Raw genomic sequence first — 144,179 nt, forward strand, 5'->3', positions numbered from 1 at the left:
ACAAAGGTAATCAGTGGCGTCCCCCAGGGATCAGTACTGGGCCCTGTTCTTTTTAATATTTTTATAAATGACTTGGAGCAAGGATTAAATAGCGACATCTCTATTTTTGCAGATGATACTAAGTTAAGTAAGGTCATTAGGTCAGAGCAGGACGAACTCTCTTTACAAAGGGATTTGCTAAAATTAGAACTATGGGCAAGTGAATGGAAAATGAGATTTAATACGGAAAAATGTAAGGTTCTACATTTTGGAAGTAAAAATAAGCAGGCTACGTATTTTTTAAATGGGACAAGACTTAGCCAAACACAGGAGGAAAGGGATTTGGGAGTAGTAATAGATAACAAGCTAAAGATGAGTGCACAATGCAGGGCAGCGGCTTCAAAGGCTAATAAGATACTAGCATGTATTAAAAGAGGCATTGATTTAAGGGAGGAAAGCATAATTCTGTCATTATATAAAGCCCTGGTAAGACCTCACCTTGAGTTTGGAGTGCAGTTCTGGGGACCGATTGCTAAAAAAGATATTGCAGAACTAGAAAAAGTTCAGAGAAGGGCCACAAAGCTAATAAGGGGATTGGAGAAATTAACCTATGAGGAGAGGCTAGCCAAACTGGGTCTGTTCTCTTTAGAAAAAAGGCGCTTGAGAGGTGACATGATTACTTTATATAAATATATTCAAGGCCCATATACAGAGATGGCAGAAGCTCTTTTTATTCCAAGAAAATTGTTTCTGACAAGAGGTCATAATTTAAGGTTGGAGGAAAGGAGATTTAATCTCCTGCAACGGAAACGTTTTTTCACTGTAAGAGCAATAAAATTGTGGAACTTATTACCAAAGGAGGTAGTGAATGCCAATACCATAGATACATTTAAAAATAGTCTGGATAAATTTCTGTATATAAACAAAATTCATGGATATGATTGCTAGTATTAAATGGGTCACATTTTAATGGGGTTATTTAAGCTTAACTGGAGCTTTTTGTAAGTATTTTAGATTTGTATAGGTTGAACTCGATGGACTTCAGTCTTTTTTCAACCTTATCTACTATGTAACTAATCTCTAAACAGTTGAATGGTAGAACTAATGTCAAGTGGAATATTCATTTTATAGTTTAATGTTAAAAAAAAAAAGTCTGAAAACTGTATTGCAGTTGGAGCTCAACATAGCTGGTACAATTTATAAAAAAAGGGAAAATGTATAATTTGTTTCTTGTTAAGTTAGTTTTACAAGGTAATGTTAAAAAGCTCCATTTATATGAAGTTTTAAGATCGGTTGTTTTTTTTAGTTTTGTAGCTATGAAATCAAATCAAAATTTTAAAAAACATCTTTGATTATATGTTATACATATAGCCCTGGGGTAAAGATTGATAAAGCTTTCAATATTCAATTACTTTTGCATGCAATAATAATATCAATGATAATATACACTGTGCAGCTACTTTATTAGGTACAGCTACCTAGTAGCGTATTGAGCCTCCTTTTGCCTTAACAGCCTGAATTTGTCTAGGCATGGATTCAACAAGATGCTGAAAACATTCAGGAGGTATTGTGTACCATGCAGACATGAGTGTGTCACGTAACTCTTGGAGATATGATGGAGGTGTAGGCCTGCAGCAAATAGCCATTTCCAGCTCATTCCAGATATGTTCAATAGGATTGACATCTGGGGACTGATCGGGCCACTGCAGCAAAGAAAACCCATTGTCATGTTCCAGGAACCATCCCTTAGTGATGTGGGCTTTGTGCACAGGTGCATTATCCTACTGGCAATAACCATCTGCCTGAGGATAAACTGTCAACATGACAGTCAGCAACAATGTTTAGGTACCCCTAGATTCAGACGGGAATCTAGGGGTATCAATGAACCCAACGTGTGCCAGGAAAACATTCCCTACACCATGACCCCACCAGCTTGCAGTTTTCATCAGACATGACAGGTCCATGGATTCATGCTGTTTTCGCCAAATTCGGAGTCTGCCATCAACATCACGCACTAGGAACTTTGACTCGTCACACCAAGCAACCTTTTTTCAGTCTTTGATGGTCCAGCGCTGGTGTTGTTGTGACCACAGAAGGCATGCTCTCTTCTCTGATAACGGTACCTGACATAGCCGTCAGCTGTTATAGCCCATCCGTGACAAGAAGCACCTAGTGGTGCATTGCAATATGTTTTTCTCTGCACCAAGGTTAAATTCTGATGTGATTTGCACAATTGTGGCCTGTCTGCTTGCACAAGTATAGTCATCCTCTTCTGACCTCTTTCATTAACAAGTATTTTTCTTACACAGGACTGCCGCTGACTGGATGTTTTTTGTTTATAGCACCATTCTCAATACACCGTTGAAACTGTGGTACTTGAAAAATTCAGGAAACACTTTGTCCAGCACGTCTTGCACTTACTATCATGCCAAGTTCAAAGTCCATTAGATCACTGCTCTTCACCATTCTTGCTGCGAGTGGTATGCTTAACTGATAGTAGGAAGGTTGTTCTGCTGTATTTATACCAAAACTGTGGCCATGTGATGTGCAACATAGTGGAACGAACCATTTGTCCGCACAGCCGGGCTGTTCCTAATAAAGTAGCCGCACAGTGTATATAACATGTTTAAAATCAGCGTAAATATACTATGAATAGTTACAGCTAAAGTAACAAGAAGTAGACCACGTATCACAAATATAATCTAGAATTTACATTTGTATTTTTCTTCCCTTTCTTTTATTTCCTAAACTGGCTTTGATGTTTAGTTCAGGTTTTATTAGGATAATGAAACATTTGGGAAAGAAGATACAGCACAGAAGTCCAGCACCAGAAGCCAAGATGGCAAATATTTCCATGGCCACCATATATTTCCCTTTGGTGCTAAGGTAGGCTGGGATGAACGAAATCCAAACGCTACAAAACACCAGCATGCTGAAGGTGATGTGCTGAGCTTCATTAAATGTGTCCGGCAGTTTCCTAGCCATAAAGGCTACAAAAAAACTTAGTAAAGACAAAAAACCCATATAGCCAAGCACAAGGTAAAATGCTATGGTAGATCCTTCATTACATTCCACTATTATCTTCCCAACCTCTACTTGTGTATTATAGTAAGGGTATGGTGGAGAGAATATGAGCCACACAACACATATCATAACCTCTCCAGAAGAGCAGATAAAAACTACAGAACTGGACACTGTTTTACCAAACCGTATGCTAAATGTTGAGGAAGGTTTGGTAGCTTTAAAGGCAAAGATAACAAGAGTTGTTTTAGCAAGCACACAAGAAACTGAAACAGCAAAAGTATTTACAAAGACTACTTGCCGAAAGAGACAAGAGATCTTTGTAGATTGTCCAATAAATAAAAAGGGACATAGAAATGATATCATGAGGGAAAGTAGAAGGGTGTAGCTGAGATTCAGGTTGTTGGCTTTTACAACTGGAGTATCTTTGTGTTTAATAAATATCAATAATACTATAGAGGTGACAGCAACGAAAACAGCAGTCAAAAGTGCAATGACTAAACCCAATGGTTCTTCATATGACAAAAAATCTATGCTCTTCGGGATACACTTATCCCTCTTCACATTTGACCACTGATCTTCAGGACAAGGCAAACAGCTTCCCATATCTGAGGAAACAAAAGAAATATGAAGTTAAAGAGATGTGAAAATCAAAATTAAACGTTACTGATTATATCCAGGAAAAAAGAAAGAAAGAAAATTAGACTGACAATCCAGAAGAGGCGACATATGTAATAGTTTCTTCTACATGGCTAGCTTTTAAATTCTACATAAATGTGTGTGCCATCCAACTAAACTATTATAAATTAAATCATGGCCTATGAAAATAGATGATCTCTTGGAAATATACAGTATGTAAATGTAAAGTCAATTCTTTAAGGTGGGGTAATTAATTAATGATATGGAATATAGCAGATAAAAAGTGCCTACAAACTAAGCACCAGCTATGCCATTTGGTCCACGCATAAATATGTTTTTGAGCACCTGGTGCCAAAAACCCTTGAATGAGAATGCTAACTGCTTTAGAAAATCATTTAGGTAACATAGATCCCATGACATTTTCCAGGATAGAGAGATGGATGTGACTAAATTTTTTTTTTTTTTTAATATTTTTATTGAGGGTTGAAAAAGGTAAGCATACAGGTATCACACATGAAGATAAATACATTCATTTAGCCTATATAACAATGGGTTGTCACAGACATTGGTATTTGTAGCTAGCACACAGGAGGAAGTGATGAACCTTAGAATAGTAAATTGTCTAAGAAAAACCTGTTGTGTAAAATATAAAATATCACATGTCAACCCTCATATTTTCCAACCCCCTACAACTAATGAGGCCCCTTTTGGACCCCCTAGAACAAAAAAAAATATGCATTGGGGGAATATAGTAATATAAGGCAACTTTTGGACCTTCCAAATGCTATTAAACAATCAAAAACCAAACGTGTCAATATGATCTATACAGTGAGTTTTTTTCCAGACTGTAAAGCTTCCATCATAGCCTGTCATAAATGACATCATGGCCCCTCCTATTTTTCAGCCTATTTAAACTTCCCATCTCAAGCTATCATTGCTTGATTATTTTGTTCACATAGAGTGTAGTTGTTTCTGCACCTGCTTGCTCTAGGACAACTTCCTGTGATTACTTCCTGTTTACAGTTCAAGTCAAGCCTCTGCTGTATCAGGATCTCTACACTAACTGAAGCTGCTTTTCCTTTCACTATATCCAGCTCACAGCTCCTCTGCATGTTTCCTCTCACAGCAGTTGTTTGTTACCAGCATTTTCAAGGACTACAACCAATCACAAGTATTTTCATTTCATACAATGAACTGTGCTATCGCCTAGATTACGAGTCTTGCGTTAGTCTTAAAAAGCAGCGTTGAGAAGTCCCAACGCTGCTTTTTAACACCCGCTGGTATTACGAGTCTGGCAGGTACAGGTGTACCGCTCACTTTTCTTCTGCGACTTGAGCTTACCGCAAATCCCCTTACATAAATTGCGTATCCTATCTATTCAATTGGATTTTCCTAATACCAGTATTACGAGTCTTGGAAGACGTGAGCGGTACACCCTCTCCTGTCAAGACTGTTACCGCATTTAAGTCTGTAGTTAAGAGTTTTATGGGCTAACGCCGTAACATAAAACTCTTAACTAAAGTGCTAAAAGTACACTAACACCCATAAACTACCTATTGTACCTATTACAATAGATGTACAAGATGGCGTCCCTTGAATTCCAATTGGCTGATAGTATTCTATCAGCCAATTGGAATTAAGGTAGAAAAAATCCTATTGGCTGATTGGATCAGCCAATAGGATTGAACTTCAATCCTATTGGCTGATCCAATCAGCCAATAGGATTGAGCTTGCATTCTATTGGCTGTTCCAATCAGGATTTTTCCTACCTTAATTCCGATTGGCTGATAGAATCCTATCAGCCAATCGGAATTCAAGGGACGCCATCTTGGATGACGTCATTTAAAGGAACCTTCATTCGTCGGTAGTCGTCAGAAGAAGAGGATGCTCTGAATCGGCTGGCTTCAAGATGGACCCGCTCCGCTCCGGATGGATGAAGATAGAAGATGCCGCCTGGATGAAGCCTTCTGCCTGTCTGGAGGTACTCTTCTGCCCGGATCGGATGAAGCCTTCTGCCCCTCTGGAGGACCACTTGTGCCCGGCTGGGTGAAGACGGCTCAAGGTAGGGTGATCTTCAAGGGGATAGTGTTAGGTTTTATTAAGGGGGGATTGGGTGGGTTTTAGAGTAGAGTTGGGTGTGTGGGTGGTGGGTTTTAATGTTGGGGGGGTATTGTAATTTTTTTTACAGGTAAAAGAGCTGATTATTTTGGGGCAATGCCCCGCAAAATGCCCTTTTTAGGGCTATTTGTAATTTAGTATAGGGTAGGGAATTTTATTATTTTGGGGGGCTTTTTTATTTTATTAGGTTGATTAGATTAGGTGTATTTAGTTTAAAAAAATTGTAATTATTTTATTATTTTCTGTAATTTAGTGTTTGTTTTTTGTACTTAAGTTTATTTAATTTAATTGTATTTAATTGTAGTTAGTTTAGGTAATTAATTTAATGATAGTGTAGTGTTAGGTGTAATTGTAATTTAGGTTAGGATTTATTTTTGTACTTATTTTAACTAGGAAGTTATTAAATAGTCAATAACTATTTAATAACTATTGTACCTAGTTAAAATAAATACAAACTTGCCTGTAAAATAAAAATAAACCCTAAGATAGATACAAATGTAACTATTAGTTATATTGTAGCTAGCTTATGGTTTATTTTACAGGTAAGTATTTAGTTTTGTATAGGATTAATTTATTTAATTGTAGTAATTTTATTTTGTTTTATTTAAATTATATTTAAGTTAGGGGGGTGTTAGACTTAGGTTTATACTTAGGTTTAGGGGTTAATACATTTAATATAATAGCAGTGACGATGGGGGCGGCAGATTAGGGGTTAATAAATGTAGGTAGGTTGTGGCGACATTGGTGGAGGCAGATCAGGGGTTAATAAATAGTATGTATGTGTCAGCGATGTTGGGGGCAGCAGATTAGGGGTTCATAGGGATAATGTAGGTGGCGTCGGTGGCCGGAGCGGCAGATTAAGGGTTAAAAATATAATGCAGGTGTCAGTGATGTCGGGGGTGGCAGATTAGGGGTTAATAAGTGTAAGATTAGGGGTGTTTAGACTCGGGGTTCATGTTAGGGTGTTAGGTGTAGACAAATTTTATTTCCCCATAGGAATCAATGGGGCTGCGTTAGGAGCTGAACGCTGCTTTTTTGCAGGTGTTAGGTTTTTTTTTCAGCTGAATCTGCCCCATTGTTTCCTATGGGGAAATCGTGCACGAGCATGTTTAGCCAGCTTACCGCTATTGTAAGCAGCGCTGGTATTACAGTGAGATGTGGAGCTAAATTTTGCTCTACGCTCACTTTTTAGAGGCTAACGCCGGGTTGAAAAAAACCTGTAATACCAGCGTTGTTTTAAGTGAGCGGTGAGAAAAAAAGGAGCGTTAGCACGGCAAGCCTTACCGACAAGAACTCATAATCTAGCCGATTGTCTTCATTTGAATAACTTGCTACTAATTATTTGTTGCAAACTGAAGTTAAAGTTTGTTACTGATTCAAACTGCGCTGCTTATTATTTCAACCTTAAAGGGATACTGAACCCAAGTTTTATCTTTCGTGATTCAGATAGAGCATGCAATTTTAAGCAACTTTCTAATTTACTCCAATTATCAATTTTTCTTCATTCTCTTGCTATCTTTATTTGAAAAAGAAAGTTCAGAACCCTGGACAGCACTTGTTTATTGGTGGATGAATTTATCCCCCAATCAGCAAGGACAACCCAGGTTGTTCATAAAAAATGGGCCGACAATGAGCGCGATAACACCGCAGACAGCTGTAGGAGCTGAAGGAGGCGGACATAGATTACAACGGCACGCATTGAAGGTGAGCGCCATGTTTTAGCATTGCAAACACACGAATGACGGGCTAGCCTTATACCACTATTGCATACAGCTTGGAACACATAGACCTGAGCAGCGTACACACCGAGTGGGGGACTCTCCTTATTACTGCTGGGCACATAGTGACAGGTGTCGCTGTGGAATCTCTACAGGGGACATATCAGAAAGTCTGTGCACACTGACCACGTGGCATAGGGAAATACTGTTTAATTACACATGTTTGAAATTCACTCTCCTGTAGTGGAAATTTGAATGACGATCGCTCCAGATCCTTGCCCCTTGGCTCAGAGGTAGAGCTGTGAAAGCTGATAAGGAGTGTTCCTTCTTATTTTTGTCTTTTTTGCTGCTGGACAATTAAATATCAAATGTACAGACGCCTATAACACCCTGCCTCCCCTCTTACTGTATACCATTACCTACAGGGAAATAACTACACCTAAAAGCATCTGTAAAGTTCACTGAAAGAGATTTGAGCAAGAAGAAAAGTTGTTTAATACCTGAATAAAGCCCCCCTGCATAAACAACTACAAGCTGTTGACAGGGATTCTAAGCTCTGGGAAGGAATACAGCCCTGGTAATTATCCACTGAGACCTTTAAAATCAGGCAAAGGTGACAAAAATGTGAAAAATAACCCAAATAAGATGAATATGTTCTTTAAAACGTCACAGGCATTAACAATGGAGGATGGAGAAGTATCCCAGGCACCAGAAGAAACAGAACACTATCAAGATGCAACAACAGATATCCCACTCACAAGAGCTGATTTAAAAGATCTCCCTACAAAGGGAGACTTCACCTCATTCATACAGCAGGTTGGCCGCATGATTAAGGACGGGCTGGCAGAGGTGAGGAAAGAGGTTAATGAGCTTGGAAACAGAATGGAATACTTAGAAGAACAGTCAGAGTCACAAACATCTGACATGGACCTCATGAACAGAAAACTCCTATCTCAAGAATCCCAAATTGCTTTCCTACAGGAAAAATTGGAGGATTTGGACAATAGAGGGAGGAGGCAGAATATAAGGGTAAGAGGACTACCAGAAAGAATAACTCCTGAAAATCTGCACTCCTCCCTCCAGGAACTATTTAAGAATATATTAAATGAATCTACCTACACTGAAATCCCACTCGATAGGGCCCACAGGGCTCTGAGACCACAACCCAAAGAAAAAGACCCCCCAAGGGATGTAATTATAAAATTCCACAAATATCTGGATAAAGAAAGGATAATGAAAGCTTCGAGACAACAACAACCAATTTCTTTTCAGGTACAACTCTACTCCGATCTCAGTCCACTCACGTTGCAAAATAGAAAAGAAACAAGGTTTTTGACACAACATCTCCAAGACAACGGAATTCCTTACAGATGGGGGTTCCCCTTTAGCATTAAAGTACTGAAAAACAACCGCATTTATGTCTACAAATCAATAGAGGATCTGGAAGACTTCTGTACTCAACTGGGAATAACACAGCCATCCTTACCGTCCATACATGAGTCAAAAACACCTGCAACTACCAACCCACTACAGCAAAGACCACGTTGGCAGACAGTCCAGCGAAAACGCCCAAGGACCCCTGCTACAGGTGAACCATCAATAGTTCATGAATCTGATGAAGGCTGATTTGTCGTTCGGCATTTAGAATCTTGACATTATGGAGAAAGCCAGAAACCAGAAGTGAAATTTTGGACTATCTAAGGCTTGGTGAGGACATCTCTCATCTGATCAGGTAATACCGTATGTTGTTACTTTTCTTACGTTGCTCGGAACATCTGAGAGACAGACATTGAACTGAATCACTAAAGATTGAGCAATAAATAAAGGATATCATATGGCACCTATATTACAGTAAAGTCAATAGATTTTGCAGCTTTAGCGTGTTAATAAAATCAATAGAGCTTGCTGATTATTTGCCTAAGAAGTGCTCTGAAAAGTTAAAGATATATTACTAAATTAAAAAAAAAAAATAAATAAATAAATAAAAAAATAAAAATAAAAAAATAGTAGAATGATATGCATATGTGACAAATGTTCACACTCTGTTCCCCTAACTGTGTCTAGACCCATAGAAGTCTTTGGATCCCCCTAACCTTTTCTTTGTTTTTTCTTATCTCTCCATTGAGAGGATGGTATTGATAATTAGAGTTATAGTTCAAATGTTAATATTGTCATATATGGTTACCATGACATGTTTGAATTTTTTATATTGTTGGTCACTGTCACTTGAAAAGTATTATTGTAATGCCTACTGGATAGAATTAATGTTCAGCAAAGAACTAAAGCAGACTGAATTGCTAGTTAATGTCTCATGATATAAAGTTGATTTCACAAAACTGTAAAGGTCTGAACTCCCCTACTAAAAGGTCAATTGCAATGGCGTGGTTTAAAAAATCACAAGGATCAATAGTGTTTCTACAAGAAACCCATTTCCCCAAACATAAAGAAACAACACTCTATTCCAAAATCTACACCCAACAAATATTCAACTCAAATCCCAAAAAAAAGAATGGGGTTGGTATTTTAATAAGTAAAGATGTCCCATTTCAAATTATAGATCAATTTTCAGATGAAGATGGTAGGATCCTGATATTAGTGGGCACACTATACAACACTCAGCTAACCTTAATGAACATATACACGCCCAATATAAACCAAAACTGTTTTTATAATAAAGCTTTAGCTAAACTAGGAGAAATGCAGAAAGGTGTAGTAATAGTGGGCGGAGATTTCAATATCACACTGAACCCCCTTCTAGATTGCTCCACAGGAAAGAGTCAAATAACTCAGAGAAATAGGGCATGCATTACCCAAAAATTAGATACTCTCTTATTAATAGATGTCTGGAGGTTACACCATCCCAGAACACGGAGCTATACCTTTTATTCACATCCAGGTCACTCCTATTCCAGAATAGACTATTGGCTGTTGGATCATAATCATATAGCCAATGCCACAGATACAGAGATACTGCCAATATCATGGTCGGACCATGCATCTATCACGCTGGAACTTGGATGGCCCTCAATGCCCTCACGCCAACCTCTGTGGCGTTTGGACTCCGCCTTACTGCACAACCCACTTATCAAACAACATATAGGGGAACACATCACAGAATTTTTCCGGCACAACACCTCCTCGCACACAAATAAGATTAACAATTGGTTAGCACATAAAGCTACTATTAGGGGAGAACTAATTAAACAAAGAGCAACCCTACGTAAACAATATGACACAGAGTATAAAAAATTACTCTCTGCTTTAAAGCTAGCAGAACAGAGACATAAACTTGATCCTGCAGATGATGAACTTACACAGTTGGTTTGTGGAGCTAGGTCAGCCTTTCGGCAACACCTACAAAGGGATGCTAACAACAAGGCATTTTATCTAAAAAAATTGTATTTCCATAATAACAATAAAGCAGGTACATGGTTGGCGAAAACTTTAGCAAAAAAAAGTTATCAGGCCCACATTTTTAAAATAGATAATGACAAGGGTCAGATAGAGACAGAACCAAAAAAAATAGCGAATGTATTTGGGGATTACTACGCCAAATTATATAACATAGCAAAGCAAGGAAAACCAGAGAATCTATGCTCCTTAAGCCAATACTTAGACTCAGTAGATGTCCCAAAAATCTCCACGCAAGAGTCTGACACCCTAGACTCCCCATTTACACTGCAAGAAGTCTTAAAAGCTATAGAGACACTACCCAACAATAAGAGCCCAGGCCCAGATGGATATTCAAATGATTATTATAAGACATACAAAGCACTAATTGCACCTCACCTACTAAAAGCTTTCCAACATATTGATGAGGTGGGTAGCTTCCCAGCAGAATGTCTGGAAGCATACATTTCGGTGCTCCCCAAGCCAAATAAACAAACTCATTTACCAAGTAATTATAGACCCATATCATAACTTAATACGGATCTCAAACTTTACGCAAAAATGTTAGCAGGACGTATAAATAAAATGTTACCCCAGATTATTCACCTTGACCAAGCAGGTTTTGTCCCAGGGAGAGAAGCGAGAGACAACACCATTAGAACACTACAATTAATTGACTATGCTAAAATTAATAAAATAGGAATGGTGGTTGTCTCCGCTGATGCTGAAAAAGCGTTCGATCGCTTAGATTGGAGCTTTTTGCAAGCAAAATGGGATTTGGGGAAATTATTATAAAAAGAATCTTTAGCTTGTACCAAAACCCCTCAGCCCAAGTAAAAGCAAATAATATTTTATCAGATACATTTTTCATTCAGAATGGAACCCGACAGGGATGTCCTTTGTCCAACCTTCTGTTTGTGTTGAGCATGGAGATCCTGGCCCAAAAAATTAGACAAAACGAGCAAATCTCAGGCATCAAAATTGGACAAAATAATTATAAATTGTCTCTATATGCAGACGATGTGTTGCTCACACTGTCTAACCACACAGAGTCTATCCCAACAGTGTTGAGGGAGTTTGACGAGTTTGGGGTGTTCTCTAATTTCCTTCTAAATGATCAAAAATCTGAAATTTTAAACATCTCTATGTCAAGAAAACAATACTCGGAATTATTAAAAAAGTGCCCATTCATACCACAAAAAAAAGCCATCAAGTATCTGGGGATCTACCTGTCACCCAGGCTTAGTACCTTGTTTGCTAAAAATTACCAAAACCTATACAATGAGCTAACCAAAGACCTAAATAGGTGGAACGACAAATCGATCTCGTGGTGGGGACGTATACAGGCAGTGAAAATGACTATGTTACCAAAAATTCTTTATATGCTCCAAACGGTGCCAATTGCACTACCTATCTTATTCCGCAATAAGCTACAGAAATTTTTAAATAACTACATTTGGGGCAGAATTAAACCGAGAATCATTAAATCCACGATGTATAGAACCACACAGGAGGGGGGATTGGGACTCCCTAACATTGAGATGTACTATAAAGCAAAATGCTTGCAAAGAATACTAGATTGGCACCGTAACGCTGAAAATAAAGCCTGGGTGGCACTGGATTCCCATATCTTGAAGACTCCCTCCCCCGGGGTGCTGTGCTGGGTGGAAAGAAAGAGCCGACCCCCATGGATTAGGTCCTATCCACTATACCACCATACTTTCGATATTTGGGATAGTACTATAGCAAGTAATAGCCAAATATCATCCCTAAGATCCCCGATGTCCCCAGTTTCCCCTAATGCAGAATTACACGGGGGCTTGGAGCAAAAACTAACCAGACAACTTAACTGGGAAATGGGTTACACGCTACCTATAACCAAATTCCTAGCTAATGGTAAACTAAGGCAAAGATCAGACCTTGATGGGGTACTGGGGGGCGCTTTCACGAAATGGCTGAAGTATTTTCAACTCCAGCACTTGCTGGCCACGTCCCCAGACAGAGAAAAACTAATTAGACAGCCCACCATGTTTGAACAACAGTGTCTTGGTAATCAACCACTGTGCCATACCTTGGCGTGGGCAAAGAGGGCATTGTCGCTCAGTGAGTTGAGCGTGGCCCCTAACTACAGAAGTAGATGGCATAGGGAATTAGGACAGGAACTAAGTGAACAGGATTGGAAACATATTACACAGAATACTAGAAAATCCTCGACTTCGGCTAGGACTTTGGAATTAAACTTCAAGGTCCTGACGAGATGGTATCTCACCCCAGCGAGAATTAAGACAATTTATCCGACAGCCTCTGATATGTGCTGGAGGGGGTGCGGTAGCAGGGGAACCATGATACATATCTGGTGGTCCTGTGATAAACTACAACCATTCTGGTTACTAATAGGAGATTTTATTAAATTAATCAGCAACCAAAGCACCGAATATCAAATCCAACCCGCGACAGCCCTACTAAACCTACTCCCAAAATGTAGTTGCAAAATTAGGAGGAGACTAATACAGCTAGCTCTAAACACAGCAAAATCCCTGATAGCTTCTAACTGGAAATCACGGGTGGTCCCCACATATAGGGCCTGGGAAATGTTAATGAACCATACAATCCAACTGGAGGAGTATGGCTATTTTATAAGAAAGGATATGGAAATGTTTAACAACATAAAGTTTTACTGGGAAACGCGAATGCACATACACTGAAATTCTGCATATGACCTCAGGAATACTATAATAAATAGGTGAGTGAAGTCTCTGGGGCAACCTAATGGATGTTACATAGACATGTAAATATACTCTCTAGCTGAATTGGACTTTGGCTTCTGCATAATGATAGTGACCAATTTTTGTTTAGTTTTGAATTGACTTGTTTTATGTTCTTTGTTAGTTATAAAAGTTATCTCATAAGCATTTCAAAGATAGAAATTTTGGATGTTAAACCTATGCAAAGCACAGAAGGACATGCTGGTCTGTAAGCAATGTGATTTTAAATGCATTTCCATGTAATGTCTCATTTTTCATCCAATAAAAATTTTTATAAAAAAAAATAAAAAAAAAAATGGGCCGACATCTAAACTTACATTCTTGCTTTTCAAATAAAAATACCAAGAGAATGAAGAACATTTGACAATAAGAGTAAATTAGAAAGTTGATTAAAATTGCATGCTCTATCTGAATCACAAAAGAAAAAATGTGGGTTCAGTGTCCCTTTAAGAAAAGGAACTGCATTTATTTCTCTAACTAAAGGAATTGTTTAATCATTTCTAAACTAACTTACTTTGGAACTTATTGCACAAACTGGATTGTGATTTCTTTTACTTGTACATATTTGCCTTTTTTGATTACAATAATCTTTGGACTGCCTCATTTTTACAGCAAGATTAATTTAAAAAAGGTTACTAAGTAATTCACTTATCCTGCTTTTCAATTTAATCAGGATAATCTCATTCCTTAGCTGTTCTCATGTGTTGCTGGAAACTGAGAATACTTCTGTATTAACTGCAATATTAATTAACCCACTGATTCATTATTAACCTCTGGGTATCAAATATTGCTACAAAACTATATTTGTATTCAGATCAAACTCTTACATAATAATCAAGCCATTTGTGCTGATTTAAATGGATCCAAATGAAATAATCAATTTACTACATTAAATCAGAAAATAGACTATTTAGCAAGAGGTCTAAGAGAAGTTCAGGCTGAAAACAACACACTTAAGGGTTTGATAAAATATATTATCACACCTAAAACACCAGATGTACCTGAGCCACATATTAATCCACCTGAAGTATTTTCTGGAAAGAGGTCTGAATTTAGAGATTTAAAAAATTTCTGTTATTTACTATTCTCTATGAAACCCAAAACTTACCACACAGATAAGAGTATGTACTACCATTTCCTATCTGTCAGGAGAACCACATGCTTGGGCAAATATGTTTTTTGAAATGAATGATCCAATTCATTCATTGGATGATTTTTTTTGCCACTATGGCAAGTTTATATGAAGACACAAACAAACAGTTAAATGCTGAAACCAAACTGTGTTCATTGAAACAGGGTAAACGAAATGTAGAGGACTATATCACTGAGTTCCAAATGTGGTCCTCTGACTCTCAATGGAACGAGATAAGCCATAGGAATCAGTTCAGGTTGGGTCTGTCAGGGAACTTAAAAGATGAGCTATCAAGAATAGACATGCCTGATACCCTAGATGGATTGATAAAATTATCAACAACGATTGACCACCACCTAAGAGAGAGTAGAGCAGAAAGACTATCAACTGATACTTTTCAAAAAAGATCTCCACTGTATACTGATAGACAACTCACAGGATCCACACCCATGGAGATTGGTGCCATTAAAGGACCACTGAGCCAAGAAGAGAAAATTAGAAGAAGGACAGCCAACTTCTGTCTCTACTGTGCCAGCAAGGAACACACTGTGTCCACATGCCCTGTACTAACCAGACAAAAGAAGGGTAAGATAACAGTTATCAATACCATATCTCCAACAAATATTCCTACTCATCTAACTATGTCTCTATCATTACAGTGGGATCAACAACAAGCCATGACTGAAGCCATAGTAGACTCCGGAGCATATGGTTGTTTTATTGATTCAAATTATGTAAAGTTAAATAAAATACCCCAAGTGTTGAAGCATAATCCGTTATATGTTAAGGTTATTGATGGTTCTTTTATTCATAAATTTCCAATCACACATCATACAATACCACTTCTTGTCAATATTGATAATGGTCATACCGAATTTATCACATTTGACATAATTCCAAAATCACTTCACACTGTTATTCTAGGATATCCCTGGTTGTCTAAACACAATCCTAACATAAACTGGAACACTAATAAAATCAGCTATACATCAGAATATTGTAAAACTACTTGTTTTCCACAACATTCCATATCCTCAATTCAAACATTGTTACCACCTGAATATCAGGATTTATCGGATATTTTCAATTTAAAAGAAGCTGAATCACTTCCTCCACATAGGATATACAATTGCCCTATAGATCTTGTACCAGGTTCACAAATCCCTTTTGGAAAAAAATTTCCATTGTCCCAAAAGGAACTCCAGTATCTGCAAGATTATCTAGATGAAAATCTTAAAAAAGGTTTTATTGTTCCATCAACAACACCAGCTGCTTCAGGCATATTCTTTGTTACAAACAAAGATAAAACAATCAGGCCCATTATAGATTACAGGGCATTAAATTCAGTAACCATTAAAAACAGGTATACACTTCCACTCATTCCCGAACTTCTAGAACGCCTGAATGGTGCCACAATCTACACTAAACTAGGTTTAAAAGACGCTTATAATTAATTAAGAATGAAGGAAGGGGATGAGTGGAAAACGGCATTCAGAACAAGATACGGCCTGTTCGAATATAAAGTAATGCCTTTCGGCATTTGTAATGCCCCTACTACATTTCACTATTTTATAAACAACATATTCAAAGATCTTATTGACATATGTGTAATCATCTATCTCAATGATATTCTGATCTACTCGAGAAATATAGAAGATCATATTAAACATGTACGATGGGTACTCACACGTTTAAGAGATCACAGACTATTCGCTAAATTAGAGAAATGCCAATTTCATGTGAACAAGATTAAATTTCTGGGATATATAATTTCGCCCAATATGGTCCAAATGGATCCAGATAAGGTTTCAGCTAAAGTTAATTGGCCTATTCCCACATCAGTTAAATCTTTACAGAGATTTATTGGATTTTCAAATTTTTACAGAAAATGTATTTTTAATTTCTCTGCAATAACTAAACCTTTAACCAGTTTAACTAAGAAAAATCTGAAATTCAAATGGACTCCCGCTGCAAAAGAATCTTTTCATTTACTTAAACAAAGAATCATTACAGCACCTATCCTAAGACTACCGAATCATAATAAGGAATTTATTGTTGAAGTTGACGCCTCAGATTCAGGTATTGGAGCAGTTCTATCATAATATAGTGATGAAACATCCAAACAACATCCAATAGCCTTCTTTTCTCGAAGACTACTACCAGCAGAAACAAATTATACTGTTGGAGACAATTAATTACTGGTGATTAAATCTGCTCTCGAACATTGGCGTCATTTATTAGGAGGAGCTACAATACCTTTTAAGATCTACACCGATCACAGAAATGTAGAATATCTCAAAAAGAACAAAACCTTGACTTGCCATCAAGTTAGATGGGCCCAATTCCTAGATAGGTTTGACTTTTCAATTACTTATAGACCTGGAACTCAAAACATCAAGGCAGATGCCCTCTCCCGGATACATGATTCACATCCAAATGTAAAGGAATCAAATTATATAATAGGACCAAATAAAATAATTGGATTTGCAACACCCTTCGACAAAGACATTCTCAAGGCCTTAACTACAGATTCCTTTCCGGACAATGAATCATTGGAAAAAGCACCCTCTGGATTGTACTACCGAAATAATAAATTGTATATTCCTAAAACACTCAGAAGATTAATTTTGTCTCAGTTTCATGATAATCCACTTTCTGGACACCAAGGAGTTAAGAAAACAATCAAATTAATTAGAAGAAGCTTGTGGTGGCCGCTCATGGATGACACTATTCACGAATATGTGGTCTCATGTGAGACTTGTGCCAGGAACAAGTTAGAACGAAGGAAACCTTTTGGTTACTTAAATCCACTACCTATTCCTGATATGCCATGGTCATTAGTCTCAATGGATTTCATAGTCGAACTGCCACCATCAAACCAATATACAACTATTCTAGTTGTAGTTGATCATTTAACCAAGCTCGCACACTTTATTCCACTAAAACATCTTCCTACCGCAAAGGAGACAGCTACAGCCTTCCTTACCAATATAGTGAAACTACATGCATTGCCAAATACTATTTTAACTGATCGTGGTAACCAATTCACTTCGAACTTCTGGAAAGCTTTGTGTAAAATCCTAAAAATTGATTCACGCCTTACAACATCTTACCACCCACAGACAAATGGGCTTACGGAAAGGGTAAATCAAATACTTGAACAGTATCTGAGATGCTATGTGTCACACCTGCAGGATGACTGGTTCACATATATAGAAATGGCCAAATTCTCCTATAATAATTCCATATCTAGTTCTACCAAAACTACTCCATTTTATGTAACCTACGGATACCATCCTAAAAGTATCACACTATCTAATGTAGATAAGAGTACTCCAGCAGCTTAAGACTTCACCTCTAATCTCAAGACTGCGATGACTCAACTACAACAACACTTAAAGGATGCCAAATTGAATCAGAAACACTACTATGACTTAAGACATAGGCCAAGCCCTCAATATAAGTTAGGAGATCTAGTCTGGCTATCTACTAAATATTTAAAACTAGATATTCCTTCAAAGAAATTAGGTAATCAATTTATTGGTCCTTTCCCGATCAAGAAGCGTATGAATCACTCCACCATGGTCCTGGATCTTCCAAATTCATACAAAATCCATCCACCATTCCATGTCTCGCTACTTAAACCCCATATATCACATCCTCATTTCAATCTTGAGCGATCTGATCCTCCACCTGTACGGTTTGCGGATCATGAAGAATACCTGGTGGATACTGTGCTGGATTCTCATCTCAAGAGGGGTCGTTTAGAATACCTCATCAGATGGAAAGGATATGGTCCTGAGGGGGATTCTTGGGTACCTGATAAGGACGTTCATGCTCCCGAATTGCTGAGGACCTTCCATCTCCATTATCCTCTGAAACCCTGTTCTGAATCCTCAGAGAGGATTCCTTGAGTTGGGGGATCTGTAAAGCTTCCATCATAGCCTGTCATTAATGACATTATGACCACTCCTATTTTTCACCCTATTTAAACTTCACATCTCAAGCTATCATTGCTTGATTATTTTGTTCACATAGAGTGTAGTTGTTTCTGCACCTGCTTGCTCTAGGACAACTTCCTGTGATTGCTTCCTGTTTCCAGTTCAAGTCAAGCCTCTGCTGTATCAGGATCTCTACACTAACTGAAGCTGCTTTTCCTTTCACTATATCCAGCTCACAGCTCCTCTGCATGTTTCCTCTCACAACAGTTGTTTGTTACCAGCATTTTCAAGGACTACAACTAATCACAAGTATTTTCATTTCATACAATTATTTGTTGCAAACTGAAGTTAAAGTTTGTTACTGATTCAAATTGCACCACTTATTATTTCAACCTTAAGAAAAGGAACTGCATTAATTTCGCTAACTAAAGGAATTGTTTAATGATTTCTAAACTAACTAACTTTGGAACTTATTGCACAAACTGGATTGTGATTTCTTTTACTTGTACATATTTGCCTTTTTTGTTTACAATAATCTTTGGACTGCCTCATTTTTACAGCAAGATTAATTTAAAAAAGGTTACTAAGTAATACACTTATCCTGCTTTTCAATTTAATCAGGATAATCTCATTCCTTAGCTGTTCTCAGGTGTTACTGGAAACTGAGAATACTTCTGTATTAACTGCAATATTAAATAACCCACTGATTCATTATTAACCTCTGGGTATCAAATATTGCTACAAAACTATATTTGTATTTATTAAGATCAAACTCTTACACAGACATATAATTAATAGACATTAGAAAAATATATATAAACCATGTTCAACTGACAATTTTTAGGATCATAAGAAGATAGACATCTAGCCTGTTGTACTGTAAACCCTCTATATGGCACATGAGGCCAATTATGGACCTCTCAGTACTACTGAAAGTATAAAGTTACAAAGGGCTATCATTGGCATTGTGAGACTACTCGAGTCTCAAAGGGGAACCTCTTTTTTTCTATTTTTTCTATATATAGATAACAAGATCTAATTGGTATAGCATCTGGGCCCAATATACATTGAATAGAAGAGGAAGTCGCTGTCAGGACTTTCATTGCAACATCTATGTTAAACCATTTTAATGGTTTGTATGTAAATATAGATAATACCAATCTATATATAGCAGTGTTAGGCATTTAGAATGAATGATAAAAATCCCTGACCTTATGAAACTACTTTATTAAAGGTTAAGGTTAAAAGGTATGCGTATTTTGGTAATAGTTAGCCACCCTATTGGTGCAAAACCCTATGTAACAACCAGTCACACGTGCTATTAGGAGTATTAAGAATATTTCTAACCTATTCTAGAGCTTAGTAGCTATGGCTTTAGTGATTAAGGAGCTCTGGAAGTATTTCAAGTTTACCCAGATTTGCACAGGAACTATAAAACTAAACAATACATTATAGGCGGTGTTGAAGTTCTAAGATGTAGCTAGATCAGGCAGCATTGCCACCTCACTAACGGCTAGATTACAAGTTTTGTTGGTAAAGCTGTGCGGTGCTAACGAGCAGTTTTCAGTCACTGCTCACCTACAGACAACGCTGGTATTATGGGTCTTTAGAAATCCAGCGTTAGCCGCAGAAAAGTGAGCGGAGGGCAAAATTTAGCTCCACATCTCACTGTAATACCAGCGCTGCTTACGGTAGCGGTGAGCTGGCTAAACATGCTCGTGCACGATTTCCCCATAGGAATCAACGGGGAGAGCCAGCTGAAAAAACACCTAACACCTGCAAAAAAGCAGCGTTCAGCTCCTAACGCAGCCCCATTGATTCCTATGGGGAAATACATTTTATGTCTACACCTAGCACCCTAACATGAACCCAGAGTCTAAACACCCCTAATCTTACACTTATTAACCCCTAATCTGCCACCCCCGACATCGCCTACACCTGCATTATATTATTAACCCCTAATCTGCTGCTCCGGACACCACCGCCACCTACATTATACTTATGAACCCCTAATCTGCTGCCCCTAACATCGCCAACACCTACATTATATTTATTAACCCCTGCTCTGCCGCCCCCAACGTCGCCACCACTATTCTAAATTTATTAACCCCTAAACCTAAGTCTAACCCTAACCCTAACTTAAATATAATTTAAATAAATATAAATAAAATTACTACAATTAAATAAATTATTCTTATTTAAAACTAAATACTTACCTATAAAATAAACCCTAAGATAGCTACAATATAACTGATAGTTGCAGGGGTTAATAAATGTGGGTTGGTGTCTGCAATGTTAGGGACGGCAGATTAGGGAGTAATAAAATGTAACTAGTGTTTGCGAGGCGGGAGTGGGGCGGTTTAGGGGTTAATATATTTATTAAAGTGGCGGCGATGTCCGGTTCAGCAGATTAGGGGTTAAAAAAATTATTTTAGTGTTTGCGATGTGGGGGGGCCTCGGTTTAGGGGTTAATAGGTAGTTTATAGGTGTTAGTGTACTTTTTAGCACTTTAGTTAAGAGTTTTATACTACGGCGTTAGCCCATAAAACTCTTAACTACTGACTTTCAAATGTGATACTAGTCTTGACAGGAGAGGGTGTACCGCTCACTTTTTGGAAGACTCGTAATACCGGCGTTAGGAAAATCCCATTGAATATATAGGATACGCAATTGACGTAAGTGGATTTGCGGTATTTTCGAGTCTGGCTAAAAAAGTGAGTGGTACGCCTGTACCTGCAAGACTCGTAATACCAGCGGGCGTTAAAAAGCAGCGTTGGGACCACTCAACACTGCTTTTTATCCCTAACGCAAGACTCGTAATCTAGGCGTTAGTATTATAGCTGAATGGAGAATTTTAGATATGTCTATAAGCAAACTGGTAAACCTTGTTATAGATATAAGATTAACCGGAGATGTTTCACAGTTTTAATATTGCAGTAGGGACTTTATATCTAGAGGTCAGAGGAGAGACAAACAGAGCTATATTGGGAAGAGATCTTGATGTGGACTCATCATATCTATCAGGCTAGGGAATTTAAATGATGTTTAGCAACAGATATTTGTAACTTATGCCATGCCAATATTTTCAGTATATTAAACTAGAACATATAAACATTTTACATGTTTAAAAAATAGCGTATATAGATGCACATTTTGGTTAGGGATATCTCTATACTTTTATCTGCCTCCAACAGATTGAGATAAGATCATCATTTTCAGTATATAAACCTAGAACATATAAAAAATTTACATGTATAAAAAACTGTGTAATTTACAGATGCATATTTTGGTTAGGGATATCTCTATACTTTTATTTGTCAGATTAGGATAAAATAGCCAGGACTTTCTACTTGAAGTTGCCTAGGCATAATACAATTTAAGAGTGGTATTGTGGCAGTTTAAAGTAGACAGATAAATAAAATAGCTAGAACTCTCATCAGCTTAAATCCAAAAACAAATAATAACAATGTTCTGCTAGAGAAGGTGAGCTACACAACGCATGCAAACTTACGCCTAGATTACGAGCCTTGCGTTATGAGCTGTGCGGTGCTAACGTGCAGTTTATTCTCACCGCTCACTTACCTACAGCGCTGGTATTACGGGTTTTTACAAACCCGGCGTTAACAGGCAAGAATTGAGCGTAGAGCAAAATTGAGCTCCATACCGCACTCCAATACCAGCGCTGCTTAAGTCAGCGGTGAGCTGGATTTACGTGCTCGTGCACGATTTCCCCATAGACATCAATGGGGAGAGCTGACTGAGAAAAAGTCTAACACCTGCCAAAAAGCAGCATAAAGCTCAGTAACGCAGCCCCATTGATTCCTATGGGGAAACTAAAGTTATGTTTACAACTAACACCCTAACATGAACCCCGAGTCTAAACACCCCTAATCTTACACTTATTAACCCCTAATCTGCCGCCTCTGACATCACCGACACCTACATTATATTTATTAACCCCTAATCTGCCGCTCTGGACATCACTGCCACCTACATTATACTTATTAACCCCTAATCTTCTGCCCCCAACATCGCCGACACCTACATTATATTTATTAACCCCTAATCTCCCTCCCCCAATGTCGCCACGACGTACCTACACTTATTACCCCTAATCTGCCGCCCCCAACGTCGCTGCCACTATATTATATTTATTAACCCCTAAATCTAAGTCTAACCCTAACAGCCCCTAACTTAAATATAATTTAAATAAATCTAAATAAAATTAATATCATTACCTAAATTTTTCCTATTTAAAACTAAATACTTACCTATAAAATAAACCCTAAGCTAGATACAATATAACTAATAGTTACATTTATTTTTATTTTACAGGCAAGTTTGTATTTATTTTAACTAGGTAGAATAGTTACTAAATAGTTATTAACTATTTAATAACTAGCTAGCTAAAATAAATGCAAATTTACCTGTAAAATAAAACCTAACCTAAGTTACACTAACACCTAACCTTACACTATAATTAAATAAATTCCCTACATGAAATACAATTAAATAATTTAAATAAAATTAGCTAAATTACAAAAAAACCCCCCACTAAATTACAGAAAATAAAAAACAAATTACAGATCTTTAAACTAATTACACCTAATCTAATAGCCCTATCAAAATAAAAAAGCCCCCCCCCCAAAATAAAAAAAAACCCTAGCCTAAACTAAAACTACCAATAGCCCTTAAAAAAGCCTGTAAAAAAAATGCAAACACCCCCCCAACAGTAAAACCCACCACCCACACAACCAACCCCCCAAATAAAAGCCTAACTAAAAAAAACTAAGCTCACCATTGCCCTGCAAAGGGCATTTGGATGGGAATTGCCCTTAAAAGGGCATTTAGCTCTATTGCTGCCAAAAGCCCTAACCTAAAAATAAAACCCCCCAATACACCAAGATGTCCTCAACGAAGCCGGCAGAAGTGGTCCTCCAGACGGGCAGAAGTCTTCATCCAGAAGGCATCTTCTATCTTCATCCATCCGGCGTGGAGCGGCTCCATCTTCAAGACATCCGGCGCGGAGCATCCTCTTCCAATGGCATCTTCTTGCAGAATAAATATCTCTTTAAGTGACGTCATCCAAGATGGCATCCCTTAGATTCCAAATGGCTGATAGAATTCTATCAGCCAATCGAAATTAAGGTAGAAAAAATCCTATTGGCTGATGCAATCAGCCAATAGGATTGAGCTGGCATTCTATTGGCTGTTCCAATCAGCCAATAGAATGCAAGCTCAATCCTATTGGCTGATTGGATCAGCCAATAGAATTGAATTTCAATCCTATTGGCTGATTGCATCAGCCAATAGGATTTTTTCTACCTTAATTCCGATTGGCTGATAGAATTCTATCAGCCAATCGGAATCTAAGGGACGCCATCTTGAATGACGTCACTTAAAGAGATATTCATTCTGCAAGAAGATGCCATTGGAAGAGGATGTTCCGCGCCGGATGTCTTGAAGATGGAGCCCCTCCGCGCCGGATGGATGAAGATAGAAGATGCCGTCTGGATGAAGAATTCTGCCCATCTGGAGGACCACTTCTGCCGGCTTCGTTGAGGACATCTTGCTGCTTGGATGAAGACTTATCCCGGGAAGTGTTAGGATTTTTTAAGGGTGTATTGGGTGGGTTTATTTTTTAGGTTAGGGCTTTGGGCCTGCAATAGAGCTAAATGTGCTTTAAAGGGCAATGTCCATCCAAATGCCCTTTTCAGGGCAATGAGGAGCTTAGATTTTTTTAGTTAGGCTTTTATTTGGGGGTTGGTTGTGTGAGTGTTGGGTTTTACTGTTGGGGGGGTTGTTTGTATTTTTTTTTTACAGGTAAAAGAGCTGATTTCTTTGGGGCAATGCCCCGCAAAAGGCCCTTTTAAGGGCTATTGGTAGTTTAGTTTAGGCTAAGGTTTTTTTTATTTTGAGTGGGCTTTTTTATTTTGATAGGGCTATTAGATTAGGTGTAATTAGTTTAAAGATCTGTAATTTGTTTTTTATTTTCTGTAATTTAGTGGGGGGTTTTTGTGATTTAGCTAATTTAATTTATTTAATTGTATTTAATGTAGGGGATTGATTTAATTTTAGTGTAGTGTTAGGTGTTATTGTACCTCATTACCTCATTATTGGGATCAGGCTGTGATGAGTGTCGAGGTAAAAGACTTCAGAGGTTGTCTTGAGCGGCAAGTATTTTTTTTTGATAAGAGGTCTGAACATGCAGCGGGCTCCTCCACTGAATTTCCTTTTCACTTAGATGCAACGCTAAACTACATAACGGTTCTCTCATATTGCCCACTGTTGACACAGCTACTGCCACAGTGCGGGTCTCATCTTTTGCAATAAACGGGAAATGCGATATCCCATAATGACTCTCCTCTCCAACTGTTAGCTGATGTTCTAGTGTAGGGACTAGGAGCTCCATCTTTTCAAAGTTTTCCCAGGCTGCCTTAAAGTGTTTTTCAATGTGTAGAATACTGTAGTAAGCGGTCTAAGACTGTTAGCAAAGCTTGTTCCATAGGCTCCATTGTATGGGTAGCCTCTCTAAGCTATTACCCCGTGTTACTGGGGGGGGGGGGGGTGGTACTCGTGGTAGGTCATCGCCTAAAGTCCAATCAACCCAGATTCAGGTTAGAAGATCATAAGCTCAGCAATACTTATATCAGGCTGATTAGCTTATATTAAGCCATCTAATGATACTGTTAGGGATACAAGATGCTGAATAATTCCCAGGATAATTGGTGGATTAATTGGATTCCCTCTAGAGTCTCAGATATTGTGACCTGTCATGGCTGCCACCACATTTTGAAGCTGATCCTCTGGGTGTGTAGTATAGGTTTGGCATTAGTAGAGCTAAGAATTTTAATACTAACTGCCAGCATTGAGTAGCATTTGAATGGTATTTTTTGGTCTCCTCAAACTGTCGCCATTACATCAGGGTCTGGGCACCGACCTACAGTTTGTAAGGTCATTAATTTCCTACTCCCCTGATGATTGTACACTCGAAAAAATGTTCATAAGAAGAAGGAAAAAGCCTGGTTTTGAAAAGATAATTTACTTGCAATTTACATGATAGAACTGCAAACAAAGCCCCAACCTGGTTATTTTTGTGTGTGAGACAAAAAGAAGGGGTTGGGGGGAGCGGAGTTATATAGTAGCAGTTAATTTCTAAATATTGCTTTCCTTAAGTAAGAAAAACATTTTTTCTTTATATTATAGATTTTTAAATACCGCTTAGATTATTTCCTGTCATGGAGACTAAACAAACAGAACATAACAACTAGCTAGACTAACTGTAAATAACTACACAATTAAAGGGACAGCCTAGTCCAAAACAAACTTTCATGATTCAGATAGGGCATGTAATATTAAACAATTGTCCAATTTAATTTTATCACCAATTTTGCTTTGTTCTCTATGTATTCTTAGTTGAAAGCTTAACCTAGGAGGTTCATATGCTAATTTCTTAGTCCTTGAAGGCCGCCTCTTCAAAATGCATTTTAACAGGTTTTTCATATATATAACACTGTGCTCATGCACATGAAGTTACCTGGGAGCTATCACTGATTGGCTAAACTGCAAGTCTGTCAAAAGAACTGAAATAAAGGGGCAGTTTGCAGAGGCTTATATACAAGATAACCACAGAGGTAAAAAAATATATAAATATAACTGCGTTGGTTATGCAAAACTGGGGAATGGGTAAAAAAGGGATTATCTATCTTTTAAAACAATAACAATTCTGGTGTAGACTGTCCCTTTAAGTATAGAAGGATTATCTCCATGATGAAGAGTATGTGTTAACTCAGCAAAACTGGTTAGGGATTATTAGAAAAATATTATTCCATTACATTCACACATTTCTATCTTTATTGGGAAATATAAGTCACAACCAGGAATAATCATTCATGCAACAGCTTAAGCTAAGTTTAAAAACACTTTAAACAGGTTTGCATTAAATATAGAGTTGCCAAAGAAATATTTATAGATAATAAGTGTCAGCCAACAGTTATAAATAAAATACACTAAGCCCTTACAATCCGAGGGATAAATTAGGCTTATATTTATATGTTTAATACGACTGTTAGGCTGAAGTAAGTAGCAAAGAGTATACAGGTTCTGAGGAAGCATTATTTGGTGAAACGCGCGTCAGGGGTCCTACAGGAGCAGCTTTGTCTTTTATTTTAACTTGCTTACAATGGTTGAAAAATACTTAACCTGTATACTCTTTGCTACTTACTTCAGCGTAACAGTCGTATTAAACATATAAATATAAGCCTAATTTAGCCCTCGGATTGTAAGGGCTTAGTGTATTTTATTTTTTAACTGTTGGCTGACACTTATTATCTATAAGTATTTCTTTGGCAACTCTATATTTAATACAAACCTGGTAAAATTGTTTTTAAACTTAGCTTAAAGGGACACTAAACTAAAATGTTTTGTTTCATGATTCAGATAGAACTTGCAATTTTAAAAAGCTTTCTAATTTACTCCTATTATCAATTGTTCTTCGTTCTCTTGCTATCTTTATTTAAAAAGCAGGAATGTGATGCATAGGAGCCGGCCCATTTTTTGTTGAGAACCTGGGTTATGCTTGCTTATTGGTGGGTAAATGTAAGCCTCCAATAAGCAAGCGCTATCCATGGTGCTGAACCTAAAATGGGCTGGCTGCTAATATTTACATTCCTGCTTTTAAAATAAAGATAGGAAGAGAACAAAGAACATTTAATAACAGGAGTAAATGAGAAAGTTGCTTAAAAGTTCATGCTCTATCTGAATCATGAAAGAAAAAAATTGGGTTCAGTGTCCCTTTAAGCTATTGCATGAATGATTATTCCTGGTTGTGACTTATATTTCCCAATAAAGATAGAAATGTGTGAATGTAATGAAATAATATTTTTCTAATAATCCCTAACCAGTTTTGCTGAGTAAACACATATTCTTAAGCATGGAGCAAATCCTTCTATACTTAATTGTGTACTTTTTTTACAGTTAGTCTAGCTAGTTGTTATTTATGTGTGTATCTGTCATGTTTACCAGGTTTTCATTTACTTGCTCAAACTGTCTGACGTGATTAGTCGCATCTTTGATAGGACATATCATTTTGTTTCTGTAGCGTGATTGTTCTGTATCTGTTTTCCACTTTAGCATTATTTGCTTTTACACTGTGGTGCCTATTTAAGATGTTGGAACAAATTGGTGACTGTTGAGATTCCTCTATCACAGTCGTGCTCTATTCCACTATTTGACTATCTGGTTTCTCACTTCAGCTTTGCTTCCTCACTAGTGACTCTGCTGCTATCTATCTATCTATCTATCTATCTATCTATCTATCTATCTATCTATCATCTATTGTAGCAATATTTCTTTCATACAAGTGGTGAAAGTCCACAATCCATTACTCCTGGGAATTACTCTTCTCTACCACTAGGAGGAGGCAAAGATTCCCAAACCCCAAGAGCCCTATAAAACTCCTACCTAACACATACCTCAGTCTTTACTTTGTCTCCGCTGGAGGTGATTAAAGAATGAAGATTTGCATTTGATTCTTTAGAGAGAGGGTTTTTCAGTCTATATTGAGACCAGGTTTCCCCTCAGAGTACAGTGCTTGTCAGAGGGATATATATGGGGTATGGTTTGTAATTCTTATTTCACCTCATAAGAAATTTTTTATAAACCTTCATTAATTGGTCACAGGGATTTGTCTTTTGCCTCCCTTTTTGGATCTACAATATACTCCTATTCCTTAACCTCTGCTGATATGTTTCAGAACTGGTTTTGCTGCCTGCTGCTTATTTGCTGGTGGACGAGTGTCTATTGGTAAGTATAATTTATTAATCATTTTAGGACAAAATCCTTTACACTATTCAGTTGCTGTTTTGCATGCATCTGCTTTTTGGTGCTCTTAGTTTTAATTTTGTGACGGCCTTTAGGTGTATGCAAGTCGCAGTTGCGACCATTGGGTTAACCCTTAACCGGTTAGTGCACGTCTCTTTAGTCTTTATATCATTCTTTTGTGCGTCAGCTGATTTATGCATGTTGGGTTAGCACATGTTCGTCCTCGCCTATGTCGGGTTTTTGATGCGCTATATTCCTTTTAGTTATTAATTTTTTGTGTGTGTGTTCATTTCTACTGATGAGCGTTATCTGCCTTTTGATGTAATGTTAATGTCTCCTGCTTTGTTTTGCAGTTTGGCTTAGCATGCAATGCATTGTACCTGTGAGCTTATTTTAAAAGCTACTTAGGAGGGGGTAAGTGATTTTCATTCCTAAGAGGTTTTTTTTAAGTGGTTACAGTGTTTATTGCATTGCTTTGCCATATGCTATAATGGAACAGTCTGATTTTGTCTATAAATATACCCAAGAAACTGGGTTCCCTGAACACCTTTCTACCGTTATTAGGTGAGCATATTGTAAAAAAGCTGAGGTGCCTTCTCCAGCTCATTTATGTGACTCATCTTCAGAAATAAAATGCAATCAGACCAACCTAATGCTGTTTCTTGGGGTATTAACACACCTTCTGTCTGTTCATTACAGGAAAATACTGATATTGTTTCATATACAGTGAAAAATGCAGTTTTTGAGGCACTGGCTGATCTCCCGCCCTCATACAAGTGTAAAAGGTCAGTTCAGATTTCACCTTCTACAAGTGCTATGTGCTCTGAATCCAGGGATACTGTTATGTCTTCAGATAATGAAGTTTCCTCTTATGATGAAGAACCTTCAACGGATGTTGAACTTGATATTTCCCCTTTTTTGTTTAAAGTTGAACATATTCGTACTCTTTTATAGGAGGTCTTAATTACCTTAGGGGTTAAAGATTCTAAAGTTTCTGATGATAAGCCTTGTAATTGTTTAAATTCAGTTTTTTTAGACTGTAGTTGATCTCCCTGAGGTTTTCCCTATTCCTGACATGATTTCTAGGGAATGGTCAATGCCAAGTAATTAATTTACCCCTTCCGCAAGGTTTAAAAAGTTATATCCTTTACCTGCTGCTGATATTGATTTGCGGGAAACAGTTCCCAAGGTTGATGGGGCCATTTCCACTCTGGCTAAATGTACTACTATTCCTTTGGAACACAGTACTTCTCTTAAAGACCCTTTAGATAGAAAATTAGAGTCTTTTCGTAGAAGGGCCTTTTTACATGCTGGTGGTTATATTTTAAAGCCAGATATTTCTATTGCTGATGTGGCTGCTGCTTCTACTTATTGGTTGTCTAGTCTTTCAGAACAGTATTCTGATGACTCTGCTAGTGCAAACCTATTGGGTTTACTCAAGAGTGTCAATTCTTGTATTTGTGATGCTGTATTTGATATTATGAAGATTAATGTCTAAAGCATGTCTTTGGCAGTTCTTCCCAGGAGAGCCTTATGGCTTAAATTCTGGTCTGCTGATTTGGTATCAAAATACAGATTATTATCTCTTTCCTTTCAAGGAAAGAACATGTTTGGTTCTGATTTAGTTTCTATTATATCTTCTTTTACCGGTGGTAAAGGACTTTGCATTCTTTGGACAGTGTTAGGTCATTGAAATATTACATTGCTGCTACTAAGGATTTCAGACAAATGTCTAGTTTGTTCATTTATTTGTCTGGTCCTAGGAAGGGTCAGAAAGTTTCTGATGTTACTTTGGCCTCTTGGTTGAAACTTTTGATTTGCAAAGCTTACTTGGAGGCAGTTCAGCCTCCACCACAGCGGATTACTACTTATTCTACTAGGTGTCAGGGTGCCAGGAATCAGACTGAGATGAGAAGTGCAAAAATAATCACTCCTTTATTAATAGCAAAAATTAATAAAAAGTCCATAAGTCAAATAACAAGCCAGGAGTCAAAACCAGAGCTGGTAGTCAGACGAGCATAAGTGATGGTTAATTTTTTTTTTTTTTCCCTGCTCCTTTTATTTTTTCTTACCTCACTTTCAGGTAGATTACGAGTTATGCGTTTGTCTTTTAATGCTGAAAAAATTACCATTACAAGTCTTGTCGGTATAGCTGTACCATATATGTGAATTTCCACAGCACTAGTGATATAAAAGATGTGTTTATTGACAAAAACCCAGCAACGTTTCATGACTAGTGTCACTTAATCATGCTATACATATCGTACACTGAATAGCCTCTTTTAAACTGTTTAGTTTGGTGCCATTCATTTCTGAACTAAGGCGGCACCTAATGTCATACGTTTATTATTACATCTTTTAAACAAGCTTTTCTTCTTAAATATACTTACTTAATACATTGTTGCATATTCATTATTATTATACAAAATTTAATAACCAAACTATACATATACACATTTAGTTAATTTGAAACCTGCATTACTACCTTAAATCAGGGCCTATTCTTAAGGAAATTCCTTTATACTATTTACATATATGACAGTCTTTTTACCAGAATACTGACCACTCAAAGTCCCTATTCATACCATTTGGGGCCAATGACCCCAATTTGTTTATCCAGTATATTTCTTTTTGTTTAAGTAATTTCTCACGATTACCTCCCTTTCTTTGTGGGCCTACATGATCTATTATTTGCCACCTAAGTTGGCTAACACTATGGCCCATTTCTAAAAAATGATGGGATACTGGGGCTTCCTTGTCCCCAGATCTAATATTGGAGCAGTGCTGACTAATTTTATCCTTTACCTTTCTTACCGTCTCTCCAATATAGATGAGGGAACATGGACACTTAATTAAGTAAACAGCATAGGTTGTATCACATGTGAAAAAATTCCTAATGGTTAATTTTTGTCCACTTCTAGGATGTACAAATTCCTTTCCTCTTATTATCGAATTACAGCTCATACATCCCAAACAAGGGTAACACCCTAAGTTTTTTTTTACTCAAATAGCTTTGTTGTTTTTGTCTAGCTGGACCTATATCAGACCTTACAAAAAAGTAAAAGAGCTATATTTACCAAATGATCGCTTTTTGCTATACACATTAGATGTTAAGAGCCTATCTACGTGTATCAAATATAAAACAGGTATAGGTATTATAAAGAAGGTATTGAATGTGGATAGAGGTTTTATACAACAGCAATGTGCATTTGTTGAGGAACTTTTAAGGCTTATACTATACTGGAATTATTTTATGTTCCAAGATGACTGGTTTATCCAGATAAAAGGGACAGCTAAAGGGTCCAAAGTAGCCCCATCATACACCAATATATTCATGAATATGGTTGAAGAGAAAATAATCTATGAAAATGAATTGTTTAATACTTTTGGAGGTGCCTGGTGGCACTTCATAGATGATATTTTTGGCGTATGGTGGGGCAATGTGGACACCCTAACCAGATTTGTTACTGATTTGAATTTGACAGTCAAAGACTTGGAATTTACACTAAATTATAGTGAAGAAAATATCATGTTCCTAGATACCAGGGTATATAAGAAAGACTTCAAGTTAGAATTTAATTTATATACGAGGGAAAAAGATAGGAATACACTCCTACAGTACAATAGCTTTCATCCACGTTATTTAGTAGAGTCACTCCCTAAAAGCCAATTAATGAGGGTACAAAGGATAGTTACAGAACCTGAGAATTATTGCAAAAGATTTGAAGAAATCCAAAGTAAATTTCTTAATAGAGGGTATCCACAAGCAATCATAGATAAATGCAGTAAAAGTTTGGGAGCAACAAATTGGGACACGAATAAGAACAAAAACAGAATGGTTTTCTCTTCACAGTATAGCTCACTTTCGCCTAGATTACGAGTCTTGCGTTAGCCTTAAAAAGCAGCGTTGAGAGGTCCCAACGCTGATTTTTAACACCCATTGGTATTACGAGTCTTGAAATGACAGGCTCACCGCTCACTTTTTCGTCCAGACTCGAAAATACCGCAAATCCACTTACGTCAATTACGTATCTTTTTTTTGCAATGGGACTTGCATACTGCCGGTATTACGAGTCTTCCAAAAAGTGAGCGGTAGATCCTCTCCTGTCAAGCCTGGTACCGCATTTAAAACTCAGTAGTTAAGAGTTTTATGGTCTAACGCTGTAACATAAAACTCTTAACTAAAGTGCTAAAAAGTACATTAACACCCATAAACTACCTATTAACCCCTAAACTGAGGCCCCCCCACATCGCAAACACTATAATAAATTTTTTAACCCCTAATCTGCCGAACCGGACAACGCCGCCACTATAATAAATAATTAACCCCTAAACTGCCGCACTCCCGCCTCTCAAACACTAGTTTTTATTTTACAGGCAAATTTGTATTTGTTTTAACTAGGTAGAATAGTTATTAAATAGTTATTAACTATTTAATAGCTACCTAGTTAAAATAAAGACAAATTTACCTGTAAAATAAAATGTAACCTAAGTTACACTTACACCAAACACTGCACTATAATTAAATTAATTCCCTAAATTAACTACAATTAAATACAATTATCTAAAGTATGAAACCCCCCACTAAATTACAGAAAATAATAAAATAATTTTTTAAACTAATTACACCTAATCTAATCCCACTAATAAAACATAAAAGCCTCCCAAAATAATAAAAAACCCTTCTCTATACTAAATTACAAATAGCCCTTAAAAGGGCTTTTTGCGGGGCATTGCCCCAAAGTAATCAGCTCTTTTACCTGTAAAAAAAAGTACAATACCCCCCAACATTAAAATCCACCACCCACACACCCAACCCTACTCTAAAACCCACCCAATAAAATCTAACACTAACGCCTTGAAGATCACCCTACCTTGAGAAGTCTTCACCCAACCGGGCCGAAGTCCTCAACGAAGCCGGGCGAAGTGGTCCTCCAGACGGGCAGAAGTCTTCATCCAAGCCAGGAAGAAGAGGTCCTCCAGACGGGCAGAAGTCTTCATCCAGACGGCATCTTCTATCTTCATCCATCCGGCGCGGAGCGGGTCCATCTTCAAGGCATCTGACACGGAGCAGCCTCTTCTTTCAGCGTCTTCTTACTAAATGACGGTTCCTTTAAGTGACGTCATCCAAGATGGCGTCCCTTCAAATCCCATTGGCTGATAAAATTCTATCAGCCAATCGGAATTAAGGTAGAAAAAATACTATTGGCTGACGCAATCAGGCAATAGGATTGAGCTCGCATTCTATTGGCTGATTGGAACAGCCAATAGAATGCCAGCTCAATCCTATTGGCCGATTGCATCAGCCAATAGGATTTTTCCTACCTTAATTCCGATTGGCTGATAGAGTTCTATCAGCTAATCAGAATTGAAGCGACACTATCTTGGATGACGTCACTTAGAGGAACCGTCATTTAGTAAGAAGATATCGAAAGAAGAGGATGCTCCGCATCGGATGTCTTGAAGATGGACCCGCTCCGCGCCGGATGGATGAAGATAGAAGATGCCGTCTGGATGAAGACTTCTGCCCGTCTGGAGGACCTCTTCTTCCCGGCTTGGGTGAAGACTTCTGCCCGGTTGGAGGACCACTTCGCCCGGCTTATTTGAGAACTTCGGCCTGGTTGAGTGAAGACTTCTCAAGATAGGGTGACCTTCAAGGGGTTATTGTTAGGTTTTATTAAGGGGGGATTGGGTGTGTTTTAGAGTAGGGTTGGGTGTGTGGGTGGTGGGTTTTAATGTTGGGAGTGGGTATTGTACTTTTTTTTACAGGTAAAAGAGCTGATTACTTTGGGGCAATGCCCCGCAAAAGGCCCTTTTAAGGGCTATTTGTAATTTAGTATAGGTTAGGGCTTTTTATTATTTTGGGGGGCTTTTTATTTTATTAGGGGGATTAGATTAGGTGTAATTAGTTTAAAAAAAACTTGTAATTATTTTATTATTTTCTGTCATTTAGTGTTGTTTTTTTCCGTACTTTAGATAATTGTATTTAATTTAGGGAATTAATTTAATTATAGTGTAGTGTTAGGTGTAATTGTAACTTAGGTTAGGTTTTATTTTACAGGTAAATGTGTCTTTATTTTAACTAGGTAGCTATTAAATAGTTAATAACTATTTAATAACTATTCTACCTAGTTAAAATAAATACAAAGTTGCCTGTAAAATAAAAATATATCATAAACTAGCTACAATGTAACTATTAGTTATATTGTAGCTATCTTACAGCTAGATTTAGAGTTTTGTCGGTAACAACCCGCGTAGCTAACGCGTAGCTAACGCTGGCTTTTTTCTGGCTGCACCTTTAAAATAACTCTGGTATTGAGAGTCCACAGAATGGCTGCGTTAGGCTCCAAAAAAGGAGTGTAGAGCATATTTAACGCTACTGCAACTCTCGATACCAGAGTTGCTTATGGACGCGGCCAGCCTCAAAAACGTGCTCGTGCACGATTCCCCCATAGGAAACAATGGGGCTGTTTGAGCTGAAAAAAAAACCTTACACCTGCAAAAAAGCCGCGTTCAGCTCCTAACGCAGCCCCATTGTTTGCTATGGGGAAACACTTCCTACATCTGCACCTAACACTCTAACATGTACCCCGAGTCTAAACACCCCTAACCTTACACTTATTAACCCCTAATCTGCCGCCCCCGCTATCGCTGACCCTTGCATATTATTATTAACCCCTAATCTGCTGCTCCGTAAACCGCTGCTACTTACATTATCCCTATGTACCCCTAACCTGCTGTCCGTAACACCGCCGACCCCTATATTATATTTATTAACCCCTAATCTGCCCCCCACAACGTCGCCTCCACCTGCCCACATTTATTAACCCCTAATCTGCTGAGCGGACCGCACCGCTATTATAATAAAGTTATTAACCCCTAATCCGCCTCACTAACCCTATAATAAATAGTATTAACCCCTAATCTGCCCTCCCTAACATCGCCGACACCTAACTTCAAACATTAACCCCTAATCTGCCGACTGGAGCTTACCGCTATTCTAATAAATGTATTAACCCCTAAAGCTAAGTCTAACCCTAACACTAACAACCCCCTAACTTAAATATAATTTAAATCTAACGAAATTAATTAACTCTTATTAAATAAATTATTCCTATTTAAAGCTAAATACTTCCCTGGAAAATAAATCCTAATATAGCTACAATATAAATTATAATTATATTATAGCTATTTTAGGATTTATATTTATTTTACAGGTAACTTTGTATTTATTTTAACCAGGTACAATAGCTAAAATAGTTAAAATAATTACAAAATTACCTGTAAAATAAATCCTAACCTAAGTTACAATTAAACCTAACACTACACTATCAATAAATTAATTAAATACAATACCTACAATTACCTACAATTAAACCTAACACTACACTATCAATACATTAATTAAATACAATATCTACAAATAAATACAATGAAATAAACTAACTAAAGTACAAAAAATAAAAAAGAACTAAGTTACAAAAAATAAAAAAATATTTACAAACATCAGAAAAATATTACAACAATTTTAAACTAATTACACCTACTCTAAGCCCCCTAATAAAATAACAAAGACCCCCAAAATAAAAAAATGCCCTACCCTATTCTAAATTACTAAAGTTCAAAGCTCTTTTACCTTACTAGCCCTGAACAGGGCCCTTTGCGGGGCATGCCCCAAAGAATTCAGCTCTTTTGCCTGTAAAAAAAAAAACATACAATACCCCCCCCAACATTGCAACCCACCACCCACATACCCCTAATCTGCCCCAAAGAATTCAGCTCTTTTGCCTGTAAAAAAAAAAACATACAATACCCCCCCCAACATTGCAACCCACCACCCACATACCCCTAATCTAACCCAAACCCCCCTTAAATAAACCTAACACTAAGCCCCTGAAGATCTTCCTACCTTATCTTCACCATACCAGGTTCACCAATCGATCCAGAAGAGCTCCTCCGATGTCCTGATCCAAGCCCAAGCAGGGGGCTGAAGATGTCCATGATCCGGCTGAAGTCTTCATCCAAGCGGGAGCTGAAGAGGTCCATGATCCGGCTGAAGTGATCATCCAAGCGGGAGCTGAAGAGGTCCATGATCCGGCTGAAGTCTTCTATCAACGGCATCTTCAATTTTCTTTCTTCCGGATCCATCTTGTAGACCTCCGACGCGGAACATCCTGCTGGCCCGACAGACTACCGACGAATGAAGGCTCCTTTAAGGGACGTCATCCAAGATGGCGTCCCTCGAATTCCGATTGGCTGATAGGATTCTATCAGCCAATCGGAATTAAGGTAGGAAAATTCTGATTGGCTGATGGAATCAGCCAATCAGAATCAAGTTCAATCCGATTGGCCGATCCGATCAGCCAATCGGATTGAACTTGATTCTGATTGGCTGATTCCATCAGCCAATCAGAATTTTCCTACCTTAATTCCGATTGGCTGATAGAATCCTATCAGCCAATCGGAATTCGAGGGACGCCATCTTGGATGACGTCCCTTAAAGGAGCCTTCATTCGTCGGTAGTCTGTCGGGCCAGCAGGATGTTCCGCGTCGGAGGTCTACAAGATGGATCCGGAAGAAAGAAGACTGAAGATGCCGTTGATAGAAGACTTCAGCCGGATCATGGACCTCTTCAGCTCCCACTTGGATGATGACTTCAGCTGGATCATGGACCTCTTCAGCTCCCGCTTGGATGAAGACTTCAGCCGGATCATGGACATCTTCAGCCCCCTGCTTGGGCTTGGATCAGGACATCGGAGGAGCTCTTCTGGATCGATCGGTGAACCTGGTATGGTGAAGATAAGGTAGGAAGATCTTCAGGGGCTTAGTGTTAGGTTTATTTAAGGGGGGTTTGGGTTAGATTAGGGGTATGTGGGTGGTGGGTTGTAATGTTGGGGCGGGGGTATTGTATGTTTTTTTTTACAGGCAAAAGAGCTGAATTTTTGGGGGCATGCCCCGCAAAGGGCCCTGTTCAGGGCTGGTAAGGTAAAAGAGATTTGAATTTTTTTTATTTTGGGGGTCTTTGTTATTTTATTAGGGGGCTTAGAGTAGGTGTAATTAGTTTAAAATTGTTGTAATATTTTTCTGATGTTTGTAAATATTTTTTTATTTTTTGTAACTTAGTTCTTTTTTATTTTTTGTACTTTAGTTAGTTTATTTCATTGTATTTATTTGTAGATATTGTATTTAATTGTATTGATAGTGTAGTGTTAGGTTTAATTGTAGGTAATTGTAAGCATTGTATTTAATTAATTTATTGATAGTGTAGTGTTAGGTTTAATTGTAACTTAGGTTAGGATTTATTTTACAGGTAATTTTGTAATTATTTTAACTATTTTAGCTATTGTACCTGGTTAAAATAAATACAGTTACCTGTAAAATAAATATAAATCCTAAAATAGCTATAATATAATTATAATTTATATTGTAGCTATATTAGGATTTATTTTACAGGTAAGTATTTAGCTTTAAATAGGATTAATTTATTTAATAAGAGTTCATTAATTTCGTTAGATTTAAATTATATTTAATTTAGGGGGTGTTAGTGTTAGGGTTAGACTTAGCTTTAGGGGTTAATACATTTATTAGAATAGCGGTGAGCTCCAGTCGGCAGATTAGGGGTTAGAGTTTGAAGTTAGGTGTCGGCGATGTTAGGGAGGGCAGATTAGGGGTTAATACTAATTATTATAGGGTTAGTGAGGCGGATTAGGGGTTAATAACTTTATTATAATAGCAGTGCGTTCCGTTCAGCAGATTAGGGGTTAATAAGTGTAGGCAGGTGGAGGCGACGTTGTAGGGGGCAGATTAGGGGTTAATAAATATAATATAGGGGTCGGCGGTGTTAGGGGCAGCAGATTAGTTGCAAATAAGTATAACGTAGGTGGAGGTCGGCAGATTAGGGGTTAATTATTGTAGGTAGCTGGTGGCGACGTTGTGGGGGGCAGGTTAGGGGTTAATAAATATAATATAGGGGTCGGCGGTTTTATTGGCAGCAGATTAGGGGTACATAAGTATAACATAGGTGGCGGTCGGCAGATTAGGGGTTAAAAAAATGTAATTGAGTGTCGGCGATGTGGGGGGCCTCGGTTTAGGGGTACATAGGTAGTTTATGGGTGTTAGTGTACTTTAGAGCACAGTAGTTACGAGCTTTATAAACTGGCGTTAGCCCAGAAAGCTCTTAACTACTGACTTTTTTCTGCGGCTGGAGTTTTGTCGTTAGAATTCTAACGCTCACTTCAGCCACGACTCTAAATACCGGAGATAGAAAGATCCCATTGAAAAGATAGGATATGCAATTGACGTAAGGGGATCTGCGGTATGGAAAAGTCGCGGCTGAAAAGTGAGCGTTAGACCCTTTTTTGACTGACTCCAAATACCGGCGGTAGCCTAAAACCAGCGTTAGGAGCCTCTAACGCTGGTTTTCACGGCTACCGCCAAACTCCAAATCTAGGCCTTAGGGTTTATTTTATAGGTAATTATTTAGTTTTAAATAGGAATAATTTAGTTAATTGTAGTTATTTTATTTAGATTTATTTAAATTATATTTGTTTAGGGGGGTTAGGGTTAGAATTAGGTTTAGGGGTTAAGAACTTTAATATAGTGGCGGCGACGTTGGGGGCGGCAGATTAGGGGTTAATAAGTGTAGGTAGGTGGCGGCGACATTGGGGCGGCAGATTAGGGGTTAATAAATATAATGTAGGTGTCGGCGATGTTGGGGGCAGCAGATTAGGGGTTCATAAGTATAATGTAGGTGGAGGCGGTGTCCGGAGCGGCAAATTAGGGGTTAATAATATAATGTAGGTGGAGGCGATGTCGGGGACGACAGATCAGGGTTAATAAGTGTAAGATTAGGGGTGTTTAGACTCGGGGTTCATGTTAGGGTGTTAGGTGTAGACATAAAATGTATTTCCCCATAGGAATCAATGGGGCTGCGTTAGGAGCTTTACGCTGCTTTTTTGCAGGTGTTAGGTTTTTTTTCCAGCCGGCTCTCCCCCATTGATTCCTATGGGGAAATCGTGCACGAGCACGTTTTACCAGTTCACCACTAACGTAAGCAGCGCTGGTATTGAGGTGAAATGTGGAGCAAAATTTTGCTCTATGCTCACTTTTCTGCGGCTAACGCCGGGTTTGTAAAAACCCGTAATACCAGCGCAAACACTAGTTAAATTTTATTAACCCCTAATCTGCCGTCCCTAACATCACCGACACCTACCTACATTTATTAACCCCTAATCTGCCGCCCCCACTATATTAAAGTATTTAACCCCTAAATCTAAGTTTAACCTTAACACCCCCCTAACTTAAATATAATTTAAATAAATCTAAATAAAATAACTTCAATTAACTAAATTATTCCTATTTAAAACTTAATACTTACCTATAAAATAAACCCTAAGCTAGCTACAATATAACTAATAGTTACATTGTAGCTAGCTTATGGTTTATTTTTATTTTACAGACAAGTTTGTATTTATTTTAACTAGGTAGAATAATTATTAAATAGTTATTAACTATTTAATAGCTACTTAGTTAAAATAAAGACAAATTTACCTGTAAAATAAAACCTAACCTAAGTTACACTTACACCTAACACTACACTATAATTAAATTAATTCCCTAAATTAACTACAATTAAATACAATTAAATACAATTATCTAAAGTACGAAACTCCCCCCCACTAAATTACAGAAAATAATAAAATAATTACAAGTTTTTTAAACTAATTTCACCTAATCTAATCCCACTAATAAAATAAAAAAGCCCCCCAAAATAATAAAAAACCCGACTCTATACTAAATTACAAATAGCTCTTAAAAGGGCTTTTTGCGGGGCATTGCCCCAAAGTAATCAGCTCTTTTACCTGTAAAAAAAAGTACAATACCCCCCCAACATTAAAACCCACCACCCACACACCCAACCCTACTCTAAAACCCACCCAATCCCCCCTTAATAAAACCTAACACTAACCCCTTGAAGATCACCCTACCTTGAGAAGTCTTCACCCAACCGGGCCGAAGTCCTCAACGAAGCCAGGCGAAGTGGTCCTCCAGACGGGCAGAAGTCTTCATCCAAGCCGGGAAGAAGAGGTCCTCTAGACGGGCAGAAGTCTTCATCCAGACAGCATCTTCTATCTTCATCCATCCGGCGCGGTGCGGGTCCATCTTCAAGACATCCGACGCGGAACATCCTCTTCTTTCGGCGTCTTCTTACTAAATGACGGTTCCTTTAAGTGACGTCATCCAAGATGGCGTCCCTTCAATTCCCATTGGCTGATAAAATTCTATCAGCCAATCGGAATTAAGGTAGAAAAAATACTATTGGCTGATGCAATCAGGCAATAGGATTGAGCTCTCATTCTATTGGCTGATTGGAACAGCCAATAGAATGCCAGCTCAATCCTATTGGCAGATTTAATCAGCCAATAGGATTGAACTTCAATCCTATTGGCTGATTGCATCAGCCAATAGGATTTTTCCTACCTTAATTCCGATTGGCTGATAGAATTCTATCAGCTAATCGGAATTGAAGCAACGCCATCTTGGATGACATCACCTAAAGGAACCATCATTTAGTAAGAAGATGTCGAAAGAAGAGGATGCTCCGCGTCGGATGTCTTGAAGATGGACCCGCTCCGCGCCGGATGGATGAAGATAGAAGATGCGTCTGGATGAAGACTTCTGCCCGTCTAGAGGACCTCTTCTTCCCGGCTTGGGTGAAGACTTCTGACCGTCTGGAGGACCACTTCGCCCGGCTTCGTTGAGGACTTCGGCCTGGTTGAGTGAAGACTTCTCAAGATAGGGTGACCTTCAAGGGGTTATTGTCAGGTCTTATTAAGGGGGGATTGGGTGGGTTTTAGAGTAGGGTTGGGTGTGTGGGTGGTGGGTTTTAATGTTGGGAGTGGGTATTGTACTTTTTTTTTTACAGGTAAAAGAGCTGATTACTTTGGGGCAATGCCCCGCAAAAGGCCCTTTTAAGGGCTATTTGTAATTTAGTATAGGGTAGGGCTTTTTATTATTTTGGGGGGCTTTTTTATTTTATTAAGGGGATTAGATTAGTTTAAAAAAAACTTGGAATTATTTTATTATTTTCTGTAATTCAGTGAGCTTTGAACTTTAGTAATTTAGAATAGGGTAGGGCATTTTTTTATTTTGGGGGTCTTTGTTATTTTATTAGGGGGCTTAGAGTAGGTGTAATTAGTTTAAAATTGTTGTAATATTTTTCTGATGTTTGTAAATATTTTTTTATTTTTTGTAACTTAGTTCTTTTTTATTTTTTGTACTTTAGTTAGTTTATTTCATTGTATTTATTTGTAGATATTGTATTTAATTGTATTGATAGTGTAGTGTTAGGTTTAATTGTAGGTGATTGTAGGCATTGTATTTAATTAATTTATTGATAGTGTAGTGTTAGGTTTAATTGTAACTTAGGTTAGGATTTATTTTACAGGTAATTTTGTAATTATTTTAGCTATTGTACCTGGTTAAAATAAATACAGTTACCTGTAAAATAAATATAAATCCTAAAATAGCTATAATATAATTATAATTTATATTGTAGCTATATTAGGATTTATTTTACAGGTAAGTATTTAGCTTTAAATAGGATTAATTTATTTAATAAGAGTTCATTAATTTCGTTAGATTTAAATTATATTTAATTTAGGGGGTGTTAGTGTTAGGGTTAGACTTAGCTTTAGGGGTTAATAAATTTATTAGAATAGCGGTGAGCTCCAGTCGGCAGATTAGGGGTTAGAGTTTGAAGTTAGGTGTCGGCGATGTTAGGGAGGGCAGATTAGGGGTTAATACTAATTATTATAGGGTTAGTGAGGCGGATTAGGGGTTAATAACTTTATTATAATAGCAGTGCGTTCCGTTCAGCAGATTAGGGGTTAATAAGTGTAGGCAGGTGGAGGCGACGTTGTAGGGGGCAGATTAGGGGTTAATAAATATAATATAGGGGTCGGCGGTGTTAGGGGCAGCAGATTAGTTGCAAATAAGTATAACGTAGGTGGCGGTCGGCAGATTAGGGGTTAATTATTGTAGGTAGCTGGTGGCGACGTTGTGGGGGGCAGGTTAGGGGTTAATAAATATAATATAGGGGTCGGCGGTTTTATTGGCAGCAGATTAGGGGTACATAAGTATAACATAGGTGGCGGTCGGCAGATTAGGGGTTAAAAAAATGTAATTGAGTGTCGGCGATGTGGGGGGCCTCTGTTTAGGGGTACATAGGTAGTTTATGGGTGTTAGTGTACTTTAGAGCACAGTAGTTACGAGCTTTATAAACTGGCGTTAGCCCAGAAAGCTCTTAACTACTGACTTTTTTCTGCGGCTGGAGTTTTGTCGTTAGAATTCTAACGCTCACTTCAGCCACGACTCTAAATACCGGAGTTAGAAAGATCCCATTGAAAAGATAGGATATGCAATTGACGTAAGGGGATCTGCGGTATGGAAAAGTCGCGGCTGAAAAGTGAGCGTTAGACCCTTTTTTGACTGACTCCAAATACCGGCGGTAGCCTAAAACCAGCGTTAGGAGCCTCTAACGCTGGTTTTCACGGCTACCGCCAAACTCCAAATCTAGGCCTTAGGGTTTATTTTATAGGTAATTATTTAGTTTTAAATAGGAATAATTTAGTTAATTGTAGTTATTTTATTTAGATTTATTTAAATTATATTTGTTTAGGAGGGTTAGGGTTAGAATTAGGTTTAGGGGTTAAGAACTTTAATATAGTGGCGGCGACGTTGGGGGCGGCAGATTAGGGGTTAATAAGTGTAGGTAGGTGGCGGCGACATTGGGGCGGCAGATTAGGGGTTAATAAATATAATGTAGGTGTCGGCGATGTTGGGGGCAGCAGATTAGGGGTTCATAAGTATAATGTAGGTGGAGGCGGTGTCCGGAGCGGCAAATTAGGGGTTAATAATATAATGTAGGTGGAGGCGATGTCGGGGACGACAGATCAGGGTTAATAAGTGTAAGATTAGGGGTGTTTAGACTCGGGGTTCATGTTAGGGTGTTAGGTGTAGACATAAAATGTATTTCCCCATAGGAATCAATGGGGCTGCGTTAGGAGCTTTACGCTGCTTTTTTGCAGGTGTTAGGTTTTTTTTCCAGCCGGCTCTCCCCCATTGATTCCTATGGGGAAATCGTGCACGAGCACGTTTTACCAGTTCACCACTAACGTAAGCAGCGCTGGTATTGAGGTGAAATGTGGAGCAAAATTTTGCTCTATGCTCACTTTTCTGCGGCTAACGCCGGGTTTGTAAAAACCCGTAATACCAGCGCAAACACTAGTTAAATTTTATTAACCCCTAATCTGCCGTCCCTAACATCACCGACACCTACCTACATTTATTAACCCCTAATCTGCCGCCCCCACTATGTTAAAGTTATTAACCCCTAAATCTAAGTTTAACCTTAACACCCCCCTAACTTAAATATAATTTAAATAAATCTAAATAAAATAACTTCAATTAACTAAATTATTCCTATTTAAAACTTAATACTTACCTATAAAATAAACCCTAAGCTAGCTACAATATAACTGATAGTTACATTGTAGCTAGCTTATGGTTTATTTTTATTTTACAGACAAGTTTGTATTTATTTTAACTAGGTAGAATAATTATTAAATAGTTATTAACTATTTAATAGCTACTTAGTTAAAATAAAGACAAATTTACCTGTAAAATAAAACCTAACCTAAGTTACACTTACACCTAACACTACACTATAATTAAATTAATTCCCTAAATTAACTACAATTAAATACAATTAAATACAATTATCTAAAGTACGAAACCCCCCCCCACTAAATTACAGAAAATAATAAAATAATTACAAGTTTTTTAAACTAATTTCACCTAATCTAATCCCACTAATAAAATAAAAAAGCCCCCCAAAATAATAAAAAACCCGACTCTATACTAAATTACAAATAGCTCTTAAAAGGGCTTTTTGCGGGGCATTGCCCCAAAGTAATCAGCTCTTTTACCTGTAAAAAAAAGTACAATACCCCCCCAACATTAAAACCCACCACCCACACACCCAACCCTACTCAAAAACCCACCCAATCCCCCCTTAATAAAACCTAACACTAACCCCTTGAAGATCACCCTAACTTGAGAAGTCTTCACCCAACCGGGCCGAAGTCCTCAACGAAGCCGGGCGAAGTGGTCCTCCAGACGGGCAGAAGTCTTCATCCAAGCCGGGAAGAAGAGGTCCTCTAGACGGGCAGAAGTCTTCATCCAGACAGCATCTTCTATCTTCATCCATCCGGCGCGGTGCGGGTCCATCTTCAAGACATCCGACGCGGAACATCCTCTTCTTTCGGCGTCTTCTTACTAAATGACGGTTCCTTTAAGTGACGTCATCCAAGATGGCGTCCCTTCAATTCCCATTGGCTGATAAAATTCTATCAGCCAATCGGAATTAAGGTAGAAAAAATACTATTGGCTGATGCAATCAGGCAATAGGATTGAGCTCTCATTCTATTGGCTGATTGGAACAGCCAATAGAATGCCAGCTCAATCCTATTGGCAGATTTAATCAGCCAATAGGATTGAACTTCAATCCTATTGGCTGATTGCATCAGCCAATAGGATTTTTCCTACCTTAATTCCGATTGGCTGATAGAATTCTATCAGCTAATCGGAATTAAAGCAACGCCATCTTGGATGACGTCACCTAAAGGAACCATCATTTAGTAAGAAGATGTCGAAAGAAGAGGATGCTCCGCGTCGGATGTCTTGAAGATGGACCCGCTCCGCGCCGGATGGATGAAGATAGAAGATGCGTCTGGATGAAGACTTCTGCCCGTCTAGAGGACCTCTTCTTCCCGGCTTGGGTGAAGACTTCTGACCGTCTGGAGGACCACTTCGCCCGGCTTCGTTGAGGACTTCGGCCTGGTTGAGTGAAGACTTCTCAAGATAGGGTGACCTTCAAGGGGTTATTGTCAGGTCTTATTAAGGGGGGATTGGGTGGGTTTTAGAGTAGGGTTGGGTGTGTGGGTGGTGGGTTTTAATGTTGGGAGTGGGTATTGTACTTTTTTTTTACAGGTAAAAGAGCTGATTACTTTGGGGCAATGCCCCGCAAAAGGCCCTTTTAAGGGCTATTTGTAATTTAGTATAGGGTAGGGCTTTTTATTATTTTGGGGGGCTTTTTTATTTTATTAAGGGGATTAGATTAGTTTAAAAAAAACTTGGAATTATTTTATTATTTTCTGTAATTCAGTGAGCTTTGAACTTTAGTAATTTAGAATAGGGTAGGGCATTTTTTATTTTGGGGGTCTTTGTTATTTTATTAGGGGGCTTAGAGTAGGTGTAATTAGTTTAAAATTGTTGTAATATTTTTCTGATGTTTGTAAATATTTTTTTATTTTTTGTAACTTAGTTCTTTTTTATTTTTTGTACTTTAGTTAGTTTATTTCATTGTATTTATTTGTAGATATTGTATTTAATTGTATTGATAGTGTAGTGTTAGGTTTAATTGTAGGTGATTGTAGGCATTGTATTTAATTAATTTATTGATAGTGTAGTGTTAGATTTAATTGTAACTTAGGTTAGGATTTATTTTACAGGTAATTTTGTAATTATTTTAACTATTTTAGCTATTGTACCTGGTTAAAATAAATACAGTTACCTGTAAAATAAATATAAATCCTAAAATAGCTATAATATAATTATAATTTATATTGTAGCTATATTAGGATTTATTTTACAGGTAAGTATTTAGCTTTAAATAGGATTAATTTATTTAATAAGAGTTCATTAATTTCGTTAGATTTAAATTATATTTAATTTAGGGGGTGTTAGTGTTAGGGTTAGACTTAGCTTTAGGGGTTAATAAATTTATTAGAATAGCGGTGAGCTCCAGTCGGCAGATTAGGGGTTAGAGTTTGAAGTTAGGTGTCGGCGATGTTAGGGAGGGCAGATTAGGGGTTAATACTAATTATTATAGGGTTAGTGAGGCGGATTAGGGGTTAATAACTTTATTATAATAGCAGTGCGTTCCGTTCAGCAGATTAGGGGTTAATAAGTGTAGGCAGGTGGAGGCGACGTTGTAGGGGGCAGATTAGGGGTTAATAAATATAATATAGGGGTCGGCGGTGTTAGGGGCAGCAGATTAGTTGCAAATAAGTATAACGTAGGTGGCGGTCGGCAGATTAGGGGTTAATTATTGTAGGTAGCTGGTGGCGACGTTGTGGGGGGCAGGTTAGGGGTTAATAAATATAATATAGGGGTCGGCGGTTTTATTGGCAGCAGATTAGGGGTACATAAGTATAACATAGGTGGCGGTCGGCAGATTAGGGGTTAAAAAAATGTAATTGAGTGTCGGCGATGTGGGGGGCCTCGGTTTAGGGGTACATAGGTAGTTTATGGGTGTTAGTGTACTTTAGAGCACAGTAGTTACAAGCTTTATAAACTGGCGTTAGCCCAGAAAGCTCTTAACTACTGACTTTTTTCTGCGGCTGGAGTTTTGTCGTTAGAATTCTAACGCTCACTTCAGCCACGACTCTAAATACCGGAGTTAGAAAGATCCCATTGAAAAGATAGGATATGCAATTGACGTAAGGGGATCTGCGGTATGGAAAAGTCGCGGCTGAAAAGTGAGCGTTAGACCCTTTTTTGACTGACTCCAAATACCGGCGGTAGCCTAAAACCAGCGTTAGGAGCCTCTAACGCTGGTTTTCACGGCTACCACCAAACTCCAAATCTAGGCCTTAGGGTTTATTTTATAGGTAATTATTTAGTTTTAAATAGGAATAATTTAGTTAATTGTAGTTATTTTATTTAGATTTATTTAAATTATATTTGTTTAGGGGGGTTAGGGTTAGAATTAGGTTTAGGGGTTAAGAACTTTAATATAGTGGCGGCGACGTTGGGGGCGGCAGATTAGGGGTTAATAAGTGTAGGTAGGTGGCGGCGACATTGGGGCGGCAGATTAGGGGTTAATAAATATAATGTAGGTGTCGGCGATGTTGGGGGCAGCAGATTAGGGGTTCATAAGTATAATGTAGGTGGAGGCGGTGTCCGGAGCGGCAAATTAGGGGTTAATAATATAATGTAGGTGGAGGCGATGTCGGGGACGACAGATCAGGGTTAATAAGTGTAAGATTAGGGGTGTTTAGACTCGGGGTTCATGTTAGGGTGTTAGGTGTAGACATAAAATGTATTTCCCCATAGGAATCAATGGGGCTGCGTTAGGAGCTTTACGCTGCTTTTTTGCAGGTGTTAGGTTTTTTTCCAGCCGGCTCTCCCCCATTGATTCCTATGGGGAAATCGTGCACGAGCACGTTTTACCAGTTCACCACTAACGTAAGCAGCGCTGGTATTGAGGTGAAATGTGGAGCAAAATTTTGCTCTATGCTCACTTTTCTGCGGCTAACGCCAGGTTTGTAAAAACCCGTAATACCAGCGCAAACACTAGTTAAATTTTATTAACCCCTAATCTGCCGTCCCTAACATCACCGACACCTACCTACATTTATTAACCCCTAATCTGCCGCCCCCACTATATTAAAGTTATTAACCCCTAAATCTAAGTTTAACCTTAACACCCCCCTAACTTAAATATAATTTAAATAAATCTAAATAAAATAACTTCAATTAACTAAATTATTTCTATTTAAAACTTAATACTTACCTATAAAATAAACCCTAAGCTAGCTACAATATAACTAATAGTTACATTGTAGCTAGCTTATGGTTTATTTTTATTTTACAGACAAGTTTGTATTTATTTTAACTAGGTAGAATAATTATTAAATAGTTATTAACTATTTAATAGCTACTTAGTTAAAATAAAGACAAATTTACCTGTAAAATAAAACCTAACCTAAGTTACACTTACACCTAACACTACACTATAATTAAATTAATTCCCTAAATTAACTACAATTAAATACAATTAAATACAATTATCTAAAGTACGAAACCCCCCCCCCACTAAATTACAGAAAATAATAAAATAATTACAAGTTTTTTAAACTAATTTCACCTAATCTAATCCCACTAATAAAATAAAAAAGCCCCCCAAAATAATAAAAAACCCGACTCTATACTAAATTACAAATAGCTCTTAAAAGGGCTTTTTGCGGGGCATTGCCCCAAAGTAATCAGCTCTTTTACCTGTAAAAAAAAGTACAATACCCCCCCAACATTAAAACCCACCACCCACACACCCAACCCTACTCTAAAACCCACCCAATCCCCCCTTAATAAAACCTAACACTAACCCCTTGAAGATCACCCTACCTTGAGAAGTCTTCACCCAACCGGGCCGAAGTCCTCAACGAAGCCGGGCGAAGTGGTCCTCCAGACGGGCAGAAGTCTTCATCCAAGCCGGGAAGAAGAGGTCCTCTAGACGGGCAGAAGTCTTCATCCAGACAGCATCTTCTATCTTCATCCATCCGGCGCGGTGCGGGTCCATCTTCAAGACATCCGACGCGGAACATCCTCTTCTTTCGGCGTCTTCTTACTAAATGACGGTTCCTTTAAGTGACGTCATCCAAGATGGCGTCCCTTCAATTCCCATTGGCTGATAAAATTCTATCAGCCAATCGGAATTAAGGTAGAAAAAATACTATTGGCTGAGGCAATCAGGCAATAGGATTGAGCTCTCATTCTATTGGCTGATTGGAACAGCCAATAGAATGCCAGCTCAATCCTATTGGCAGATTTAATCAGCCAATAGGATTGAACTTCAATCCTATTGGCTGATTGCATCAGCCAATAGGATTTTTCCTACCTTAATTCCGATTGGCTGATAGAATTCTATCAGCTAATCGGAATTGAAGCAACACCATCTTGGATGACGTCACCTAAAGGAACCATCATTTAGTAAGAAGATGTCGAAAGAAGAGGATGCTCCGCGTCGGATGTCTTGAAGATGGACCCGCTCCGCGCCGGATGGATGAAGATAGAAGATGCTTCTGGATGAAGACTTCTGCCCGTCTAGAGGACCTCTTCTTCCCGGCTTGGGTGAAGACTTCTGACCGTCTGGAGGACCACTTCGCCCGGCTTCGTTGAGGACTTCGGCCTGGTTGAGTGAAGACTTCTCAAGATAGGGTGACATTCAAGGGGTTATTGTCAGGTCTTATTAAGGGGGGATTGGGTGGGTTTTAGAGTAGGGTTGGGTGTGTGGGTGGTGGGTTTTAATGTTGGGAGTGGGTATTGTACTTTTTTTTTACAGGTAAAAGAGCTGATTACTTTGGGGCAATGCCCCGCAAAAGGCCCTTTTAAGGGCTATTTGTAATTTAGTATAGGGTAGGGCTTTTTATTATTTTGGGGGGCTTTTTTATTTTATCAAGGGGATTAGATTAGTTTAAAAAAAACTTGGAATTATTTTATTATTTTCTGTAATTCAGTGAGCTTTGAACTTTAGTAATTTAGAATAGGGTAGGGCATTTTTTTATTTTGGGGGTCTTTGTTATTTTATTAGGGGGCTTAGAGTAGGTGTAATTAGTTTAAAATTGTTGTAATATTTTTCTGATGTTTGTAAATATTTTTTTATTTTTTGTAACTTAGTTCTTTTTTATTTTTTGTACTTTAGTTAGTTTATTTCATTGTATTTATTTGTAGATATTGTATTTAATTGTATTGATAGTGTAGTGTTAGGTTTAATTGTAGGTAATTGTAGGCATTGTATTTAATTAATTTATTGATAGTGTAGTGTTAGGTTTAATTGTAACTTAGGTTAGGACTTATTTTACAGGTAATTTTGTAATTATTTTAACTATTTTAGCTATTGTACCTGGTTAAAATAAATACAGTTACCTGTAAAATAAATATAAATCCTAAAATAGCTATAATATAATTATAATTTATATTGTAGCTATATTAGGATTTATTTTACAGGTAAGTATTTAGCTTTAAATAGGATTAATTTATTTAATAAGAGTTCATTAATTTCGTTAGATTTAAATTATATTTAATTTAGGGGGTGTTAGTGTTAGGGTTAGACTTAGCTTTAGGGGTTAATAAATTTATTAGAATAGCAGTGAGCTCCAGTCGGCAGATTAGGGGTTAGAGTTTGAAGTTAGGTGTCGGCGATGTTAGGGAGGGCAGATTAGGGGTTAATACTAATTATTATAGGGTTAGTGAGGCGGATTAGGGGTTAATAACTTTATTATAATAGCAGTGCGTTCCGTTCAGCAGATTAGGGGTTAATAAGTGTAGGCAGGTGGAGGCGACGTTGTAGGGGGCAGATTAGGGGTTAATAAATATAATATAGGGGTCGGCGGTGTTAGGGGCAGCAGATTAGTTGCAAATAAGTATAACGTAGGTGGCGGTCGGCAGATTAGGGGTTAATTATTGTAGGTAGCTGGTGGCGACGTTGTGGGGGGCAGGTTAGGGGTTAATAAATATAATATAGGGGTCGGCGGTTTTATTGGCAGCAGATTAGGGGTACATAAGTATAACATAGGTGGCGGTCGGCAGATTAGGGGTTAAAAAAATGTAATTGAGTGTCGGCGATGTGGGGGGCCTCGGTTTAGGGGTACATAGGTAGTTTATGGGTGTTAGTGTACTTTAGAGCACAGTAGTTACGAGCTTTATAAACTGGCGTTAGCCCAGAAAGCTCTTAACTACTGACTTTTTTCTGCGGCTGGAGTTTTGTCGTTAGAATTCTAACGCTCACTTCAGCCACGACTCTAAATACCGGAGTTAGAAAGATCCCATTGAAAAGGTAGGATATGCAATTGACGTAAGGGGATCTGCGGTATGGAAAAGTCGCGGCTGAAAAGTGAGCGTTAGACCCTTTTTTGACTGACTCCAAATACCGGCGGAAGCCTAAAACCAGCGTTAGGAGCCTCTAACGCTGGTTTTCACGGCTACCGCCAAACTCCAAATCTAGGCCTTAGGGTTTATTTTATAGGTAATTATTTAGTTTTAAATAGGAATAATTTAGTTAATTGTAGTTATTTTATTTAGATTTATTTAAATTATATTTGTTTAGGGGGGTTAGGGTTAGAATTAGGTTTAGGGGTTAAGAACTTTAATATAGTGGCGGCGACGTTGGGGGCGGCAGATTAGGGGTTAATAAGTGTAGGTAGGTGGCGGCGACATTGGGGCGGCAGATTAGGGGTTAATAAATATAATGTAGGTGTCGGCGATGTTGGGGGCAGCAGATTAGGGGTTCATAAGTATAATGTAGGTGGAGGCGGTGTCCGGAGCGGCAAATTAGGGGTTAATAATATAATGTAGGTGGAGGCGATGTCGGGGACGACAGATCAGGGTTAATAAGTGTAAGATTAGGGGTGTTTAGACTCGGGGTTCATGTTAGGGTGTTAGGTGTAGACATAAAATGTATTTCCCCATAGGAATCAATGGGGCTGCGTTAGGAGCTTTACGCTGCTTTTTTGCAGGTGTTAGGTTTTTTTCCAGTCGGCTCTCCCCCATTGATTCCTATGGGGAAATCGTGCACGAGCACGTTTTACCAGTTCACCACTAACGTAAGCAGCGCTGGTATTGAGGTGAAATGTGGAGCAAAATTTTGCTCTATGCTCACTTTTCTGCGGCTAACGCCGGGTTTGTAAAAACCCGTAATACCAGCGCAAACACTAGTTAAATTTTATTAACCCCTAATCTGCCGTCCCTAACATCACCGACACCTACCTACATTTATTAACCCCTAATCTGCCGCCCCCACTATATTAAAGTTATTAACCCCTAAATCTAAGTTTAACCTTAACACCCCCCTAACTTAAATATAATTTAAATAAATCTAAATAAAATAACTTCAATTAACTAAATTATTCCTATTTAAAACTTAATACTTACCTATAAAATAAACCCTAAGCTAGCTACAATATAACTAATAGTTACATTGTAGCTAGCTTATGGTTTATTTTTATTTTACAGACAAGTTTGTATTTATTTTAACTAGGTAGAATAATTATTAAATAGTTATTAACTATTTAATAGCTACTTAGTTAAAATAAAGACAAATTTACCTGTAAAATAAAACCTAACCTAAGTTACACTTACACCTAACACTACACTATAATTAAATTAATTCCCTAAATTAACTACAATTAAATACAATTAAATACAATTATCTTAAGTAGGAAACCCCCCCCCCCCACTAAATTACAGAAAATAATAAAATAATTACAAGTTTTTTAAACTAATTTCACCTAATCTAATCCCACTAATAAAAAAAAAAAGCCCCCCAAAATAATAAAAAACCCGACTCTATACTAAATTACAAATAGCTCTTAAAAGGGCTTTTTGCGGGGCATTGCCCCAAAGTAATCAGCTCTTTTACCTGTAAAAAAAAGTACAATACCCCCCCAACATTAAAACCCACCACCCACACACCCAACCCTACTCTAAAACCCACCCAATCCCCCCTTAATAAAACCTAACACTAACCCCTTGAAGATCACCCTACCTTGAGAAGTCTTCACCCAACCGGGCCGAAGTCCTCAACGAAGCCGGGCGAAGTGGTCCTCCAGACGGGCAGAAGTCTTCATCCAAGCCGGGAAGAAGAGGTCCTCTAGACGGGCAGAAGTCTTCATCCAGACAGCATCTTCTATCTTCATCCATCCGGCGCGGTGCGGGTCCATCTTCAAGACATCCGACGCGGAATATCCTCTTCTTTCGGCGTCTTCTTACTAAATGACGGTTCCTTTAAGTGACGTCATCCAAGATGGCGTCCCTTCAATTCCCATTGGCTGATAAAATTCTATCAGCCAATCGGAATTAAGGTAGAAAAAATACTATTGGCTGATGCAATCAGGCAATAGGATTGAGCTCTCATTATATTGGCTGATTGGAACAGCCAATAGAATGCCAGCTCAATCCTATTGGCAGATTTAATCAGCCAATAGGATTGAACTTCAATCCTATTGGCTGATTGCATCAGCCAATAGGATTTTTCCTACCTTAATTCCGATTGGCTGATAGAATTCTATCAGCTAATCGGAATTGAAGCAACGCCATCTTGGATGACGTCACCTAAAGGAACCATCATTTAGTAAGAAGATGTCGAAAGAAGAGGATGCTCCGCGTCGGATGTCTTGAAGATGGACCCGCTCCGCGCCGGATGGATGAAGATAGAAGATGCGTCTGGATGAAGACTTCTGCCCGTCTAGAGGACCTCTTCTTCCCGGCTTGGGTGAAGACTTCTGACCGTCTGGAGGACCACTTCGCCCGGCTTCGTTGAGGACTTCGGCCTGGTTGAGTGAAGACTTCTCAAGATAGGGTGACCTTCAAGGGGTTATTGTCAGGTCTTATTAAGGGGGGATTGGGTGGGTTTTAGAGTAGGGTTGGGTGTGTGGGTGGTGGGTTTTAATGTTGGGAGTGGGTATTGTACTTTTTTTTTACAGGTAAAAGAGCTGATTACTTTGGGGCAATGCCCCGCAAAAGGCCCTTTTAAGGGCTATTTGTAATTTAGTATAGGGTAGGGCTTTTTATTATTTTGGGGGCTTTTTTATTTTATCAAGGGGATTAGATTAGTTTAAAAAAAACTTGGAATTATTTTATTATTTTCTGTAATTCAGTGTTTTTTTTTTCCGTAGATAATTGTATTTAATTGTATTTAATAGTAGTTAATTTAGGGAATTAATTTAATTATAGTGTAGTGTTAGGTGTAATTGTAACTTAGGTTAGGTTTTATTTTACATGTAAATTTGTCTTTATTTTAACTAGGTAGCTATTAAATAGTTAATAACTATTTAATAACTATTCTACCTAGTTAAAATAAATACAAAGTTGCCTGTAAAATAAAAATAAATCCTAAGCTAGCTACAATGTAACTATTAGTTATATTGTAGCTATCTTAGGGTTTATTTTATAGGTAAGTATTTAATTTTAAATAGGAATAATTTAGTTAATTGTAGTTATTTTATTTAGATTTATTTAAATTATATTTATTTAGAGGGGTTAGGGTTAGAATTAGGTTTAGGGGTTAAGAACTTTAATATAGTGGCGGCGACGTTGGGGGCGGCAGATTAGGGGTTAATAAGTGTACGTAGGTGGCGGCGACATTGAGGCGGCAGATTAGGGGTTAATAAATATAATGTAGGTATCGGCGATGTTGGGGGCAGCAGATCAGGGGTTAATAAGTGTAAGATTAGGGGTGTTTAGACTCGGGGTTCATATTAGGGTGTTAGGTGTAGACATAAAATGTATTTCCCCATAGGAATCAATGGGGCTGCGTTAGGAGCTTTACGCTGCTTTTTCAGCCAGCTCTCCCCCATTGATTCCTATGGGAAAATCGTGCACGAGCACGTTTTACCAGCTCACCACTAACGTAAGCAGCGCTGGTATTGAGGTGAAATTTGAAGCAAAATTTTGCTCTCAGCTCCTTTTTCTGCGGCTAACGCCGGGTTTGTAAAAACCCGTAATACCAGCGTTGTCTGTAGGTGAGCATAAACTGCTCATTAACACCGCACACCATTACCAACAAAACTCGTAATCAAATAAATAAATATTGGCCTATACTTCAGAGGTGTAATAGTCAAGTAGAGGAAAAAACCCATTATAGCATATAAAAGGGTTAAGAACTTGAGGGACTATTTTGTAAGGTCTGATATAGGTCCAGATAGACAAAAACAACAAAGCTATTTGAGTAAAAAAAAAAAACTTAGGGTGTTACCCTTGTTTGGGATGTATGAGCTGTAATTCGATAATAAGATTAAAGTGGAAAAAAATTAACCATTAGGAATTTTTTCACATGTGATACAACCTATGCTGTTTACATAATTAAGTGTCCATGTTCCCTCATCTATATTGGAGAGACGGTAAGAAAGGTAAAGGATAGAATGAGTCAGCACCGCTCCAATATTAGATGTGGGGACAAGGAAGCCCCGGTATCCCATAATTTTTTTAAAAGGGCCATAGTGTTAGCCAACTTAGGTGGCAAATAATAGACCATGTAGGCCCACAAAGAAAGGGAGGTAATCGTGAGAAATTACTTAAACAAAAAGAAATGTACTGGATAAACAAATTGGGGTCATTGGCCCCAAATGGTATGAATAGAAACTTTGAGTGGTCAGTATTCTGGTAAAAAGACTGTCATATATGTAAATAGTATAAAGGAATTTCCTTAAGAATAGGCCCTGATTTAAGGTAGTAATGCAGGTTTCAAATTAACTAAATGTGTATATGTATAGTTTGGTTATTACATTTTGTATAATAAAAATGAATATGCAACAATGTATTAAGCAAGTATATTTAAGAAGAAAAGTGTGTTTAAAAGATGTAATAATCAACTTATGACATTAGTCTGACGTCAGAAATGAATGGCGCCAAACTAAACAGTTTATAAGAGGCTACTCAGTGTATGATATGTAAAGCATGATTAAGTGACACTAGTCATGAAACGTTACTGTTTTTTGTCAATAAAGATATCTTTTATATCACTAGGGCTGTGGACATTCTCATATATGATATTGTTTGTGGAACAGGCGGTTTCCACGGTCACACAAGCACAGTTTTATCCAGCAGCTGTTCCAACAACTACAGGTATAGCTGTATTGCAAGCCTTTTAGCCTGTAACGCAACGTCAGTCTGGCACTCGTAAAAATTAAAAAAATTTCATGGGACTTCCATAGCGCAGCCATTACGAGTTTTGCATTGAGGCTAAAAAGCTTGCGTTGCACCCTATACCGACAAGATCCGTACCGCCATCTGAAAGCAGTAGTTATGAGTTTTACGCAACAAAACTATTACATAAAACTCATAACTAAAGTGTTACAAAGTACACTAAACACCCATAAACTACATATTAACCTCTTAACCGAGGCCCCCCGCATCGCAAACATTATATTAAACTTATTAACCCCTAATCTGCCACTCCCGACATCGCAGCCACTAATAAAATTTATTAACCCCTATTCCGCCTCCCCCAACATCGTCACTACTATAATAAAGTTATTAAACCCTAAACCGCCACCCTCCCGCATCGCAAACACTAATTAAATATTATTAACCCCTAATCTGCCGTCCGCCCACATCGCCCCCACTATACTAGTTATTAACACCTACACCGCCGCCACTATAATAAACCTTTTAACCCCAAAACCGCAAGCCCCCACAACGAAATATACTAAATTAAACTGTTAACCCCTAAACCAAAAGCCCCAACATCGCAAAAAAATAATTTAAACTAGTAACCCCTAAACATAATGCCCCCCCTAACTTTAGATTAAAATTACAATTTCCCTATCTTAAATTAAATCGTACCTGTCAAATAAAAAAAACTAAGTTTAAACTATCAGTTAAACAATATTACTATTAAACTAAAATTAAACTAACTACCAATTAAAGTAAACTAAAATCCACATTAAAAAAATCCTAACACTACTATAAAAATTACAAACTATCTAATTACAAAAAATAAAAAATACTAAATTACAGAAAATAACAAACACTAAATTATGAAAAATAAAAAAGAATTACACCTAATCTAATAGCCCTATAAAAATAAAAAAGCCCCGATGCCCTAGGAGGATACTTTCTGGCGGTTTCCGGAGGAGGAGCTTGTGCATGAGGCTGTGCTGCACAAGTCCTGTTCATCTCCTCCATGCAATTAGTCCTTGGCGGTAGACTACGCGCCAGGTGCCCCAGCAGTCGAGGGGAAACGTTGCACCCAGCCTGGATACCTTTGGGAGGAACTCGCACAGCGCTGTTTCAACCTTGCGCTACAAGATACCACACGGTGTGTTACACCCCACGAAGAACACCTGTGGAAAGGTCTCACACAGGACAAGACTTTGAAAAGGCAGTCCCCCCCTCCCACCGATGCTGCGAGAGGGGGGTAGATAGCCTGGAAATACCACAAATTCTATTGGCAGAATATTAATGTCTCCCCCCCCCCCCCCATCTGGGTTCTAGGTGGGGGTAAAGGATAACGACTTAAGCCCAGCTAGGCTTCACGAAAACCTTACCTCCTTCTTACTTTGGCTGGACTGACTCACCCGCTTCCCTGACGTACTGCGAGCTGAGATTCCCGGTCCCCAGCTGAGCCCTCTGTGGCGCGGATACCTGTCGCAGGATTGTGAGCGCATACACGGAAGAGGCGGGGACCAAGCAATGCGCGACTGAGCCTAGCGGAGAGAAAGTGGCTGGTTGAACCGGAGTAGGATCTGCGACTCAGAAGAGGGTTGTCTGCCTAAAGTTGTGTCAGCTATCGGAACACGCTGACATTATCCCAACCACTTTACCTTGCAGCCACACCAGGCGCGACTCTCTCTCTGCAAGAAAACAACTCCCAGAGAGTGGGGGCATAAGACGCCGTTCCAGTACTGTCTCAAGCAGCAGTGAGTAACCGGGCACTCCAACTACCACAAGATAAGGATAACCGCAAGTATAAAACATAGATCCATTCTAAAAAGTACTCTCTGTGTCTCTTGTTGCATGAACTCTCTTAGACAAAACTCTATCTCGACATTAATGCTGGCTAACTTTCCTCTAACCTGGCTACAAATAAGCAAACTAAAGACTGCTTCATAATAACTCTGCTTAACTATAAGTTGCCTGCTTAACCATGCCCACAAACCAGATGTGACTTATTCCTTGCAAGGAAATAACTCTCAGCATAAGGGGGTACAAAACGCTGTTTTAGCACCACCCCAAGCTGCAGCTAACATTTGGACACCCCAGTCACTACAAGCTAAGTGATCTATAAGTCCACAGCTCAAATTCACCTTAAGTAAAAAGAATCGGCTGTGCCTATTGCTGACTTTCGCTCCATCAACTGCTTGTGACAAAGCACTATATTTGACACCAAGACTGATTAACTTTCTCCTAACTTCACTATAAGTGTTATGCTGAGGACTGCTCTATACCAACAATGCTTGTTTAAAATCTGCTTGTTTTATTACGCATCTCTGTTGATATAGTTAATTTATTACTAGAGGGGCAATATACAATTAATACCAGCAGTTATTAACCCCCTTATGATAAAGCTTGTTGATTGCTCTCCAATATAACTAAAGAATTATTACTGGTTGATTTTTCGCTGTGGGGATATTAGTATTTAATCCAAACTGGTAAAGTAACTAAAATACTAAAAGTCAAAATAAGCTAATAATACTCATAGGTGAGATACAAAGGTACCCTTTTGAGGTGCTCATTATATACCAACTTTAAAACACTCGGATTCCCTATCCCTAAGAGGTGCTGGTCTTATCACCTACTGGGTTTTATACAATTAGAAATACCCATAAACATAGAATTTAATTAAAGGATAAAGAAAAGGGAAGGAGAGGAGAGGGAAGGGAAAAAGAAGAGAAAAAAAAAAAAGGAGAGGGTTATTGCTGTTATGTAAACTTGAACTTTTCTGCAGAGTGTTGAATGTAAAACTATGAACTAACATTACCCTGTATATGACTGTTATTGAGGTCTCCCCTAAGTAACCATATCTGGTACTAAGTGAAAGAGAGCTCACATATAGTTCCTACGATTTAAACTCAGATTAGAAATGTTTAGTATACTTGATTGAATTTGTATGCAACACACTATTCTGAGAATTCTCTAATCGCAAAGATTGGAAAGAAAAAAACAGGTCAGACCCTATATTGCTAAACCGAGCCTACCACGCTAAGTTTTAATTTTGTAAAGAGACAATCCTCTGTCCTCTGGGATTGTGAACCCTGGTCTTAACACTATTCTTGATTAGACACCTTCTCACTTAGGGGGTCTTTCCCCCCCTCCTTTTTCACCTACCTCCCTTCTCACTTAGGGGGTCCTTCCCCCTCACCCGCACTTTTCACCTACCTTTCCACAAATATCCACCCTCACCCCTTTCCCCTTGGGGGGTGGGTTTTTTTTTTTTTTTTTTTTTTTTTCTTCTTTCTTTCTCTCTCTCCTCTCACTATCACCCTAATAAGCACTTAATAAAGCACGCACGAGGGGGGGATCTCTCCTTGTCGATTGAAACACAGAAATTTTCTTTCTTAAATTGCTCACTCACATATGGATAAATTTTTAAACTCACCGGCACACCTTAAAAATTTTTCAACAACCATGGCTTCCAGACCCAGAGACAAGAGAAATAAAAACACAACTGAAACTACAGTTGAATTACATCCAGAACCTGAACTTTCTGTAAAATCAAAAGAGGCTATTAGCTCCCAAATAATTGTTAAAGACATTTTAGAAGCCCTAAACCCCAAATTTGATTCCCTCAGAATTGAAATAAAGCAAGACCTGCATGCACTCTCTATGGAGGTTAAGCAATTTTCAACAAGGATTCAAGAAGTAGAGCAAAGGGTGTCTGATCTTGAAGATCATTCAGATGCACAAGTTACTAAAATACAGGCACACTCCTTAGCCCTGAAAGAGTTACAGAATAAGATCGAGGACTTAGAAAATAGGTCTAGAAGAAACAATATCAGAATAATCGGAGTGGCAGAATCTTTCCAGAGTACAGACCTAGTGAAGTTTGCAGCCGAAACTCTACCTCAACTTCTAAAGATCCCTCAAGAAATATTGCCCTTAACGGTAGAAAGAGCCCACAGATTGGGGAGACCTCCCCTGTCAGCGAGTGATAGATTAAGACCTAGACCTATAATTGTGAAATACCTGAACTTTCAGGATAAGGTCAAGGTCATACAATTTTCTCGTAAAAATGCTCCTATCTTACTAGATGGGAACAAAATCTTAGTATTCCAGGATTTTGCCTACGAAACCTCCCTGAGAAGAAGGGAGCTCTCCCCAATTTGTGGTAGAATGATCAAGGAGGGTCTCTCTGCTACGGTCATCTACCCAGCTAGGCTGAAAGTAGAATTCCAGGGTCAGGTGCACTTTTTTGAAGCTGCCGCAGAGGCAGAAAAATTTTATGCAGAAAAATGTGTTAAGTAATACGCACCATGATGTTAAATTAGATATGAGATTAAGATTGTATCTCCTGCCGATGTCATCATTACATAAGAGTTTCTGGTATTTGATGGCTTTCTGTTTTTTTTTAATTTTTTTTTATTATCCTTCAGGCCCCAACATTGAAAAGCGACGGCAGTGGTGTTGGGGGTGCGGGGAGGCCCTTTCTCCCTTTCCCCTCCCCCCCCTCCCCCCCCCCTTTTTTTTTTTTTTTTTTTTTTTTTTTCTTCTCTCCCTTTAATTCTCAGAGGATATTATCATCCCAAAGGAGGGGAAGGCGAAGAAATTAAGAAAGGAAAAATGTAAAGAATGTCTAAAATAAAAAACTTGACTTTATCGTCCTGGAATGTTGGAGGGGTTTCAACTCCAATGAAACGGAAGATGATAATCTCTCAACTTAAGAAACTTAACTCTGACATCGCATTTATCCAGGAGACACATTTAAACGCGGAAGAAACCCTAAAGTTGAAATTCTCCTGGGTAAATGAAGTGTTCTTCTCACCAAGCATAGGCAGAAAGAGAGGCGTAGCCATTCTCCTAGGAAAAAAAAACCCATATGAAATTCTGTCAGAATATATAGACCCAGAGGGTAGAATTTTGATCTTAAAACTAAGAATGGTTAATTATATTTTTACATTATGCAACCTATATGCTCCTAATAATTTTGATAGAAGTTTCTGGGAATTCCTACAAACTAAAATTTTGCAAATAGGAGAAGGTTATATAATTCTAGCAGGGGACTTCAACATGACCCCAAGAGCACAGATAGACAGGCTCAGGCAAAAACTCAATAACGGTTTGGCTAAAAGAGATAAGCTTGAAGGCAAAATGTTTAAAACTTTATTTAAAAATCTAGCTCTTAAAGACATCTGGAGAACTCAAAACCCGGATCGAAGGGAGTTTACATGTAAAGCCAAAAGTGTAAGATCTTTCTCTAGAATTGACCTATTCCTAGTCACTGAGAATGTGCTGAGAATTGGCACTATATCGAAAATATCACAAGTCACTATTTCAGACCATGCTCCAATAACACTAAAAATACCATTAAACGAAAAAAAATCAGCTACACATCGTTTTTTCTTCCCTAAGTTTTTAATGAAAAACGCAAAATTTAGGGTATGGTTGACAACTAGAATGTCTGAATTTTTTACTATAAATGCTGACACTGTCAAGGATCCAAATATACTATGGGAAGCTGGTAAGGCGGTAATGAGAGGGGAAATTATTGCATACATGGCCGATTATAAGCGCAAGGCGACTCTGCGAGAGAACGAAGTACTGAGGGCACTCACTAATAGCTATAGCAAATATTTATCTCAACCAACATCAGTAAATTGGAAGAGGTACGCCCTTGCTAAGAGAGAGAGAGACAATTTCCTAATGCATGTTGCAATTCAAGAGGATTATAAAACTAGAGCCAAATTCTACAAGCATGGAAATAAGGCAGGAAAAGTATTAGCAAATTTAGTTAAGAACATACAAGGAAATTCTACTATTGATTCGATTTTAGAACAAGGAAATTTACTTCAAAATTCAAGAAAGATTATTGATGCCTTTTTCACTTATTATAGAGATCTTTATTCGTTTAGGGAATCAGATGAAGAAGCCTCAGAACTTTTTTGGGAAGGACTTGATCACCCGGTTTTAAACGAGGAAGCAGTAAGTGGAATCAATGCCCCTATTTCTGAGCAGGAAATCATCTCGGCAATTCAAGAAGCCCGCCTGGATAAAGCACCTGGCCCAGACTTTCTCCCTAATGAGTTTTACAAACTCCTTGCTCCAATTATAACCCCCCACCTAAGAAAAGTATTCAATTATTTCTTTATAAATACTAAACCTATCCCTTTATCTTTCACAGCATCTATTACAACACTAATCTTGAAACCAGGGAAAGACCCCTTGAAAAAAGAGTCGTATAGACCTATCGCTTTACTTAATACGGACTACAAGCTATTGTCATCCATCTTAGCTAAAAGACTCCAAAAAGTAATGGGAGATCTCATTCATAAAGATCAGGCGGGTTTTCTGTCCAGGCGCAATCTAGCTGCTAAAGTTAGGGAATTATTCCTAGTCCTTGACTATTTTCATAATTGTTCTGAAGATCTGCCCCAAGACCAATCTGATATAGCAATTATCGCTTTAGACGCAGAAAAAGCGTTTGATTCTGTCTTCCATCAGCACATTAATAATACCTTATTACGTTTTGGTTTTAAGGATAATTTCCTTCTTTTTATTAATAATCTCTGTACTAAGTCTACAACTAGATTAACTATCAATAAACTTGAGTCTAACTTAATTAACCTTCAGAGGGGTACAAGGCAGGGGTGCCCGCTGTCACCTCTTTTATTTGATCTAGCGATTGAACCACTGGCCCTCAAAATCAGACAGATGATACAAGGGATAAGAATTGGTTCAGTAGAACCAAAAATTGCTCTATACGCCGATGACGTATTAATCTATATGTCTAATACAGCGATTAACATTCCAAGGTTAATCTCGATTACTAACTCATTTGGATCCTTTACAGGTTATAAGCTTAATATCTCTAAATCAGAGTTATTATGGGTCAGGAAAAATGAGGCTTCAATTAGCACGATACCTTTCAAGGAAGTCTTGACTCATTTTAATTACTTAGGGATCCATATCTCAATCAATCCACAAGAGTGGTATACTCTTAATATTTCTCCCATCCTGGCTAGAATTAAAGAATATATGGCAAACTGGCAAAATCTACCGATATCTCTATCAGGACGTATTGCTTTGTTCAAGATGGTCCTCCTTCCTAAAATTCTTTACCCTCTTCAAAATATCCCGGTGATTTTAAAAGTCAAAGATTGGAAAAGTTTAAATAGGGCATTGCGATATTTCATTTGGAAATGTAAAAGACCTCGAATTTCTCTAAATAAACTCTATCTACCTAAGAGGTATGGAGGAATGGCTCTCCCAGACCTAAGTAAATATAGCTTGGTTTTTCTTTCGCGCATCGCAATAGATTGGATCTTAAATAAGGACTATTTTACTAATAATAGTCTGGAGAAAAGTATTATATTCCCTTATAATCCTTCTGCTTTAATTCACTGCCCAATTCAATTAATTCCGAAAAAAGTGAGAGGTCTTCAATCAATATATATGGTTATACAAGCTTGGAAAAAATTAGGGCGCAAATTAAATATTGATCTAACTATTCCAAAATTCCAAGGATTATGTGGTAATCCAGAATTCCAGGAAGGTACTCAAACATTAGTATTTCAAATGTGGCAAAGAAAGGGTCTCCTTTTCCTGACTCAACTTATTGAACAAAGTACTCCATCGATTAAAACTTTTGAAAAGTTGAAACAGGAATTTGACATAAGCAATAAAGATTTTTTTGCTTACCTTCAAGCTAGACATTACCTTTTTTCACTTGTGGAGAAGTATGGATGGTCTTGGTCATGGGGGAAGTTAGATAATTGGCCCATCCTGGCTAAAAATGACTTATCCTCTATATCATGTTGGTATGATCTGTTGATAAGCCAAGATGGAGAATCTAATCTCCAGCAGATAACACTAAAATGGAACTCACTAATACCAGATTTAGATATCGAGGCAGAACAGGTGGGAAAATCTATAGCCACTGTAGCCCAGACTACACTATCCGCAAATTGGAGGGAATCACACATCAAGTTACTTTATAGAACATACTACACTCCACTCAAAGGGTTTAAGTGGCACAATTATGAATTTAACATATGTCCCAAATGCTCTCTTCCGGCTGCTGACATAGTCCATATGATATGGTCTTGCCCGAGAATTAGACAACTATGGAAAAAAGTAGAATTTTGGCTAACTAATGTGCTAAAGCTCTCAACTCTCTCTCTCTCAGTGGCAATGGTGGTATTTCTTATAGAACCTACAACAAACTTAGACCAAATAAAAATTAGGAATGGGGCAATTCTGGCAACAAGAAATTTAATCTTTGGAAAGTGGAGAGACTCCTCAATACCTAGCATCCAGGAAATTAAAAATTATATGAAAAAGCAATGTATTATTGAACAAATAGATGTATCTCTAACTTCTGAAAGGGAGGTGGTTTCATTTTTCCAAAAATGGTCGGTTTTCATTAAGATATTTACTCCAGAAGAAATAAATCAACTAATATATCCCTTTAGACATTCAGAGATAGTCCTATTAGGTCTCTGGTAATAGTTAGACCCTGAACATTTCCTTCAAAACTCTCCCTCCTACTAAATTTTTTTCCTTATTTCCTCAAATTATTCACGGAGGGGAAAAGGAGAGGAAAAAATAATTTCCCCCCCCCCCTTTTTTTTTTTTTTTTTCTTTTTTTCTCTTCCTCCTTTCTCCCCGCACCCCCCTTCCCCACTCCCAGGTCAAATAGGTCGCATTAGGCAGATATTATTTACCATTTAGCCTGAAGATATAGGATGTATAAGAATATTGACAAATAATAGAAAATAAGAGGCTTCATTTATTTTGTTTTTTTCTTTTTCTGTTAATCCAGACAAAAAGTTTGCAATGTTTTGGCATATCTTTGCTTGATCTTGCTTGATGATATACTAATGCATGTCAACCTGCTTGTATTTTTTTTCCTGTCTGTATTTCTTTTTTTTTTTTGACATTATTGTATAAGACTGTATTCTCACATTGTCATGCCTCAATAAAAATAAAGGAAAAAAAAAAAAAAAAAAAAAAAGCCCCAAATCCTATTGTTCAAAACAGCCAATAGGATAAGAGCTTCTGAAATTCTATTGGCTGTTCAAATTAGCCAATATAATTTCAGTAGCTCTCATCCTATTGGCTGATTTGAACAGTCAATAGGATTTCAGTAGCTCTCATCCTATTGGCTGATTTGAATTTCCAAAATCAAATCAGCCAATAGGAATACAAGAGAAGGCATTTTGAAAAGACTCCCTTGCATTAAAGATTCAGTTAACGGCGGTGACCGTATAAAGAAGATGCTCGCGCCAGATGTCTTCAGGATGGACCCGCTCCGCGCTGCCAGGATGAAGATAGAAGACGCCTCCGGGATGAAGATAGAAGACACCGCAGGGATGAAGATAGAAGATGCCGCCGGGATGAAGATTGAGCCGCCTAGATGAACATAGAAGACGCCTCCGGGATGAAGATAGAAGACGCCGCCGGGATGAAGATAGAAGATGCCGCTGGAATGAAGATGGAGCCGCCTGGGTGAAGATGGTGCCGCCGGGATGAAGATCCTTCAAGCTTCAGCAACTGTGAGTACCTAAAGAGGGGATAGTGTTAGGTTTTTTTAGTTTAGGGTTGGGTTTTTCTTAAAAGAGCTAAATGTCCTTTTCAGGGCAATGCCCATACAAATGCCCTTTTCAGGGAAATGGGTAGATTAGGTTTAACTTTATTTTTATTTTGTGGATTTGGGTTTTTTTTGTATACTGTTAGGGGGTGTTTGTTTTTCTTTTGGAGAAAAAGAGCTGATTTCTTTAGGTCAATGCCCCACAAAAGGCCCTTTTAAGGGCCCTTGGTAGTTTATTATAGAATAGGGTTTTTTATTTTGGTTTTTTTTGTTTAAAGTGTATTAGAATAGGAATAATTTTTATTGTTTTGGAAAAATTTTGTTTTTTATTTTTTGTAATTTTAGTGTTTTTTAATTTTTTTAATGTTTGGTTTTAGTGTAAGGCAGCTTAGGTTTTATTTCACAGGTAAGTTTGTATTTATTTTAACTAGGTAGTTAGTAAATAGTTAATAACTATTTACTAACCAGTCTACCTAGTTAAAATAAATACAAACTTACTTGTGAAAACCTAAGCTAGCTACAATATAACTATTAGTTATATTGTAGCTAGCTTAGGTTTTATTTCACAGGTATTTATTTAGTTTTAAATAGGAATTATTTAGTTAATAATTGTAACTTTAATTTAGCTCTATTTTAATTATGTTAAACTTAGGGGGTGTTAGGGTTAGGATTAGGGTTACGGTTAGGTTTAGGTTTAGTGTAGATTGTTGTGATGTGGGGGGCTGTCGGTTTAGGGGTTAATAGGTTTATATAATGGTAGTGATGTGGGAGGCCAGAGGTTTAGAGGTTAATAACTTTATTATAGTGGAGGCAATATTGGGAGCGACAGATTAGGGGTTAATAGATTTATTTCGGTGGTGGCATAAATGATGTTTTTTATTCAGACAGCAGTTTTAATTGCAGTTAATAGTGTCACAATCTCCTAAAGTGTTAAATTTGATGAAATCTGTGAGTTAAGAGGCCATGTATATACAGTGTTCTTCTGAGCTTACACAAGGTACCAAGCATTACTCACCACTAATGTTAGTAATCTCTCCATCTGGACATGGGATACAACTGTAACAGCACTTGGCCTTGCCTTCTTTTTGAACCTTCATGTATCCAGGCAGGCAACTCTCACTGCAGACTGAGACAGGAACCTTGAATTGCAAGAGACTTTTGTTAACTATTCTGCTCAATAATTCAAATGATAGGTTTTGTAAAGGATGTCTCATTACATTATATCCTATAATAACAACACACTTAATAGTGCCACACTGTATTACAACTAGCTGTAGTTGTAGTATTTGATTACTGAAGCTAATAGCTACATTCCATTTTATGTTTTGAAGTGAAACGGGTTTTTAAGAAATATAAACTTACTGAACTAAAACAAAAGGTAAAGAATTTTTTTTTTTTAATAAAAATTACCTTTTAGTTTGCGTCTAATATGTGTTTGTGCTGCAGTCCTGCACTGTGAGTTAACCTGCTGATGCCTCTTCACCTATTGCTACTGTGATTGCTATGTAAGTTTTTCTTGTCTGGCACACAACAAATTTAAAGGGCACATGCAGGCATTTCATGCAAGAAGGGCTGTGCACACTCTTTCATGTGCCTCCCCATTGTTTGTGTCAATTCCCATAGATGTAAACAAAAGTATAAAATCTTTTTGCGCTGCAAGGTAAGGTAAGCTTAAACTCCTATGATATTCCCCCTAAATATATCGGGTGTTGTGTGGAAAAAAGAAAGAGTGGTTTTGGAGTTAAAGCGCAAACGATGCTTAAACCTATTTAAAGAATAAATAAATATTGAAATAATAAATAAATTGATAAATAAATTAGTGGTTACATATAATTAATTGTCAAGTCGGGAGATAACAAGGGAGTGGATTATTTGCTTTGTGGTGTCAGCGCTCAGAAAAGGGTGAATTTTGGAAATATTGCGTAGATGGTTGCGGCAGGATGTAGAAAGCGATTGAATATGGGGGACGAAGGATAGATTTGAGTCAAGTATGACTCCGAGGCAGCAGACTTGGGGCGATAGAGAAATAGTGATGCCGTCAACAGGGATAGAGAAGTCAGAAGTCGGTATAGAGCTTGAGGGGGGATAAGAAGGAGCTCACTCTTGGACATGTTAATCTTTACGTGGTGAGAGGCTATCCAGGAAGAAATACCAGATAAGCAGTCGCTGACATGAGAAAGGACAGAGGGAGAGAGAGCAGGGGTGGAGAGGTAGATCTGAGTGTCATCAGCATAGAGGTGATATTTGAAGCCATAACTGTTGATAAGTTTACCCAGCAAAGAAGTATAGATGGAGAAGAGTAGAGGACCCAGTAAAGATCCTTGAGGTACTCCAATAGACAGAGGCATAGGAGAGGAGGAGTCACCGGCAAATGATACAGAAAAAGACCTGTGAGAAAGATAGGAGTGAATCCAGGAAAGAGCAGTGTCACAGAGACCAAAAGAGCTAAGGGTCTGTAGGAGGAGGGGACGGTCAACTGTGTCGAAGGCAGCTGAGAGGTCAAGTAAGATGAGTATAGAGTAGTGGCCAATATTTTTAGCAGAGAGAAGATCGTTTAAAACCTTGGTAAGGGTAGTCTCAGTTGAATGTTTTGGGTGGAATCCGGATTGCAGTGGGTCAAGCAAGAAGTTGGCGGACAGGAAGTGGGTTAGGCTATTGTAAACTATTTTTTTCAAGGAGTTTTGATGTTAGTGGAAGCAGTGATATGGGTCTGTAGCTTTCAGGAGAATTAGGGTCAAGGGAGGGTTTTTTGAGTATGGGAGTGACTTTTGCGTGTTTGAAAGAAGATGGGAATGAGCCGGTAGAGAGAGATAGGTTGAAGATGTGGGTAAGAGCAGGAGTGAGGGTGGAAGATAGGGAGGGTATTAGATGGGAAGGGATAAGGTCTAGTGGGCAGGTAGTGAGGTGTGAGGAAGATATTAAGGGAGAAACTTCATTCTCAGTGACTGGATGGAAGATACAGAGGGTGGCAGAGAGAGTAATTGGGCCTGTATTTGGAATATTGCAGGTTGGTGTTGGGATGTTGCTTTGGATAGTACGTGTTTTGTTTAAAAAGTAGTCTGCCAGGTCTTGAGCACTAAAGACAGATGGGGGTGGTGGAGCAGGTGGGTAGAGGAGAGAGTTAAAGCTGGAGTTTAGGGTTTGAGGAAAGAGTAGATATGAGAGAAGAGAAGTAAATTTGCTTGGGCAGAAGTGTATGAACGAAGAATAAACTTATAGTGTATGAAATCAGGTTCAGAGTGAGTTTTCCTCCAGACATGCTCAGCAGTACGGGAGCATTTTTGCAAATAGCGTGTTTGCTGAGCATGCCGGGGCTATAACTGATGGGGAGGGGCAAGTGTGTCTAATGCAGAGGAGAGAGTTTTGTTATAGTGGGATGTAGCAAGATCAGGGCAGGTTATAGTGGAAGTGTGAGGGAGGAGACTTTCAATGATTTTTGAAAATTGGAGCAGATCCACACCATGTATATTTCAACAGGTACGGGGGCGGGATGGAGAAGTGGGTTTAGCTGTTGCATTAATATTATAGGTGACCAGGTGATGGTCAGTAATGGGAAAAGGGCGACAGGTGGTGTCAGATATAGAGCAGAGGTAGGAAAATACCAGGTCGATGGAGTGTCCATCACGGTGAGCCAGGAAAAGGGTGGATTGTGAGAGACCGAAGGAGGATGGGTTGTCAATGGGAATGTTGAAGTCCCCAAGAATTAGGGTTGGTATATTTGAAGAGAGAAAGTGAGGAAGTCAGGAGGCGAGGTTGTCAAATAATTGGGAGGTTGGTCCAGGAGGGCGATAGATGACTGCCACTTTGAGGGAGAGGGGGGAGAACAGGCGAATGCAGTGGACTTCAAAGGAGGAGAAGGAGAGAGATGGGATTGGAGGTAGGTATTGATAAGTGCAGGAGGGGGAGAGCAGGATGCCAACACCACCGCCAAGTTTCTCACCTGGCCTAGGTGTATGGCTAAAGTGAAGACCACCATGTGTGAGAGCAGCAATGGAAACAGTGTCAGAAGGAGATAGCCAGGTTTCTGTAATTGCTAAAAGGGTGAAAGCATTTTATATAAACAGGTCATGAATGGCTGTAAGTTTGTTGCAGACAGAGCGAGAGTTCCATAGTGCGCAGGTGAAAGGAGTGTGTGCGTGTGGGATGCATTGGATGGAAATGAGGTTATGTGTGTTGCTTTTATTAAAGTTTCTATAAGGAGTGCGTGATTGGGTAATGGTGGGAATGAGGGTGGGCCCAGGATATGGAGAGATGTCGCCTGATGCTAATAGCAGCAGGATGGAAAGTAAGAGTAGGTGAGAATGAGATTTCTAGCAGTGGGGACATTTCTGTGAGGTGGTGCAGTTTGTTGATATAGATTTTAAAATAGAAAGTAGTTCATGAGAGCTAAGGTATGGAGAAGAAAAGAGAGAGGGACCGATATAAACTGCGTGTGGAGAAGGGTAGGGTATGAGCATTTGAGTCTGCTTGTGGAATAGACATGAGACTGTTAAAAGGAAAAGCAGTAGTGAAAACATAGCAGAATGTTAAGTGCAAAAGATTGTTTTTGAATGGAAATATTTAGCTTGCCTCAAATCTTCTTTAAATCTTGTTCAATTCTTATCTAGTTCTCAGCGCTGCCACTAAAAGATGGTCACTTAGACAGATAGGAGTTTAGAGAGATGGAATACTCTGCAAACACTCTCCCCTAACTGGTCTCACATTTATAAGGCTACAGCACACAGCTGAGTTTAATTGATTGGAGACAGGGAGATAAGTTACACCCAGGTGAGAAGACTAAGAATTGCTACAAGATCAGAGGGATAGATTCAAGAAAGGAAATTGGGTGGGGATTAATTAACTCATTAAGCAAAGTTTGATAATAAAGAGAAGCACATGCTTGGGACAAGAAAGGGCAGATTATAGGAGTAGACAGTTGGTTCACAAGAGTTAAAAACAGTGTAAAAAATCCAGCAAAGACAGAGGGTTTTAAAGGGACATACCAGGAGTTAAAAACAGTGTAATAAATACAGCAAAGACAGAGGGTTTTAAAGGGACATAGCAGGAGTTAAAAACAGTGTAATAAATCCAGCAAAGACAGAGGGTTTTAAAGGGACATAGCAGGAGTTAAAAACAGTGTAACAGTTTAGTTATGAGTTTTATGTAACAGTTTTGTTGCATAAAACTCAAAACTACTGCTCTCTGATGGAGTTACGGATCTTGTCGTTATAGGGTGTAACGCAAGCTTTTTAAAAACTTCTAATGGCTGCGCTATGAAAGTCCCATGAAAAAAGTCATTTTTATGAGTGCGGGACTGACGCTGGGTTACAGGTTAAAAGGCTTTCTGTACAGCTATACCGACAAAACTTGTAATGGCTGCGTTACTGTTTTAACGCTGAAATTGCCATTTTTCAGCATTGAAAGGTGAACGCACATCTCGTAATCTACCTGTAAGTGAATAATTGCTTTCTAGCATGAACTGTGAACGTGTGCCACTATATTTAGAAATTTTACCTGCTTAATAATGCGATCCCAGTATTGGTCATATCGAAATTGAGAACGATTGAAGTTTAAAATACTTATGTCACAAATAGTTTTTAATGAGTATTTGATACTCCTCTATGTATTAACCATGGGGGGGGGGGGAGTAATTGGTTTTCACTTGAGTGAGGAGTTTTTACAAGGTGTTATGTGATTGCACATAGGAATTGATACTTGTACATGAATTTTGTATATAGATGTTTATACACCATTGTGATATAATGTCTGATATAATGTCTGTATTATAGATTGTCTTGAAAAAGGCTTAAACTATACGCTGAAACATCGACTTTGATCTGATGGAAAATATTGGTTTATGAATAAATTGTTATAAATGAAGACCTGTGAGTGCCCTCATACTTGAACTATCTTGTATGTATATATATATATATATATATATATATATATATATAATATATATATTAATATATATATATATATATATATATATATTAATATATATATATATATATATATATATATATATATACATATATATATATATATATAATACAGAATAGATCTGCACTCACTGGGACAACCACTCTCACCACCTCAATAAATGGCCAGGGTGTCAGGAACAGTGGTTATCAATAATACAGAATAGATCCGCACTCACTGGACTTTGAAAAACAAAACGTGGTTTATTGTAGTGACATTTTGGTCTGATGAAGGGGGCGGTTTGATCCCCGAAACGTCACTACAATAAACCACGTTTTGTTTTTCAAAGTCCAGTGAGTGCGGATCTATTCTGTATTATTGATAACCACTGTTCCTGACACCCTGGCCATTTATTGAGGCGGTGAGAGTGGTTGTCCCACAACTACTACTTTATATATATATATATATATATATATATATATATATATATATATATATATATATATATATATATATATATATATATATTGTATTCTATATCCCATTGCCCGAATGTTTCATTGTCAGTATAGATAAAAATCCAAAAGTACAGCCACTCACATGACTTTTATAAATGACTAGGTCCATTAAGCTGCAATTGGGTTTTCATGAGGTTGCAAAACAAAACAAAAAATACTGGACCAGATTATGAGTAGCGCTCTGTTACGTGTGTTAGTAAAATCTTTGCTTTCAACTTGTAATATGGGCAGTACCCGAAGTGGGCAAAAATCTGAAGTCGAGCACAGTAAATGCACGAGCAGGAATGATAAATGGCGCTCCACTCATAATCTAGCCCACTGTCAGAACCCATTACGCTTTTTAACAGTTTCCATCAAAAGAAATCACCCGTCCCATAGAAAATAATAGAAGCCTAAGAAAGCACACAACTACACCTGGTTTCCATTGAATGCGTAAAAGGTTAAACACTGTTAGAAGCTGTCGATAATGTCTCAAACATTACGGAAAACTGAACTAGGTGTACAGTTTACCTTCTGATCAGGCGTGATTACGTTCCGCCCTCCATTTCTGCATTCCTGACCGTGTGGCGACGGATACATTCTAGTTCGCAGGGGTCTGGTTCATATGAGGTGGTGAGTGCCCCAGCCATTGGGGGTGTCAGGGGCCATTTTGTTTTGTCTTAAAATAGTCCATATTGCCATATTCTCTATCCAGTTATGGAGGATACTGATGCTGAGACTGTTCAAATTTCAGACTCAGTTATGGAGGATTCTGATACTGAGACTGTTCTAATTTCACGTTCTTCATCCGGGGAAGAATCCGGATTGGCCTCGTTGACATATGTCATATTCGGTGTGCCGTATTAGAGCACCTGGTTCCTCAGGCTCGGGGAATCAAGGGTCAGCTGAGTCATCCGCCTCTTGGGGTCCTGTCTTCCAAGAGGCGAGTTCCCTACCACTACATTCTTCTACACATGCGGGTAACCCATATTATGATTATTCCTCCACACTGGGCGGCTTGTTCCCCCCGGAGGTTGCAGCACATTTTTGCTTCCACATATTCTTAGCGATTATTCGTCTGCAGAGTCCAGACATTTATGTGCTATCGTGCTGGTGCCCTATTTTTCCGGGTCTACCACCTTGGGGAGGGCCTGTACAGTTACCTGCGGGTGTAACTGTCCCTGAGTGTTGTGCCTTTCATTACAGAGTGGCGCGCTTTTGCGTCTTACTCAGGCATGTTTTTCAGTTATTAAATGATCCTATCCTTCTCGGATACGGGAATTTTCAGTCTGCTTCTAATGGTGCCCTCATTAGACATGTGGGGATGATGTAATCTCCTAACTGTTCTTTTTTTACATCCTTCCCAGTTTTATGGAAGATTAGGGCTCCGTTTGGCTGTTCCTGCGGTAGGCCTGTTTTCTTATTGGGCGTTAACCTACGGGTTGCCTTATATTTTCTTTTTATCCAATTAGGATGTCTTTTATTTTGTTTATTATTTTCCTTCTGGAATCTTAAACTGGGATCGATACTCTCTGTTACGTCTGCAGAAGTGTTTTTGGGGACATGTTAGTCCTATGTTTGTCTGTTTTCTCTTTTTCCCCTCTGAGGTAGGAATTATGCAGCTTGATAGTTATGACCCGGGTGCAGGCAGGTCCTGTTGGGCTCGGTTCTGTCTTGTGGCTGCTCAGACATGGGCGCCATTTCTGATTGGCTGGTCCAGTCGAGGTATGTTATCATTTGTTTTACATCCAACTAAGTATTCTAGAGGACCTGTGGGTCTACAGGGAAGGAAGAATTGTCTCAGTTCTTATAGCCTTAAATTTGGATGACTGGGTAAGTGGAGTTTCCACTGCATCATTCTCTCTTGCGTCTGGTATTGTTGGACCCTAGACTTCCTACCCCATGTGGTGGAGAGTTGGAGGGCTTAGCGCCTTCTTACCGCTGAGTGAGCGGTTTAGCGTTTTTCCTTTGAGGCTCGGGATCAGTCCTCAGCTACTAGTAGTTTGAAGGGTAGTTTGGCTGCCTTGCAGCGCTCGGGTTGCAGAATGTCTAGCTGTGTTTCTGAGACTTTTTGTCTTCCTTTGTGGTCTTCATGTTAGGTCTCCTTTTAGGGTCCTGGGAGATGTTTTTTCCCTGTTAGGGACACTGGGCGTGGTCTCCTTGGGGTTCCTCCTGGAGCTGGGGTTGGTTTGCACCCCTTTCTCCCTGTGATCATCCGTTTATACGGAGGTGATTTGGAGACCAGCCTTTGCTCGAGTGGTTTTGACCTCGAGGTATCCCCTTGCCTTATTGTCCTGAGGCTGTTGGTGAGTCTAGAAGCTCTAGCGTTGTTATACGACTTTTACCGCCTTGGCTCCTTTGGAGAGTGGGACTTCGGCAAGGGGTGGTCTCTTCCTTAGGTCGGGAATTGCAAGATTTTCATTATCCGGGATATCCCCTTTGGTCTGGGTTATTATTCAGATGGGGTGTTAAGTTTGCGGGTATTGTTTGTCTAAACAATTGGGGGTTCGGACCTGTTCTCCCTGGGGCTTCATTCAGCACTCTACCTTGTGGATCCTGTTGGGGGTTGTTACTGGACCTATAGGCTCCAGGGTTGGTTCAGGGTTCCCCAGTTACTGGAAACTTGGGCTATGTCCTTTTACTCTGACTTTTACTTGACCTGGTCTGATTGGCCAGGTTTTCTGAGTGTTGTTGCTCGTTGGGCTTGTTTTGCACCTTAGGCGGTTTCCCTTGGTCAGCTTGCTGTAGTATCCATTGAGTTCACTGCTCTGCAGGTGAATGGACTTGCAGTGTCACTGCTGCTACTGTTGCACATTGGTTGTGTATTAGCAGGCTAGTTTTTAGGGGAATCACTTTCTGAGTTGGGGATTGATATCTCCTTTAACCTGTAGCTTTGTGAATGGTGGAAGGTGCTGCCTTTTAGCCCTTCTCCCTTCTTGGGTGAGAGCTTAGTCATCTTTTTCTGGAGATGTGGTCCCTTTCTTAAGGCTTCTCCTGGATCAGGAGATGGGACCTGTGAGCTTCCCTAACTGAGAGGGGTATTTTCTCTGGGTTGTTTGTTCCATTTGGAGACTTGTTGGCTCTGTGTCAAGACTAGGTTGGACCTTTTGCTAGATCCTTTGGGTCTACGGTTCTGTTGTCTGTTCTAAGGAGTTGGGTTACACCTGTGGTCCAATGGATTGGCTGTGGCCATTCTTCAGCTTATTTTGAGCTGGTTTAGTGGTTCTTCTGTTCCCCTGTTTCAGACCTGCTGATGCTGGGGCTGGCCTGGCTGGGAGTGGATTCTGAGAGATGTTGTCATCTCCAGGATCTAGGTGGGCATAGTAGCTAGCTAGCTCCCTAAGCTTACATGCAGAGGGTCTAGGATTGCTCCACCTCGGGTTCTGGGTGTTACTTCTCTTTCTTGGGGAACTTGTGGAGGTTATGATTCCCCCTTTTTTAGAAGAACTGTGGGTAGGTCTGGCGGCTTGGATTGCCTAGAGTGTGCCCTCTGCCTGGGAGTTGTCTTTTGCAATCTGTTCTTTTGCTGGCTGCTTTTGCTCTCAGCAAGAATTATCTGTGTCTTCCTGAGGATGGCGGTGTGTTCTTGACTCATGGTTTTTCGTCTGGGTCTGTTACACATTTTTTTGTTGCGGAATACTTCTTTGTTCCAAGTTCGGACTTTGTGAGGACACCGTCTTCTGATGTCTTTTGGGTGCTTTTGCACAACGTTTGAGAGAAAGTTTTCTCTGTTTCTATGCCCAGTCCTATACCTTCAGTTTCTCCTGGTCTAGGCGTAGTCTCCCCTTGTCTATCGGGACCCATTTGGGCCCTTGTGAGCTGGGCTTGCTCTGGGGGGTTTTCCTTTATGGATTTGCAACCTTTTGGTTTTTTCTTTCGGTTCTCCTGATCCTGTCCCTTCGGGAGTTTAGGCTGGTGTTTCCTTCTTTAGTGAAGGGTGAGTGGTGAGGGTCCAACTGTTGGGCGATGGTGTTTCCTGGAGGCCTGTTGGCTCAGTTGAGTTGATTTTGTGGTCTCTAGCTAGGCTCTGGACTACCTGCGGGCCAGTGTCCTCTGGGCTTTTCCTTTTAAAATTTTCTCTGCTTCAGACGAAGCTGTTTTTTTTGTGGACAGTGGTTTCAGGCTTGGTGCTCTCAGAATGGGCCGCCTATTGTACACTCCCATCTTGGCATTCAGTGTTCTCTATAGCTTGGGTATTGTTTCTCCAAAAGTAATGAATGCAGCTGGGGACTCTTTCCATTTAAGGAGAAAATAATAAATTATGCTTACCTGATAATTTATTTTCTTCTGATGGAAAGAGTCCACAGCTCCCCGACCGTAATTTTTTATGTGTGGCGTCTTTATTTTATTCTTCTGGTACCTTTCACCCTGATATTTCTTCTACTGTTCCTTGGCAGAATGACGGGGGGATGAGGGAAGTGGGAGGGAGTATTTAAGCCTTTGGCTGGGGTGTCTTTGCCTCCTCCTGGTGGCCATGTTCTTATTTCCCAAAAGTAATGTATGCAGCTGTGGACTCTTTCCATCAGAAGAAAAGAAAATTATCAGGTAAGCATAATTTAGGATTTTTAAAGCCTAGTTCCCATTAAGATATTAAAGTTTACAAACAATGGTAGTGTTTCCCTTTATATATTTAGTGTTATATATAATATTTATTGCTGGCCCGGGTAGAAGATTAAATGGAGTTATTTGCATATTTAAATATCAATATGTATTTACAAACAAAAATATAATCAAGCTCATATCGCAAAATACCCCTCTACATTATTAACCCCTAAGTTATTTCAAGAATCTTGTAGACTAATTGGTGCGCTATGCTCTTATTTTGCTTATATTAAATGATGATATTTTGGGTAACTCATATAGGTTTACTTTTTTGTTCTTATTTTAAATGATTGATTCTATCTGGAAATGTGTGTATATATATATATATATATATATATATATATATATATATATATATATATATATATATATATATATATATATAAAAATATAATTATATATAGATTAAAAAATAAATCAAAACACACCTGAGGAAAAAATTGACTCCATTGAATGGCGCTTTCGTTAATGAAAAACTGGGTATCTCTGGCATCTTGGTTAAAATATCCAACTTCAGTTTGTTTCATAGTTTCATTTGGCAGCCAAATAATGTTTATAATATCAAATCTTCCTGGGGGGTTTCCCTCGTCATCAAAGAACATCTCCTCTTCGCTGGGAGTTTTAAAATGCACTTTCTTTAAATAATTGTTAAGCTAAAAAGCAAAGAAAATATTTTTAAAATCCAAAGCAAAAAACTGTATATTTGCACTTTTTATATGAATGAAGTATTTGTGAAATGTATCTTGTTTTAGGCAATTGGAGCCCCCTCATCCGCATATAGGTGTTATGGAAATCACCTACCAAACAGAGGAACACATTTACCCTCATAGAAAAGTTGTGGTGCCAGCTATCCTCCACAAATATTTCTTGACAACCTGTAGGTGTCTGGGCATAGGTGGTAATTGAGGTTAAACAATTGCTCCTCTCCAAAGCTGTACTCAGATTCTGGCCTTGAATTTGAATTTATGGCCAGATTACAAGTCGAGTGCTATTGCTAGCACGAGTCAGAATAAGCAATATCGCAATCGTGCTAACTTGCATCCATATTGAATTTGCTCTAGCTGAAACAAAATTTATGCTCGTCAGGTTAGCGTGACTGAAAAACTTACGTAAAGGGTGGGGGGTTATAAAAAGTGCACCAAACAAAACAAAATACATTCAAATGAAGTATTACACTCATACACAGTTTCTGATTAATTTGTTCCATATTTATTTATTTCTAAAATATATTACCAGGATGGATACATTGAGATTTCTCATTTTCAAGTATGTCCTTGGTCCACAAAACATTGCATTGATACAATAGGGTACAATAAAATAAAAAAACAATAATAATACACAATATATGCAAACATTTAGCATAGAACAGGCAGTAAATATATAATCAACCATGACAGGCTGCATTCTGTTTCAAAATATGTAGAGAGGGATCTCTTAAAGGATATTAGGCTTGGGGAAGGTAAGAAAGTATGAAGGAGGTTGTTCCATAATTGTGGTGCTCTGTAGGAAAAGGAGGATCGAGCTGCTTTATTTTTGTATTGAGGCAAGCTAAATAATGTGCTGGTACTGGATCGTAGGTTATAGGAGGTGGGAATAGCCGAGGAGAGCATTCTGCTCAGGTAGGGTAGGAGTTTCCCAGAAAAGCTCTTAAAAACAAGGCAGGAAAGATGGAGGGTGCGTCTGGATTCCAGCGACAGCCAATTTAGTTCTTTTAGCATGTCACAATGGTGGGTTCTGTAGTTACATTGTAGCACAAAGCGGCAGAATGAGTTATACAATGTATTAAGTTTATTAAGGTGAGTTTGCGGTGCAGGTTCATATACTACATCCCCATAATCCATGATTGGCATCAGCATTTGCTGTACAATCTTTTCCTTTTATGTAGGGCTGAGGCGGATTTGTTTCTGTACAGGGCACCTAGTTTTGGATAAAGTTTAGATGCAAGTTTTTCTATGTGAAGGCCAAAAGATAGATTGGGGTCTAGCAACATACCCAAGTATTTGAAAGAGTGGACTGCGGTCAGTGTGCAATTTGATTTTGTTTTGATGCATAAATGGGAATTTTCTAGTTCGTGTATTTAGATCCCGTTCCAAAGATCATTGTAACAATTTTGTCAGTGTTAAGGAAGAGTTTGTTTTTTGAGATCCACTTTTCTACTACTGTGAACTGGTCTTGGAGCACTGCTTCAAGCTGCGGCAGATCGGAATTGTTTGCATAGATTACCATGTTATCTGCATACATGTGTACAGTTGAGGATTTGCAGACATTAGGCACATCATTTAAAAATAATGTGAATAGTAGGGGGCCGAGAATAGAACCTTGGAGAACACCACCACACGTGACTGACAGAGGGAGGGAGTCGCTGTCAGAAATGGAGACATATTGTGATCAATCTGATACATATGATCAAAACCAGGTTAGCGGGCGATCAGCAATACCTGAGTTTTTTAATTTGAGCAGTAGTATGTTGTGGTCTACTGCATCAAAGGCCTTTGCAAAATTCAGGAAAATAGCTCCAGTTAGGTCTTCCTGTTCCATGCCAGTTTGGATGTGGTTGCAAACGTTTAGGAGGGCAGTTGTAGTGGAGTGATTTGGGTGAAAACCTGATTGATCAGGGGTCAGATAGTTAGATTGTTGGTAATACTCACACAATTGCGTATGGACACATTTTTCTAAGATTTTTGAAAATACTGGGAGCAATGATATTCAGCAATAGTTAGAAACCAAGGTTATCTCCCCACTTTTATGGATAGGCACTACTCTTGCAGTCTTCCAAAGTTTGGGTATGTATCCAGACACCAAGCATTGGTTAATTAGGGTTGTGACAGGTTTAGCAATCGCCGGCGCACTGAGCTTCAACAGCATTGCTGGGATTTGATCAGGTCCAGACTGGTTTTTCATTTTTAGATTATTAAGGTGTTTCTTAATGACATTGATGGGTACAGGTCTAAAACTGAACTTCTCTATTTTGGGTCTATGCTGATTTAGTGGGGCCTGATCCACATTTGTAGTTTCAGGATGCGTGTCATTTATTAGTTTGTCATCGTGGTGGAGCATCCAACAAAATAATTGTTAAAGGAATTTGCTACTTCTAAGGGGAGTTGCAGGGTTTGGTTGTCCACATTGATAGTGGAGGGTTGGAAGTGGATTGGTGGAGTTTGTAAGTTATTTATGACTTTCCAAAACTTTCTAGGGTTTGATATGTTATTGTTAAGATTTTCACAGAAATATTGGGCCTTAGCCAATTTTGATTGTTTAGAGCATATATTTTGCCATATTCTATTTACACAGTGATCGCTCATAGAGCCAGTATGCTTGAACTTTGATCACAATGAATCCCGAAACTGGTACATTTTAATGAGGTCAACTGTGATCCAATTCAAATGTGCTTCTTTTACTCTCACTTTATGCAGCGGGGCATGCAAATTCCAAACTTGTAGGAGTTCGGACTGAAAGAATTCAACTGCAGAGTCTAAATCTGGGATTAGGTTTAATCTATGCCAGGGGAGGTTCTTGATGTCATTTAGAAATGATTGAAGATTAAATTTTCTGAAGGACCTGGTGATTTTAACCTTGGGAGAGAATTTAGTTGCCTTTATTTTGCTCATGCAGTACACTAAGCAGTGGTCACTGAAATTGTTAGGGAGAACACCTGCCTCCTGGATTCGGTCTGGAGAAGTGGAGAGAATCCAATCGAGTGTGATTATGGCTTTTGATGTTTATGCGAGTTGGGGAGGAAATTTATTGCGTTAGCTGCAAAGTGTTAAACAGCGAGCGACAACTATTATTTTTCGGATTCAGCCAATCAATATTAAAATCTCCTAAAAACAAAATTTTACTTTCTGGGTTCTGAGCTATGGTTTCACTAAGGAGATGTGCTATGTCAGAAAGGGAATGCACAGGGGAGCTAGGTGTGCAGTAGATTCCTGCAACAATGATTGATTTACTGCATGGGATCTCAATTGTGCAAGAAAGGAAATCAAAGGTGGCAGCAGGGGAGCTAGATTTTTGTAAGGGGGTGTACTTTGTGGAATTGTCAACATAAATTACAATGCCGCCTCCTCTCTTTGGTTTATCAATTCTATGGCATGAATACCCATGTATTGCAATGGCAGAGTCAGGTATTTTTGTGGTTAGCCACGATTCAGAGATCACAATGATTTTTGGCTTGTATTGTAAACACCATCGCCTAGATTTAGAGTTTTGCGGCCGCCGTAAAAACCAGCGTTAAGGGCTCCTAACGTTGCTTTTTAACACCCGCTGGTATTTAGAGTTTCCTTACTGACACTCAAACATTTCCTAACGCTGAAATCATTACCGACAACCCAGACCCAGTAGTTAACATCTAACGCCAAAATAAACATCCACGAATCACAAAACAAATATTACACAAAGTACACTTACACTCATACAAACACTACACTATATTTATTTTTCATTTTTAATATTTTCATGTCAAAATAGAAAGGATCAAAGTTGCGAGATCTTGGGTGTTAGAAAAAAAACAACACAAATCCATTTTGCCACATCTAACTAATAATATTATCACATATATACACTCATCTATACATACAAACAATATACACCACATTACATACACAAAGAAGAATTTGATTATGAAATAAATACGATTTAGCTACTTTTTCACACAAGACCATGACGTCACTCACTTTACGCTCAAAACCAGTCTTGGATTTTATTTACACACAAATTTTTAGCCTCCATTGACTTCTATGGGGAAGACGTGCTCGTGTACGAGACAGACAGATTTCCCTAACGCACGCAAAAAGCATAGACAAAAAAACTCTAAATTCCAGCGCTAGAATTCGGAAAATAACTCATGTTTTTCTGCTTTAGCCCGGCTATGACAAATAGATCAAGAAATGGCTATTTCCCTATGGAGTTATGGATTTTACTTCTGGGAAATTCACACCAACATTAAATTGTTGGATACTTTTACATTACATCAACTACAAATCACCATCACTAGTAACAAACATCTTCAACAATTACATGAGATTTAAACGGACAGAAAAATAATTGGAACATTTCAGGATTCACAAACAGTAGACAATTGGAAACACCTCTCATTTACCTTTATTGTAACATTTCATTTATTCAACTCATATGCTTGCAACAACAGCATATCTACATAGGCTTAACACATGATCATTCATGGAGGCACATACATTACTTTTTCAACATTCACTCATACATGTGCATTTATATGATGGGGGAAAAACACATTACATTCTCTCTATGAATCAGGAAACATGAAATAGGGATTTTACTGTCCCTTTAACATCATGATTCGCTCACAATATACCATTAGGAATTATGTACAATAAGAACATCATTATAACAGATTACAGCTGTCACTTTTTGGGAAGGAACAACAATGCTAGACTGCTTTATAGAAGTCAGCATATGTGGGACACAATCACAATATATACGTATATGTACATAACACGTATCACGCAACCACAAAGCAAACATTTATATTTTAATCAGCACACAATAACAATGTAGTAAAATACAACAACACAATGAGGATTTCAGAACTACACAGGCAGGTTGATAATATGATGACGTCATTAGAAGCTTCAACCATACACATTACAGCTTTAGGACTGTACCGCCCCTTTCAGAACTTTAGCACTCAATACTACAATACAACATATACGTAAACAAGAGTTTGGAACATCATTATCATGGCAATTTTAATGGGACACGTACAATATTGACATCTCGCCAATCACTTATATATACAATACTACAGATGACAGCCGGAAGTTCGGAATTATTAATGTGATTTGAAAGGGACACGTACAATATTGACATCTCGCTAATCACTTATATATGCAATACTACAGATGACAGCCGGTAGTTTGGAATTATTAGTGCGATTTTAATGGGACGCGTACAATATTTACATATCGCCAATCACTTATATATACAATACTACAGATGACAGCCGGAAGTTCTGAATTATTAGTGCGATTTTAATGGGACGCGTACAATATTGACATCTCGCCAATCACTTATATATACAATACTACAGATGACAGCCGGAAGTTCGGAATTATTAGTGCGATTTGAAAGGGACGCGTACAATATTGACATCTCGCTAATCACTTATATATACAATACTACAGATGACAGCCGGAAGTTCGGAATTATTAAGTGCGATTTTAATGGGACGCGTACAATATTGGCATCTCGCCAATCACTTATATATACAATACTACAGATGACAGCCGGAAATTCTGAATTATTAGTGCGATTTTAATGGGACGCGTACAATATTGACATCTCGCCAATCACTTATATATACAATACTACAGATGACAGCCGGAAGTTCAGAATTATTAGTGCGATTTTAATGGGACGCGTACAATATTGACATCTTGACAATCACTTATATATAAAATACTACAGATGTCAGCTGTTACTGTATCGTTTACAAACAATATTGCAGCAACATTGATCGATTACATTCTATGCACACATTATACACAAGTATGCACTTTCATTCATGTTAGCGTGGACGTGTGCTTTTTACTATAAGATCACGTTTAATAAATATTTATTACGCATACGAACAAACATTACGAAGATGCACTGTATGTGTGATATTTTACACTTTCACATTGCGATTCATTGGGGAAAACAAAATTTCAGCAAACACCTAAAAAACCGCCCACTTTGAAAGCATTCACGCCGCTCACATACAAACAAGTGTATACAATCAGCAATCATTACGAACTCACTACCATTGGACTAATTGCACTATAAATCCCCCAAACAACATGGCCAAAGTGTCCCTTGTGATCGACATTGTATCAATTCGCTTCTGTGTTTTTGCATACCTTGTTACTCCTTGCGTTCTGTTTGCTCTGCTGTTTGGCTTCATGCTGCTAAGCTTGGCAAATATGGATGACGATAAGATAGACGCTGCTGGTGGTGCTGTTGCCGATGTAGCTGTTCATAGAATCAGGCGGGCTCAGCGGCTCCAAGAGAGACGAAGGGCTCGTTTGGTTAGAGGTCCTCGTGTCTACAGGGTAAGACCCACCTTGGAAACCATGAGTGACTTTGAGGTTTATGACAAGTATAGGCTCAATCGCGAACAGCTCATTAGCCTTTACGATGTTCTTAGACCTCTTCTGGAGCCACATATATGAATAAGGACTGCTGTCCCTGGCATCACTAAGATGCTAAGTTGTCTATACGTCCTGGCCTCCGGGAGTTTTCAATCAGGAGAGATGTACATGCATGGCCTGTCTCAAGGTACATTCTCAGTGGTGTTTGATCACTTTCTGGACGCCATGGTACGTATCAGTAAGCATTACATAGGATTCCCTCAGAATGATGGTGATTGGAGGCACCTGAAGAGGGAATTCTTTGTAATAGCTGAATTACTCAATGTCTTGGGAGCAATAGATTGCACCCACATTGCGCTGCGTGCTCCAGCCGATGACTTGCCCTTCTGAAATCGCAAACATTTCCATAGCCTTAAAGTGCAGTATGTTTGTGACGCACGGATGCAGATTATGCAGGTGTGTGCGAATTTCGACGGGGCTTGTCATGATGCCCGCATCCTCTCTCTGTCGTCCCTGTGGCATCAGTTTGAGGAAAGACAATTTCCCCCTGGGTATCTCGTTGGTGAGTATTTGTGCACAACATGGTTAATTAGTTAGACAATTTCCACTGTAGTCTTAAACTGTTGTTAGTGTAATGTGCAGCTATAGGATGCAATTTAACCATTATTTCTTTCAGCAAATGTCTAGTTTTAGCTCCAAACAGATATGTAGCATGTCTTACCTTAAATGGGCAGATAGAGAATGCAATTTAACCATGTCATTGTCTCTTTCCGCAAATGTCTAGTTTTAGCTCCAAACAGATATGTAGCATGTTCTAGCTTAAATGGCCAGATCGATAATGCAATGTAACCATTTTTTTTTTTTTTTTAGCAAAGGTCTTGTTTATGCGAAATACGCATAGGTAGCATGTCTTAGCTTAAATGGGCAGATAGAGAATGCAATTTAACCATGTCATTGTCTCTTTCCGCAAATGTCTAGTTTTAGCTCCAAACAGATATGTAGCATGTTCTAGCTTAAATGGCCAGATCGATAATGCAATGTAACCATTTTTTTTTTTTTTTTAGCAAAGGTCTTGTTTATGCGAAATATGCATATGTAGTATGTCTTAGCTGAAATGGGCAGATAGAGAATAATATTTAACAAGATTATTATTTTTCAATTAAAACATTTATGTTATTGGATTTTCGTGTACACCAAAAAAAATTTTTTAGAATATAATTTTAATTTTTAAAAAATATTTTCATTTTGTTCTGTTCATAACTTATAGGTGATTCTGGTTACATGAGCCAGCCTTGGCTCATTACGCCGTTACGTAACCCTACTGATGAGGCTCAGGAGCGCTACAATAGGGCGCACAAGCGGACTAGGGCTGTAGTCAAGAGGATGTTTGGGCTCCTCAAAATGAGATTCAGATGCCTTGATAGGTCGGGAGGAACTTTTAATGGGACGCGTACAATATTGACATCTCGCCAATCACTTATATATACAATACTACAGATGACAGCCGGAAGTTCAGAATTATTAGTGCGATTTTAATGGGACGCGTACAATATTGACATCTTGACAATCACTTATATATAAAATACTACAGATGTCAGCTGTTACTGTATCGTTTACAAACAATATTGCAGCAACATTGATCGATTACATTCTATGTACACATTATACACAAGTATGCACTTTCATTCATGTTAGCGTGGACGTGTGCTTTTTACTATAAGATCACGTTTAATAAATATTTATTACGCATACGAACAAACATTACGAAGATGCACTGTATGTGTGATATTTTACACTTTCACATTGCGATTCATTGGGGAAAACAAAATTTCAGCAAACACCTAAAAAACCGCCCACTTTGAAAGCATTCACGCCGCTCACATACAAACAAGTGTATACAATCAGCAATCATTACGAACTCACTACCATTGGACTAATTGCACTATAAATCCCCCAAACAACATGGCCAAAGTGTCCCTTGTGATCGACATTGTATCAATTTGCTTCTGTGTTTTTGCATACCTTGTTACTCCTTGCGTTCTGTTTGCTCTGCTGTTTGGCTTCATGCTGCTAAGCTTGGCAAATATGGATGACGATAAGATAGACGCTGCTGGTGGTGCTGTTGCCGATGTAGCTGTTCATAGAATCAGGCGGGCTCAGCGGCTCCAAGAGAGACGAAGGGCTCGTTTGGTTAGAGGTCCTCGTGTCTACAGGGTAAGACCCACCTTGGAAACCATGAGTGACTTTGAGGTTTATGACAAGTATAGGCTCAATCGCGAACAGCTCATTAGCCTTTACGATGTTCTTAGACCTCTTCTGGAGCCACGTATATGAATAAGGACTGCTGTCCCTGGCATCACTAAGATGCTAAGTTGTCTATACATCCTGGCCTCCGGGAGTTTTCAATCAGGAGAGATGTACATGCATGGCCTGTCTCAAGGTACATTCTCAGTGGTGTTTGATCACTTTCTGGACGCCATGGTACGTATCAGTAAGCATTACATAGGATTCCCTCAGAATGATGGTGATTGGAGGCACCTGAAGAGGGAATTCTTTGTAATAGCTGAATTACTCAATGTCTTGGGAGCAATAGATTGCACCCACATTGCGCTGCGTGCTCCAGCCGATGACTTGCCCTTCTGAAATCGCAAACATTTCCATAGCCTTAAAGTGCAGTATGTTTGTGACGCACGGATGCAGATTATGCAGGTGTGTGCGAATTTCGACGGGGCTTGTCATGATGCCCGCATCCTCTCTCTGTCATCCCTGTGGCATCAGTTTGAGGAAAGACAATTTCCCCCTGGGTATCTCGTTGGTGAGTATTTGTGCACAACATGGTTAATTAGTTAGACAATTTCCACTGTAGTCTTAAACTGTTGTTAGTGTAATGTGCAGCTATAGGATGCAATTTAACCATTATTTCTTTCAGCAAATGTCTAGTTTTAGCTCCAAACAGATATGTAGCATGTCTTACCTTAAATGGGCAGATAGAGAATGCAATTTAACCATGTCATTGTCTCTTTCCGCAAATGTCTAGTTTTAGCTCCAAACAGATATGTAGCATGTTCTAGCTTAAATGGCCAGATCGATAATGCAATTTAACCATTTTGTTTTTATTTTAGCAAAGGTCTGGTTTATGCGAAATACGCATAGGTAGTATGTCTTAGCTGAAATGGGCAGATAGAGAATGCAATTTAACCATTTTGTTTTTATTTTAGCAAAGGTCTGGTTTATGCGAAATACGCATAGGTAGCATGTCTTAGCTTAAATGGGCAGATAGAGAATGCAATTTAACCATGTCATTGTTTCTTTCCGCAAATGTCTAGTTTTAGCTCCAAACAGATATGTAGCATGTTCTAGCTTAAATGGCCAGATCGATAATGCAATGTAACCATTTTTTTTTTTTTTTTAGCAAAGGTCTTGTTTATGCGAAATATGCATATGTAGTATGTCTTAGCTGAAATGGGCAGATAGAGAATAATATTTAACAAGATTATTATTTTTCAATTAAAACATTTATGTTATTGGATTTTCGTGTACACCAAAAAAAATTTTTAGAATATAATTTTAATTTTTAAAAAATATTTTCATTTTGTTCTGTTCATAACTTATAGGTGATTCTGGTTACATGAGCCAGCCTTGGCTCATTACGCCGTTACGTAACCCTACTGATGAGGCTCAGGAGCGCTACAATAGGGCGCACAAGCGGACTAGGGCTGTAGTCAAGAGGATGTTTGGGCTCCTCAAAATGAGATTCAGATGCCTTGATAGGTCGGGAGGAACCCTCCAGTACAGCCCTAGGAAGGTGGCAAAGATCGTTATAGCCTGCAGCGTCCTGCATAATATTGCACAGTGGGCTGGGATGCTTCAGGCTGTCCAGGCCCCCCCGACACCTCCTCAGAGATGAGGAGGATGAGCCTGTTCTAGAGGGGCCATTCCGGGATGAGGGGCTCAATGTCAGAGCAGACATCATCAACCGCCACTTCAGACGGTAAATAATATAAGTTAGATTGGAGTATTGTCAATATATGTGAATTCTAGGGAAATGACAAGTATAGAATTGTTCAAACATGTTAGGATTGTTCATCACATGATTCAAAATTTTTAATTTATTAATATAGGTGATGCTCTGGTCATTGGGTACTGTAACGATAACGACTTTGCGACCTGGTTTTTAAAGACAACATCAGCTGGTAAGTATAAATGTATGGACTGTGGCTGGCAGGAATTTGGCACACAAATACATCATATGGCATACATCTTCAAAACTAGTATTTAGTTTACACATTACTTAAATTTTGTTTACTCAGAAAGGGATCCTCTAGCAAGACTATGGTCCAAAGTCAGATTCAAAGTCACACATTAGAGGTTCGGTCTGCTCAATATGACTCATCTTCACACTTGATTGATAGAACATAACACAAGATGCTACACACGCTTAGTAAGCTAGTGACAGAAATCATTTAAGAAATGGGGGGTGGGAGAGGGGTGCAGAAATAATTCACACACTTGTATTAATCTTTTTATTCACACTTTTTCTGCCATTAGGGAGATGACTTAATCTAAAGACTGAAAGTGAAGAATTCAAGACTGGAAGTGAAGTATTCAAGACTGAAAGTGAAGAATTCCCAGACTGAAAGTGAAGAATCCAAGATTGAAAGTGAAGAATCCAAGATTGAAAGTGAAGAATACCAATGGGATCATGTCTGGCATTGTCTTTCAAATGTACTGACCTGGAAAACCATACAAAGACACGTTCACATGGTAAGTGACAACAATTTGATGGATTAAGGATGTGGAGGCATCCTATTGGAGACATTTAGATTATTATTTTTTTAGATGGTATTTCACAATCCTCTATTTTGGAAATGATGAATAAAATACCTATTGAAGATAAACTGTTATTTTCAAGAGAATTGACTTTCAAAGATGATGCATAATCCATGTTGGTTTGCCCAATGCATGCTAGTTAAGAATCACAGGAGGAAGAATATTAAAAATTAGGAAAACATACATGTCCTATATTAGAAGATTTGTAGCTTACATACATTACCCCTACTTTGTGATACAGAAGAATCCAATTATGAACAATCAGACAAAGGAATACATATTTTAGTTGATATAGAGGTATTTGAAGGGACATGAAATATTACATTTATGTTCAGCATACATATAATATATTTTTTTTTTTGTTATATGCATTATTTGGTATAATTGTAAATGCTGATATTTAAATGTAATATTGATTACACAATATAATGGTATTTTAAATGATGAATAGGTATAGATTTCATTTTTTTGTTTTTTAATAAAAAATATCTTTAGAAATATTTTACAAATGTTAGAGCATAGGCACAAGATGATTTTAAAGTTATTTTATTTAATGAATATTTTAAGACATGTTTGTATGAAATAACTAATGTGTTGTCTTTTTTTTATTTTTCAGAGTTTCATCTGTGATGCTGAATTACACTTTTTTTGTATTTTCTTGTCAATAAATATTTTGTAATACTGTACTAAACTTTATTTTTTATTTTTTAAAAGACCATCTTTTTAACAAACAGATTATAATAAATATATCCAGCTAATCTGACAATTAAAAAAATAATTGACTCCCATGACTGGTAGTTGTCTATTTGACAATGAATTAATTATCAAAAAAACACTTATTCAGATAATGTTAAAGTCAAGTATCTTTTAGAAATTAATTTGGGAGTGAAATCCATCGATGCTTTTATTGTGTAATTTATTTATAGATTGAAAAATTTGAAAATATTTATGAGGATATGTAGTCAGAATTCGACATAACAACTTTGTTATTTTCACTTTTAAGAAGGGAAAGTGGTTAACTTACATTGAAGTGACAGTGTAGTTGAATGTTCAATTTGTTTTATAAGATCTTGTATCTTCCTTAGGTATACAAAAACAGTATTCTAATAAAAATTGTTTTAAAATTATTTAAAATGTTTAAAATGGTAAGTCAGTTAATTTCATATTTAGCACAAGCTAGTTATTGTATGCCATATTGATTACTTTTCTGTTCTAGTGGAGTCATTTGAAGGCTAATTTAACTATAGCTAGTTTGTAATATAATTTCACAAAACTATTCATCTTACCTCTTGGTTAGATATCACATATCTATATGTATTTTCATTCCCCTTTAGTTTATTTCTACAATGTTAACTCCACATATTCCTAATGGTTTGGTCCTTAAAGGGACATTCCAAAAATATATTGTTTATTGAATTTTAAACAATACTAATTAATTTGGTTAAAACATTTAATGTACTATTATCTAATTACATTCAGTCTTTAAATAACCTTTGAAAAATAAATATCAATGTACATGGCTTAGATAATGACATAAGGCATCTATGTGCAACCAACAATCAGCATCAAAAGAGCCTATCTAGCTATGTTTTTCAGCCAAGAATATACATTTTTAAAAGCTAATGAGAGAATAAAACTAAATATGAAGTTGTTTTAATATTCTATTATCCATCGAAATCCGTAAAGAACATATAGCTTAATGTCCCTTTAAGCTGAAGATGGCGAAATACAGCAATTAGAATATATTTCATTCACAGTGGGGAAAACAATCCAGAAGGTAATCTAAATATGCTTTAGTCACATGTTATACTAAGTTTGAGAAAGGGAGGTGCATAGGTTTATGATCTTTAAAGCATTATTGGTAAATGTCTCCTTAAAGGGACATGAACACAAAATATCCATTTGCGATTTAAAGAGTGTCTTTTACCTCTATTATCTCATTATCTTGAAATACTTTTCTTGAAAAATATATTGAGATAGGCTCAGTAGATGAAGATTGGTGGATGCACAGAGATGCCTTATGTGATTGGCTCAACCATGTCCATTAAAATTTCTTCTGTTAAGGATATCTAAATCAAAAGATAAATTGAGTTACATTTTAAAGTCTAAACATTTTTTCTCTCTCCGGATCATATTTCGAAATTATTTTGTTGTAATGTCTCTTTAAAAATAAAGACGCCATTGCACAATAACATATGTGAGAAGTTCATACAAATACAAGCTCGAGGTTTATTTACTAATAACAAACAAACGTGTAGTTTAACATTTATAAACAGATTATCCAAGTTACGGACATTAGAGCCAGAAATTGCGCATTTCAGAAATGTCGCGTGGGAAACGTATCTTGCAACACGAGATTCACATCTTTACACATTCTAGTCTAATGTCACGCAATAGCACAGAATCGATGTGCATTATAAATACATTTAATAGAGCAATGTCAATACTTCACAATAAGTCAGGAAATTGATTTAATGAACAATAAATACATACAATGCTAAATGTGTATTAATCCAACGTATTTGTATTAAAGAAACAGAACGATATTAAACCGAGAAATGTCTACAACATTTAATAATGTGGCAGTATTAGATTTTTACGAGAATTTAAACATTAATATTTAACAGATCACGTATATTAAATCTGTGTCACACATATCCGCATGACAGGCCCATGAGTTACAAATAAGTCTACATGAAAAATGTAGTAACAGCACCACCAGGAGGTATGTGTACGGAAGTTACTAAGATATCAAACATTAAGGAACGGCCAATCAGAGTTCCTCACACAAACACAACTTGAGTCACGATGCTCTCACAGACATGATAACAATATTTAAAAATTTTATCCAATCAGATGTTCAGATAACATGTCACATGGTGCATCGCATGTTTACTTCACCATATAAAAGTCCATTACACATTGACAGCTTTGTCAGTTCTCTAATGCCTGCTGGAAGTTTATATTATTATTATTATTATATATTTATTGGACAACTCAGCAGGCATGACACCTCCCAGGTTCACCAAGCAGGAGAGTGCTACACCGGTCCACGCCGTCCAGAAGTTTTATCCGCAGCTGTTTGGGAAGCAGAAGAAGTCGACAGATGCGCATGTTAAGAAGGCCCTCTGGGAGTCAATCACCAATAAGGTTCAATTGGTGAAGGGCGTCCAGAGGAGCCAGGATCAGATCATGCGGAGGTTCAGATATATGAGGTTGCGTCTGCACAAAAAAGTTGACCTCATAAGGGAGTGAGTACAAGCCCGGAAAAGAGATGGAAAAAAAGTTTATCCAGAACGGAAACTCTACCTACTCCCTTATGAGGTCACTTTATGCAACCTCCTCAGTCTCCGGGTCCCCAAAGGATTTCGATCCTCTCCATCCTCGGCCTCTTCTTCTTCCCTCACAGCTGCTGGATCCAAAACTCAGGACCCGGGGGCCAGTGCAGCTGCTTCTCCGTCCGGTGGCCTGGAAGGAGTTGAAATGGAGACTGAACAAGGTAAATATCCTACTTTATATAATATATTAATATTTGATTAGACTTTTAAGAAATGTGTAGATAGTCATATATTCGACCTATATACATCTCACAACATACGCTACATATGATGTTCAGATATCTGATTTTAGATTCGTCACACATGAAATAGGAGTGATGTTTCTTGCGCTCTCCAGAATATGCGTCACAGAGTGAAAATGGAAATGCGCATTCGTGAAATCCCTAGCATCCGCAATTTCATACATTGACTCTCGAATCATAACCCAGTTATAAATATTATTTGTTATTGTTCAATATTAACAAATATACGATTTCCATCTCATAATACACCCAACTGAAAATATATCATGTTTTTATGAAATGATACTCATCACACTACTACAGTATATCCAAATTAATTCTGATTCACGGATGCGCAATTCAGCATAGAATCATTGCGCAATGATCACTAAAGATAGAATTACGCACACACGTGAACATGTGTTTGCTGTAACTGGCATCACTTTACACATGTTGGTCAAATGTATACGTTAATTAGTATATATGTGAAGAATACAGAATCATTATTTACAATCTTCTACATTATAAAAAATATAGTAGCAAGATCAAAATAATAAACAATGAAATATAGATATCAATTTATGATAATGCAACAAGACAACAAATGAATTAAAGCTACAGTCAACAACATAAATATTTTACAATAATAATACAGGATCGATTTATTGAGACATTAATTTTTGGAAACAATGAACTCATGTGAAAAAAAGAGATTATTAGTTTGTCAATGTAAATGTATTTTAAACTTTTTTTATCTACATGTCCTGATTTGTATTAATGATATCCAATCCTAATTGAATATTTTACAGTTATGGATGTTGGTGCTGGACCCTCAGGCCAGGGTTCGTCAGACTATGGTATGTCTCATTTTAATTTAAATTTGTCTTAGAAACATGGACATAAAATTACATAACATAATACATTCACATTTAGCGATATTTATATGGATACTCTAATTATCTTTTCTTGTTATTTTAAATTAAGAATCCCAATTCAAAATTTGGAATTTATTGTAGTACAAATCCGAAATTATGGCGATTTGAAGATATCGCTTATATTCTTGATATCTTCATTTATTAGTTTCATGGCCAATTTATATTCTGCCCCTGTGTAGTGCTTGACATGTTTTGGATATATTTTGACAACAATGACAGATTTTTGCATATGTTTCTATTTGTAAAATATACATTACATAAGTTTTTGGGTTGTTATCATTTAAGGGACATGAAAACCAAATTGTAAATTTAGGTATTTAGACACGTGTTTTTCACAAATGTTTAAAAATCACAGGCTGGATTTTATTTTCAAATTAATCCAATTACACATTTTGTGCTTCATGTCCCTTTAAGAGAGGATAATTAAAGAATATTGATGATATCCTTAAATTACATATTTTATTGTTATTGCATGCTCAATAGCATTCATTACATCAACATATGGATTCTAAAGATCATTAACAGCAAAATTGTCAAATTAAGATATTTCAATCTTAAAGGGACACTGACCACATATTATTTCTGTTGTCATTCACATAGAGCATGCAATATTAATCAACTTTATTATTTACTCCTATAATCGTATTTTCAACATTCTCTTGGTATCTTAATTTGAAAATCAAGAATGTAATTTTAGATGCATGTCAATTTTTGCCGACCAACCTGGGTGTTCTTGCTGATTGTTGGATACCTTCAACGAGCATTATTTAATGAACCAAACAATTGCTTAGCTGCATTAAAAAAAATACAAAGACAAATTTAGAATAGGAGTAAATGTAAAATTCAAAATAATTTAATTTTCGTTTTAAATCAATGTTTTAACAAAATTGAGGTCAGTGTCCCTTTAATAATCAATAGATTCATTCATCATTACATTGTTTGGATGAAACAATATTGATATCTAAATCACATATTCACTCTTGGACTTACTTTAGAGATATAAGCATACTCTAACAGCACCATGATTACATATTTTGATGAATAACTTCTGTTTTGCATTATGATCAATATGTGTTGTGTCCTAAACAAGATTACTGTACATTGCACAAATGGATCGATATGACACATGGCTTGGGCTCGATTTGTCACTAGTTTTTAGTCCAAATGTTGTTTGTGTGTATTCTTTTCAAAACATTGAGAAATGGGTATATTTAGATATGCAATAGAATCATATGAGATGCATTGTCTGTCTAATATAGTCAGAAATTAAACATATGTTAAAGACATCTTTTTATTCAGAAGAACCTTGATTCACTCATGCATTTATTCTTCTGATTAGTGCTCTATTGTTCTCATTTCTAAGTATATTATTCTTAAAAATCGATAATGAGGTGATTTAGTGATGTCCAAACAGTGTTCACTAATAGATATCTATATCATTCATAGCTATAGTTGTTGTGGGGAGCCCAGGGGGATCCAGCACCGATGATGAGATGCCTTCCAAGCATTCTGGTAAGTCCATTGACTCATTCATATGTCATTGAAGGTGTATTTGTAATCTATATTCTGATCATGATTCTGATGAAGCATTACATTTGACTAAAATATATAATTTAGTCCTATGATTATATATCGATTTTATTTTAATATTGAAAGATTAAGATCTCAAAGCTTCTTAGTCTACACCTTTGTTCTTCAGAAGATGGATAACATATGTTTGTTTTTATTATAAATTTGGACAACAATCATGAAGTGATACACACATGAGAACTCTCAAATGTTCCATGTACTCTTCTTTTGTGAATTTATATTAAATCCAAACACTAAAATGAAATTCTTACTCATTGAGAATAACAAATCTAATGCCATTTGTATGCTCCATCAAAATGATGTAAATCATAACTTTGGATCAGTATATCTTTAATGCAACATTGATGTGTGTCTTTGAGCAACAGTAACATATGTTATAATATCTGATATTAACGTGTACACAACATGTTATGTTTTACAGATATTGATATTAACTTGTACACAACATGTTATGTTTTACAGATATTGATAACATGTGGTACGGAGGAGGAAGAGGCGGCCATGGAGTCTGATAATATGTGAAAGCTATCTAACATGTATCCAACATGTATTATTGTTGGTAAACATTCTCGTGAAGAAAATCAAAGTCTACAGCTTTGGCACTTGAAAAAAGGATAATTCCTTTTCTTTTAGAATACACTACTGCCCCCCTTTCCATATCATGCAGCATGAATATATGCTTGTATTATAAATTCATTTATGTCTGATTTTTAATTAATGACATAATGATGTCACATGCATATTCCATGACAAACAACAATAATCATCTTCTTATTGGACAGCAAGTCCTTGCTATTCAATTGAGTGCCTATATGCAGACCATATCCATATGTCATCATTGTTTATAAATTCAAAAACAATTCTAAGTATATATAGAACATAATCATGTTAAAATACGTTGCTTTGATTTCATGATGTATGAGATGTTAATATATATTTTATTATATATTTCAGATGGACACTCCACTTCTGGGCATCATTCTCCCACCCCTGCCAGGCCCCTCCCCTTGTAGAAGCCCCTGCCCAGGACCCTCCCCTTGTAGAATCCCCTGCCCAGACCCCTCCCCTTGTAGAAGCCCCTGCCCAGGCCCCTCCCTTGTAGAAGCCCCTGCCCAGGCCAACCCCCCTTGTAGAAGCCCCTGCCCAGGCCCCTGCCCAGACAGAAGACCCTCCCAGCCCTTCCCATTCCTCCAGGCCTGCCCCTCCACGAAATTTCCCCCTTCGCCGCTCTCCCCGTATTTTGGCCCGTACAGTTCCCTGACCTGCCCAGTCCCCAACTCACCATGCCCATGAATCCCCAGCTGTACGGGCTCCCCCAGAGCGGCACCCCAGCCCTCACCATCCCAATCCAAGCCCTCGCCAGCCAAATCCTATCCCTCCCCCCTATCCCAACCTTCATTGTGCTAGGTGTCAGATCGTCCTTCCCAGGCACAGCTGTAAGTATCATTCTAAATCAACATTATAACATATTTAAAGTGACACTGAACACAAAATATTTTTTTGTGTGATTCAAATAGAGCATGCAATGTTAATCAACTTGATAATTTACTCATAAATTTTTCAGACTTCTCTTGCTATCTTTATTTTTATGTTGAAAGGAATCTACTTTTTATTGGTGGATTAATTTATCCACCAATCAGCAGGGACAACCAAGGTTGATCACCAAAAATGGTCCGAAATATAAAATTACATTATTGCATTTAAAATAAAGATACCAAGAGAATGTATTAGATTTGATAATAGGAGTAAATTAAATGTTTTTAAAAATTTTCATGGTCTATCTGAATCACGAAAGAAAATATTTTTGTTCAGTGTCCCTTTAATATCATCTCACTCCATATACCAATCAACACTACTTGGATAGAACAAATCGAAATATAACTTTTTCTTACCTTATCTCTTCTCTAAACCACTGGGAGTGTAATTTCTTCTGCTTGCTGTGTTTACACAGCTTGGCCTCAAGGCCAAAAGCTTTAAGGATAGGTGTGGATACCACAGGATGAATGAACTATTTAAATTTACAATGTATGGACAATGGAAATAATTTTTAACATATTAATACACTCAAGCTGGAAAAGGGGATCATTGTAAACAAATTAAAGGGGAGAACATTTTTGAGTAAACTGTCCCTTTAATGGTTCATGTCTGAAGAACATATTTCATGTGTAGATAATCAATATTGAATATTTGATTGTAAGAATGATTTCTCTTTCTTATTCCAATGTATATTTGATCTATTTATATTATGTTGTGTAATTATCACTAATATTCTTATATTTATTTCTTTTAGGTTGTGACTCAACATGGCTCATGCTAGAAGCTCTAGCATGCATAGAGCAGGCCATGTTGAGGAACTCTCTGTTCCTGGGAAGGATGCATGACACCATTCATACTCTGCTCAAGCAGTCGACTCTACACCATATAAGGCATTTACAGTCAATGCCTGAATCTGGAGCAGAGCATGAAGAAGAAAATGAAGGTGATGCCCAGTAAGTGGAGTATCTGGAGATGTCCAAGGTCGCACTTAAGATTCTTCCGTCCACATGTTACAGTTTTGATTTTTCCTGTTGCCATTTGGCCTTTTTTGTTTATTGTTGTGCCTGTTGCACTTTTACCTTGTCAAATAGCTCCAATGGGGCTGTGTTGGCCCTTGTCAACTCCCTCCAAGGACTGTGATGCACTCTTTACCTTGTCAAATGGCTCCAATGGGGCTGTGTTGGCCCTTGTCAACTCCCTCCAAGGACTGTGATGCACTCTTTTACCTTGTCAAATGGCTCCAATAGGGCTGTGTTGGCCCTTGTCAACTCCCTCCAAGGACTGTGATGCACTCTTTACCTTGTCAAATGGCTCCAATGGGGCTGTGTTGGCCCTTGTCAACTCCCTACAAGGACTGTGATGCACTCTTTTACCTTGTCAAATGGCTCCAATGGGGCTGTTTTGGCCCTTGACAACTCCCTCCAAGGACTGTGATGCACTCTTTTACCTTGTCAAATGGCTCCAATGGGGCTGTGTTGGCCCTTGTCAACTCCCTCCAAGGACTGTGATGCACTCTTTTACCTTGTCAAATGGCTCCAATGGGGCTGTGTTGGCCCTTGTCAACTCCCTCCAAGGACTGTGATGCACTCTTTTAACTTGTCAAATGGCTCCAATGGGGCTGTTTTGGCCCTTGTCAACTCCCTCCAAGGACTGTGATGCACTCTTTTACCTTGTCAAATGGCTCCAATGGGGCTGTGTTTGCCCTTGTCAACTCCCTCCAAGGACTGTGATGCACTCTTTTACCTTCTCAAATGGCTCCAATGGGGCTGTGTTGGCCCTTGTCAACTCCCTCCAAGGACTGTGATGCACTCTTTTACCTTGTCAAATGGCTCCAATGGGGCTGTGTTTGCCCTTGTCAACTCCCTCCAAGGACTGTTATGCACTCTTTTACCTTGTCAAATGGCTCCAATGGGGCTGTGTTGGCCCTTGTCAACTACCTCCAAGGACTGTGATGCACTCTTTTACCTTGTCAAATGACTCCAATGGGGCTGTGTTGGCCCTTGTCAACGCCCTCCAAGGACTGTGATGCACTCTTTTACCTTGTCAAATGGCTCCAATGGGGCTGTGTTGGCCCTTGTCAACTCCCTCCAAGGACTGTGATGCACTCTTTTACCTTGTCAAATGGCTCCAATGGGGCTGTGTTGGCCCTTGTCAACTCCCTCCAAGGACTGTGATGCACTCTTTTACCTTGTCAAATGGCTCCAATGGGGCTGTGTTGGCCCTTGTCAACTCCCTCCAAGGACTGTGATGCACTCTTTTACCTTGTCAAATGTCTGCAATTTTACAGATGTTTCAACATGTTTTTTGTCCACGTTGTTAATGTTTTATGACATACAAATAAAATACTAATAATCTTTATTCATGTCATTGATTGAAATCTATATTTTATGTGGTTAATCCTTAAAGGGACCTGAAACCAAATAATGTTCTTTCCGGAATCATAAATCTAATACAAATATAAATTACTTTAATATTTACATCTCCAATTTAATTAGATTCATTTTCTTGATATACTTTTCCTAAAGCTTTATCTTTGCAAGATTATGATTAGCATAGGAATGAATTTCTATATCTCTATATATATCTTGCTGTTTGTATATATATATATATATATATATATATATATATATATATATATATGTATATTTTTCATTTCACATCCATGTGTTCATTTTTAAACTATTCGTGAATTTATGCACCTTTAACAAATGATCCCAGGATTGATAGAATGAGATAATGTCTGTAAAGTTGTATTTTTCTGTAAATAGTATCCTCTCTGTGAATCCTGAAACTGATATTTTTTTATTTCATGTCCCTTTAAGTGATGCTGACCACAATGCGTTTTTGTCCATTTTACATGAACAAGGACATATAATCTTATTTTAAAAAGACTCTTATTTGAATGTTGACAGCACATGTATACCAATTTCAATTATATCTTTTTGTAGTAGTGTAACCAAATCAATCACTGTGTGTAATGCGCATATTTTAGATGATTAATATCTTTCTAATAATATTTTTTAAATTTAATTATCCTCCGATATATGGCTAGGTAGGCTGACCATATTTCAACTTGAGTAAGTGACACGTTTGATCAATACATGTGTCATTATTGTTATTCCAGAACAATATAAACATATCTGAAAACATCAATGACATATGTATTTATCATGTACACCTTTTAAATGTTAAAGATGGACACCATAGCTATAGTTAAAGGGACAGTTAAGTCCCAAAAGATGATTCATGATTTAAATAGGGCATGCAATTTTAACCAACTTCCTAATTTACTTTTATCAACAATTTTGCTTACTTCTCTTGGAATTCTTAGTTGAAAGCTAAAACTAGGAGGTTCATATGCTAATTTCTTCGACCTTGAAGACTGCCTCTAATCTGAATACATTTTGACTACTATAAGGCATTATTTCAAATGTTTCATAGAGATAACATTGAGCTCATGCACGTAAAGTGACCTAGGAGTGAGCATTGATTGGCTAAACTGCATGTCTGTCAAAAGAACAGAAATAAGGGGGAAGTCAGCAGAAGCTTAGATACAAGATAATAACAGAAGGAAAAAGTATATTAATATATAACTGTGTTGGTTGTTGAAAAATGTGGAATGTGTAATAAAGGGATTACCTTTATTTTAAAACAAAAAGAATTCTGGGTTTGACTGTCCCTTTAACATGTAATATATAACACATCCCTATTTTCAGAATGCATCTCCTAGCATTAATTCTCAGTTAAAGGGACATGAAACACAATAATCCAAAGATTTTCATTTATTGTTACAATGTATTTCAAATTGCAATGTTGTACATAATCGTGTAACCTTAAAATATTGTTTTCATGTCTGTTTAAACCATGCTGCTTGCTAAATAGTTTAGTTAATAATCCTCTGCTTCTAATGAAATATCTCCTTATTTTCACTAATGGATTATATTTCATATATACCACAGTATTACGTTATCTAGCGTGACATTCCTAGCTATCAATATAGACACATACTAGTTTCTAAAATATAAATACGTTTCTTATTGATATGCCAAGCTATCAAATGAGTCCTTGTATTGGCTGATGTTTTTACTCGATCTCAGATGCGCCATGTTGCTTAAGACGTCACCTGCCAGGCTGTCCAATGAGTCCTTGTATTGGCTGACGTTTTTACGTGATCAAGGATGGCAGTTTTATTGGATGGCGTTTTACGCGATCAAGGATGCGCCATGTTAATTAAGACGTCACATGCCAAGGTGTAAAAACCGTCTGATTGTATTACGTAGTCCCGCAATATTTGAATTTGCACGTAACCCAGATTTGTGAATGAGAAACCAAGTTTAAAACCATGGCGAGTATGGATTGTGTGAGTCATGTACATTGTTGACCCATAGCTGATAAAGAACACAACATTCTCTTTTGATGGCTGTCTCGTTGAATAAACAAATGAAACGAATGAAACGAATGAAAGCAAAATGTTTTCGTGCATAAGATATTTTGAGGCAAGTGCAAATCCATGAATATAGTCCATCTTGTTTAATATGTTTGTCAACAATATGTTCCTTTTTATGAATAATGACTGTGTTGTGTTTTCAACATATCGAATTCCGAAATATGCGCTATTGTATTATATGCATTTATCTTTATCATATGCTAAATATATGAGATGCCTACTTCTTCTAGATGTTATGTCGTCGTATTTTGTATTTTAAAAACACAAATATGTTTTTTATCTCTATTTATATAGTCCTTTTTTAAAAAAATAAATGTCTATTTTTGCTTATGTTCAAATAACATTGCAGTGATTTTCAGACTCCTCGTCAAGCCTCAAAGTTTGATGTGAGTACCATCAGCTACCTTCTCCAGCTTGCTCCTGTTTGTGTAAAGGGTCTTTTCATATGCAAATGAAGGGGTATTGTCTTATTTTCCACTTGGAATGGGCTTTCCAGCTATGTTTTCAATATAGCTAAATAGATTTTCTAAGTAAGTGTTTAAACCTTTTTCTTATGGATTTTGATATCAGTATGTGGTCATCTTGTTGTTTCTAGTAGTGTCTATTACATGCAGTTCTCTGAAAAAGATTGTATACTGTCTTTAATGAAAATGTTGAGTATTGTGTCATGTATGAGTTCCACATTGGTTAATCTCCAAATATATTATTGTGAGCATATATTTGTTTATTCCCTCATAAAAGGACTTGAAACCATATTCCTTGTAAATAAAATGTCTTTCTAAAATAATTCAAACACAATAATTTCTCTTTAAGAAAATAGACTTTATTGAACACGTCAATAGAAATCCTATTCCAATATTTCTTCTTTGAACAAGTACATGTAGATATACCAACAATCACAAAAGATTAGTATATGTTAGCATATGTCTTTTTTAAAGGGAGAGTCTTGAAAACCAATAATGATTTTCATTATGAGAAATGCATTTTTTTTAAAATTATCTCAAACGTTTGTCAACAATTTATCATAGTTCTCTTGTTATTCTTAGTTGCTAGCTAAACCTAGGAGGTTCGTGTGTGCTCCTTTCTTAGAGCTTGAAGAGTGCATCTAATCGGAATGCATTTTGACCACTAGAAGGCATTTTGATAGCATTTTCATATAGAAAACCTTGAGCTCTTACAGCATATTTACCCTGGATTAATCATTGATTGTCTAAAATGTTGTTCTGTCAAAATAACATCAATAAGTTGACATTTTCCAGAGGCATAGATACAAGGGTAATCACATAAGTCACAGGTGTATTTCTCTATGTTTTTGTTTCAAACTTGATAATGCATAATACAGTGTTTTCTTTGTAAACAATAATGTTCTGACTGTCCCTTTAAGCTGTGTTATTGGCATTCAAACAGTAATATGCCATCATGTATAATTGTAATGGTAATTTTTTTTGAGATTAGGGAAACAGTTTGGACATCACATCACAGAAACCAATCAATATCATGAACAAGGATAGGTATGTGATGATGTGGTGTCCACACACTTGTAACCCACACTCTGCAAACAATCTGCCTCCATGGACCCATAGAAGCAGATTATATACAGAGTGTGGTCCACAAGTGTATGAAAACCACATCATCACATACCTATTGATTACACATTAAATAAATACAAAACAAACATATATCTCAAAAAATACTTACTCCCTCTTCCCACGAGACTGAGGCTCTGGGGGGGGCAACTGCCCCTCCGACGAGTTCTCATCGGAGATGTTGTGGGAAGAGGGGAAGGAGGAGTACTGGGATGACCAAGATGAGGAGGAGATGGAGGAGTACCAAGATGATATGGCTGATCAGCAGATGGCTGAGCAGCAGATGGCCCAGCAGCAGATGGCCCAGCAGCAGATGGCCCAGTATGCGCCTCCCGGAAGAAATTAAACATATCTTCTAGAATCTGCACAATCCGGTTTTGTCCTTCTTCAACTCCTCTAAGGACCTGTATAATTTCTCTTTGTCCTTCTTGAATGGCACAAAGATCTTCTGTCATCTGACTTCGAGTTCGGATATTTTCCATCCAGGAGGCACGCATCTGCTCGATGAAATCGAGCAACACCTGCACCTCGGCTATCTCCTCCTGTTGTTCACGGCGGCCTGCTGGTGCACGGCAGCCTGCTGGTGCTTGAGGGGCCGCTTCTTCTGCATCAGTGGCCTCTTCTTGTTGTGCAGGGGTGGCCTCTTCTTGTTGTGCAGGGGGGCCTATTCTTCTTGTGCAGAGGGGGCCTCTTCCTCTTGTGCAGGGGGGGTCTCTTCCATTTCTCTCCAAGGTGGCGATTCATCCCCACCACTCTCATACCTGGGAAAAGGAGGAGCCTGTAGTTGCTGTGCTGCCTCCTCCCCAGACTCTGTATATTTCAAAAAGAAAGAAATGTATATATTAGCATATTTCCAAATAAAGATGTAAATGCTTTTGCTTACAATAGAATTACAAATGCAGCCTCATTAATCCACTTTGAAATCTAACAATAAATATGATTTCCGCATTTTCCAAACCGTGTTTGTGATATCTATCTGGTCAATCTGAATGTTTTTGTGTTTGTTTTCAGTCTGTTTAAATGCACACCTAACCTGTAGCCTAGATTGTAATGTAATCACAAGGTAATTGTAAATGCGTTTACGTAATAATGTGTTAAACAGCGTAATAGCATTAACCATATCCTTAAATACATTCTTTATTTTGGATGTTAATAGATTCTTAAATGAGCTTACCGTCAGATGAGAGTGGCAGGTTCCCGGTATCGATTCCTCCGATCCCGACTATGGCCACCTCGGAGATGCTGGGACGCAACATTTCCTCCCATTGGGAATACTCCACGTTAATTGGAGGGCCGCCACCGGTCCCAGTTGCATGTTGGTACTCCCTGGTAAAAAAAAATTTAAGCTCTATCTTGCAGTCCCGGTAGCGATGTTTAATCGAGTCAATATCTCTGTTATGCCCCCTCACTGCATTCACTGCATCCATTATCTCCTGCCAGAGCTTCCTCTTGTCACTCGGGGTGGTCTTCTGAGCTTGCAGCCTCTGATACCTGTCCATATATGCCTCTATGAGGGCCTCCTTCTCCTCCATAGTAAACCTTGCCTCCCTAGTCGCCTTGGCCTTCCCCTGTGATGGTGCCCTCTGTTTCCCGGACTGTGAAGCCCTACTCTGTCAGCCACTGGGCCCAGCCACTTGTTCATCTTGAACCAAGTGGCTGGGTCCACCCACCGCTTCCTGCCCCGCTTCCTGCCCCCCTTCCTGTCCTGTTCCTCTCCCCCCCTCTCCCTCTCCTCCCCCCTCTCCCCTGACTAATCTCCTGTCTGCCCTCCTCTTCCATCTCTTCCCTAAACTAAGCCCTAACTACTCCAACAAAAAGTGACTGTGCCCAAATGAAAGGGGGTCAAAATAAATAAATAAAAAGACCAAAAAAGTGCTCAAAGTGTGAAAGGGATATAAATAAAAGAGGGTAAGTAGTATTTAACCAACCAAAATGTATAAGAAGACTAAAAGGAGGATATGTAAACTAAATGTAACTAGGGGATGGGATTAGAGGGAATGGGGTATGAGATTACAGGGAATGGGGTATGGGATGAAAGGGAATGGGACTACAGGGAATGGGGTATGGAGTGTAGTATGAGAGGGTATGGGGTATGGAGTGTATGTAGTGTTATTGATAACTGTATGTATGTATTGAATGTGTTTGCGTGTAAATATGTTACGTATACAGAAAAAGCACTCGCACACTCACCCAAACCAACTGTCGCTCACTACCGCTCTCTTACTAACTCACGCTCCCACTAACTCACGCTCCCACTAACTCACGCTCCCACTAACTCACTCTCCCACTAACTCACACTACCACTAACTCACACTACCACTAACTCACACTACCACTAACCCGCACAATAACACTAACTCCCTCTCTCACACTAACACTAACTCACAATAAGGCACTAAATCTCTCTAATTCTCCAAAAACCCACCAGCAACACAGTCAAAGAAGCCATGCTTGTGTGGTGCTTATATACCCTGTGTAAATGTTTAATGATGTACCGGTTTGCCTTGTAAATTGTGTTCAGGTGTGCTTTGTTAGTAATTAGTATGCGTGCAATGTGTATTAGTTGTGTGAATTTGCGCATGCTCATTTTGAGTTAGTATTTGTGGAATATGTAGAATGCGATGATGTCATAGTGATCGTTTTCCATAACATTGTCCAGTAGTATTATCTGTAAATGTTAATTGTTGATGGTGTCGTATTTGTGAAGTGTTGTAAATGTATGTTTGTCCTAATATTCCGTAATATTGAATGCGAGTATTTTGCTTGTGTATGAGTGTGCATTTATTTTTCAGTGTTTTTTTTGCGTATTTCCGTATCGTAAGGTATATGTGTATTCCTTGTTTAGTGTAATTTTTTTTCCCCGCTTATAAATGTGTAATGCGTGTGTGCTATGTTTTCTGATTGGTTTTAGTACATTTGCTGTGTGTTTTGCTTGTGCATTACGTGGTATACATCATATGACCGAGCTGTGCGTATTTCTCGCGAGATCGAGTGTTAGGTGAAAAAAGCATGTTTGTTTGATTTCTCATTGATCTCTATGGGAGACTGTCTAACGCGGGCGTGATTACGTGTATTAAATATACGCGTTAGGAGTCGCGTTAGAAGGTTGTTTGTAAACTCTAAATACCAGCATTAAAAACAACGTGCGTTAGAAAATAATAAAATATCAAATCTCACCTGAAGCTGACTTACATCTCTTCCGAGTGACATGTGCCTAAACAAATCAATCCTCAAACTAATGTGTCATAGTTATATCATTTTATCAACTAAACTCAATTACCATTCCGGTTACAACTCTATTATAATTATCTATAACCACCTTACTCCATGTGTACGGTTCCGTACACACCGGAACAACGTCACTATGACGTCACTTCCGCTTAAAATCCAAACATTGTGAGCATCTATTGTGAATAACAAATCTCTACTAGTGAAGCCTATTACCTGTTGATGTAGCTGTATCTCTAAACAACAGAGGTAAATATGTGCAGTAACAATCGATGAATACATATAGAAATATACAAACTCAGAATAACATACAGTACAATAAATGTACTATCCACTACAGGTAGTACTACTAAGAGGATTTACAACATATCAAGGTATCATCACTCATAATTAAAGGTCACACAGGATACACTTTTACAGAAAGGAGCAAGACAGCAAACCTTGGATAAGAACATTATCTTTATCACATTTGCCCCGAATACTTCCAAAGTTGGACAGTCCATCAAGGAATTTTGGCATATCCTACTCTCGGATTCCAAATTGAAATTTGCCAAGGACACTAGTCTTATAGTAGGATTCAGACGCAACACCAACCTTAGAGATCTTCTGGTTATCTCAGTTCCCATTAGATGCTATTCAGACGAGGACTCAAGGATAACACGAAAGGGCTGTTTTCGATGCCCAAACTGCACCACTTGCAACAGGCTGATTGCCACTAGAAAGTTTAACCACCCCCATGGTAGCCAACAATACACCATCAATCACTCTATAGCATGCACTACCACACATGTTGTGTATATGCTGATCTGTCCATGTGGCCTACACTACGTGGGGAAGACCCAGGGGACTATTCGAGAATGGATGGCCAACCTTCAAATGGCTATAAGACAGGCCATAAAGAAAGGTGGATTGGAACAACCAGTGGCCTGCCACTAGATGGCGGCCAAGCATCCCGTATCCTTGGTTAGAGTGTTCTTGATTGATCATATTCCCAAGTCACCATGTGGTGGTGATAGAATCAAACTGCTTCTAAAAAGAGAAGCGGAGTGGATGTTCAGGCTGGACACTTTACACCCTAAGGGACTTCACTCTTTGCCCGATTTTGGGGCTTTAACATAATGAGTGATGGGAATGTGTTATGTGAAGGGTGTGGATTTAGCATGGTTGTGGATGGGGACAGGGGTTGTGGTAGCCTTCTGTCTTTTGACTAGAGATATACCTCTAACCACTGTGTATGTGAGTATGCAGATTACTGGTAGTTTGCATGGTCGCATTGATACCCTCTAGACCAGATGTTATGGCTTTCTTCCCCCTGTAGAACACACAAACTCTTATTATAACAAGGTGGCAGTATAGAGTTTCCTACCTTATTTTAAGTATAGTGTGCAATGATCTGTACATATGTTGCAATGCTTACGTGCTATTTTGATTGATAATGTTACCTCACTACTAGATATGTGTTAACATGTAATGAGCCTGTAAATAAGATCCAGATACCATGTTTAATTATGAGTGATGATACCTTGATATGTTGTAAATCCTCTTAGTAGTACTACCTGAAGTGGATATTAAATTTATTGTCTGTATGTTATTCCGAGTTTGTATATTTCTATGTGTATTCACCGATAGTTACTGCACATATTTAACTCTGTTTAGATATACAGCTACATCACGTGGTAATAGGCTTCACTAGTGGAGATTTGTTATTCACAATAGACACTCACAATGTTTGGATTTTAAGCAGAAGTGACATCATAGTGTGTCCGGAACCGGAAATGACACAACTTCCGGTGAAAATCATGTGTAGATACATATGGTCACGGAACGCACACATGGAGTAAGGTGGTTATAGATAATTCTAATAGAGTTGTAACCGGAATGGTAATTGAGTTTAGTTGATAAAATGATATAATTATGACACATTAGTTTGGGGATTTTTGTTTGGGCACATGTCACCCGGACAGTCTGCCCAGAAGTGGATGTTGTTAACTTCTTGGGTTATACTGGTCTTTACCGGAAAGAATGTATATTTGGTGCTTTCTTTGAAAGGAAGAGGGAGGTACCTTATGTTTTTTTCACTCTATTTAAGCACTGTTTGTATGTGTGATATGTGTTCTGAAGAAGGGAAGACAATTCCCCAAAACGTCAATAAATTTGACTATTGCACTTAAAGAAATTCTGGTTTATTTCTGATTTTTTGTGACAATATTATACTGACACAGAGGAACCAGGGAGTTGACCTCAGGAGGGCGGGTTCATACTGGGACTGTATGTATGTATATACTGTATATATATATATATATATATATATATATATATATATACACAGTGGGGCAAAAAAGTATTTAGTCAGCCACCATTTGTGCAAGTTCTCCCACTTAAGAAGATGAGAGAGGCCTGTAATTTTCAACATAGGTATACCTCAACTATGAGAGACAAAATGTGAAAACAAATCCAGACAATCACATTGTCTGATTTGAAAATAATTTATTTGCATATTATGGTGAAAAATAAGTATTTGGTCACCTACAAACAAGCAAGATTTCTGGCTCTCACAGACCTGTATCTTCTTCTTTAAGAGGCTCCTCTGTCCTCCACTCATTACCTGTATTAATGGGAGCAATAATTAGAAAATGGAAGACATACAAGACCACTGATAATCTCCCTCGATCTGGGGCTCCACGCAAGATCTCACCCCGTGGGGTCAAAATGATCACAAGAACGGTGAGCAAACATCCCAGAGCCACACGGGGGGACCTAGTGAATGACCTGCAGAGAGCTGTGACCAACGTAATAAAGGCTACCATCAGTAACATACTACGCCACCAGGGACTCAGATCCTGCAGTGCCAGACGTGTCCCCCTGCTTAAGCCAGTACATGTCCGGGCCCATCTGAAGTATGCTAGAGAGCATTTGGATGATCCAAAGAATGTCATATGGTCATATGGTCAGAAACCAAAGTAGAACTGTTTGGTATGGAATGTTTGGCTGAGTTGCAACCAAAGAACACCATACCTACTGTGAAGCATGTGGGTGGCAACATCATGCTTTGGGGCTGTTTCTCTGCAAAGGGAACAGGATGACTAATCCATGTACATAAAAGAATGAATGGGGCCATGTATCGTGAGATTTTGAGTGCAAACCTCCTTTCATCAGCAAGGGCATTGAAGATGAAACGTGGCTGGGTCTTTCAGCATGACAATGATCCCAAACACACCGCCCAGGTAACAAAGGAGTGGCTTTGTAAGAAGCATTTCAAGGTCCTGGAGTGGCCTAGCCAGTCTCCAGATCTCAACCCCATAGAAAACCTTTTTGAGGGAGTTGAAAGTCCGTGTTGCCCAGCGACAGCCCCAAAACATCACTGCTCTAGAGGAGATCTGCATGCAGGAATGGGCTAACATACCAGCAACAGTGTGTGACAACCTTGTGAAGACTTACAGAAAACGTTTGCCAACAAAGGATATATAACAAAGTATTGAGATGAACTTTTGATATTGACTAAATGCTTGTTTTCTACCATAATTTGCAAATAAATTCTTTCCAAATCAGACAATGTGATTGTCTGGATTTGTTTCCACATTTTGACTCTCATATTTGAGGTATATATATGATGAAAATTACAGGCCTCTCTCATCTTCTTAAGTGGGAGAACTTGCACAATTGGTGGCTGACTAAATACTTTTTTTGCCCCACTGTATATATATATATACTATACTATATAATACTGTCCAAGTTACAGTGTTGACCCTCCTAGAGACATCCGTCTGGGTGCAAAAATGTAATCAATATTCCTCCAAATAAATGCACTCACAGGTCTTTTAGAAGTGAACAAAAACCTTGTTTTAATGGAACGTTTTCAGGGAAATATGATTTCAGTAGCTCTTATCCTATTGGCTGATTTGAACAGCCAATAGGATTTCAGTAGCTGTCATCCGATTGGCTGATTTGAATTTGAAGGCTCAAATCAGCCAATAGGAATTCAAGGGACGCCATTTTTAATCTCGTACCTTGAATTCCTATTCAGTGTACGGCGGAGATCGTATGAAGAGGATCCTCCATGCTCCATGGCTCCGTGGTCGCCGATCTTCAGTTCCAGAGTTGCCAGTCTTCAGTTCCAGAGTCACCGGTCTTCAACTCCGCCCTCCGCTCCTCGCCGGCTGGTTCCTGGAAGAAGAAAGAAGAAGTTGCCGCTTGGAAGAAGACTTCACCGCCTGGAACAGGACCTTCTCCGCTGGATTGCAGGACAGATGATGACCACTTGGGGGTTAGACTTAGGCTTTTTTAAGGGGTTTTTGGGGGGATTTATTTTATATAGATAGGGTGGGCAGCAAAAGAGCTGATTGCCCTTTGAAGGGCAAAGCCCAACAAATGCCCTTTTCAGGGCAATGGGTAGTTTAGCGTTTTTAGTGTTAGTTTTTTTTGGGGGGGTTTTGATGGGTGGGGGGATTTACTGGTAGGGGGGCTGTGTGTTTTTTGTGCAAAAGAGCTGATTATCTTAGGGCAATGCTCTGCAAAAAGTCATTTTAAGGGCTACTGGTAGTTTATTAGATTAGGGGGTGTTTTTATTATGGGGGGGGCTTTTTTATTTTCATAGGGATTAGGTGTAATTTATTTAAAATTTTGTAATTTTATTTATTATTTTCTGTAATCTTAGATTTTATTATTTTCTGTAATTCTTGATTAAAAGGACAGTCTACTCCTGAATTTTGATTAGACTGCCCCTTTAATTTATACTTAGTTTATTTAATTTTTTTAAGTAATGTTAGTTTTTTTTACATTTAATAGTAACGTTAGTATTTTGTAAATTAGGTAATTTTAGATATTTTAGGGGGTGTTAGGTTAGGGGGGGTTAGGGGTTAGGTTTATTGCGTTGTGGGCTATGGCAGTTTAGGGGTTAATACTTGATTAGGTTTATTGCATTGTGGGCTATGGCAGTTTAGGGATTAATACTTGAATAGGTTTATTGCGTTGTGGGTTAATGGTGGATTAGGGTTTAATAGTTTTAATAGGTAGTTTGCGATGTTAGGGGTTTGCGGATTTAGGGGTTAATAGACTTTATTAGTTATTGCGGTGGGGGATTGCGGTTGACAGGTAGATAGACATTGCGCATGCGTTAGGTGTTGGTTTATTTTTGCAGGCATTTTCGGGAGTTACGGTGCTCCCATACTCAGCGCAAGGCTTGCTGCTTGCCTTTTATGGCGAGGTAAAAATGGAGTAAGATTTCTCCATTTCCGCCACGTAAGTCCTTTCGCTGGATATTGGATACCGATTTGCAACGTGGTTCTATGTTAGCTTATGGGAGTAATAATTGCGGGCGACGGGTGACATATACGCGCGTAACTAGTATGCTACGCCATATATGTAATACCAAAATCGCGTAAAATCTGGAGGCGGAGGATTTTGCGGGCGATGCTGCATATGTAATGGAGACCCTAAAGTCTACAAACTTTACTACCTTTTCCATAATGGATTTTTTCTCCTCATATACTCCGCTCCTTTCCTCCTTTCCCTACAGATCTGTGGAGGCGAGTCCTATCCGTGACATTTCCTGTTACTTTTTAGCATAAGTAATTTCACTAACTTACTACCGGTTACTAACTTCCATATATATATATATATATATATATATATATATATATATATATATATATATATATATATATATATATACCCTGTTCCAAATTATTATGCAAATTCTATTTCAGTGTCACAAAGATTAAATATTTTATTTCAGTTTAACTCATGGATCACATTGAGTCTCAGGGCTCTTTTGATCTTTAAAAACAATCTTGGACACCTGTGATAATTAGATTGCCAGGTGAGCCCAATTAAAGGAAAAACTACTAAAGGAGGGTGTTCCACATTATTAAGCAGAGCACCATTTTCAAGCAATATGGGGAAGAAAAACGATCTCTCTGCTCACAAAAGAGTGAAATAGTTCAATGCCTTGGACGAGGTATGAAAACATTAGATATTTCACAAAAACTTAAGCGTGATCATCGTACTATTAAGAGATTTGTGGTTGATTCAGAGCACAGACGGGTTCATGCAGATAAAGGCACATTGAGGAAGATTTCTGCCAGATCCATGCATCGAATCAAGAGAGCAGCTGCTAAAATAACATTACATAGCAGCAAACAGATATTTGAAGCTGCTGGTGCCTCTGGAGTCCCACGGACATCAAGGTGTAGAGTCCTCCAGAGTCTTGCAACTGTGCATAAACCTTCCATTCGGCCTCCACTAACCAATGCTCACAAGCAGAAACTGCTGCATTGGGCAGAAAAATACATGAAGACTAATTTTCAAACAGTCCTGTTCACTGATGAGTGCCGTGCAACCCTGGATGGTCCAGATGGATGGAGTAGTGGATGGTTGATGGATGGCCACCCTGTTCCAACAAGGCTGCGACGTCAGCAAGACGGTGGTGGAGTCATGTTTTGGGCCGGAATCATGGGAAGAGAGATGGTCGGCCCCTTTAGGGTCCCCCAAAGGTTACCTCTGCAAATATGTGGAGTTCCTGACTGACCACTTGCTTCCCTGGTACAGAAGGAAGAACTATGCTTTCCGTAATAAATTCATCTTCATGCATGACAATGCACCATCTCATGCTGCAAAGAATACCTCTGCATCAATGGCTGCTATGGGGATAAAAGGAGAGAAAGTCATGGTGTGGCCTCCATCCTCCCCTGACCTCAATCCTATTGAGAACCCTTGGAGCATCCTCAAACAAAAGATCTATGAGGATCTGAGGCAGTTTACATCCAAACAGCAGCACTGGGAGGCTATTCTGACATCTTGCAAACAAATTCAAGCAGAAACTGTCCAAAAACTCATAAGTTCAATGGATGCAAGACTTGTGAAGCTGCTATCAAATAAGCTGTCCTATGTTAAAATGTAACGTGACCTGTTAAAATGTTTAAAAAGTTAAAATGTTGTTCAAAGTTTGATTGAAATAGCTTTTGATTTCAGTAAATATGCTGCAAACACAACAAATGACATTTTTCACGCTATAAAGTGTTTTGAAACTTACTGTGCGTAATAATTTGGAACAGTGCATTGTAAGTTTTTTATTTTGAAAAAAAAAAAATACTGTTATCATTAGGAGGTTTGTTCAATAAAATTTGAATTGTACTCTTAATAGTTGATAACATGAGAATTATGCTGACTGTTGTTCACATCAATTATTTAGGTAAATGAGAAAGATATCATTGGCATAATAATTTGGAACAGGGTGTGTATATATATATATATATATATATGTATATATATATATATATATATATATACTTACTGCAGTATAATGATATGGTGCTTCCTAGTGATCTCTACTATTAGATTTATACAATATATTGTAAGAGTTTTATTGTTCATTATCATATCTAAAATTAAACATCACTCGCTTATGTTATATGTAAGGTTCTTAAATAAAAACTTTACTTTAACATATCATGAGACATAATTATATTCATAAGTAAAAATAATATGTAGATAAATTAGAATTCTAATACAAAATTGTACAGTGTGTGTTACAGAATACCAAGCCTTAACCCCTTAATGACCGGACCATTTTTAAATTTTCTTACCCTTAATGACAATGGCTATTTTTAAATTTCTGCAGTGTTTGTGTTTAGCTGTAATTTTCCTCTTACTCATTTACTGTACCCACACATATTATATACCGTTTTTCTCGCCATTAAATGGACTTTCTAAAGATACCATTATTTCCATCATATCTTATAATTTACTGTAAAAAAAAATACAAAATATGAGGAAAAAATGGAAAAAAAACACACTTTTTCTAACTTTGACCCCCAAAATCTGTTACACATCTACAACCACCAAAAAACACCCATGCTAAATAGTTTCTAAATTTTGTCCTGAGTTTAGAAATACCCAATGTTTACATGTTCTTTGCTTTTTTTGCAAGTTATAGGGCCATAAATACAAATAGCACTTTGCTATTTCCAAACCATTTTTTTTTTAAATTAGCGCTAGTTACATTGGAACACTGATATCTTTCAGGAATCCCTGAATATCCCTTGACATGTATATATTTTTTTTTAGTAGACATCCCAAAGTATTGATCTAGGCCCATTTTGGTATATTTCATGCCACCATTTCACCGCCAAATACAATCAAATAAAAAAAAACTGTTAAATTTTTCACAATTTTAGGTTTCTCACTGAAATTATTTACAAACAGCTTGTGTAATTATGGCACAAATGGTTGTAAATGTTTCTCTGGGATCCCCTTTGTTCAGAAATAGCAGACATATATGGCTTTGGCATTGCTTTTTGGTAATAATAAGGCCGTTAAATGCTGCTGCGCACCACACTTGTAATATGCCCAGCAGTTAAGGGGTTAATTAGGTAGCTTGTAGGGTTAATTTTTAGCTTTAGTGTAGAGATCAGCCTCCCACCTGACACATCCCACCCCCTGATCCCCCCCTGACCTCCCTCAAACAGCTCTCTTCCCTCCCCCACCTCACAATTGTCACCGCCATCTTAAGTACTGGCAGAAAGTCTGCCAGTACTGAAATAAAAATCATTTTTTATTTTTTTTTATTTATTTTTTTCATACTGTCTGCAGTCTGCATCCCCCCTTACCCCACAACCTCCCTGATCCCCCCATACATCTTTCTAACCCTCCCCCTCTACCTATTTGCCGCCATCTTGGGTACTGGCAGCTGTCTGCCAGTACCCAATTTGCCCCCCAAAATAGGTTTTTTTTTACTTTTAAGATGAAAAATATGTTTTCTGTAGTGTAGCTGGGCCCCCCTTAATAATCTACATCCATCCCCCTCCCAGATCCCTTACTACTCAAAGAAGATCCCCAGGACCCCAGGCATCTGCATTAATTATATATTTATTCCGGTCATATTTTGCATGCGCACGCACGAGCGCGCACCCGCCCCCACTCCCCCCCCGCCGCAACCGCCGATATTGCAGGAACTACTGATGACAGATACCGATCGGGAGCATATACCTAACGGTCCTCCCAGAAGCTGCTCCCACCCACCAACGAATGTGATATGACTATAGTCCGATGCAGGGAGGGCCACAGAGTGGCCCTTTCTGCATCGGTGGGTAAAATAAGGGATTGCAGTGATGCCTCAATATTGAGGCATCACTACAATCCCTTGTAAGCAGCTGGAAGCGATCATGATCGCTTCCAGCACTTCTAACAACAGAGGACATACCAGGTACGTCAATTGTCATTAAGGGAATGTTTTTCCATGACGTACCTGGTAAGTCCTCTGTCATTAAGGGGTTAAAAAGTATGCTGAATCCAGCTAATTTACAGATTCATGTCATAAAGCTTTCTCACAAAGTGGATTGACTTATGCAAGGTCTTAGAGATCTCCAGGTTGAAAACCAAACATTAAGAAATATTATAAAAGAAGGTCTCAGCACCTCTCCTGACTCTCCTGAACCACCTATTAGTCCCCCAGATAAATTTTCAGGAGACAGAAAAATGTTCAGGCAGTTTTACAATGCATGTAAAATGTTTATCACACTAAAACCCTAAACGTTCCCTACTGAAAGAATAAAAAATCGAACTATAATTTCCTATTTGAGAGAGGAACCCAATGCCTGGGCAGACACGTTATTTGAAACTGATGACCCAATACTTAATTCTGTCGACAAATTTTTTAAAGGTATGTCAAATCTACAGGGAGTGCAGAATTATTAGGCAAATGAGTATTTTGACCACATCATCCTCTTTTTGCATGTTGTCTTACTCCAAGCTGTATAGGCTCGAAAGCCTACTACCAATAAAGCATATTAGGTGATGTGCATCTCTGTAATGAGAAGGGGTGTGGTCTAATAACATCAAAACCCTATATCAGGTGTGCATAATTATTAGGCAACTTCCTTTCCTTTGGCAAAATGGGTCAAAAGAAGGACTTGACAGGCTCAGAAAAGTCAAAAATAGTGAGATATATTGCAGAGGGATGCAGCACTCTTAAAATTGCAAAGCTTCTGAAGCGTGGTCATCGAACAATCAAGTGCTTCATTCAAAATAGTCAACAGGGTCGCAAGAAGCGCAAAATAACTGCCCATGAACTGAGAAAAGTCAAGCGTGCAGCTGCCAAGATGCCACTTGCCACCAGTTTGGCCATATTTCAGAGCTGCAACATCACTGGAGTGCCCAAAAGCACAAGGTGTGCAATACTCAGAGACATGGCCAAGGTAAGAAAGGCTGAAAGATGACCACCACTGAACAACACAAGCTGAAACGTCAAGACTGGGCCAAGAAATATCTCAAGACTGATTTTTCTAAGGTTTTATGGACTGATGAAATGAGAGTGAGTCTTGATGGGCCAGATGGATGGGCCCGTGGCTGGATTGGTAAAGGGCAGAGAGCTCCAGTCCGACTCAGACGCCAGCAAGGTGGAGGTGGAGTACTGGTTTGGGCTGGTATCATCAAAGATGAGCTTGTGGGGCCTTTTCGGGTTGAGGATGGAGTCAAGCTCAACTCCCAGTCCTACTGCCAGTTTCTGGAAGACACCTTCTTCAAGCAGTGGTACAGGAAGAAGTCTGCATACTTCAAGAAAAACATGATTTTCATGCAGGACAATGCTCCATCACACTCGTCCAAGTACTCCACAGCGTGGCTGGCAAGAAAGGGTATAAAAGAAGAAAATCTAATGACATGGCCTCCTTGTTCACCTGATCTGAACCCCATTGAGAACCTGTGGTCCATCATCAATTGTGAGATTTACAAGGAGGGAAAACAGTACACCTCTCTGAACAGTGTCTGGGAGGCTGTGGTTGCTTCTGCATGCAATGTTGATGGTGAACAGATCAAAACACTGAAAGAATCCATGGATGGCAGGCTTTTGAGTGTCCTTGCAAAGAAAGGTGGCTATATTGGTCACTGATTTGTTTTTGTTTTGTTTTTGAATGTCAGAAATGTATATTTGTGAATGTTGAGATGTTATATTGGTTTCACTGGTAAAAATAAATAATTGAAATGGGTATATATTTGTTTTTTGTTAAGTTGCCTAATAATTATGCACAGTAATAGTCACCTGCACACACAGATATCCCCCTAAAATAGCTATAACTAAAAACAAACTAAAAACTACTTCCAAACCTATTCAGCTTTGATATTAATGAGTTTTTTGGGTTCATTGAGAACATGGTTGTTGTTCAATAATAAAATTAATCCTCAAAAATACAACTTGCCTAATAATTCTGCACTCCCTGTATATGAAGATCCCCACATACAACTAACAGCTGAGACCACTTTACGTGCCCTGAAGCAAAACAAAAGACCTGTGGAGGATTATATTTCGGAATTCAGAATTTGGCAGAAAGATACCCAATGGAACCAAATATCATTGAGGAATCAATTCAGGTTAGTACTTTCTGATCCTATAAAGGATGAATTGATCAGAATTGAACCCTCTGAATCTCTTGAAGCTCTCATGGCACTTACCATTAAAATAGATAGGATACCTGAACGGAGACTAGAAAAACATAGTTATGATTCCACCATTAGGCATTATCAGCCAAGAACAACAACCAATACTATTAAAAATAATGAAGAAGCCATGGACATTGGATTCATTTAAGGGCCACTATCCCCAGAAGAGAAACACTGGTGAAAAGAAAATGCACTATGTATGTATTGTGCCTCTAAGGAACATCTAGTCAGTGAATGTCCTTCCCTAAATAGGCAAAAACCTGGTAAGTCATGTTCTTATCATTATTGTCTTACCTTAACCACCCATAACCCATCATATTTACTTATTGTCGTTTTATTACAGTGGGAACGCCACAGACTAAACCTTGAGGCAGTTCTGGACTCTGGGGCTTACGCTAACTACATTGATCTGTCCGTAGTTAATCAAAATAAAATACTGCTTGTTAAAAAGAAACATCCAGTTGTTGTACGGCTTATTGATGGTAATAACATATCTAATGGCCCCATTACCCACCAAACCATACCCATACTTGTTAACATACAAGACACTCATCAGGAATTTATTTCATTTGATGTTATAACTTCTCCTATATTTCCACTTATTCTAGGGTTACATTGGTTAAGACAACACCAGCCATATGTTCATTGGAAACAAAATAAGTTAGAATTCTTATCGCCTTATTGTTCATCAACATGTCTATTACCACAAACTATTCTTAATATTAACCAAGATACTGATTTCATTCCTTCACACTATAAGGATTTTTCATTAGTTTTTTGACAAAATAGAGGCAGAATCTCTCCCCCCACATAGAGAGTACGACTGTCCCATTGAACTCAAACCAGGGTCCGATATTCCATAACGACATTTCTTCCCATTATCACAGACTGCGTTAGAAAGACTAAAAGAATATATCACTGAAAACCTTAGAAAATGGTTTATAAGGCCATCGAATTCTCCAGCCGGGGCTGGAATATTCTTTGTTACAAATAAGGATAAAACCATCAGGCCTATAGTGGATTACCGTGAACTCAACAAACGCACGCAAGACAGATATCCTCTGCAACTCATCCCTGAGCTTATAGAAATATTGCATGGGTCAACTATTTTCACCAAACTCGATCTAAGAAGTGCATACAATCTGATCGGTATGCGCTCAGGGGATGAGTGGTTAGCGGTGTTTAGTACCCGTTATGGCCTCTTCGAGTGCACGGTAATGCCATTTGGGCTGTGTAATGCCCCTGCTACCTTTCAACGATATATAAATGATATATTCCATGATCTTTTAGACACGTTCGTTGTAATATATTTAGATGATATCGTAATATATTCCAATTCAATCACTGAACATATTAAACATGTCAGACTAGTCCTCTCACGATTACAAGCACATAAACTCTATATAAAACCAGAAAAATGTATTTTTCATAGTACTGATATTATGATACCATATATCATTAAAAAGTATCAAAATGGAAGATACTAAGGTTAAAGCATCTAGATTGGCCCATACCCACGAACTAAAAACAGGTACAAAAATTCTTAGGATTCTCAAACTGTTATTGAAAATTCACCAAAGGTTTCTCTCTGATTACGAAACCTCTCACAAATTTAACAAAAAATGATACACCTTTCGTTTGGAATAGTTCAGCTAATGAAGCCTTTACCTATCTAAAAAAGGCTTTCACTACTGCTCACATACTCTCATATCCAAACTCACAGCTCCAATATACACTAAAAGTTGATGCATCTGAGTATGCAGATGCATCAGCAAAAAATCTCCTACCATGGGTCAGTTACATCCCATAGCCTTTTACTCTTGTGTCCTCTCTCCATCCGACCTTAACTACCATATTGGTGAGAAAGAATTGCTTGCTGTGAAAAGTGCTTTGGTGAATTGGAGGCATTTGCTAGAAGGTACTATTGAAACAATATTAATATACACAGACCACCGCAATTTACAGTATCTTAAAACCAACCGTACTCTAACATCCAGACAGGTTAGGTGGAGTCTGTTTTTTTCAAGGTTTAATTGTATTATAACATATAGACCAGCTTCCATGAACACCAAAGCAGATATTTTGTCTAGACTTCCATCTAAAAATAAACCATCAGAATCAAAAGGACCTCTTATTCCTCTTAACTGTATAATAGGAAACCTTACAGATTTCACGCAACAGTTAAAAGTTGAACAAGCTGCTGACAGTTCTAAACAGGCATATGACTTAACTCACCACCAGAATGGGATATTTTATCATCAAGATAAACTTTATATCCCTCCAAACTTTATAATTAAAATTCTTGAACTTACCCATGATTCAAAATTGGCTGGACACCCATGTATCAATAAAACATACCATCTAATAAAAAACTCATAGTAGTGGCCGGGAATGTTTCAGGATGTACAATCACATATTTCCTCTTGCAAACTATGCACTACCTGTAAAATTGATAGGAAACATTCCCCAGGATATTTATTATCCCTTCCCATACCTAAGAGGCCTTGGAGTGAGATAGCAATCAACTTTATTGTTGACCTTCCTAAATCAGATAGAAAAAATACAATTATGGTCATAGTCGACCTCTTCACAAAAATGTTGCATTTTGTCCCTTTCCATAAGCTTCCCAGTAGTATGGAAACTGTGACATTGTTGTTTGATAACGTGATTAAGTTACATGGAATTCCATCATCTATCACTACTGATAGAGGGACCCAATTTACTTCCAAACTTTGGAGACAACTTTGCAACACACTTAATATTGACCAAAGATTATCATCCTCCTTCCACCCCCAGAGTAATGGTCAGACTGAGCGCACCAATCAGTCGTTAGAGGAATACATCCATTGTTTCACAACACAGCAACATGATAATTGGTCCCAACAGCTATCCTTTGCTGAGTTTGCTCATAACAATACCTATCACACTTCTATAAAAGATACACCATTTCATGCTAATTATGGGTTTCACCCCACTTTCCACCAGTTCCCTGATAGACAAATCTATTGCCCTATAGTTCATGATTTCACTAATGCCATCTCAGAAACATTCTCACTACATTCGGATAATATCAAACAGGCTCAATCACGGTACAAAAAATACTATGACCTCAGACACAGATCTTCCCCCTCTTATGCACCTGGAGATTTGGTTTCACTTTCCACTAAAAATCTAAGCCTTACCGTACCTAGTCGGAAGTTCAACAAATTATTAATTGGACCTTTTCCTGTGTCCAAAGTGGTTAATGAAAATGCTGTCACCCTTACATTGCCCACTCATTATAGGATTCATCCGACCGTCCACGTCTCCCTTATCAAACCTTACAAGACACTCAGAAACCACCAAACATCCATGATTGATACACCTCCTCTTACTCCTGACATTGAGTATGAGGTTGAGAGTATCCTTGATTCAAGGATGGTATCTGGCCGACTCCAGTACCTCGTTCGTTGCAAAGGTTACTCGAAAGACGAGGACTCGTGGGAACCATCAGTTAATCTCTCGGCCCCTCGACTTGTGTCTATGTTCCACAGAAGACACCCTGAAAGACCCCCATCCCTGAACCATGGAGTGGTTCCTTTTAAGGGGGGGAGTTCTGTCACATTCCGTGTATATGCCTTTAAGAACCAATTACATTTTCCTTCTTACTCCCTATTTAAGGGCTATCTAGTGTTCAATACCTTGCTTTGTATTGAAGTTTTACATGCTTCTCCTCCTTTCACTGCTGTGAATTGTTTGTTTCCTCTCAGCCTGTCACTTCAGTTGACTCCTGTGATGTCACCTGACTTCCGCTCTTCACTCCAGAACGCTGTGTCTCCATCAGTCGTGCTCCACGCTGCAGCTCTGAGCATTTAATCACCTAAAGTCTACAAACTTTACTACCTTTTCCATAATGGATTTTTTCTCCTTTTATACTGCGCTCCTTTCCCTACAGATCTGTGGAGGTGAGTCCTATCCCTGACATTTCCTGTTACTTTTTATCATAAGTAATTTCACTGACTTACTACCGTTTACTAACTTCTATATACATGTATATAAATATATATATATATATATATATATATATATATATATATATATATATATATATATATATATATATATACTTACTGCAGTATAATGATATGGTGCTTCCTAGTGATCTCTACTATTAGATTTATACAATATATTGTAAGAGTTATATTGTTTATTATCATATCTAAAATTAAACATCACTCACTCAGGTTATATGTAAGGTTCTTAAGTAAAAACTTTACTGTAACATATTGTGAGACACAATAATATTCATAAGTAAATATAATATGTAGATAAATTACAATTCTAATACAAAGTTCTACAGTGTGTGTTACATATATATACAATATATATATATATATATACAATATATATATATATATACAATATATATATATATATATATATATATATATATATACATACATACATAAACACATATATACATTTTTATGCTTTTTTTTTTTTTTTTATAAATGTTTTTATTGAGGCAAAAAAGCAAGTACAACAGTCACAGAGTGAAGGATAACATCCCACGAGCAATAATACAGGTCTATAGTCACATACAATAAGATAACATTTGACAACGTGTTAACCAGGGCACAATATTATCCCTCATCAGAGCCTCTATTTTAATGATTAAGGTCGCTAGTGTCTTCTGTATAATAGAGATCCACTCATGGGATCTGATAACTGGGGCTTATCTGAAGACATATCACGGGATTCCAGCGAGTCCTCCTCATTGAGTATACATTAAGAAGATCGTAAGCCTAATCTAATCCTACTTGAATAACATATAAATATTGTAGGTTTCTCATTACTACTATAATACCATATTGAGAGTTAAGTAAACTGCAAATTCAAACTAAACCCGCTTAAAAAAAATTGGAAAATACTGAACATAATATAATGTAGGTCAATGTCATGTACAGAAATTATACAATATAAAAAGACAAGTTGATCATATTTAGGCTCAAGAAAAAACAGTGCCAGTCTAGGTCACATAAGGGAGACCAGCAAACAATCTTACGTTGGTGCTACCTTAGTTTAAAGATTAAATGAGACAAGATTGCAACATCTAACAGGTTACATGTAGGAAGGAGTATATATGTAGATATAACGGTGATATTCTTGTTATTAGGGCCCAAGAAGCCGCAGTGACTTCTTGGACAGGGCAGAGACTACGTAACTCTGCTAAACGGGGATGGGAGGGAAATGTAAGAGGGAAATTACGGAGTCATTCCCGAACTGGGATTAAAAATGTGGGTATACACGGCCTTTAAACATATATATCAAGAGGGGTCAGTCAATAGCATGTCATTTGCTTTAGATTATTTGAGTGTGTACCTCTCCTTAATATCCTAGGGGGCAGACAGTAGCCTGCAAACAACTTAAACATAGAAGAGATACCCATCCAAGCAAACCTCACAATGTATAGCAGGCCTATCCTAGAGAATATAAGTACTCGTGGGTGACCCGGGTATCTCAAGCAGTCAGCTTAATGTATAGCAAATGGTGAAGAGGTTAGTATGAATACACACTGTGCATATCTAAGGAAATATATAGTACGTTGTAGCAGGCATACTAACAAGTTACAAATCTATATTTCAGGCCCTAGGGCTATTATAACAGTATAACTATTCACATAGGAGTATTAACTAGTTAAACTCACTGAGAGATACATTTACTTGCTCTAGTGGTTAAAATCAATAGCCATTACAGTATGACCGCAGCCCAATAAAACTGCATAGTGAGCATAATAAAATTCTTGCAGGTGCAACACAATTAAGCAGTGATGAAATAGGCTCTAAAATTGACTTGAGAGTGTTGAAGGAGTCTTAACTTAGAATATGTCTATAGGCTACTTTCATCATGTGTGAATGGCTCTACCTAAAATATACAGCTCATAATAGTTGCACAAGACCCAGAGAAAAAACAAGAGAAATACATCACACATCTTGACACGGGATAAGTAAGAGACGGAATGTTACTAAACATCAATATTATGAGTCCGGGTAGATATGTAATCACAGGGTAATGACATCTTATTGTATCCAGCGGCCGCAGCCGAAGTGACAAGTCCCAATCTCATGCAGCAACAACAAATACATTTTAAGGTCTCCCAGAGAGAGTCTCAGGCGGTATTGCCATCATGAAGCAGGAGAAGTGGTCAAACTACATAGGGATTTTACTGTGTATAATGCCCCGTAGTCTCAATAAAACTGCTCAGATACTTATAAGTTCTGCTAGTAGGATCTGCCTAACCCGTTTGCATGCAAGCAAAACCCTCAGCCCTTAGGCAAAACCAAACAGCCCGTGGGACCAAAGGAAGGTGGTAGTACATAGCCCGGTGCTTTTGAGGGCCCGTGCAACCCTCCCAGCAGAATCGCCGCATCAAATCCGCAGAGCTGGTAGCAGAGAGAAGTGAGCACAGCAAAGTGTGAGCGCTGCATTGCTGTACAAAGCCTGCCCCCATGTGCAAGTGGCCATGCTGCAATTCCTCCTCGGTGTGCAAGGTGTCTGTGGCGGCAGAGGGAAAACGGATCCCCATCTCGGGGCCCTCACTCACAAGCATTAGTGATGGAGAACGTGCCTGGAGAGCTGCAGATTCTGCGATACACTGTGACTCCGGTGCTGCACCACATTCCTCTACAGCAGTAATGCGGTGTATTCTCCCCACTTGCAGTGTGTCAATAAAAGCATTGAGTCTCTCAAGCATCCTCCTCCCATGCTCCTCCAGTAAATCCCTGATAGCGGCATATGGGATTTGTATCTCCATGTCGGGCAGCTGTGCACCAACCCTAAAAATGGCGCCTCAGTGTGTGGCAGGCATATCCGCTACAGATCCTCAGCTCAGTACTGTACTCACGACCTCCAAGTTTGTATCAGCATGTCCCAGGTTTCTTCCTGTGTTAATACTTATAGCTGTGGCATTTATGGTCAGGGTTCTCATTGCCTATAAGGGTATATTAGAAGCTGCATACACGGAGCTCCCAGAATATGCGTCCATCTTGGTTGCTGGGTAACTCCACCCCCATTTTTATACATTTTTATTTTTGTATATACAGTATGTAACATATCTCATTTTTATTCATTTGATTTCTATTAAGCTTTTTGCTTTATTTCCTTTAGTTCATGTGTTAAAGTGAAAAGTTATGTAGAGGGTGTATTTTTCTACAGTTTTAGAATCTTTGTTCTGTAAGGTTTATTCTGATGCAGGTATTCTTGAAAATGGAATTCTATGTGCCAAGAAATTGTGGGACGGAGGCCGCTTTATTCAGGAGAAAGAAGCTGATCTCTCAACATGTGCAATTTTTGTGTTGTGAAGTTGTAATGTTTTTTTAATAAGATATGTCAGGTTATCTCTCTCTATAAATTATCCATGAGGATAGGGAGCTGTACTAAAAAACTCTATTAAGGGATAGATTATGAGGCCCATTTATCAAGCTCCGAACGGAGCTTGAGGGCCCGTGTTTCTGGCGAGTCTTGAGATGCACCAGAAACACAAGTTATGGAGCAGCGGTCTAAAGACGACTGCTCCATAACCCTGTCCGCCTGCTCTGATGAGGCGGACAGGAATCACCACAATTCAACACGATCGAGTACGATCGGGTTGATTGACACCTCCCTGCTGGCGGCCCATTGGCCGCGAGAATGCAGGGGGCGGCTTTGCACCAGCAGCTCTTGTGAGCTGCTGGTGCAATGCTGAATACGGAGAGCATATTGCTCTCCGCATTCAGCGATGTCTGTCGGACCTGATCCGCACTGTCCAATCAGGTCCGACAAACATTTGATAATTCGGCCACTATGAGTGGAGCGCCATCTGAGAGCAGTAGTTATGAGTTTTACACAACAAAACTGTTACATAAAACTCATAACTAAAGTGTTACAGTACACTAACAACCATAAACTACCTATTAACCCCTAAACCGAGGCCCTCCTGCATCGCAAATGATATATTAAAATTAGTAACCCCTAATCTGCTGCTCCCGACATCACCGCCACTATACTTAAGTTATTAACCCTTATTCCCCTGCACCCCAACATTGCCCACACTATAATAAATATATTAACCCCTATTCCGCCACTCCCCGACATCGCCACCACTAAATAAAGTTATTAACCCCTAAACCTCTGGCCTCCCACATCGCTACCACTAAATAATCCTATTAACCCCTAAACCTAACCCTAAACCTAACCCTAACCCTAAACCTAACACCCCCTAACTTTAACATAATTAAAATAGAGCTAAATTAAATTTACAATTATTAACTAAATAATTCCTATTTAAAACTAAATACTTACCTGTGGAATAAAACCTAAGCTAGCTACAATATAACTAATAGTTATATTTGTAGCTAGCTTAGGTTTTATTTTCATTTCACAGATAAGTTTGTATTTATTTTAACTAGGTAGTTAGTAAATAGTTAATAACTATTTACTAACTAGTCTACCTAGTTAAAATAAATACAAACTTACCTGTGAAATAAAACCTAAGCTGCCTTACACTAAAACCTAACATTACAAAAATAAAAAAAAACCTACCATTACAAAAAATAAAAAACACTAAAATTACAAAAATAAAAAAACTACCATTACAAAAAAATAACAAACGAAATTATCCAAATAATAAAAATGATTCCTATTCTAATACCCTGTTTTTTTTAAAAAACAAAAACAAAACAAACCCAACATAAAAAACCCTTATCTATAATAAACTACCAAGGGCCCTTAAAAGGGCCTTTTGTAGGCCCATAAAATGGCCTTTTGTAGGGCATTGCCCTAAAGAAATCAGCTCTTTTTCAACAAAAGAAAAAACAAACACCCTCTAACAGCATACAAACCCCCACCCCCTAAACCCACAAAATAAAAATAAAGTAAAACCTAATTGCCATTGCCCTGAAAAACCTAATTGCCATTGCCCTGAAAAGGGCATTTCTATGGGCATTGCCCTTCAAAGGGCATTCAGCTCTTTTGCTGCCATTAAAAACAAAATAACAAACAAATTATCCAAAATAATAACAATTATTCCTATTCTTATACCCATTTTAAAGAAACCCACCCCAAAATAAAATAAACCTAATCTATAATAAACTACCAAAAGCCCTTAAATAAATCAGCTCTTTTTCTAAAAAAAAATACAAAGTTCCATTAACATTACAAACCCCCACCCCCCAAACCCACAACATAAAAAAAAAATATCTAAAAAAACCTAATCTACCCATTGCCCTGAAAAGGGCATTTGTATGGGCATTGCCCTTAAAAGGGCATTCAGCTCTTTTAAGAACTGCCCAAACCCTAATCTAAAAAAACCCCACTAACCCCTCTTTAGGTACTCACAGTTGCTGAAGTCTTGCTTGAACGATCTTCATCCCGGTGGCTCCATCTTCATCCAGGCGGCTCCATCTTCATCCATCACGGGACCGGCATCTTCTTCATCCCTGCAGAGGCGGAGTGGTCGATGTGGTCGATAGGAATTAGGGCTGCTAAAATCCTATTGGCTGTTCAAAACAGCCAATAGGATTTAAGCAGCTCTCATTCTATTGGCTGATTCGAATTTAGTGTTTAGAAGTGGGGTTTAAACGTAAAAACTTTTTCCCCCATAGACATCAATGGGGCTGCCTTACGGAGCTTTTCATTCCGCGAACGCAGGTGTTAATTCTTTTTCTAACACGCTCTCCCTATTGATGTCTATGGGGAAAGCGTGCACAAGCACGTCAAAGCAGCCATTGTATTTTGTGTGGTATGGAGCTCAACACAACCATATCGCCTTCACAAGCTGGCTTTCTAAAACTTGTAATGTCAGCGCAATGGAGGGTGAAATAACGCAACTTTTGTTGTGTTCGTTAAATACCCTCTATAGCGCAAAACTTGTAATCTAGGTGATTATTACAAATATATTTCTATATATAGCTGAAACTTTTCATGTAAAATACATATCTATACCTATATATCTATAGGAATAAATATGCAGGTATAGGTATATACACATATATATAGAAATATATATTTACAATAAATAGGACATTATCCTGTAAGTTAAAAACATTCGAATGTGAAATATGTACAATAAATATACAGTAAAACATAAATACATCTATACACACATAAATACACATATCTATACATACGTACACACATTTAGACATACAGTATATATATATATATATATATATATATATATATATATATGTATCTATATGTTAAAGCCCTTTGTTGGCCCTTTTTTCACCTCATATCATTGAGCCCTTATAACTTATAACAGTGTTACTATGGGGCCGATTTATTAATCCCGTATGCTGCCTTATGCAGCTGTTTCTGAGCGAGCCGGAAACAGGAGTTAAGGTCTCTGAGGTGGCGGACAGCAATCAGCGGATCATGTCCGTCCGCACAATAATAAATCGGCCCCTATGAGTGTAACTTTACTTTTACAGGTATTTTTTGTGTTACTTTTTTTGTCTCGTGTAACCAGAGCTCTAAAGTAAAACTTACCTGACGTGTGTTAAATTCGATTGTGCTCAATTGAACGCATTTACTTTCAACTCTCACTACTCGGACTACTTCCAACGCTCGCTTAGAGCAGCAAAAACATAATTTATGCTTACCTGATAAATTTATTTCTCTTGTGGTGTATCCAGTCCACGGATCATCCATTACTTGTGGGATATTCTCCTTCCCAACAGGAAGTTGCAAGAGAATCACCCACAGCAGAGCTGCTATATAGCTCCTCCCCTAACTGCCATATCCAGTCATTCGACCGAAACTAGCCGAGAAAGGAGAAACCATAGGGTGCAGTGGTGACTGTAGTTTAAAATTTAGACCTGCCTTAAAAGGACAGGGCGGGCCGTGGACTGGATACACCACAAGAGAAATAAATTTATCAGGTAAGCATAAATTATGTTTTCTCTTGTTAGGTGTATCCAGTCCACGGATTATTCATTACTTGTGGGATACCAATACCAAAGCTAAAGTACACGGATGAAGGGAGGGAAAAGGCAGGTACTTAAAAGGAAGGGACCACTGCCTGTAGAACCTTTCTCCCAAAAATAGCCTCCGAAGAAGCAAAAGTATCAAATCTGTAAAATTTTGAAAAGGTTTGAAGCGAAGACCAAGTCGCCGCTTTGCAAATCTGTTCAACAGAAGCCTCATTTTTAAAGGCCCAGGTGGAAGCCACAGCTCTAGTAGAATGAGCTGTAATCCTTTCAGGGGGCTGCTGTCCAGCAGTCTCATAGGCTAAGCGTATTACGATCCGAAGCCAAAAAGAAAGAGAGGTTGCCGAAGCCTTTTGACCTCTCCTCTGTCCAGAGTAAACAACAAACAGGGAAGATGTTTGACGAAAATCTTTAGTCGCTTGTAAGTAAAACTTTAAAGCACGGACTACGTCCAAATTATGTAAAAGACGTTCCTTCTTTGAAGAAGGATTAGGACACAAAGATGGAACAACAATCTCTTGATTGATATTCTTGTTGGAAACTACCTTAGGTAAAAACCCAGGTTTTGTACGCATAACTACTTTATCTGTATGGAAAATCAGATAAGGAGAATCACATTGTAAAGCTGATAACTCAGAGACTCTACGAGCCGAGGAAATAGCCATCAAAAACAGAACTTTCCAAGATAAAAGTTTGATATCAATGGAATGAAGGGGTTCAAACGGAACTCCTTGAAGAACCTTAAGAACCAAGTTTAAGCTCCATGGAGGAGCAACAGGTTTAAACACAGGCTTAATTCTAACCAAAGCCTGACAAAATGCCTGGACGTCTGGAACCTCTGCCAGACGCTTGTGCAAAAGGATAGACAGAGCAGAAATCTGTCCCTTTAAAGAACTAGCTGATAATCCTTTATTCAAACCCTCTTGGAGAAAGGACAATATCCTAGGAATCCTAACCTTACTCCATGAGTAATTCTTGGATTCACACCAATGAAGATATTTGCGCCATATCTTATGGTAGATTTTCCTGGTTACAGGCTTTCGTGCCTGTATTAAGGTATCAATGACTGACTCGGAGAAGCCACGCCTTGATAAAATCAAGCGTTCAATCTCCAGGCAGTCAGTCTCAGAGAAATTAGATTTGGATGATTGAAAGGACCTTGTAGTAGAAGGTCTTGTCTCAGAGGCAGAGGCCAAGGTGGAAAGGATGACATTTCCACCAGGTCTGCATACCAGGTCCTGCGTGGCCACGCAGGCGTGATCAAGATCACCGATGCTCTCTCCTGTTTGATTTTGGCAATCAGTCGAGGGAGCAGAGGAAACGGTGGAAACACATAAGCCAGGTTGAAGAACCACGGTGCTGCTAGAGCATCTATCAGCGTCGCTTCTGGGTCCCTGGACCTGGATCCGTAACAAGGAAGCTTGGCGTTCTGGCGAGACGCCATGAGATCCAATTCTGGTGTGCGCCAACGATGAACCAATTGAGGAAACACCTCCGGATGGAGTTCCCACTCCCCCGGATGAAAAGTCTGACGACTTAGAAAATCCGCCTCCCAGTTCTCTACACCTGGGATATGGATCACTGATAGATGGCAAGAGTGAGTCTCTGCCCAGCGAATTATCTTGGAGACTTCTAACATCGCTAGGGAGCTCCTGGTCCCCCCTTGATGGTTGATGTAAGCCACAGTCGTGATGTTGTCCGACTGAAATCTGATGAACCTCAGGGTTGCTAACTGAGGCCAAGCTAGAAGAGCATTGAATATTGCTCTTAACTCCAGAATATTTATTGGGAGGAGTTTCTCCTCCTGAGTCCACGATCCCTGAGCCTTCAGGGAATTCCAGACTGCACCCCAACCTAGAAGGCTGGCATCTGTTGTTACAATTGTCCAATCTGGCCTGCGAAAGGTCATACCTTTGGACAGATGGACCCGAGATAGCCACCAGAGAAGAGAATCTCTGGTCTCTTGATCCAGATTTAGCAGAGCGGACAAATCTGTGTAATCCCCATTCCACTGACTGAGCATGCATAATTGCAGCGGTCTGAGATGTAGGCGCGCAAATGGCACTATGTCCATCGCCGCTACCATTAAGCCGATCACTTCCATGCACTGAGCCACCGAAGGGCGCGGAATGTAGTGAAGAACACGGCAGGAATTTAGAAGCTTTGATAACCTGGACTCCGTCAGGTAAATTTTCATTTCTACAGAATCTATCAGAGTTCCTAGGAAGGAAACCCTTGTGAGGGGTGATAGAGAACTCTTTCCCTCGTTCACTTTCCACCCATGCGACCTCAGAAATGCCAACACTATGTCCGTATGAGATTTGGCAATTTGGAAGTTTGACACCTGTATCAGGATGTCGTCTAGATAAGGGGCCACTGCTATGCCCCGTGGTCTTAGGGCCGCCAGAAGAGACCCAAGAACCTTCGTAAAAATTCTTGGGGCTGTAGCTAACCCGAAGGGAAGAGCCACAAACTGGTAATGCCTGTCTAGAAAGGCAAACCTTAGGAACCGATGATGATCTTTGTAAATCGGTATGTGAAGGTAAGCATCCTTCAAATCCACTGTGGTCATGTACTGACCCTCCTGGATCATAGGTAGGATTGTCCGAAGAGTTTCCATTTTGAACGATGGAACTCTGAGGAATTTGTTTAAGATCTTTAGATCCAAAATTGGTCTGAAGGTTCCCTCTTTTTTGGGAACCACAAACAGATTTGAATAAAATCCCTGTCCTTGTTCCATCTGTGGAACTGGATGGATCACTCCCATTATTAGGAGGTCTTGCACACAGCGTAAGAATGCCTCTTTCTTTATCTGGTTTACAGATGATCTCGAAAGGTGAAATCTCCCTTGTGGGGGGGAAGCTTTGAAGTCCAGAAGATATCCCTGAGATATGATCTCCAACGCCCAGGGATCCTGAACATCTCTTGCCCACGCCTGGGCGAAGAGAGAAAGTCTGCCCCCTACTAGATCCGTTGCCGGATAGGGGGCCGTTCCTTCATGCTGTCTTAGAGGCAGCAGCAGGCTTTCTGGCCTGCTTGCCTTTGCTCCAGGCCTGGTTAGATTTCCAGGCTGGCTTGGATTGCGCAAAAGTTCCCTCTTGTTTTGTAGCAGAGGAAGTTGATGCTGCACCTGCCTTGAAGTTTCAAAAGGCACGAAAATTAGACTGTTTGGCCCTTGATTTGGCCCTGTCCTGAGGAAGGGTATGACCCTTACCTCCAGTGATGTCAGCAATAATTTCCTTCAAACCAGGCCCGAATAGGGTCTGCCCCTTGAAGGGAATGTTAAGTTATTTAGACTTTGAAGTCACGTCAGCTGCCCAAGATTTAAGCCATAGCACCCTACGCGCCTGGATGGCGAATCCAGAATTCTTAGCCGTTAGTTTAGTGAAATGAACAATGGCATCAGAAACAAAAGAATTAGCTAGCTTAAGTGTTCTAAGCTTGTCAAGTATTTCAGTCAATGGAGTAGCTGTCTGAAAGGCCTCTTCCAGAGACTCAAACCAGAACGCCGCAGCAGCAGTGACAGGAGCAATGCATGCAAGGGGCTGCAGGATAAAACCTTGTTGAATAAACATTTTCTTAAGGTAACCTTCTAATTTTTTATCCATTGGATCTGAAAAAGCACAACTGTCCTCGACAGGGATAGTGAGTGGTACGCTTTGCTAAAGTAGAAACGGCTCCCTCCACCTTAGGGACCGTCTGCCATAAGTCCCGTGTGGTGGCGTCTATTGGAAACATTTTTCTAAAAATAGGAGGGGGGGAAAACGGCACACCGGGTCTGTCCCACTCCTTAGTAATAATTTCTGTAAACCTTTTAGGTATTGGAAAAACGTCAGTACACACCGGAACCGCGTAGTATTTATCCAGTCTACACAATTTCTCTGGCACTGCAATTGTGTCACAGTCATTCAGAGCAGCTAAAACCTCCCCAAGCAACACCCGGAGGTTCTCAAGCTTAAATTTAAAAGTAGACATATCTGAATCAGGTTTCCCCGAGTCAGAGACGTCACCCACAGACTGAAGCTCTTCCTCAGCTTCTGCATATTGTGACGCAGTATCAGACATGGGCCTTAAAACATCTGCGCGCTCTCTATTATGTCTAACCCCAGAGCTATCGCGCTTTCCTCTGAATTCAGGCAGTCTGGCTAATACCGCTGACAGGGTATTATCCATGATTGCCTCCATGTCCTGCAAAGTAATCGCTATGGGCGTCTTTGATGTACTTGGCGCCATTTTAGCGTGAGTCCCTTGAGCGGGAGTCAAAGGATCCGACACGTGGGGAGAGTTAGTCGGCATAACTTCCCCCTCGTCAGAATCCTCTGGTGATAATTCTTTTAAAGATAACAGCTAATCTTTATTATTTAAAGTGAAATCAATACATTTAGTACACATTCTCCTATGGGGTTCCACCATGGCTTTTAAACATAATGAACAAGGAGTTTCCTCTATGTCAGACATGTTTATACAGACCAGCAATGAGACTAGCAAGCTTGGAAAACACTTTAAATCAAGTTAACAAGCAATATAAAAAAACGTTACTGTGCCTTTAAGAGAAACACATTTTGCCAAAATTTGAAATAACAGTGAAAAAAGGCAGTTAAACTAACGAAATTTTTACAGTGTATGTAACAAGTTAGCAGAGCATTGCACCCACTTGCAAATGGATGATTAACCCCTTAATACAAAAACAGATTAACAAAACAAAAAATATGTTTTTTAAACAGTCATAACAACTGCCACAGCTCCTACTTTTGAAGCCTTTTGAGCCCTTCAGAGATGTCCTATAGAATGTAGGGGACTGCTGAGGGAAGCTGAATGTCACAGTTTGTAATTTTAACTGCACCAACTGTAACTTTTATACTATAACAGTGGAAAGCCTCAGGAAACTGTTTCTAGGCAAAAATAAAGCCAGCCATGTGGAAAAACTAGGCCCCAATAAGTTTTATCACCAAAGCATATATAAAAACGATTAAACATGCCAGCAAACGTTTTATATTGCACATTAATCAGAGTATATACCTCTGATAGCAAGCCTGATACTAGTCACTATTAAATCACTGTATTTAGGCTTTAACTTACATTAATCCGGTATCAGCAGCATTTTCTAGCAAATTCCATCCCTAGAAAAACTTAACTGCACATACCTTATTGCAGGATACCCTGCATGCCATTCTCCCTCTGAAGTTACCTCACTCCTCAGACATATGTGAGAATAGCAGTGGATCTTAGTTACTTCTGCTAAGATCATAGAAAAACGCAGGCAGATTCTTCTTCTAAATGCTGCCTGAGATAAAATAGTACACTCCGGTACCATTTAAAAACAATAAACTTTTGACTGAAGAAAAAACTAACTATATTTTACCACTTTCCTCTTACTACCTCCAGCTATGTTGAGAGCTTGCAAGAGAATGACTGGATATGGCAGTTAGGGGAGGAGCTATATAGCAGCTCTGCTGTGGGTGATCCTCTTGCAACTTCCTGTTGGGAAGGAGAATATCCCACAAGTAATGGATGATCCGTGGACTGGATACACCTAACAAGAGAAATACCCCTTATCACTCGCACACAACAGTTATCGCCCCCCTCATAATCTAGCCTTACATTTGTTGCCTAGACATTTTCGTAACACAACATTCTGCCATATGCTCCCTGTCAGTCGAAACTGTTCATGTTTATGACTATTTATATTTACTCATCTGTAGTTTTACTAATTAGTGCTCAGAAACAACAAATATTTACCTCCCATGGATTCCAGTTCTCTTTCCTATTTGACCATGTGGCCTTTTTATTTCTGTTGAGATACATGTCATGTAATGCGTACGCCACAGAGTACACTGCTGTATACACGCTGAAAGCAAAGCGGGAATTTTTATGGTAAAAATCAGAGGGATCGAGAACACTAAGTAAATGGTTTGCGTTACAATTTGTAGCATTCTCAAATATGCATGGAGGGTAATCATTCCATATTCTTCTTAAAAACACATTGTCTTTAAATTTCCAGGGATCAACATGCAGAAGGAAATCCTTAAGACCTAGGATTTGCCCTTTGTGCACTTGGAATATCAAGGAGCCATTCATTGCTTGTAATGTATCCATGTTTGTAAGAATTTGAAATGTAGCAGGTGCGATCCACACTTTATTGGGTTCCATGAAAGGTCTAAGGATATGCTGCATTACAGAAGGATCAGAAAACACTATAATAATTTTGCTGCGAGAATTTAATATTGCTTTGAAGTAACTATTATCCATTTTTAAAAACATGTTTTCTGAGACAAAGTATGTAAACTCAATGCAAATTCCACTCTGTGTTATTGCTTTTTCCAGCTCAATAATTATCCGGTGGTTACTTTCATTATCTGCCAATACAATGCCAACCCAGGTCCATCCAAAATGCTTTAATAACTGTACAATGCCTTTAATTTGAGTTTTCACATCAGGAACTGTACGATAAAATGTTGGGAATTGAATTCTATCATTAATTAATGGGTCCATGGCACCGTAGCTGATCTGAACACAATAATATATTTCAGAAATAAATTATTTTATTAAATAAATAAAATGTTCTTGTCACTATGGCCCCTATTTATGAAAGGTCTTGTGGACCTTATCCGACACTGCGGATCAGGTCCGCAAGACCTCACTGAATGCGGAGAGCAATACGCTCTCCGTATTCAGCATTGCACCAGCAGTTCACAAGAGCTGCTGGTGCAATGCCGCCCCCTGCAGACTCGCGGTCAATCGGCCGCCAACAGGGAGGTGTCAATCAACCTGATCGCGTGGATTTCTGGCAATTCCTGTCCACCTGCTCAGAGCAGGCGGACAGCGTTATGGAGCAGCGGTCTTTGTGACCGCTGCTTCATAACTGCTGTTTCTGGCGAGTCTGAAGTCTCTCCAGAAGCACGGGCTGTCAAGCTCCTTTCGCAGCTCTATAGATAGGCCCCTTAATATTCAATACAATATTTTCCATGAATAAGCCCCCCTGCGGAATGCAGCACATTATTTTAAAAAGTAAGCTTTCTTCGAAAAAATAATACAAAAATGTTTTCATCCATCTGAGATCGCACTCTCAATCCTAAACAATGTCCCTTTCCTTTTCTTGGCAGTCCACTCCTCTCCCTTTCCTTCTCTTCTTCCATTTATAAATTCTCTAATGCTTGCTATCTGTACCTCCATCGTACAATCTTTCAATTTCCCTTTCACTTCTCTCTCTCTCTCGCTCTATCCTCTGTGCTATCTCTCTCTCTCCTATCTGTCTCTCCTCTCCTCTCTCTCTACCTCCTCTCTCTCTCCTCTCTCTCTCTTTCTCTGCTCTCTCTCTCCTCTCTCTTCTTCCTCTCCCCTCTCTCTCTCTCTTGTCTCTCTCTTCCATTCTTTCATTTATAAATTCTCTAATGCTTGATATCTGTACCTCCAGCGTACAACTCTAAATTTCCTATAAAACTTCTCTCTCTCTTCTCTCTCTCCTCTCACCCCCCTCTCTCTCCGCTTTCACTCCTTTCTCTCTTTCCTCTCTGCTCTCTCTCCTCTCTCTCTGCTTTCTCTCTCCTTTCTCTCTTTCTCTGCTCTCTCCTTTATTTCTCTTTCTCTCTATCTGTCTCTCTCTCTCTCTTACTCTCTCCCTCCTCTCTCTCTCTCTTTCTCTCTCTGCTCTCCCTGTCTCTCTCTCCTCTCTCTCCCTGCTCTCTCTCTCTCTCCTCTCTATATCTCTCTCTCTAATCTCTCTGTTCCCTCTTACCTTCTCTCTCTCTTTCTCTCTCTCTGCTCTCTCTCTCCTCTCTCTCTCGTTCTCCCTGCTCTATCTTCTCTCTCTCTCAGTCTTCTCTCTCTCTCCTCTCTGCTCTCTATCTCTCTTCTCTCTCTCTTCTTTCTGCTCTCTATCTCTCTCTCTGCTCTCTCTCTTCTGTCATTAATTATTGCTCAATATACCTAAAACATTTTCCATCTTAGGTTGCCCTCTGCACTTGCAGATTTTAGTGGTGGGGATTTATTGTGATGGATAGCCTAGTGCTATAGATGGTTTTCAAAACAACATCAGACCAACGAGAAACCTCCAGCTTGGCTTTACCATACTCACAGTCTGTTATATATTAAAAAAAGGGGGCTGACCTGTGAAGTGCCGGTGACTGGCGATGTGTCTCCCACTGGAAATAATTTGAAGTGTTCCTATACAGCACAGAAAGTGCGCTCACTGAAACCAAACATGGTTTCTGTGTGGGAACACTTAAAATAATGTCTGTGTAATCTAACTGTAACTACACCTACACTACATGCCTCATGCTGCCTATACCTAACCCACAGGACTGCCCTTGGAATATATTGCACTACTGGCATTGTATCCTAATTAAAATGTAAGTTAAACCCCTGGAATGCCTATCTAAATCTCACAGAATGCCTACATCGATGTCATGTCTGATATATCTGACTAATAAAGATAAAAAAAAACTCTCTATTATAACTATGGGAGCTATGTCGATACATTTAAATAATATTTATGCTTATTATTTTAAGCATAAATATATCATTTAAAATATGTATTTATGTTATCAAAGTCAGTAGTGGAAAATGTATAGTTTTACATAACGGCATGCCGTTATGTAAAAAAAAATAAAGTTTCCGCTTCTGACTTTGATAACATAAATATATATTTTAAATGATATATTTATGTTTAAAATAATAAAAAGAACAAGAAAAAATAAGCAGTTTAAATTCTATACGATAATAAAAATAATATGCATTATAAATGAAAATGCATATCATTTTAACATTGTATAGAAATGTAATAGTACTCAAACCAATTAACCCCTAACATGCCCTCACCCCCAGTGCAAACTAATTCCACTACACTATTAAATCTTAATATGCCATAACCTAATGACCTAATCATGCCCTAACCTATTAACCCCTAAACCACCACAAACTCCCAACCTAAACCCCTACACTACTTAACTACCTAACAGTTAGCAATCCTCCGAGACAGCTAACCTAACACCCCCTAATTTACAGAAAAAAAGCTAACACTAAAATAAAAAATAAAAAAATATTACCAAAGAAATCCCAAAAGTTATGCCTATACTAAAACTAAAGTACCCTTAAAAAAGCCCACCCCAAAATAAAAAAACCCTATACTACCACTAAAACCTTTTTAACAATTGCCCTTAGAAGGGCATTTTGTAGGGCATTGTCTTAAAGCGATTAAGCTCTTTTATATTTAAAATAAAAAAATCCACCCCCCCCCAAAAAAAAACCAACCAAACCTATCTTAAAAAAACTACTATAAACATTTCCCTAAAGGGCATCTGGTACAGAAATACCATCAAGCTATTTTTTTTTTTTTGTAATGTTAGTATTTTATATTTTCTGTAATTTAGTGGGTGTTAGGTTAGGGGTCTTGGGTGTTAGCTGTTAGGGGGTTAAGTAGAGTAGGTGTGATTGCGGTGGGATTGTGGTAGTCTAGGGGTTAAGTAGAGTTGGGGTGTCTGTGGTCGGCTTGTGGCGGTGCAGGGGTTTAGTGGTTAATAGGTAAGGGGGTGTTTGCGTTTAGCTTGTGGCAGTGTAGAGGTTAAGAAGAGTTGAGGTGTTTGCTTGTGGCGTGTAGGTTTTAATAGGTTAGGGGGTGTTTGTGGTGGGCTTGTGGCGGTTTAGGGCTTAAGTAGAGTAAGGGTAATTATGGTGGGTTTGTGGCAGTTTAGGGGTAAATAGGTACATTTATTAGGCTTGCTGCTATATTTTAAAGGGATCCTTTCCTATACATTGTCAATGTCGGTGGCGATGTTGGTTGCAATATATCGCTAGCATTGCCACCCATTGGGATGTATAATAAAACACCTCTTGGCGATGCTGCCTGTTAACAGTGATGTCGGCAGCTTGGAATATTTTGCCAACTTGCTCAACATCGTAGATGATCCCTTTAAAAATATTTTGCCCCCTCGAGGCACTTTCAATCATCAGGACCTTAGTGATATACACAGATCTCAAGGTAATCCTGTGAAAGGCCTTGTAACACTGACAGATATTTTTAGATAATCTCGCCTAAGCAGAGAGCTTTAGGGAGTATGCAACAATAATCACCAAATCCTTATACTCATTCACAAAGTCTATACTTCAAGAAGGGCAAGCTTGGTTTATACAAAAAAAAGCTCTTTTTTAAAACAAACACACACAAAAAAAAAAAAAAAAAAATTTAAACATAGGGGCTGAATTATCAATGTGCGGGCCGACATGATCGGCTGTAGCTGACCGTGTCAGCCGCACATCCATAAATGCAGACAGCTTGTGCAATGCCACCCCTGCACGTTCACGCCCAATCGAGCCGCTAGCAGGGGATGTCAATCAACTCGATCGTAAGTAATCGGCGGATTGCTGTCCGACACCTCAGAGGTAGCGAACGAGTTAAGGAGCTGCTTCTTAACTCCTGTTTCCGTCGAGCCTGAAGGCTCACGCGGAAACAGCTGCATAGAGCTCCATACAGAGCTTGATTAATTGGCCCCATAGAATTACCATAGTAGCACAGTTAATTCAGCATTTTTCATACCAAGTCCAACATATTTTGTAGTAATAAAAGAACATTGTACGAACAAAGCATCTTACCTGTGGATATCCATAGACTCCGCTTAATCTTGCAATTGAAACAGAGGAAGCAGACAACATGTGACCTATCAGGGCCACCAACTTGCCGTCCTGTTGCTGGACATAATTTGGAACAGCTGTTTTATTTAATGATAAAATGCTTAAAGCGCTCTGAACAGCTGCATTTTCTATAATGCAAGTATCAAAGATAAAGAATCCAAGAGTATTATTGGGTAATATATCTGACCTGCTGTTAATTTCCTCAATAGCAAACATAAACGCCAAGAGTTGGTGGAGATAATATACAGGCATGGGTAAACTGCAAACACATAATACATACATGTGATTAAAAATGATCATCTGATGCAGTATTTAAGTTCATCGTCAGTTACAGTAAGTCTGCACAAAATACAAATTACATTGACATCTATAATAAATGAACACATTAGATATGTGAAGACGTGACAATATCATTATCATTATACCATGACTAACTGATCTAGGAACCATTTTGCTGTCTCTGTTTGGCTCCAGCTCGATCACCGGGAAATACCATATTTCAACTGTGAAGAAGTAAAGAAGAGAAAAATATATGCTATGCGTAGTATTTTTTGTTGTTGCCATTTAATGTCCCTGTGAACGAGAGAGAAATGCATGACAACTATCACGGGCTTGATTTGACACAGCAACATGCTTCTATTACAGGGCTAGATTAAGAGGGGATTTATATTTTTCTCTCCTGCAATCGTGCTAATTTTGGTAGACAGAGGCTTTTTGCGTGCATCAGGTTCCTTTACTGTTACAAGTTGAAAGTAAAAAGTTAGCGCACGACTGATAATTTTTTTTAGTAAAATACATATCTTTACCTATATATATGTAGGTATAGATATATATATATATATATATATATATATATATATATATATATATATATACATATATACATATATATTATCCAAAGGGGTAGAGGCACTCACAGTAACACAATCATGAAGTTCAGCCTGCCCGGGGTGCTTTAAAATTATAACACAAGCATCCAAGCAGAAAAGCACTCACCGGGTCTTTATAGCAATAACAACTTTAATCTGTGACGTTTTGGGGTTGCCCCCATCTTCAGACAACTAATTACAAGTAAATACAATAACTCACCCTTTATAGCAAAAAGACCCGCTCCCAAGTGCAGCCCTGCCGGTGGCGTTCCGGAAGTAAGCGAGCCGCGCGCAGATCCCTACGTCATCGGCTGTCATAGCAACCAGGACGCCTCCCGGCAGAGTCCATATTCCATTAAAAAAACTTAAAAAGTAAACTATGCATTGATACCACATCATTTACAAAAGGCCAAAACAAAAAAGCATATAACGGAAAAACATCTCTCAACTAGCATCAAGGCAGCAAAACAGCAAAACAACAGATAGAAAACTGTCCTGATGTAGCTAAATCCATATATTACAATAAGCTCAATAGAATACAATGGGAACTATCCAAATTACCTATGGGATCCTGGATTATAAACATATAGGTGGCAAACATAAGCAAATGGTAAAGGTAGTGACAATAACTCTTAAACGGGGATAAACTAAATCCTTACACCGTATCTTACAAGATAAGCTAAACAAGCTAACCTAGATATACTGCACTAATACCTATCAAAATGAAGAAAAATAAACTACAGAAGCATAAAAATAACAACAAATCATCATTGAACATGAAACTTGGAGAAAGTGTATAGACCATAAAAATAAACCAAATAAACCAAACAACTAATCCCAAAAGCAGAAAGAAAAACACCAAGTGAAAAAAATGTAAACCGAAAAAGAAAAAGCAAAAGAAGAAGAAAAGGAAAAAATGGAAAAGAAAAAGAAAATAGAGGAAAAAGAAAAGGAAAAAGAAAAAAAGGATAAAGAAAAAAGAAAATAATAAATAATATAACAGGAAAAAGAAAAAGAACCAAGTAACATGCTATTCAATCAGTATGTGAGGTGACATTTCATAGAAAGCAATGCCAATAGAAATTGACATTCAGGCCTCGTGGAGCCATAGTGCCCAGAGTAAAAATCCATTTAGATTCTCGCTGTAATAGTACTCTTCCTCTATCACCCCCTCTTGCAAGTGGGGGCACATGATCGATAATAATGTACTTTAGATCAGCGACAGAGTGTTTCAATAGAGCAAAATGCCTGGCCACAGGTTGCTCAGAGTCCCCATGATCAATAGCCGTTCTTATGGCTGATCTGTGGTTGGCCATTCTTGTACGGAGGTCGTCCACCATTTTCCCCACATAAAACAAACCGCATACACAGTGTAACAAATACACTATGTATTTGGTAGTACACGTGACCCGATGCTTGATACTGTAGAACCTATTCTTGTTGGGATGTCTAAAAACTTTGCCAGTTGTTAGTCCACTACATGTTGTACATCCCAAGCAGCGGTAACAACCAGGCTTAGATTGCAACCAAGTCTCCTTCATGTAACAATTCCTGGGGTCTGTCTTGATGAGTTGATCTCTTAGGGACCTTGCTCTCCGGTATCCAATTCTAGGAGGTGCTTTCCCATGAAATGGCAAATCTGAGTCTGAAGCTATTAGAGACCAGTGTTTGCATATACTCTCCACAATAGCTAGTTTATCAACATCAAAGGTTGTCGAGAACGTCATTCTATTATCTCCAAGGGCTGTTTCCTTGTGGACTAGCAGATCCTCTTGCTGTAGCCTCAATGTATCCATCTTCTGTAGTGCTAAGTCCTGCTTATTGTATCCCCTCTGGATAAAACGTGATTCCATATCATGCATTTGTTGCTCACGAAGGCTGGCAATAGTGTTGTTCCTTGCCGTTCTCTTAAATTGTGATATGGGTAGAGCACGTTTGAGGGCTGGGGGTGGCAGCTATGGGCATGTAACAGAGAGTTCCGGTCTGTTTCTTTTGTGTACAATGTCGTGCACAATTGACCTTCTTTTTTGAAAATTCTCAGGTCCAGAAAATTCACACTAGAGCTGTTGTACATCAATTTGAACTTAATAGTGGGATGAGCCTCATTGACACATGCAAACCATGATAGTAAATCCTCCTCTGTGCCCCTCCATAACAAGAAGAGGTCATCTATGTATCTTTTATACTGGGTGACCCTGACATCCTGAAATAATGTCGTGCCTCTTGTTTCGAATTCTGCCATAAATAAGTTGGCATATGTGGGCGCCACGATTGACCCCATGGCCGTCCCCGCAATTTGCAGGTAGAATTCTTTCTCAAAACAAAAGTAATTCATCTCCAAGCATGCAGTTAGAAGTTCTTGGATTATATCAACGGGTGGACCCACATATGGATATCTGGCCAATTGCCTACATACCGCTACAACTCCCTCATTGTGAGGTATTATAGTATACAAGCTGGTCACATCCATCGTGACCAGCAGGGTATCCTCTTGAATATCATTGATGGTACTGAGTATTCTTATCATAGAACTTGAATCCAGAAGGAAAGAATCCATATTCCTAACCAATGGTTGGAGTATGTTGTCCAGGTAAATAGCAATTGGCTGGAGCAGTGAGCCTATAGCCGACACTATATGTCTCCCCGGAGGGGCTACCATATCTTTATGGATCTTGGGTAGCGTGTAGATCATTGGAACCCTTGGATACTGTACTGTCATAAAACCCAGGACATCTTTATCTATATACCCAGAGGCTTTTGCATCAGGAATGTCCCCACGATAGGCAGGAACAATCCTGAGTTCTTCCTAAAGTTGTGTAATATACTAAATAAATGCTCCCTGGATCTGGTATTACTTGTAATACAGGAGGTCTCCAGACTTTTGGAATTGAGCAAAACAGAAATATCTAAATATGAGGGTCAATACTTACCTGTACTAGAGACTGAAAAGGAGCAAAACTGGCTTGGCAAATTAAAGGATGACATAAAAAAGTATGAAGATGAGTTGATTACATTTAAAAACCGCAAATTGGAGGATGTGACAAACGATTATAAAAACAAAAGTGTCTACAGATGGCAATTAGGCCCCGAGGAAAGAGAGCAATATCCTACAAATAGACCATGGCGGCACAGGTATAATAGAAGAAGACCCATGGATTCAGTGGACAGCTTGGGTAATAGTACTGATTCTGATGGTAATACGACAACCGCTACCCCTGTACAGATGCATACTGGATATAGAGGCGGTATGACAACAAGATCAAAAAACGGGGAAGGACGAGGAACCACACCAGGCGTGGGGGGGTTCAAGTCTACCACCCAGACCCCCCAGGAGAGGCCGGTCGATGAGGACCTAGTTGTCAACCTAAGTAATCATGTACTGACTGGGAATGAGAGAAAGGTTTTAAATAAGGGCTTGTCATTCATACCCACTGTTAAGTGTCATGATTTTGATCTGTTTATAGATATACAGAAGTTCTCTAGAAATTTGAGACTGAAAGAACAATTCAGGGATTATCAAGACCAGCCAAGAAAGTTCCTTAAGGGGAAAAGTAAGTTTGACCCCACAAGCTATAACCCTTCTATCAAAACTTTTTCCAGGATGTTACAACAAGATACATTGAATCCACATCAAAGGAGGGGTTACTATAGACACAATTTGACTAAAGATGAAAGAGGGGCTTTCACTGATTTTCAAGAAAACACTTCCATAGTACTGAGGGAAGCGGACAAAGGGGGGGCGATTGTCATCCAGAATTATACCGATTACAGGGCTGAAGTGATGCGACAGCTGATGGACAAGGATACCTACATAAATCTAAGGGGTGATCCTACAAGCGTGTACAAGAGGAAACTTGACACCATGCTTCTACATCTGCAGGAGACCGGGTGCATAGATAAAGATGCCCTGTGTTTTATGACAGTACAGTATCCAAGGGTTCCAGTGATCTACACGCTACCCAAGATCCATAAAGATATGGTAGCCCCTCCGGGGAGACATATAGTGTTGGCTATAGGCTCACTGCTCCAGCCAATTGCTATTTACCTGGACAACATACTCCAACCATTGGTTAGGAATATGGATTCTTTCCTTCTGGATTCAAGTTCTATGATAAGAATACTCAGTACCATCAATGATATTCAAGAGGATACCCTGCTGGTCACGATGGATGTGACCAGCTTGTATACTATAATACCTCACAATGAGGGAGTTGTAGCGGTATGTAGGCAATTGGCCAGATATCCATATGTGGGTCCACCCGTTGATGTAATCCAAGAACTTCTAACTGCATGCTTGGAGATGAATTACTTTTGTTTTGAGAAAGAATTCTACCTGCAAATTGCGGGGATGGCCATGGGGTCAAACGTGGCGCCCACATATGCCAACTTATTTATGGCAGAATTCGAAACAAGAGGCACGACATTATTTCAGGATGTCAGGGTCACCCAGTATAAAAGATACATAGATGACCTCTTCTTGTTATGGAGGGGCACAGAGGAGGATTTACTATCATGGTTTGCATGTGTCAATGAGGCTCATCCCACTATTAAGTTCAAATTGATGTACAACAGCTCTAGTGTGGATTTTCTGGACCTGAGAATTTTCAAAAAAGAAGGTCAATTGTGCACGACATTGTACACAAAAGAAACAGACCGGAACTCTCTGTTACATGCCCATAGCTGCCACCCCCCAGCCCTCAAACGTGCTCTACCCATATCACAATTTAAGAGAACGGCAAGGAACAACACTATTGCCAGCCTTCGTGAGCAACAAATGCATGATATGGAATCACGTTTTATCCAGAGGGGATACAATAAGCAGGACTTAGCACTACAGAAGATGGATACATTGAGGCTACAGCAAGAGGATCTGCTAGTCCAC

General features: G+C 38.5%; 1 protein-coding gene across 1 annotated transcript; it reads right to left on the reverse strand.

Annotated features, from left to right (window-relative positions):
* Nucleotides 1–2,688: 2,688 nt before the first annotated feature.
* On the reverse strand, nt 2,689–117,953 carry LOC128652687 (vomeronasal type-2 receptor 26-like). The gene is made up of 4 exons (XM_053705618.1): nt 117,882–117,953; nt 77,041–77,265; nt 66,628–66,751; nt 2,689–3,608 (listed from the first exon to the last, which is right to left on the reverse strand). Exons 1-4 carry the CDS (start codon nt 117,951–117,953, stop codon nt 2,689–2,691), a joined length of 1,341 nt encoding a protein of 446 aa, XP_053561593.1.
* Between the last annotated feature and the right edge of the window lie 26,226 nt (nt 117,954–144,179).

The sequence above is a fragment of the Bombina bombina genome, chromosome 3 (genome assembly GCF_027579735.1).
Source record: "Bombina bombina isolate aBomBom1 chromosome 3, aBomBom1.pri, whole genome shotgun sequence".
NCBI classification, from domain to species: domain Eukaryota; kingdom Metazoa; phylum Chordata; class Amphibia; order Anura; family Bombinatoridae; genus Bombina; species Bombina bombina.

What these genes read in the sequence shown, in the direction of transcription:
- LOC128652687 (XM_053705618.1), bottom strand. Translation starts at nt 117,953, where the DNA reads ATGCAATATTTCTATAAGCTCAGGGATGAGTTGCAGAGGATATCTGTC. An exon ending in GTGCGTTTGTTGAGTTCACG is followed by an intron (nt 77,266 to 117,881) that starts GTAATCCACTAT and finishes TTTGCTTTTTAG; the next exon opens with CTTAACAATTATTTAAAGAA. An exon ending in AGAGATTACTAACATTAGTG is followed by an intron (nt 3,609 to 66,627) that starts GTGAGTAATGCT and finishes TTGTTTCCTCAG; the next exon opens with ATATGGGAAGCTGTTTGCCT.